This window comes from Etheostoma cragini, chromosome 3 (genome assembly GCF_013103735.1).
Source record: "Etheostoma cragini isolate CJK2018 chromosome 3, CSU_Ecrag_1.0, whole genome shotgun sequence".
NCBI lineage: Eukaryota > Metazoa > Chordata > Actinopteri > Perciformes > Percidae > Etheostoma > Etheostoma cragini.
Genome location: NC_048409.1, coordinates 17016979 through 17161157, shown reverse-complemented (window position 1 = coordinate 17161157; position 144179 = coordinate 17016979). Strand labels below are relative to the sequence as shown.

Genomic DNA, 144179 nt, shown 5'->3' with positions numbered 1-144179 from the left:
ATCAATTAATCCACCATTTTCTGCAGCTATAATTTATATTAATAATTAAAAATGTGCTCTTAATGAAATGGAAATACCTGAGCCTGTTGATGCTCAAATCTACTCACTTGATCCTAAAAAAACCTTCCTACGTTTGCAAAGTATAATAGTAAATATTATTATCATTATGAACATAAAGGCTGTAGAGGTACACTTTTTCCACTTGATACATTATCTGTGAACCTCACAAGACATTTAATCATTTCATCTTTGCAAGTGTAATATCTAAAACATGATCTATTGTAATGAATTACATAATTTGTGCAGGTTTGTTATTTAGTCCACATACTCTATAAGTAGAAGTGTGTCAACAGAAAGTACGCTGTCTTTTGTAAATATTTTGACCAAAAGATTGCAATGATTAGTTTACATTTCATGGGCATAGTGCCAGCGATGTGGTTAAATGGAATACAATGGAAGATGTACTTTTCTAAACTGCTCCAGCTACAATAATAAGACTTGTTGTTCTGAGCAGCTTTCACTCTCTTGACAGCTACTTCCAAAGTCTGTCAGGAAAATGAATATCTTAGGCTGCTTACTTCACCTATTAGGGCTAATTAAGTGAAGCCTGCCATGATAGGCAATGAAGTGTGCACACCGCATTGCAAACCACACACACACGCACACACCTCTCTCTGTGGCTTCTTTATCTCATAAACTATAATCAGCTATAACTGGTTACAGTCAGGATCGACGACCACGTCATGTGATGTTGGCAGCCCGATTACTGCACACAAGCACTTCTAAAAATAGACAAGCCTAAAGCCTCTTAGGTTCAGACCACATAAGTTGCTTTCCCTTAGTGCTGTGTACGAATAAGTGTGCACAGACACTTTGCTAACGACAAATCCCAGAGGACATTGGTGCTTGTAATGCTCCAAGAGGCGTGGCACAAGAGAGGTGGAGGATGTCCAGGATGCAAGTGCTTAGGTGCTCAGTTGCGGTTGGAACCCTTCTGATGAGTATGCTGTGGTGTTTTAGTTGATCAGGCCCGCTGCCTATAGGCATGTCATAGGATACATCCAACATGGATGACCTGTTGGGACTGAACAACTTGGTGACCAACACCGCCTACCTAAGGGCTCAGCAGATGGATCGCGATAAGCTGAGAAAACAGTGGCGCTCCCTGACGCTGCCCAAACCAAAGATGTCCTCTGCTCTCCAGGCAACAGTGGGGAGGACGTACGAGTCCCTGTGTGAGCAACAGCCTATTGGGAGAAAGTTGTTCCAGCAGTTTCTTCTGGCCTCTAATCCGCAGTACAAAGTCACCACTGAGTTTCTGGAGGAGCTAAGTGACTGGAGCTTTGCTGAAGATGAAGCCAGAGAGAAGGCCAAAAAGAGCATAGTTGCTAAGTTCTTTCAACCTGAGTCCAGGAGTTTTCTCTCCTACCTGACAGGAGAAGCAGCTGAAAGATGCAAGGATATAACAAACAAAAACTTTGACGAGGGGATGTTGGACCAGATAAGAGAAGCCACGAGAGACTTTCTGAGAGGAAGACCTTTCTCGGAGTATCTGAAAAGCCCCTTTTACTATAGGTTTTTGCAGTGGAAAGAGTACGAGAAGCAGAGGATCACTGACAGATATTTTTATGAGTTGAGGACTTTGGGAAAAGGTGGCTTTGGTGAGGTAGGCACCAGAAATCCTAGCATCTGAATTAAAGTGTAGATTCCTTTTTTTAGACTTACATCTAATGATACAAAGAACACTATACATTGAGATAGAAATAATTATAAGTGCTTCTCTTGAATTCATGAGCATTAAAATGCACCCTTACTTAATTTAATACAAACAGCCTCTTTTGGTTTGGTATGACCAGTAGCTTATGGAGGCTTGACCTTTACCTTTCCTCTACTTGTGCCGCTGTAAAATTTGCTTTAGCGTTTATTATCACACTTTAACTTTTACATATAGCAACAGCGGCCACTGTTAAATAAACGCCACATTGTTTAGCTTGGCAAAAAGTAGCATAAACATGTTCAAGATTATACAGTCGCAACAGACAGTTAAACATAACAAATAAATAAAGCTTTTATAAAATCAAATTTCTCTCTTTCTTGCAGGTGTGTGCGGTGCAGGTAAAACACACAGGCCACATGTACGCCTGCAAGAAGCTGGATAAGAGGCGCTTGAAGAAGAAAGGTGAGGAGAGAATGGCCCTCATGGAGAAGAGGATCCTGGAGCAGGTCAACAGTCTCTTCGTTGTAAACCTGGCTTACGCTTACGACAACAAGACCCACCTGTGCCTGGTCATGGACCTCATGAACGGAGGAGACCTTAGCTTCCACATCTACGAGCTCGGGGAGCGGGGTATCCGTATGGAGCGTGTTGTTTACTACATGGCCCAGATAATCACTGGGCTACTCCACCTGCACTCTATGGACATTGTGTACCGGGATATGAAGCCTGAGAACGTGCTTCTTGATGCTAAAGGACAGTGTCGGTTGTCAGACCTTGGATTGGCTGTGGAGCTGCCAAAGCACAAAACAATCTGCCGGAAGGTTAGTGTGGTAACATGTCCATATCTTGACCTAGAGACCTCGCTGTCAGATGTTTGTACTGCAGTGCACTCTGCAAAGCCTCTCTTTGTGGATCGAACCCAACAAAACCTCCATGTAGCCTATTCCTGATCATACGGTTTGTCTTTTCCATCATTTTTAATTTTATTCGCCACCACTATAAGTAACTTACCAGGAATAGACATGATTGCTCTTAGTCATGCTCGGAGAGCATAACCATATGTAACTCAAATTATTCTTGTTAAAAGATGCCTGGGCCCTAGTTGGATGCTGCACTGGTTGAGAAATGTATGGAGGACTAAGCAAAGGCTGTTAGCATTAGCTAGTTACAATAATCTTTGCTTTACTAATAACACATGCAGCCTTCACGTGTCTGTCCAAGAGGATGAGTCAGGAGATTCTCAGCAGGCCTCTACTCAATGGAGACAGAGTGAACCATGATGTCTCATTTGTCAGCTGACCAGCCTGTATTTGCTGTGACAGTGTTTTATTGTTTCACACTGCATTCTTGTGTCTGTATTTTTGCCTCCATGTTTCGTTATTTAACTTTGTTTTCCATCATGTGGAAGCTTGCCAAGAAAGTCTCTTGACAAAATTTAGGTTGGATCATTCCATCTGACCTCAAATATTTCCATCCTAAAAAAAAAAGTCATTTTAAATTTAATTTTCATCTGCACACAGCAGTGTGTTGAATCTTTGTCTTTCAGTGTCTGTATGATGCTACAGGTTTTAGCAGTGGTTTCCAACGTTTTGGGCTTTTGACCTTTTAAAATAAATCAATGTTTGCCTGAGACTTAATTTATTTGTTTTTTTTACGTCTGTAATAAAATAATCCAGTATTTCAGAAGAAAACAGCAAATATTTAACAAAGTTGAACTTTGTTTGGTACTGTTTTGTACTTTCCTACGTTGCCAATAATCTTGTCCTTGTCAAATTTATTTTCCGGTCCCCCAGAGTGGAAATCACAGGTTTAGAGTGGCGGAGCTAAGGGACTGTACTAACATAATTGGGGTGGCAGAGGAGGTGAACCTACTTAAACAATCCAGTATGATTTGCTAAACCATCCATCAAAATCTAAAAAAATAACACAAAAGTATTTCTACAACTCAATTCACCATTAATAACTCAAAGACTTAAAGCATTACACATTTAAATAAAAAAAAATGTTTACCCCAAATCTTGTGCTAATGGTATACTCATTTATATAATAAATTGAAAATAAAGTCATCCCTTGCTAACGCTCCAACTCTCTTCCCTTGCCTCCCTTAGCATCTTTGTACAGTCCCTAAGCAGTTAAAACAGATCACAATACATGTACCAAGGGTTCACCAATGCCCCTGGTCAGGTTCTAACCAGACCTGAACATCTAAACAGACTGAAGAATTGCAATTATTGTTGAAGTTAAACCCCAGAAAAAGGGAGATGGCTTATGCCTCTTTGAATTCTCCATCATCCTAGTTTCTCTCTCCCCTTTGTGTGTTGTCAGGCTGGTACAACTGGTTACATGGCCCCTGAGATTCTGAGGCAGGAGTACTACCGCACGTCTGTGGACTGGTGGGCTCTGGGCTGCAGCTTATATGAGATGGTTGCTGCCCGTTTGCCTTTTAAAGACTTCAAAGAAAAGGTGCAGAATGAGGAGGTGACTCGTCGCACTCTGGAGGACGAGTGCAAGTTTGAACACAAACACTTTGATGCTCCGACCAAAGATATCATCAGTTGCTTCCTCAAGAAGAAGGTGACACATCGCCTCGGGTGCCGGTAAGTAAAAACTTTAATTTTCTCAAGCACAAGTTTGTCATGTGGACAACATAAGGCAAATCATCCATAAAGAAAAAAAAGTTTGACCGTTAAAACATGCTGTTCTGCTTGGTACGATGAAGGCCCAAGAGTACAATGCTATGTTTAAGTCGAGAACAGTGGAGGTCTGGACACCTTTAAGAGGTCAGGAGATAATCATAAGAAGAGTAAAGATGACAAAACATACTTTAGTTCTGCTACACAAAAAGGTTGTTTTCCTGTCTATTCTGGACTGGACATTGTTGTTATTAAAAAACAAATGACCATGATTTATCTGAAAATCCCAGGTGGAACCTCTCACAAGTCACCGACATGCACAATGTGTGTGATCTTAAGGTGTCAAAGGCCAAAAACATGGGGAAATACTGGTTTAGACAAGTTTCAAAGGTGAGGGATAATAGAAATGAGCTTACAGTGATGCACTGCATTCCTATCAGCACAACCCAGTACTAAAATTGTTAGGAAAACAAATAAACACATTAAAGAAAATCAATATGCAACGGACTCAAATGGAACTTGGTTAAAACACAGCAGCTAGATCACAGACTAAAACAAGTGCAAGCACCACGTCACCTTTCTCTCCACTGACTTCCCAAATGCAGAACTGACTTTCTTACACTTTCCATTACTCTTAGTGGTAAACAGTACCTCTTGTTGTAAGTGCCTCCATCATATGGAGAAGTCCTCCAGAGAAAATTTGAGTGGTGACTTTTTTGACCCCTTTTAATGCTCATCTCAAGACCTACTTATATATAATGGCCTTGAAGTGCTCATGTATTATTCACATCGCCAAAATTTTCTATGTCCTGCACACCCAAACAGGTGGGCTTTTATTTATTGTATGTATGTATTTATGTGAGTGTATTAATAACTTCGTCACAGGACGTTGGTGTAGACAACATGAAGCAAATCATCCATAAGGAAAAAAAATTAGGGCATTAGGGATGTGAGTTGTCCCGCTCCAACAGGTGCAACATAGAAAACTAATTAAACTAACTGGAGAGCAAGGGTCTAATAAGGATAATCAAGTAAAAACACCTGTATGGGTGTAATTTGGTCTGTAGGTACAGTTTACATTTTTAAACTGTATTGTATTTCTTCGTTTTTTTTTTATTTCAATGGATGCTTTGTTTCCTTTTTGTCTCTGAACTCTGTTACAAAAGGTGTTGTATAATGAAGATGTTATTATTATTTCTCTGTTAGTTAAATTAATGAACCAAACATATAAACTACATTCTTTCAAATTCATTGTAAAAGCAATTTTAAATATCCATATGAACATTTTACTGTCCAGTTTAATCATTTCACCTGCCTCCCGCTTCTGTAACCTAGGTTTCTATTTCAGTCCAATTATGAACTGTTTTTGTGTCTTTCTAATACTAGCAACGATGACCCACGAAACCACGTGTTTTTCAAAAGCATCAACCTCCGCCGGCTGGAGGCCGGGCTGGTGGAGCCCCCCTGGATGCCAAAATCCAACGTGGTCTACGCCAAGGACACGGATAAGTTCAGGGACAGCTCCGAGGTCGAGAATATTACGTTTGAGGGCAAGGATGAGAAATTTTTTAAGCAGTTTAGCACGGGTGCTGTCTCCATTCAATGGCAGAAGGAGATGATCAACAGCGGTGTGTTTGACGAACTGAACAACCCTGAACTGAATGGTTACGGCTGTGAGTACGTGTGGGAATCCAGAATGTGCATTATTTTGTAAGCATTTCATCTATTCATCAATATGTACAACTGGGCAAAAGAATTACACAAATGTCCTTTAAATTAGTTTCTTTGACACTTCTAAAGTGCCTGGGATAATACGCAATGAAGCAGCTCGGGTACCTTTTTAATCAGCTACTTGCCTTGTTTTCTTAAATCTGAATATATATTCTTCCTAATGAGGAACCATCTTGTTGCCACAGCCAAACATGATGGGTCAACTGTCTCAGTGTTTAATAAAAACACAGTTCTTTATACTTCACCCTCTATTCCTGGTGAGACATTAGATCCCAGTACATGCATAGTTTCCATTACATCACTCAGCCATTTTGGCAGACAGAAGTGTTTACTTGTATTTGTAAACAAGCTACATAATGATGCATGTCACTGAATAGCAGCAGGATTATAATCAACATTTGCAGTAATGTGCCATATTTGTTAGACAGACATACATTCCATGAATGCCTTCTGCTCATGTGGGTGGACAGTGTACAGTATTGCGACCTCAGTGAAGTCTCTCAGTAGCAGACGTTCACCGCTAAGTGCCGCCAGACACTCACGAAGTGCGTTTAACCTCCCGCAGGCAGCACTCTTCATCATCCCCATTATCCTGGTTGTGCTGCTCCGGTATTTACAAGCACTCAATGACTCGTTCAACTTTAACAAGGAGATTCAGGGAGACAAATTGTCATAGTTTTTCAGTAATTTTTTTTTTGACATGTTCCTTTTGGCTTTAACAAGGCAATACCAACCCCCTTTATTACTCCCTAAATCCCCCTGTGTTTACAAGCCATACACAACCCGGAAAAATATGTTTACTACTTAGCAACAACAAACATCTTTTTAGCTTTTACAGATGGTTAGTACTTGTATATATGGACTTTGTAGCCCACTGCATAACAAAAACTTCTGGTTGTGGGAGATCCATGTCCCATAGTTGGTAACAAGTATCATTCATTTCTAGAGTTTTCATTCTGAGATAATTACTTGAGATTTCTATTTTCTTTATCCAGGTATTTTTGCATTTATGTGATAGTGAGCGTACAGGAACTGACTCAACCCAGCGATGTGGTGATTACACATTTTTTATAATAGTCCTTTGGGCTACCAAGATTACTCTGGTGTCTTACTTATGACTCAAATTATAATGTGTATCTGTTATATTTCCTTAAATAAGTCTTAAATGAAAGTATACCATGTTGTGCATATCTTTTTAGTTTTACTCACATTAAAAGATGCATTGTCAGTACAAAACAGTGCTAATAAAATGTTGTATTTAAATGTGATTGTATGATAACGATTTAACATTTTCTAATATTCCATGTGACTTCACATACTGTTTATAGCCTTCTGCTACTTTCTTGCCTCAAGCATGTATTTTTCACAATGTGTTTTGCTCTTTTTTTATTGAAATTTCAAGCCTGGTGACAACATTTTTATGAGATGTAATGGAAAAAGAAATAAAGCATGTCTCCTAAACAATTTAGTGAAATAAAGCAATTCCTTATGCTTCAGTGCTGAAATGAGGCTGCATAACGATGCCTTTCAAAGCTATTTTCATGATCCTCTTGTTGCTCATCTCGAGGCACAGATATCATTTATCATCCAAACAGCCATGGTCAGTCTGTAAAAGCTGCGTGTCTCTTTATAGTAACTACAGTACATTCACAATTACAACATCACGTCACCTTAAAATTTGATTCACAGTGTCTCATCCATCACTTAATGTATCACTCCAAAACCTCAGACACATTTAGGTAATGAGGGACACATAAACATGTGTTGTGCTAATTCCTGTGAGAGGCTGACCTTACAGGGCTGAGAAGTGGTTTTGTTCACACTCAACTGTCATGACATTAGAGGGTGGTTCAGATGGAAATCCAAGACGCAACCTGATCATCGTCGGCTGGGAGGGCAGAGTGGGAAGTCCACTGTGGACGATGTGACGACAAGACAAACCTGGCAGAAGGTCTCCAGGAACATGTTTTTACCAGGTGACTACAAGCCTCTGCTAGGGTTTAGTTCCCCATGGCTAGAAGCTGTAACTCATGCCCTTCAATAAGTGCATGGGCAACTCTGCAACACACACAAACACACACACACACACACACACACACACACACACACACCCACACACACACACTGCCCATACTATGCACATTTGCACTCACGCATGCAGATACACACACACGTGCACATTTGTGCATCTTTACTTTACTTTACTTATGTTAATGCTGATCATGCAGGCAAAGATGTACACACATATCAAGATACACACTCACTTACACACACAATCTTATTACCTCTGTAGTTTGCAGACATGGGGTTATAGAGATCAAAGCAGGGCAGAGTGTAATTTGGTATCTGCGTTTGTTACATGCCCATGCTCTGGATTCACATCAAAGGCATGTTCCACACTTCAGCTCAGCCCTGGCATCCTCAGGATGCTATCACACCAGCAATATTGCTGCTTTTTACCTACTTTGGCTGTTAGTGAGTGTCTGTATTTGTGTGTACATGCACATGTGGGTGTCCGTGTCTGTGTTTCCATAGATGTAAACATGAAAATTGATTCGTGCCTACGCCCAGTGTGTGTCTGTAAGAGTGTGTGAGCATCAAGGATAGGTGAGAAAGTGGTTAAACAGTTGAAACAGAGAGGCCATTGTCTGCTGAGGGAAATTGAAAACCAGCCATGTGGGAAAAGTATTGAAGGAAGAAGAGGGTTGCTGCCGGCTGTCTTGTAGGCGACTCACTGCTAGTGTGCTTATTAACATTTTATGTCACAAAAATGTAGATAAATTAAAATAGCGAAGAGCTACAGTGTAACCACATTACCACTCAGGAAGTGTTTTGTATTTGGTTAACATTCAATTTTCTAAGCTTCATTGCTTGAATTCTTAACATTTCCACAAATAAGTGAATTCCTGCAGGGCGGTCCAACAGAAACAGAGCGTGTGTGTGTATGTGCGTGTGTGTGATGTTCTTCCCCACTGAGGCCCAATGGTCAGTTTCCATGGCGCCCAGACCTCAGACCCCTTCCACTGCCAGGGGCTGGACAACGTCATGGATAGAGCCTGATCTCACACACACACACACACACACACACACACACACGCACACATATAAACTGCCTTACACTCTTAGCCCTTGTCTTATCTCTGTACCACGTTTGGTCCCTTTACTGCAAAAATGATCCGTCTATGTTATTTAATCTTATGTTAAGACTTTAATACTTATTTTACTTTCTGCTGCAGGTGGGACCAAACACTGAATTTTGTTCCCTGTACAACCCCACATTTTTGGATTTTTCTAAGAAAGAGTATCAATGCCTTACACCTAGACTGCACAGTGTGAAAATCAACACAAGTTGATTTGTATTTAAAGCAGAGAAAGCAATCTCGTCATATTAAACGAATGTTTTTAGTTGATTCAAGAAAATGGGATTTTAGGATTCAGAAATAGTGATAGTAATTATAGTAATAGTAATAGTATTAGTGATAATAGTGAAAAAAATTGAAATTTTTTTGGCAGGAGATTAATTTATTCACAACATTTTATCAACTAATTTCTTAATATTATGGCCCTATACTCTTATGGTATTTTAGAGAAAATGTGTCATGATCTTAAATCTGACACTTTCATTATTTTCACTTATGTTGCTGAAATTTGACACAGGGAAATTTCGACCAGGAAATATTATTCCAGCCAGTACATTTCAACTGTTTATCCATTACATTATGCCAACAGTTTGGACTACCTTGCTCACTTGTCATTCCAACACGCCATGTTTAAGATGACTTAATATGCGGCTACATAACATTTTACTAAAGTCATAAACTTTATTTTTCAAATTATTTGAACCACTCTGCAATCTTTCCTCATACCCTCTGGCAACTGCAGTATACCCATTAGGACTACACCAAACTTTTTAACTGCTATCCTACTCCTTAACTTTTACAGTTTACCCATTTCCACGATCAGTCACATCTCTCCAGTCACCTGTCACTCGAAAAAAAGTTCTCTCCCACAAGTTGAAAATCCCATTGAAATGGCTTAAAGTTCAAAAAGTGACAGCATCCTGAAACCCGAGTTAGCCAGAGTGTAAAGATTTCTGATGTTCCTCACCCCTCCACTGCAGGGTGATTGAAGATCAGCACATCAAACGTAGGGAGAGGGCTACAATGATACAGAATACTGTATGAGTGAAACACTTTAAAACCCCTCATCCTGAACTGTGAAAAGAAAAAAACTGTTGGGGTGCATGTGTTAATGTACTTTGATTACAGTACACCATGTTGCCTCAGGGGTCACTGACCGGGTGGATTTCGACATCTGTGTTTGTCTGGACGTCTCTGTCTCTGTGTGTGTCAGTTAATGAGAGAAGTGCTCACAAGCAGGTATAAAAGCAATTGATTCCACAGTGTGACAGAAAAACCGAAATGTAAGCTGTGAGGTGGTATTAGTTTCTAAGAGTGAACGTTTAATTTAATTAGCTGGCACTTATTGCATTCTTTGTTAGCAGTGTAATATGACTGACAGTTGGTGCAGCAGGCAGTCTGACTCTGGACTGACTCCAAGTCCATCTTTGCTGTTAGTGTGTGTTCCCGGAATCTGTAACCTGCCTCTTTCAGTCTGTCATCCGTGTGTGTGTGTGTGTGTGTGTGTGTGTGTGTGTGTGTGTGTGTGTTTGTGTGTGTGTGTCACTAAATACACTCCTAGCACACCATTCCTGGAAATCTGGGGTGTGTTGATACACAGTTGCTAATGGATATAATATACGGACAAATCTGCAAAGATGTTTTTGTAATAAAGAAAAGTGCAGGACATGGGGGAACTAGTTGTATCGGTTTAACACTAAAAAGAGACAACTACTCCTCATGCTATGACCAAACTTTGTGGTATTTCCTCACAGGTACTCCTCATACCATGACTCATTGGGTCCCTGTACACTGGCAGGAAGAGGGGGAAGTGGTATATTCAGATTCTTGGCCTAAAGTGCAGATTCCTAAAATGATGCACCCTATCCCCTTTTTCATTCATTATGGACAGGATGTCAGTCTGTAGAGTCTGGAGAGTGTCCACTTTGGTGACAGCAGCCTGGCATCTGCCGATATTGTCATTTTAATGGCTTCGTAAGCTATCAAATTTGCCCCAGGTGAGGAAAAAGCAGCTGCACCAAGTGAAAGAGTTAAGGTACAGATAGATAGATAGATAGATAGATAGATAGATAGATAGATAGATAGATAGATAGATAGATAGATAGATAAACAGATAGAAAGATAGATAGATAGATAGATAGATAGATAGATAGATAGATAGATAGATAGATAGATAGATAGATAGATAGATAGATAGATAGATAGATAGATATTGAATAGGTATGGTATCTCACATTTTGTTATTTTAATACATCAATGTAACTCCTAGTGCTAGTTTGCAGAGACAACGGATGGCAAGCCTGGTTTGTAGTTGTGTTAAGATGGCTCTTTAATGAGAAGATATTTGTTTTGGAGATATTTAAGACAGAGAACAGTGTATCAACATGGACCTGATTAAGCCACTTGTAATTAAAAAATAGCCCAATCAGAATGAAAATGGCTCATGTACCTACTTCTTTGGTAAAAGACTGGCATGATCTGATTCAATGGTTTTACTGGGCTGAGAGGGGTGGAGTAAACTTTTGATAATCTGTTTAATAGAAACATATTAGCGACAAATAACCACGTAATTGCTTAATCCAATTGTTAACTGTTTATTTGAAATCAATATTATTTCTGCACTTTTGACCCATATGGGGGTAACATTGAGTATCGCTGCTTACAGGTTGGACAGAAACACGGCAGCAAAACACAACTTGTCTGTGGCTAATGCAACTTTTTTGTTGAAGAACTTAAAAAGATTTTAGTACTGTTAAACGACTCAATGATCAAAAGGCTTGAATCAACGTTTTTTTTTTTTTTAAACCTTCCGTTTGGGGCTATATGTCCGACAGATGGGGAAAGTAAACACACATCATATCACTTTATCATATCACTTAATCAAGTGTCCATCTAAACCGTTAAGTTTAAATCCCTAATCAGAATGATTTCAATCGGGTTGAAGAAATATTGTACATGTTACCGCAGCTGTCTGAACAGTCAGCTATGAAATTAAGTCTACACCTCCCCTGAAGTTTTGAGCATGTAGGCTACAAAAAGAAAAGCATGGCTGATCCCTGTTGAGGTCAGTTGCAGAGGCTGCAATTCCTGACTGCTGCGGTCCTCGGTGGGAAGGGAAAGAGGGATGAATCTTGGCAAATGGAGCAAAGAGAAGAGTTAGGGGCAGATGACTGGTGATAAAGCCACCATTGCTGCAATGGAGGGTATCATCAACAAGATGTAGTAGCGGGTTGTCAGCATAATAGATAAATGAATGGATGAATATTGATAAATGCATTTTCAGGGTCATGTGAAGATAACATGATGCCAAAGCTTTTACGCATCACTTCAACATAAAGTACTGTAGTCCAGTGTAATACTGGCCAAACTGGGGCTGAGCATTTGTATCCTAATGAGCTTAAAACTATGTGTGTTTGTGAGGAAAAAAGATTGATAATGTTGGTTCCAAGATGGAAAGTTCGGTTTTAACACACTCTCTATACGCTGCGTCCTCAGAGGTACTATGTCTTGTTTTGACAGGCAGTACTTCTTCAGGCTGTTTCTTGTTGCAGGCCATCTCTTGGCATTTAGAACCCAACTGAGCTCAAGTATCCGCAGCAATAACTTAACTGTTGAGAATGCTTTCAATGGTAACACGCCTCAAACCTAAAACCTCCACACTGTAACCTTATCTCCCTTATTTTTATCTCGGGTGAATGACGTTTTATACTCACATGTATGATGGATTAATGGGTTTAATCTTGTGATGATCATGAGGATGTGGCCTGTGGTCTCCCACACACAAAAGCACACATACACACAAATTTGCCAGGAAAAATACATGCACACATTGCCCCCAGATGTTTTTTTGACATGGTCTGCTGTGACTCCAGTACATTTGTTTATCCCTCTATGCATAGTTAACTCTCCATGCCCTGCACTACAGAGCACTGCACTTTCCACAGCAAGTCTTTTCCATTCATTCCAGAAGTCTTTTGGACCGCCACAGAAACACAATGGACAGACATGTTAATCTTGTCATCTATGGTAGTGATCACTGCTTTTTCTTGTACACTTGATAATGTTTTTTTTAATAGGTTGACATAAGTCTGAAATCATGCAATGCTTTGCCAATAGATGCCACTGTGCTTGTCACACATCTGCTCTCTGGCATGAAACACCACCAGCAAACCAACACATATTTCCATGACTGCATTTGCAGACATGTCACGGCAGGTGTTATAAAAGTGTCATCCAAACGAGCATCCAGCGACCGGGATATTTTTTATATTTCTAATGCTGCTTTGTGATAGTTTAATCAGCACACTCTCGCAGGTGTTTTCAAATGCTTACTAATTAAACCTCGCTAGGTCAGGTAACAGGTGCAACAAAGCCAACAGGAGACTGAGGGAGCTGTCGACCAAACCCACAAAGCCCTGAGAGGGAATGTAATCAGAAACTTAGGTGCATTAGCACCTGTGTAGGTGGACTATAGTTGTGTAGGGACTTTAACTAATTGTTAGTTTGCTGTCACAAAAGTATTACAACTTGGGTTTTAATTTCGTAGCTCTGGTCGTGGGCCTGTTTTATCAGGTTTGGAAATGAGTGCGTGAGCTACATACATTAAAAAGTTTGAATAGAAATGTCTTTTAAAATCACATCAGTATTAAGTACTCTCCTTATGTCTTTCTGCTTGAAATTCACTTCCTTGCTCTTAATAGCTGTGTTTTGCAAACAGCTGCTCTGGGTCACATGCCTTATCAGATTGTTAACACATAATAAGGCCACGCACTTCTGCACACATCACAGCCTCACGATGCAACGTCCCCTTTGTTGTTGCTTTGAACACACAACTTTATTAGGCTACTTTGTTGGTGTGAGGAGGAGGAGAATTTCTTGGAAGATGTGTACACACAGAATACTCATGCAAATGGACACACACACACACACACACATACACACACACACACACATATTTACAGCCAAGGCACTGGCATGTCTGAAAAGAGCCCTTTGATGGTGCGGCCCTCACTCTTCATTTGCCGTTTGAGTTGGCATTGGCAGAGTTCTCCTGAGGTCCCCTGGCCCCTTCACACACACACACACACACACACACACACACACACACACACACACACACACACACACACACACACACAAACACACACAAACACAGCCCTGAAAGCTTCATGGAGTCTGCAGGGAGTCAAACTGCTCTCACCTGTTGTCTCTGGCAGCCTAAGAGGGGACGATTAGCGCCCAGCACTGACAATATGGTCTTTGTTCCCCTCTTTCTCTCACTCTCCCTCTCTGCCATCTCATACTTGCAGTCTGTCACTTCTGCCTCTGCTCATTTCTCCCTCTGCCCAGCCTTCTGTCTTCCTCTGTTTCTACTTCTCAATGTCTCTCTGTCACTCTTTGTCTATGCGTCCATCTAGCTCGCTTACTATTTCTGTCTCCCTCCCCTCTTTCTCTTGCTCTCTCTGTTTCTATCCACCTCTAATGCCCTTGTGGCCCTGAAAGCAGTGTGTGGAAAACAGTTGAGCACTTTATCACAGATCATCGAGGTAATCCCTTGCAAATACGCTCCGTGATGGCGCTGCGCACATGTCCTGCAGAGGTCTTGCCACTGGACCAATCACAGCGTCCAAGGCCAGATTTAACTAATTTAGCTTTGCACTGATATCAAGAATGGGAGGTCAAATGTTTTAAACATTAGTATCGATGTACAGGATGTGTCAAACTCCAGAGAAATGTGCAGTTCGCGGCACATGTTCCATCTGAATGTGTTAGCATGTATTAGTGTCATCCTTGACTGGCGTCTGTGGGTGAAAGGGTGTAACAGCGGTACGTGTGTCCCAGCACAAAGGCCGCAAACAGCCCTGGTGTGACATTTCTACAGGCTGGGTCACAGATGTACAGCTGTATAAAGTGGCTTTTTTTTCAGAGGGGAAGACCTCTGTGAGATCTGGAAAAGTTGTGCTACTGTTCCTCTGTACATTGAAAACATGGTGGAGATTGCAGATGCATTGGGGGGGTGGGCGAGGTACAGAAAGGAAAGGCGTGTCTTGCAGCTCAGTATCAGCTACTCTTAAAAATGAAAATAACATTCTTAAGAGGCTCCTTGGTTTCAGTCGTATTCAGTTGGCGTTGAAGGAGACAGAAATCTACCCTGAAGAATAGTTATATTAACTATTAGGAGCCAACCATACTTTGTTTAATCCGTTTAGTTTGGTTGTATATTCATCATAATTCCTGCGTATAATAACTGGTCCAACGTATTGTGATATTTCCACTACAAATACAATACAGTTTAACAATACAGTTACAGCAAAAGCTTTAACATTAATGTAGATGCGTTTTCTGACTATTTAAGGGGAAAGAAAGTTTACAAGCACTTCAACTTCTTTTAACATTTCACTTGAAATAGTTGAAATACTAAAAAAAGTTTAAGTGGCAGTTGAAATGGAGGGGTGAAAGAAGATAAAGTGTTGGTTTAGGTGAAAGTCTGAGCAAAGTTGAGCATGTTGATTTCAATGAAGTTGAAGACAAATTACTGAAGTTTTAGTTGAACTTTAACTACTGAAAGCAATTGAAATGTCAGTCAAATTGTAAGCGACCTGGATGTATCAGGTGAAGTGGAAGGCCTGAAAATAAACAAGTGTCAGTTGAGCTGTACAATCTGAAAGGAAGATACTGAAGTGTTAAGCAGATGGAGTATGAATATATGATGTTTAACATAACCGGAGACATTTTAGCTTATTATGTGAACAATATCAGAAGTTTGCCTTATAGGGATTTATTAAGAGTACATCATGTGACACACTCTATCTTTAGACCCTTGAAGGAAAACTCAACAGCAAAAAGATGTTGTACAGTATATACAGAGTAGACAAGTGTTGGTGGTAATATTACCACATAAAGAAGTAAGAATGACCATATTACGTAAACATGCAATAATGGATTAAATGTGGTAAAGATTCACTGAGAATTTCTGCTCAGAAGAGTGTCTACACGTACCGGTAGAGCATCAAAGCCACCAATCAATCCAAATTCATGAGTGTTATATCTGACATAAGTCCCTTATCACACCTGCTGATACTGTGTTTCTGTTTACCTGACCAGTGTGCAAACACAACGGGCTGTGCATGTACAATGTACACACAACTAGACAATGACTTTATTGTGATTAGGAAAGGGAAGGTAAACCAGTGAATATGTACAGTACATTTTGCAGATGCTCTCATCCCATTTAGCATTTATAACCAGACTAATTTATAGTCAAGTCAAGTGAATTCCTTCACAGAACACATTTAATAACAACCAAGCTGTGCTTCACAGAGAAATTACAACACACTTAGATAATTAAAATGAAAAAGATACAGTAAATGTCAACCGTTAGTCAACATAAACACTTGCTCACATAACTGCCATCTTGTTTCTGTTGGCCCCTCTGAAACTGTGGCAGAGTAACTTGGTTTGAGTTGGCAATGGTGAGCTGAAGCACAAAAACACTACCTGTCAGTTCCCGGAGGCTCGTATTGTCTCCCGGAAAAAGCTGTGGCAGACTGAGTGTCTTATACTGGGCTTTGGTTCATTCTAATGAACCGTCCCTGACAACAAGCTATAAAATATGGAGTGGGATGTCATTTTTCCTTTTCCTTTTTCAACTCCGAGCTAGAGTGACGACCCCAGAAATGCTGGCAGTAAAAAAAAAAAAAAAAAAAGATCACATCTGTAGTTCTAAGGCCATCCATTGACATCAATCTCATTCAAAATGACATAAACTAGGCTGGTTCAGCTGATTGCAGAGAGTATTGTCTTTTGTATTACTTTTGTAAGTCTTAGTCAAAGATCCTGCCACCAATTTGATTAATAAATGGAAAAAAGTTTAAAAATCAGTCAAGTGTTCCTTTAAATGAAGCGCGTCTCAGGACTGCATGGCTCAGGGAACATCAAATTGTAGGTGTGGAGACAGTAGGGCTCATCACTATTGAAAAACATCAACGTGGTTCCTTTAAGGTGGCGCTTAAACCACCTGTTGAGTCTGTTTTCCAAAATGAATTATCTGAAGGCCGATGCTACACAATAAAAGCCTGAGGAGTTTGAGGTGGACTGACAAAGGAGACACGGAATTATGCTACTTTCTGCTACAGTCTACAAACGACAATGGTGTTTGTCAGTCAACGTCAGCTGACCCATACAGTTTTGGGCTAAGCCATCTCAGTTGCACAGAACAGGCATGTTGGTCATTCCTGCGTCTGGTGTTTGTGTGCCGGTCTGTAGTGTGGAGACAGCACTGGAGGCAGTAGCGGCTCAGACCTGCTTAGTAACCAACACTGCCCTAGTGAGCTCTTAGGAATACAGCCATTGCTGTGCTTTAGGGCTTCACTGATGGGCCATGGCAGATTGAGTCCCCCCCTATGGATTGGGGCCTCTCTGCTCTCAGACACGCTGGAGCTTTATGAGACGTCAGTATGCCTTCCTGTGGAACCACGTCGCTCAGTGTGACCTGGATCACTCTGGCCCCTGATTGGCCGGGAGCCCCCTAGCTAAAGGCCATGATGCTCTCAGACACGTGCTGTAAATCAGCAAGCCAAACCATTCAGACATGTGCTGTAAAACAAGGTGCTGAAACAATGACACCCAAGGAAGCTAATACTCTCCTGTCGATGAACATGCATCATAACTCACATCTGCTTAACCTGGAAAGGGACAGCGCTTCATTTAAAGGGCAGTGAGCGTGCAACTCTTGGATGAAAATCTTGAGGCAAGCTGAAAAGTAACATTACCTTATAAGCACTAACTCAGTCTTGTATGACCATGGCCCATTCCCAGCAATTGCTTTCAGAATACATGGCTATCTTTTAGAAATTCACAGATAATATTCATGTTTTTCTTAATCCTGGAGACACAAGCTTCTCTATCCAACAGCTGTTGGATGATGCATTCATGTTAACAGGATTTAAGTGGAGAAGTAAGAGCAATCTATATTTAAGCTCATCTTCCATTCCACTGTTGAGACTGAGAGAGTTTGCTAGGCTGGTTGGAGCTTTATAGGATCAAGAACACAGATAAGTACATTATTGAATGTTGACAGGCTAAGCTCTGGTTTATTAATGCCCTGCACAGTGGCAGTTTCCCCAAAATCCTATCCCCACAATGACACGCTGAGACAACGCATGTACAGAGAGAGAGAATACATTCACCCATATGCTTAATGGGAGAGCAAATATGTCATTGCTCTGGCCTGAATGAACCCAGATTTAGTGACTATTAACAACTTTGCCCCATAAAGTCAGAAAGTCAAGATGAAATAAAATGTGAGTTTAGCCTGTACTGTTAATATACTGTAGATGATGAGCATGAGGAGAATTGCATGTACATAAGGAAGCTTCCCAGTAAGCTTGCAGCTCAAGACAGTGACGGGCAGATTGACAAAACAATTCCGCGGCTTTTGCGGCCGCTAAACCTCCACAAATTACAAACACAAAAACACTGTGTAAAGCACCAGCAAAGGGTAAAATGAACCCCTAACTGTCAATATAATGTAATATAATATAATATGCACAAGGAAGGACAACAAAATTATGTAGCGCATTTATGAGGGGTGTCCTGCGCTTCAAATCGTGCCATCTCTTGTACAGTCCTAAGGTGTGCTTTTGAAAACACCAACAGCACTGACAGACACAGATATTAAATCCCAATTATGGTGTATACGGCAAATACTTTCCCTCTCAAGTTTAAATTCCCTGAAGCTTTGAGGAATTCCTCTGCATCTCTTCGGTCAGCACCTGCGGTCTGAAAGTGTATTTGTTTTCTCTGTCATTGTTCTGCCTACTGTGTTCTTGGACACATGGGTAATTGTAATTGGCTGCAGTTAATCAGCTGCAAAACGTTATGGCCATGTATGCACTGAAATGTCACTAGCACAGTATCTTTGGTGAATCTTATAAGGCCTTGTGACAGGGTGGAAAGAGGAAACATGGAGGTTGGAAACATGGGGCCATCAGCAGCTGCTATCCATTCTTTGTGATTTTTCTCATGAGTCTTTAGCCATACTGGAAATACAAAGCCAAAGTCGTGATGTCAAGTTCGGGCTAGCCTCTGTTCCACTTGCTTCTGCCATTCAATGCAATCTCTCAATCTGCATCTCTTTCATATGTCTTTCTGGAAACAAAATGTTGTTCCTAGGGTTTAGTTTCTAAGAAGAAGCAGCATCTACTAAACAGCTGTTAGCATTACAAAGTCAAACGATTACTTTGTGTGCACAGAAAAAACAATCTGATGTCTAAAAAGCTTCACAGCGGTCACTCCTCACCGTCTTGCTGTTTCATTACAGACATGACTGAACTGACCCCTCAACTCATGCATGGACTTGCCTATTCCATCAAGCCGTGACGTTTGGCCTGCAAAGGTCAAGAACTTTTTGGAAATAGTGTTTTAAAAAACTATACAGATATTGTCCTTTGTCACAACAAAGGACAATACACCTCATGCAAAGGCAGATGAAGTAGTGGGGCACTGGAAATGTATACCCAAGGATTATAGGAAGCCCAACAGAAAGCTAAAGAAATGCAAAAAAGTGACGTTAATTAACCCAAAAAATACATACTAAAAAAAAGGAAAACAATTGCAACCTTACAGCAAGCTGCCAACTCCTTGCTCCTTCTCTTTTTTCCTGAAGGCACTTTTTCATCTCGGTGTCTCCTCACTGGAACCTACCACCTGTACAGGTAAGCATAGAGTGAGCTAAACTGAAAGAGCAACATCTGGAAAATATCATTAGATTCACATAGATCAGTTACTGCTAACATCACCGTTTTTAAATATGGGCACCAACAACAATAATGATCCCATATACTATAAAAATGGAATTTACTGCAGAACTATCTCACATATTCTCTTTTTGCCTTAAGGCTCTGACACACCAACCCAATAATCGGCTGTTGGACAGTCTGGTGAGGTCGTTAACTCACGTCTGGTAGGTGTGATTCGTGCCGTCGTCCGTCAAAATGGCCCTTGGCCTTTGTTTTGGCCGACCTGACACATTCGGTCAGAGCGGGCACATTGCTAAGCAACATTGGCCAAAAATCTGAATTGTGGCTTAAACATTTTTACTTAGTTTAATTTAATTCAGTTCTTCAGTGAGTAAAGTGATAAGAAAAACTGTCTGTTTTTAGTCAGAAAGAGAGAGTCCTGTGTGTACACAACACTCTACCAAACAGACAACATGAAAATTCCTGAAAAATCTCACTGGGAAAAAAATCCTTGTTTGTTTTCTTCCTGCCTTTTCCGATGCCCCTATCTCACACTCCTCCACATGTCGAAACCATTCAAGGTTTTTCTTTCATGCCCGCTGCACAGAGGAGGTTGTTATGAGTCAGAGTTACCAACTGGAAACCTGAACATCAGTGTTTTAGATCTTTGTTATCTCGGAGATCAGTTTTCTGCTGTACAGCATGGTGTAGGGGGGCTTTATCTAACATCATCCTCCCTACAGTGCCTCAGTGTTGATGAGGGCATGAGGTGACCCAACACACACACACACACACACACACACACACGCACAATCAAGTTAAAACCTCCATTCTCTGCATATGACTGTTGTAATTACCCCCTGATTAAATGGGAATGCATTCAAAATGGTACTAAGGGTCACTGATCAGACAAGTCAGCCTGGATAAAGACACCGCCTGTCTTTCTGCTACTTTGGACACATTTACAAAAAAAAACTTCCTCTGATGCTGGCCGGGTGTTACTTGTTCCACTAGCATGAAAGATGAATGAAGCAAGGTCACTGGCAGATAGTTTTTAAAAACAGCCCAGACTCTAAATGCATGGAAATGTCTGCTTGCTCTGTTGCATAAAAGGTTTCTGGAGGTGTATCTGGTTGGAAATCTTGTACAAGGATCCAACTGTAGCTGTGATTATCAATAGTTCCCTTTTTTAAATGGGCTGAGTAATTATACCACATTATACATGGATGTTTTACTTATTCCGCAAAGATACAAATGCTCTCACTGTAAAAAAAAAAAAAAATGGAAAGGGTTTAGCCAAATGTTAACTTAATGTGTGATTTTTGGAAGTTTTCATTTTGGAAAGAGGGGGTGAGGTGAGATTGGATTAAAATATCAAACAGGTTTTTGGGCCGATTACAAAAGAAACAGGACTTTTATACGTCCTCTTCAGCACCCGGAGTAGGCTGTATCCATTGGCGGCTGGTGAATGTGAGCTCTATGTCCTGACAGACAGAAGAATGAAGTGCTTTATTACCTCTTTGCAGGGCTGCCAATCATTATAGGTATCCCTCACACTGTTGCAAAAACAACCAGAATTTATTAAGATATATAGTTCCATGTGCACATGTATTCATTGTTGTCCTCATACAATAGTACATACAGTATTCCTGCAGTGAACCGTAAAGCTTCTGTACACAGAGAGGATTTTGTAATGTTATCACGCACTGCTGTCATTTTATCTCTCAGAGAGAATCCACCTAGTCGCATCTTTTTCACCTCTTTACTGGGAGTTCAACCATCTCCACACTCCACCCACTCCCAGTGTCACACTCCCAATCTGACTCAAATCCCAGCTGATCCCTTTTTTATCACCAGGATCGCACCAGGAAGAATCCTGGAGCCAGCTCCTATCTGATGGTTTTGATCGTTGCCTTTTTGCTGATTTCCATGCCCAGTGTTAAAAAGCATCAACAACTATATCCACCTACTAGCTATACAGCACAACGGATTGTTGTTCAGTGTATTCCAAAATGACCCAATCATATCTTGGTGTCTTTAGCAGAGTATGCTCAGTTGTCATGGAGAGAGATCTGTTGACTTGCAAACGCTGTCATGAGTTAGCTTATCTTCCATGTTGGCTTCTAAGTTAATCATAAAAGTACATTCTTCACCTTGTATGTAGTAGTTTGACAAATCAATTCAAACTTGAGATCCACATAGTAATTTGTGAGCTCCACTTTGAGTCCAGACTGCACAGTCCAACCATTTGGTTGAGGTTGACTGTTGGTAGGATATAGGAAAAAAAAGTCTCAAAGTTCAGCCAATCATCCACCACCTTTAACTTCATGACGCACAGTAAAGTTGCTCTTTTTGCTTCTGTAGACATGGCTTTTTCATGTTTATTTTTGGGGGGGGTTTTGCCAAGAGAGGATGCAAAACCTCAACACAAAACCTCATCGCCAGACTTATACTAATATCCTGAAGAAAAAAAAAGGTTTACAACAAACACTTGTATATTTTCAAAGCCTGCAGCTACGTTGCTGTATTACTGGAAGCCTCTGAAGGATCCACAGAGGTAACATCACTCTCCTCAGGGGCCTGCCTGCCTCGCTGTACTGCTGTTGGCACAGGGGCAGTAAGGGGATCCACAGGCTATCAGCAGACCATCAGTATCATCCAGGGTATCTGTGTCATCTCTGGTATGTTCCAACCCAGGAGCCAGATTCTGTATCTCCTTCCATTACTCCATTTCTAAATCAAAGATGAAGGATTGCAGACAGCCCACCATTGAAGAAGAGAAGCGATCTCTTTCTTTTGAGTTTTGCAATTAAGTCATTGTTTAATCTCTGGCTTTGCAGTGCGTTTCCACATGCCACCCAAATTCCATAACAGTGCTGCTTTATGCTGCAACATACCCTGCCAACACTTATCATATCAGCACATAAGACTGGCGGGAGTTCGTTAAACCTCACATTTTCAGGCACGCTCAGACACAAACTGCTGCTCAGTCACTCACTTTGTCAGATGGCATTGGTCTGGTCTTGCATAAAACAAAAACCTCGAAATCTTAGACAAGTATCAGAACAAGGCAGAACTCTGTCTAGCCTGCACCCCCCCCCCCCCCCCCCCCCCCCCCCCCCTCCTTATACACACAAACCACCCGCTGACCCCCACCACCATATGCCAGAAATTATCATACAAGTTTCTCTTTGTATCCATATTTAAACATGATGGAGAAGAATTGGGCCTTTATACGAGGGGGAGGTTGTGTGTTTATCCAGCAACGCCAGCACCAGGAAACAAGAGAAAGCCCCCATTGCTGCTGGTGGAAGCAGGAAAGAGTCGGAGACTGCGGGGCTGGCGGGAGGAGAGGTGAATGGAGACAGGGAGAGAGAGGAGGAGAAAGAAACTCTTTGAATGACAGTCATTTGGAACCTGGACTTTTTATGATTTTCCTGCTTTTGGGAAAACATATAGACTTCTGGGTATAGCACTTGGGACCAACTCAAAGACGTCTTTTACTATCAAAAAGTGTGTGTGTTTGTGTGTGTGTGTTGTGTATGTGTGTGTGCGCGCACGTGGGTGCGAGTGTCACCACCACATCTTTGCATGAGCAATGGGTACAACAAGTATAACATTTGTCAAAAAAATCTTACAGTGGAACTGACATTTAAATTCTCCTTACTTTTTGTGTAATGCCTAGTTCACACCACATGACTTTAGCCCTGATTTCCTACTTGTCGTTTTTAAAAGTTTCCGACAAATGCCCCAGATCAGAGGCAAGTCGGCATTGGCTATGTGTTTGCAAATCGGCACTCAAGCGATGTGGGTCAACTGTTCGAAAACTAAGGAGATAAGAGTGCTGAGTGTCACACAATAGCAACGGCTAATAATGTCATGCCCATAGCAAGGAGGTCAGGCCTATGTTCCCTCAAAATATGGGACCTTGCATTCATCTTGGTTTAGGGGTTAGGGTTGAGGGAACATAGCACGTAGCTTTAATTTCCCGATTGGGCATCAATAAACAGATTAAAATTATATTAAATTAAAATTAGCTCCCACAGCAAGCTAACTGTGTGCTAGTTCGTTGGAAGTAAAATGATATTGCTAACTACCAAAAAACAGTCAGTATCTGGTGTTAGGGTTAGATTTTTGTCGGTTTAATTAACATACATACAACCCAAACTGTTTCTTTTTATATGTGCATCACATGAAGTTTACACCATAGCTGTAAAAATGTTGTTTTATTAGACGCAGCTTCTTCAGGCACCACAAGTTCTGGAGCCCCAGCAAAAGTTCTAATATCATCAGTTGCAGTAAAGAAGCTTTAAGATGCCATCCTCAAAATATGCTGTACATTTTGTGCTAGATCCTTTCTGTCTTGAGAAAATAAAACCTTCAAGATGTTTTTAGTGTCATAGTGTCTTAAAACCATGAAAGTGAAATATTCTAAAACTTGTGCCAGCAAATTATTAAGAAGGGAACAAAGTGGAGGAATGCGAGGGTTTGTAAATGGTCCTACTGATGGATCTGTGTTTTCACCCGTGTCATGTTTAGGCCGCTTGGGAAAGCCTGAGGTTTGGAGGCTTCTAACCACAACGACCTTCTCGCTCCTTTTGCTTCATTTTTTGAGCTTTTTTATTCCGAAATGAGACACTGGATAAATTATGTTAACTATGAAGGGCCCCCTTGTTCGCATAGAATAATAAAGAAAGGATACGCTGGTGGAGGACTTTGCAGTACTTTTGCCTGTATGTCTGGGCTAAAGAGTTGGCTGAGCCAACAGAGAAGAGAGAGAGAGCAGTCTCATTTCCTCCATGATGGATGAGCCTATTAGCTGTCGAGTGTTAGCACAGGTTTACCCTTACACCTCTGCCTCGGTATACACACACACACACACACACGCACGCTTATTATGGCACGAGGAACTGCTAAAGATGAGATGACAAGATCAGGTTTGGAAAAAGGTTTGAATCAAACAAACTAAATACAGCTCCTGCACTCATTTAATGAATAGCTACATTTCAGTCAAGCAATCTGCTGTTCTGTTTGGAACCAATACATGAGAAGTCAAAGCATCTTCACATTAGTTTCTCGTCACACGTTTGTAGAAGTTGTTATTTATGAAGGTGCGACATGTGAGGTATATTCGTGCCACTCTGCTGTGGCACATCACATTTTTGTTTAAATTACACGGGTTAACGTTATTTTTATATCAAAAACTGGCTCAGGAAATGTAAGAAGGGAGTACAAATAAGGTTAGGCGTAAAAAAATTTATGTCAACAAATATACTAAACTAAGGTTAACACAAAACCAACAATAGAGTGGGTAGATCAGCAATGTCAGCATTAAAAGAAGTGAATGGGTGTGTGCTGTGGAGGTGTTGAAGGTGCAAAAGAAGATGACACAGGGTGGATGCCAGCTGTAGGCACCCATGTGTTGTAGTCTTACATGATTTCAGTTATATTGACTGATAATTGAGAGGGACTGTTCTGTGTGTATTTGTGCCATGCTCTGACAAAGTCTGTGTGTGTTACAGTGAGAGTTCAAAATGAGCACCCAAAAGAAGAAGACCAGCCAGGCGGGTTTACAAAACAAAAAGCAAAGCCTAATTAAACATAAGGCTGGATTTAAAAAAAAAAACAACAACACAAGAAACACTCTGAAAAACTCCAAACACTGAAATAAGAGAACAGACTAATATACACAAAGAAAAATAAGGTGTTAACTAGGGACAGGTGACACGAGGGCTGACAAAGAACAGGTGAAACACATCAGAGCGGGGCAGACAATTACAAAGGCGGGAAAACACACAACGCGGGAAGTAAGGCAAGACATGACACATGAGAAGAACCTACAAAATAAAACATGAAAATAAAACAAAACCGAGGCTCATGACAGAGTGACTAAAGTCTTAGACAGTAAGCTGGAAGAAGCATCAATTTTTATTTTTGTTCTTTAGAAAAATTTGACAAAACAAAGCCAAGGTCCACTTTTTTACTGACATTTTATCTGTAGCACCATTTAAGACTTGTTGTTATGTAATTAGAACTAGCTCGCATGTCAACAGATTTGTCCCCATCACAACTGAACTACATCAGCCATGTCCTATGGTTGGAAACCCTGGGAGGAGAACACATCAGCACATTCATAGGGACAAATGCACATGTGCTAACATTCCACTTCTCCACACAAACACACACACACACACACCTCTACAATACCACACACACACCCTTCAGATGTAAACTCCCTCCAGAGAAGAGTCCACCTGATTCCCTCATCCATCCACAGATTATAAATAGGACTTGTTTGACGTCCCAGTGCTGAGGCTTACAGGGTGGGCAGATGGAGGGAGGGGCGGTGGGGATATGGAGGGTCAAAGATAGTTGGTATCCCTGTGCTTGTCCTCTAAACGCTCTCACTCTCTATATAACCTCCCTCATTCTGCTGCCAGCACTCTTTCACATGCAACTCTTTTCTTTCTTTCTTTATGATCTTTCTTTCTTTCTTTCTTTCTTTCTTTCTTTCTTTCTTTCTTTTTTCGTCTCTATCTCACCATGTGTCCTCCCTCCCTCACTCTGTGTAGCATGTGTCACTCACACTCTCTCTGGCATGCACTCTATCCCTAATGCTCTCTCTCTCTCTCTCTCTCTCTCTGTCTCTTTCTCTCTCTCTCTCTCTCTCTCTCTCTCTTTCTCTCTCTATCCAGCTGACAGCATGTAATTAAAATGGTCAAACACATGAAAACATGACACATGGCAAAAGGTATTCATGCTTCATCATCATTGCTGCAGACACTCTCGCTCTCTTTCTCTTTCTCTCTCTGCCTCGCTCAGCTGGAGCTCAGCTGGCAGCTTGTAATCAAACTGCTCAGACACATGGCAAATGGTCAAAGATATTTGTGCTCCATCATCATAATTTTAGTGGACCCCAAACTCCTCCCCCTGGACATATCTACACACTCAGCTGGAGCACAGAATGAGTCAACATGTGTTAATATATGAATTATGATACCTTTTGGTCTGCACATTCCCCAACAGAGAGTCCCTGAGAAACGGGATATGCAGATTAACAACACTAAAGAAGATCAGGCAGATTAAACACAGAGCCCAAGTGAGTGGAGAACAACAAATTGATTTTAAACCCCGTCTTATATGAGCGTGTCATTTCTGGCTCACGTTGTGTTATAACTGCTAATCTCTGAAGTGCTCTAACACCAAACAAGACTACAGGATCAAACTTCCTGGTGCCATGTTGGAAGCTTCTTCTGGTGAGATAACAGAGATAAAAAAGAGATAAGACAGGAGAAACCATGCTGGGCTGCTGACCTGGGTTTGATCACCAACAGTCAGTTGTGACAGTTAACACAACACAAAAAGTTTGGTTGGGTCACTTTGTGTCACTCAGATCACTGACAAACCTTCTCAAACATGATGGATATTTACAGAGAAGTTACAGTTAGACCTTCTCTTTCTTTAAAGGAATAGTTCAACATTTTGGGAAACATGGTTAAGAGGTGGTCATTGGTTTATTTTGCTACCTACATTAGAACCAGGATAGTTATTTTCCCATTTCCAGTAATTGTGAAGAAAGTGGATGGCAATTACATGCTCAAACATCTTAAATGTAAAATTGTGTAAATGCTTATAGAAGTTTTTATTTTTGTTGTGCCAAGCTCACAGAACAATTATTTTATAATAATGAGAAATGGAGAAAATGAAACATGAGAACGGAATTACACAGATGTCCTTTTGTAATAAAACACCACCCCGGGATTCCTCCATGAACAGGCCCGATTTCTTCTTTTAATGGTGTCTTAAGAGTTTTTCAACCTTCACTGAGTGTCTTAAAGTGCTGGAGGAAGGCATGGGCCTGGTGTGTGTTTCTAATTTCTTGTTTTGGGATTATTACTAGTTATATCCGGGTACCAATAAAAAGACCAGTTCAATCAGGATCCACATGAAAAAAAGTGGTTAAAGAATCCTGTTTTTCTTTTTAATTCACAATGCGGCACAAAGCACCACAGGCAAAGGGAAATAATGCCGTCCCGCTGTTTTATTGTGGCTAACGCATGTTAATAATGATTTGATAACACGACAATGCAGACAATTACACACACAGGAATGTCGGCAAGGAATGCAACGTCTGGAATATCAACAACTGCTCCCTGCTGCCAAATGCATAATCAAGTTGTTGCGGTATCTCCAGCTATCTAAAGCAGCCATCTTTCAGCTATCCTGAGCAGCTATCTTGTGTCTCTGTCCTCTCACACATCAGACGAGAACAGAACAGTGAGAGGCACACAACACTGGATACATACTGATAGTGCAGGGGTCTTGTTTTCCCATGTGCGTTTCCAGCATCTGATGTATAAATAGGTACCAAGCTGTTTGTGTGCGAGTGCAGGCTTAAGTTATGTGGCTATAGCTTGATACGGGCTGTACGTGGCTGTGAGGCCGCGGCTGGGCAGGCAGCTATGGTGGGTCGGCCTGTCGGTGTCCTCTCATGTCCCGAGATCTGAGAGGCCTCTCCCAGGAGGTGGTGACGGGCGGCAGAAGGGCATGGATTCAGAGTATTTTGGTGTTAATTGAGCTTATTGGCCTGCTATTCACAGCCTTGACACATGATTGATTTAAAGACCAGTGTGAGACTACGACAGGGCTGACTTCTCCTATGGCGGCTCCTTAGATATGGCCTTAGGACGGCACAGCTGTGAGGAATAATCCTGTCCCTTCATTTTATTTTTCAGAAGAGCGAGCAATCCACCCTCCTTCAGTGTTTTATTAGTTTTCCGAGAGAAATGTGAGGACCTGGCAGTGGGCTGGCACTTGAACCTGTGAACCGTGGAGGGTTTTCTAGACTGGTGCACTAGTTAGACTGATAGCTATTAAAGGTTTACCAGGACCTGTTGAAAAGTTCTGTAACTAGCTATTGCCTATTATTAGACTGGATTTGGGATCTTCTCCTGTAATTTTTTTGTTTATTATTGTATCTGATATTGTCAACACAAAAATCCACAGTATTAAAGGTACATGTATATATTGACATTCTGGAAAAAAGGCGTGTTCTTGCCAAGAGGTAAATGAGAATATTAATACCACTTGTATGTTGATACACTAAATATGAAGCTGGAGATAGCAACCGGTTATCTTAGCTTAGCATTAAGACTGGAAAAAGAGGGCTACAGCTAGCTCAGCTCTGTCCAAAGATAGTAAAATCCACCTACAAGCACCTTTAAAAGCTAACGATTAACTACTTATCTTGGTGGTTTAATGCGTTCAAAAAACAAAACGTAGAAAAGACAATTTGTAGTTTTACAGCCAAGAAATAGTCAGACACACAACCCCCTATAAAACTGCTTTTACAGGGGGTCATGTGAAAGTGGTATTGATATTCTCATTTAACTCTCGGCAAGAAGGTGAATAATTTCCCAAAATGTCAACCATTCATGAAAATTGAATCTCAAAAGTCCAAATACTGCACCACCTTCTCTCACAATGATTTTAAATGCCAAGAAGGCAGAAGACTTGCTGAGCATATTTGAAATTCAACCTTACTTCATGTTTTTTTTCCCATTCTTTAAGTACAGTTTCTAAAGCTGATTGACAGGCATTGAGTAAATAAACGGCAACTGCAAGTGTTATTTCAAGTCAGATATGCTACTTGTTCCTTTAACCTTGCTCCCTCCACCACTCCCCTCAGTCCATTTTTAGTCCTTCCAGGCCGGCCTGGTCAACAGTCTAAAGTCGTTCACTAGCTCTCCAACCCATCGTGAAATATAATCAATCCCAGCACTTACCAGAGAAGAGAATTCTTATTCTGGGAAAGAAGAATATAACATCTTCCCTAATACAACCTTGGCAAACAGACACTGTTCCTTCTCATGTCCTCACATACAGAAATTCTAACAATTTGAACACTTAAACATCCTTATTTAGGCTTCCCTCCCCTAAAAACGTTATCTTTAGATATTTCTAAGTCCTCTGACCCCACTTTCCCTTAGCGCAAAGCCTCAAACATTCAAAACACCCCCAACCCTCTCCACTACGGCTGTCTGAGCGTGCAGTAGTATTGCTTTCAACTGCATTGCTCCCCAAGGACATCCGAGAGTGGACCTGAGTGTGCCCAGAAACTTCAGCCTTTAAAAACAAAGCAGAAACATTTAACTGTTGCAAATTGAGCCATTTAGCAGTAGCCTTCCTGTGCAGACACCCACACATACTACATAAACACATACTGTACATCAGTAGTCCATTTCATTTTTGACCTCTTTATTTTTCTCAGCATTATACAAACGTTTTGGACACTGTGGATACTTTCTTGAATCACTTTTACAGAACAAAAGCCCATTTATTTGAGAAAATCCTTTAACATGTGTTGCTCTTGTTGGTACCTCACATTGGGATATATTTACAGTGACTATGCGTGGACACAGAGTACAGCAGAACCAGACAGAGTGTTGACATTCAGACTTCATGATCTCTCAAAAGTATGGATAAACATCCTGATGTTGAAACATAGTTATTCTCTGAACTGATGAATACTAAATATGGTTACTTTACCTTTGTCTGAGGTACTGTGTCATCATATAACTTTAGTTTTTTCTTCCTATTATGGAATCTCACTGGATATTTGCTCTTCACTGCTGTAAACATCTGTAACTCTATTTTTGTATTTCTCTGTTTGCTTTTTTCAGTTCAGATTCAGCTGAAGGGCTGAAACCCCATAGACCTCTTTCCCACAGGAGCCATTTTGAACTTATGTCACAGTCAGGGTGGGATAGTTCAGAGAAAGGCCAGCTGTTGTGCACCAACTGCTTCTATACAAACTATTAATAGTCTATGCTAATAGAACAGAATAGTATTCCATACCATTTTAATTTATTAGTACTTATCTGTAGTAATTAATTAAGGTAAAAGTTATTATTAACAGTTACTTTCTATTTTTAAATGTACTGTATGTGAAACAAGAATAAACTAAGATAAACAGTTAGGGACTTTTAGCAATATTTAAGATGCAAATTTTACTAAATTGGCAGCAACTCAATGTCAGGTGATGTCAAAGATCAAAGATGTCCGTAGACCACATACATACCCAGTCCACATCTTTACCACAATCCAATGTTGGCAGTGCAGCAATGACTAGTTGTTGCAATTTTTGAGTTGCTTTACTTTATTTGATAAAAGCACCTAGTGACAAATCTGGTGAGTTTTCCCATGTGTTAAGATTTGAAGTTTTATCTGATGTTGATTTGTGCGTTTTAATAGATTCCAAAAAGTCTGGTACGTGTTGTTGTCCTCAAAATAACAATGCAGAGGCAGAGCAGGTCACTTTATGATTCCAAAAATTAGGTCGGCCACAGGTAAGCTGTCACCAAAACAGACCCAAAAGGGAGAGGAAAAGTGAGCCTAAACAAAAAGAAGACTGAACTAGGGCTGGGTGCTAAGGCTGATCAGCACTACAAGCGATCTGACAATAATGAACTGTTCTGGATATTTACAGGGGGGCTGATTAGGGGAATGGAGATGTGCAGGCAGGTGATGCTCAGGGGGGATATGGCAAGAAAAGCTGGTGACAAAAAGCCTTTTACACAGAAGACATAACCACTGTTAGTTGAGTAACCTGCTTCTGGTGTGCTATTGTGCAACCCCCTCACTCTAAATACGGGACTGTAGAAAATATATCCTATTTATAAGAATCATTACCTGCCAACTTGTCAGAACCTTTTTAGCAACAAGTAGTCACTGTCCTTGAAAGAGGGCTGGCAAAACTGCTAAAATGTTGCCAGCTGGTAGCTAAAACAGATAACTCAAAATATATGCAAGTGACTGTGCCCTAATGCTTAAATACACCAACAGTTTTGTTGTCCTTACTTTCAATTCAGTACCAGATCTGTGCTGTCTGCACAATCCGTCATGGGCATGCGCAAGTATTGATTGATTGTATTTTAAATTAGCACAATTAAAGTAGAACTGACATAACAGCTGTTATATATTTTAACGGTTATTTTCAGGTTTTATTTTTGTCTTTTAAAGTTATTACATGCTGTCTTAGCTAGCGGTTAGCCAAATTAGCTGTAGGCTAAACTAACATTAGCTTCTCGGTGGAGGCTAACGGCAGACCGCTACCACTTCGAGCGTGGAACCGATTGTGCAGTGTCGTAAATCCTTGTAACAGGATTATCATACGCGCACACGCAGGACGGCTCGTACAGGCAGCCCAAATCGGGCATGACAGGGAGACAGAAAATACTCACTATAGCTTTAAATATGCAAAGAAACACAACAAACATAAAACATTTGGCTACTTACCACTACCAAGGACATGTTTTTTTTGCTTTGTTCATCACCACTTTCAGAATAATGTATTCAATACATTATTTGCAATATCTTACTCAATACCACGATGTGCACATAATTAAGTAACACATTGTATGACACATTTCACTCAGTATAAACAACAATGTCCATCAAGCTAAATGTTTCTAAACCTTGCTGGCTGTCCAGATGTGGGTCTTAGTCATGGTGCAAAAATAAATCTCAATAAACAGGGACACTAAATCAACATACAAAACTAAAACCCAGAAAACATAAATGCACACCCAAAACATTAACAGAACATTATTAAAAAAACACTTTATCTAGGACATAAAACGTTCAAAAAATATTTGCCCATGAGCCTTTGTGTTGCTTTGGGGCAGAACAGTTCAAATGACCCGCCCATACAGAACCTCAACATCCCCAGTTATCTCTGCTTAATATGATCTGTGCGTTGCATTCTTAAGCTGGTTATTACAAACAACTAATGTGATTAAGTAATGAGTATGGTTTTTAGAGAGGAACGATCACTCCAAGCAGTGGCTTCTAGACGTTGGAATGACTTGCCTCCATCTCTACATGTGAATTCTGTCAAATCTTTTAAAAAGCAATTGAAGACTCTGCTGTTCAAGCAGGCTTTTAGTCAGTCAAGGTTTTTTTTTTTGTGTGTATTCTATTTTGTAATTAAATGTTCTTGTATTTGAAATTGTTGTATTGTATCAGATTTTATTGTGAAGCCCTTTGTGATTTTTATCTGTGAAAGGTGCTATACAAATAAACTTTACTTACTTACTTTTAACATAATATGAAGGAATAAGTAGGTAACACTAAACAGTATAAAAAAGACTTATATTTGTATGCAAACATATGTCAAAATAACTTGGGTCGTTTTGAAGCTTAAATGATCTGCTTGTTTAATTCCAGCAATGCTGACATTTTGAGGATATGATAGCAGAGTCATTCTTGCTACCTGCCACAGGCTGTAAAGGACATTATCTCATTTTAAAACACTGGAGAATGAGGAACACAGATGGACTGACGTGATGAGGCCCATTCACTTAGTCACTTAATAGCACTACATAAAAAATTGCATAAGAGTGAAATTGAGACATTTTGTGCACACTGTCCTCTCATTACAGCACATTTCAAATTGTGGATATGGAAAGAAGTGTCTGTAGTTGTGATTAGAAAACAAGAAAACTACTGCTAACTTTCACTTGTCTCTGATGTCTGCTCATTCCCCTGGCACTGAATAATTACAGATTATTACTACACAATTTGAACAAAGACATAATTACATGATCTAAGCCTCAACAACCTGCCATTATAGTCCCTATCAAAGGCAGTACACTGGTCCAGATGTATTGCTTTAAGTGAGAGGTGTCTCTTATTACACCCATAACAATCTCAGACAGCCCGTGTCTGTGGGATAGTAATGTCATGCAAGGCTGTGGCAAGGCTCTCCCATTGTTCTCCAGAGGATGTTTATAGCTTTGTGCCTGATATATGATAACCAATAAGTAAGAGTTAGTAATTACAAGGCCCACACTCCACCGGATCGCCTGATGAATGTGTGAAATAAAAGACGGGGGGTACTTTGTGGAGGCTAGTTATTACAAAGATATCCAGAGAGTTGACATACAGCAGTACTATGAGCGAAAGAGGGTGAGCAAGGGGAGAAATAAATAGCATATATCCATTTCCAAGTAAATATCGTTGACCTTCTTAAAACAAATCAGCTGCAAGCCAACAAATGTCCAAATCAAAATACTTGGTTGCACATATTTCCACTGTTTTCCCATTCTCTGTCAAGAAAAAACAACACGATTAGGTGAAATAAAAATACACAAAGAAAGCACAGTGGTATCCTACCGTAGGGTTCACGACGCAGAGAAGTGGTGTGGTCAGACCTTGTGTCTCCTAAACTGATCGGCGGCTCAGTGCCATTTATTCTTTACGGATGTCGCCCCAGGAACACAGTGAATCAGAAGTTACCCAAACTCAGTGTTAATTCCAGTCCAGTTAGTAGTAGTACAAGGGATTAAAGGAATAGTATGACATTTTGGAATTTTTTGGGAATTTGGAATTTCTCTGATTCCCCCCAAAGAGTTGGATAAAAAGATCAAGTAAGTAAATAAGGAAGCTACAGCCAGCAGCAGTTAGCTTAGCGACTTGGCTAGCTTAGATCCGTCCAAAAGTGAACCAAACTGGCAAAATTCACAGGGGTTAATGCGTCAGACTTTCTCTCCTAACTTCTTAAGATACAACATGCTTATTAGTTAGCTTTAAAGGTGGGATGAGATGAAAATATTGAAACTACTATCATACCTGTATTTGTCTGTGAAGGAACCGGCATCTGGTTAGTTTAGCTTAGCAAATGGACTGGAAATGGTGGGAAACAGTTGGCTTGACTCAGTCTACCCAGAAAGCTCAATAATGAAAACATTACATCTTTTTAGTTTTGTGGCAAAAGAAAAGTGTAAAAACCACCCAAAAAGGTCTAGCTGGAGCCAGGTAAGCTGTTTCCCTGTTGACAGTACACGTTAAATCAAACTACCTGTCTGTAGGAGGTAGCTTCAAATTCACAGTGCAGATAAATAAGTGGGCTTCTTGTCTTACTCTCTGCAAGAAATGGAATAATTAAATTCCCCTAAATGTCAAACTCTTCCTTTAAATTACACAAAAGTACATCAATCTGAAATGAATACGTTGGCTTTTTTGTTTTTAGTTTAACCCTCTGACATATAACCACTAATCCCAAACTGCTTTAGGAGTTGAACTTTGATCCACCAGAGCTCACCTTAAGAGACTATGTGACTTGGATGCTAATGCATACCGATATGTGCTGCTTACCTTGGAGAAAGATATCTGTCTGATAATAATCTGAGGCCTTCTAAGGGCACACACTCAGGCTTCTCCAGACCCTCTACAATGATCCCTTTCTTTGAAGTGTGAACTTAAAAACGTTAATGTGGAGAGGCTGCTGAGTAGTAATGGAACTTCGGTCAAAGCATTTCTATTTGATTGACCAAAAGCCTCGGCTCTGACGTGCAATAAGATATCATCTTAGAGTGTGGAATGTATTTCTTCCCCTGCTCGATCAGGCTTAATTTGAAGTTGGAGGCCTTTTTCTACCTGACGCCAGATCTGATAAAGAAGCACACAGTGCCTTCATTTAAGTCAATTTGTCAACCAGAAGAAGAGATTTCCTTTCATAAGGCATAAGCAAATGTATAGCCTGGTTATACAAAGTGCAGTGTTTAAGCAGCAGCATTTTCACACCTCATTGGACAAGATTTAAATATTGTGGGATACAGTCATTCTTTGAGAAATAGTTTACCATTTGTAAAACAAATTTTGCTTTCTGGCTGAGAGTAGATGAGAAGATTGATACCAATCTCATATCTGTAAAGTAAACATGAAGCTGTAGTCAGCTGTTGGCAGTTGCAGTTTAGCAGAAAGACTAAAAACAGCTAGCCAGACAGCTAGCATTTTTAAAGCTCACTAATTTACAAATGATCTTGTATTTTTTTGAAAATCTGTATGAAAACTGAAGTGCAAAAACAATTTGTGGGTTTACAACAAAGACAAAATTGCACAAACAGCGCATCAATTATTGTTTTGCGCAGCACATTTTGTAAAGCCTAAAAACAGCTTGTTATTAGTGAGTTTTAGAGATGCTGGAGCTGGATTTGGTCACCTTTGGATATAGAGCCAGGCTAGCTCTTTCCCACTCTTTCAATCTCGCTAAGCCAAGCTTAGCTAATGATTGTTGGCTCTAATGTTAAATTTAGCATACAGATATAAGAATGATCTGCTTCCCATCTCACTGAGACAAAAAGTAAACATTGTATCCAAAATATTCAACTATTCCTTTAAAGAATGTGTTGTTTTTCCGCATTTCAGTTCATGTGCATAAGGCCACAGCATCATGCTTATTTCTTAACATATTCAAAATGTTTCCAGCACTGATGTTAAAAATAAATGTTACAACAAAGAAGTCACTCTCAGACCAGACAAGTGCAAAACTGCAGCAGAGTTTTAACACAGAGACTAATAGAGACAGTATGCAGTTGACAGCCAATGCAGTCCTGCAGGGCGAGGGGCCAAAATCCTTGAGTTCCACCCGTTTGAGAAAAGATCAAATGCTCTGCGCAACAGCTGTTGAGCTGCGGGCTCTCCCCACTCAGCCACTAGATGGAAACAATAGTCCTCTGCGCCACACAATCACTCTTGCATCTATTTATTGCATGTTATGCTTGATTCTGTGCACTATTTTGTCTTTCGCCATCATGGCAATTCAAATCATCCTATTTATGGATTCCTTGTGCATGTCTCTTTGTGTATTTAGAGAGGCCATCCTTTAACTGGTTCACCCTTGAAGCACCTGCCCCTTACTGAAGTGTCCTTAAGCAAGGCAGGGGAACTCCCAACCAGCTGCAGGAGAGCTTTGTTTTACAGAAGAGAACTGACCTGCAGGGCTCAATAAAGTTTCACATTATACCGCACGAAAACATTAGCAGTAAATGGTGACAGAGTAATTATGAGTCAGCAACAGTAAAACACCACTGGGACTATCATTTTACAAGAGGAGCGGGCTTTTTCTACAACTTTACTGGAGAAAACTATACTTGTGTTACTGCAGTAGAGACAGATTAATATGGATCCAGAAGGGGAAGTTGTCTTACTTCCTTGATTACTTCTGATGGTCTTCTAATTGTTTAATAAAGGATAATAATAGTTTCAGATCCATTTGGTGTTGATAACTGGCTCCTAGTCTTATACTGAAAGTAAACAAAAAGTAACAAGTAAGTACTCAAGTGCTGTACTTAAAGTCCATTTTATATTACTTTGTACTTGTACTCTGCTGTGATTTTGAGGAAAATCTTGTACTTGTTTAACTTCACTAGATTAATTTGACAGCTGTAGTTTCTTTGCAGGTTAAGACTTTAAATCTTACAAAGACCGTCAATTTTTAAGGTGTTTAACGTAATTTGAGTAATGAAATTTGTATATTGTTGTATATTGTTGTTTCTATATAGCCTATGTCAAGTTCTAATATCTAAAATTCAAATGTTTTTCTCTTAATTGTAACGGAGGTAAAGTGTAGCTAAAGTAGGCTGTGACGTAGGCCTACATATATTCAAGTAAAGTGTAGGCTACTTTTGTAGGGCTACAGTAGGCTACTTATTAGAGTGTAGATTCCACCACTAAGAAAGAGTAGGCCTAAGCCTGTACTTTACACTTGATAATTCTAATAATTCTAATTTGGAATGTAGTGCTTTTTACCTTTAACACAGTATTTTACACATTTTTGTATTGCTATTTTACTCAAGAAAAGCGTCTGAATAGGATTCAAAGCAGACATGTCAGAGGTATTGAACATCCTCCAGCATCTGTCTCATAATTTTCCTTGTGTGGTGCTGCCGGTTGAAATGTGAGCGTCACGCAGCGCCCACCCCCCTCCTCCCCTCCGTCTCTCCCCGACTGAAGTCCCACTGAGCGGCTCTCAAACTTCACTGTCGAGTCTGAAAGCGGAGGACGAGGAGCAGAGAGCCGACAGACTGAGTCGCAGTAACCAGGCTTTTTGGACCCGCAACAAACGTGCAAACGGCTTCTTTGATATCTGCTTTTATCAAAGGTTACTAACGGTTGGTTTGAGGATTTACACTCAGCTTTCGGCATTGATTTTGATGATTTCCCTCCGTTGTTTTTCGAAGTTTTCGACTGTCACGTCTTAGCTACGGACCTTTATCTCGACTGTCCGTTGGATTAATCCTTTCAATTCAACACTATATACCCGAACTCTTAGCTACTTTCTGCGTAAGTCTGTTTTGGGGGGTGTTTTCTCTAACGGAGAGATAACGGTAAAGGAAACATTTGGACCTGCCTTCGCCATGGGGAAATAGCGGGTTTCTCTCTAACTGACCCCGTGTTTTTTTCCTTCATTAAATGATCATTTTTTAAAAGACAGAGCTTCGTTTTCGACTATTAGGCGACAATGAACATGGATGGGTGTCCGCTGAAGGTGGTGGTTTTTTTGTGGTGTCTGCTGGTGATTTCTGGCTCCGGCTTTGAGATAGGCTCCTACGACCTGGAGCGAGACAGACCGGCCAAGTGCGAGCCCATCGTGATCCCCATGTGCGAGGGGATCGGCTACAACCTGACCCGGATGCCCAACTTTATGGACCACAATGACCAGAAGGAGGCTGCCATCAAGCTGCAAGAGTTTGCCCCTCTGGTGGCTTATGGCTGTGATGTACACCTCCGCTTCTTCCTCTGCTCCCTCTACGCCCCCATGTGCACGGACAAAGTGTCGACCTCCATCCCCGCCTGCAGACCCATGTGTGAGCAGGCCAGGGAGAGGTGTGCCCCCATCATGAAGAAGTTCAGCTACACCTGGCCGGACTCGCTCGACTGCTCCAAGCTGCCCACCAGAAACGACCCCAACGCCCTGTGCATGGAGGCCCCCGAGAATGAAACCAGGACAGAGGTTAAGAAAGGTGAAGGCATGCTTCCGGTGCCCCCTCGCCCCAGGCAGCCAGGCACCAGCAGTGGTCGCCCTCCAGGCAGCATGGGGTCCTGTGAGAACCCAGACAAGTTCCAGTTTGTGGAGAAGAGCCAGTCGTGTGCCCCACGCTGCTCCCCCCCTGTAGATGTCTTCTGGTCCAGGCAGGACAAGGACTTTGCCTTCATTTGGATGACAGTGTGGTCCATCCTCTGCTTCGTCTCTACTGCTTTCACCGTCCTCACCTTCCTTTTGGAGCCTCACCGCTTCCAGTACCCAGAGCGCCCCATCATCTTCCTCTCCATGTGTTATAACGTCTACTCTGTGGCCTTCATCATCCGCTCAGTAGCCGGGGCCGAGAACATCGCCTGTGACCGGGAGCACGGAGAACTGTACATCATCCAGGAAGGGCTGGAGTCAACAGGCTGCACTATCGTCTTCCTCATCCTCTACTACTTTGGCATGGCCTCTTCTATCTGGTGGGTCATCCTCACCCTCACCTGGTTCCTGGCTGCAGGGAAGAAGTGGGGCCATGAGGCTATCGAAGCCCACAGCAACTACTTCCACATGGCTGCGTGGGGAATCCCAGCTCTGAAGACCATCATCATCCTCACAATGAGGAAGGTGGCTGGAGATGAGCTGACAGGGCTGTGCTACGTGGGAAGCATGGACTCCGGGGCGCTCACGGGCTTCGTCCTCATCCCTCTGTCCTGCTACCTGATCATCGGCACATCCTTCATCCTCACAGGCTTCGTGGCTCTCTTCCACATCCGGAAAGTGATGAAGACGGAGGGCACCAACACAGAGAAGCTGGAGAAGCTCATGGTGAAAATCGGCATCTACTCCATCCTGTACACGGTGCCGGCCACCTGCGTCATAGTCTGCTACTTCTACGAGAGGCTAAACATGGACTACTGGAAGCTGAGGGGGCTGCAGATGAAGTGTGGGTCGTTCAACGGTGTCAGCAGCGACTGCTCGCTGCAGACGTCTGTGCCCACGGTGGCTGTGTTCATGCTGAAAATCTTCATGTCTCTGGTGGTCGGCATCACAAGCGGCGTGTGGGTGTGGAGCTCTAAGACTCTGCAGACCTGGCAGGGCCTGTGCAGCCGGAAGCTGACAGACAGGACTAGAAGTAGAAAACCCTGCAGTGGCGTCAGCTGCGGCAGCACACACTGCCACTACAAATCTCCTGCTGTGGTTCTGCACATGGCCAAGACTGACCTGCACTCAGACAACCCCACACATGTCTGAGAGGGAGCACGACACACACACACACACACACACACACACACACAAACAGTCAAATGCAACTACATACAGTCACAAGAACACCTATGCCCTGAAAAGGAGCTGCTAAAGACTTTTTCAGAAGATGAGAGGTTGAATTGAACTGTCAGTTGCTGCTTTGCTGCTGCCGAGGGATTCACAGGTACAGGCGTCACTATGAGCGACTATCTATAAACAGTATTCAATGCATAAAGGGAAATGTTCAGTATTGTTACCCATATTTTTCTGATTCATAGTGTTCTGTGCTGTAGACATGCCCAGTGTTTCAAAGCCACAACAAAAAAAGACTGTTATGGGAGGTATCTTGGGAAAAAATGTGCTCCCTTAGAGTGGCATGATAAACATGTATACATCTGTATAAATGTTTTATTTATTGTAAATAGATTTAATTTAAAGTTGTATCTTATCAGATTTGTTGTTTAGATGCATTTATTAAAAGGTAAAGGGAAATGAAGTGCCTTTTATAAGAATTCTGGTTCTGGCCTTTTTGGAGGATAATAAATTTGTGAAATTCCTGATCAACTTGCTGACTGGTTTTTCTGTTTGTTACTATCTCACAGTAGCTTATAATGGATATTTAATAATTTGAACAGTCTTAAACCGTTTCGGATTTAATAGTCACAAATCATTGCTCATTTCATTCTTGTTTTCCTGATTTTCCTGCCATTCTTCTCCATGGATTTGGCCAATTTGTGCCAAACGTGTTGTCTTCCAAGTGCATGCTACACATCCCAGAGGCGTCCCCAACAATAATCCTCAAAGAGAATCACAGATGAATAGCAAAGTGTGGCAAGGATTCATGTTTGCACCACTGTCTTAAAAATGCAGCAGCAGAGGAATATATTTAATTAATGGCTGTTTTAATCCTTCCACCAAATCATTGTTGTTGCTCCATCTAATCCTTGTGCATGCACTTTGATCTGAGAGGACCAATCTGACGCGGATTTCAGCCTTATTGCATGATTTCACTGACAGTTTCACAGGCAATCAATACTGTGGTTCCTCATAGAGCAGAGGGATTATTCACTTAATATTTAAGTTGTGGTTTGTGGCTATTGGAAGCTGTATTTTTGGTATAAAGGTAATTCCACTGTATAAAAGATCCAAATTCCCATCTTTAACTGTTTGAATTTGATGTACTGCAAGGCCTTTTGTTTGGCTAAAGAAACAATACAACTACTATGCCAGGTAGAAATAATCACAGACTTTTTAAGAGAAAAAGTGTGCATAATATTATTTTCATTAAATAAATACCCTAAATTGGGTATTGCAACTAACATTTCAGTAATAAAGTCCATTTTAATATGCACAAGAGCCACCGTATTCTCACATGGTCCATAAAAAAAGTGAAATAAATAGTTTTTACATTACGGGACTTTAACAATTTAGGTGCCAACACAAATTACAGCCACACAGCAAAACACAGTGTTTTGACAGCAGTGGGATCGATTATTATGTCTGTGTAACTGTGTGCTGTGTCACCAGTGCCAGCATATTGGAGTGATAGCATGGAAAAAATGTGATGACCAGGAGCTTGTTTTCATTACATTACTGGTACCTCAGCAGTGTAAGGCAGGCGTGTGCTCGATGACATCTCCAGAGGTTCCATTTTTATTTTTTCCAACGTTTGCATTCCAGCAGGACAAGATGAATGTACTACAGCACATTAGTATTCATTCACTAAAGAGTTCAGTTTAAATCAAAGCTGCATTATGTCTGTAGTAAATTAACCACATTTCCACTCGGTGCAGTGTTGTGTGGATCCGTGCAACGCCCGAGTTAACTTAAATTACTTACTCCTTCCTTCTGCAGAACAAGATGTGTGTTAACTACCAACATCCTCCCCTTTTTGTTTTCATTACTCAGCCATTGTAGACGTTGTCCATGGCTTGGCAGGCGAGCGTTGCGAGTTCTGGACTCTGACACCGTGTGGATCACATTTAACTATTTAAAAAGGGTTGTTTTGCTTGGAGCACGCTCGCAGCCAGAGACACGGCTGGTGGTGTTTCAGCCACACGTTCCAGTTCATGGGCGCCTGAACGGGGGCGCGTGCTTCCTCCCCAGTTTACACTCCAGTGACATGACCCAGGGAGTCCAAACACTTGCTGTGTGAGACACAAACCAGCTTGTCCCACCTGTGCTGAGCTGCACTGATTAGATAGGAAGGAGGTAGCTGCAGAGGGTTAAGGACACGGGGGTAGGACAGAGGGCGAGTTTGTCTTCTGCTGCAACGTTTTGTTTAAATTTCTTTTTCACTTCTCAGCATTTCTTTTTGCATTCTCTTGCCCTTTCTGCACTTTTCACTCTAGTTTTGCTAAATATGACTAAGACAGTTTTTTGTTTTTTTTTAAATCACAAAGGTCAACAGAAATGACTTGTTATAGCAGCAACAGGATGTCTTAGCTCTGTTTCTTTTTCCACAAATATGAATTCTATCGCTACATTTTCAGGTCACTGACAGCTATTTTTAGCGCCTCTCTTTTGCAGAGGAAAGGAATCACAGTGGAGCACAGTGTTATAGATAGAGGCAAGAAAGAAATGTTCATTCCCCAAAAAAAGTTTGTTTGAAATGTGGTTCCTTTGGCGTCAGAGATGTGGCTGCCGGGAACACCTTGCCTTCACACACATACACACACACACACACACACCTGAGGTCTGCGCTAGAACAGCAGCCAATCAACACCAAGCTTCTTGTGAAGAAGACCTTACGTAAACTTCCAGTAATGTCCGATTTCAAGAGCAAGTAAGCTTGAAAGATTTAGTTTGGCTGACTCTCCACGCTGTTTTTCTTCTCTTTCGGCCCAGGAGGTTAAATAGTGTCAGTCGCACTGAGCAGCAAGTTTGTCTGGGCCAAAAGTGAGACTACTCCCAGAAAAGGCAACACTTTTCCTTACAGGTTTCTCAGGAATATTTCATTGTGTTGACTGTGAATCTAACAGTGTATTTATTTGTTCTAAAGCAACACAGCGCAGGTCTATTTCCCCAGGATTTGTCCATTTGTTTTTTATCAAGAGGCGTAAAAACACCTCTCCCTTCAGCTTTAGCTGCTGACACCATGTTTTTGTCTGCTGAGGAGAAATCCCTCCATCTGGTCATGGGTCTGATTAAAGGCGATCATTATGGCATCAATGCACCTCCCTCATAGACCTAAACCCTGCCCACCCCTGAGGGGAAAAAAAGAGAAAATAAAGCATCCTTCATTACCCTGCCCTCCCTGCTTCTGCAGCCCCACAACCCCCTTGAGCACTATCCCTTTCCTGTGCTGTTTTGATGTGTAAATGAGCGTATTGAAACCCTGCAAGCCCCCAAAGAGATGCTTTCCATGAAAATGCGGCAGTCAGAGAGCACAAGAGTTCACACAGCTCAATACTCCTTGCCACCGGACTCCAAACAGACACTCAGTATGCCGTTGCTGCTGCTTTCTCGCCCGTTAGAGCGAGGCACAAACAGAAAATCACACACACAATTGCAGAGACGCATGCTGACTCATATCATCACGCAGACATAAACATTTACACTGTGACCTCCAGGGTGGGAAATTAACTTTTTTACCCAACAGCCACAGGGGTTGGTGGGTGCCCAATTATACCAGCCACTTTTTCCAAAACTCAAATTTATGAAAGAAAGTGCACTAGCATATTTTGAATTGCTTCAGTACATCCTTTTGGATTGCTTCAGTACATTATTTTGTATTATTTATACATATTTTGTTAATATAAGCAAATAAAAAGAGATGTGGAAAAAAATGAAAGGCTTTATTGCCACACTCTGCTCCTGGGGTCCCATCTTTGCCAGCTGTATGGCAGGGCACTTGATATGAGACTTGGATGACTGAAGGTTTTTTATTGCCTCTAATTTAAGTTAGTTGTTCCTCTAACAAATAAATTGTTTTCATTTTCTGAAGACGAGTAGGTTCGACAGTAAGTACAGTGCATGGAATGGTTGTCTTCGCAAAGGGTGCTATTTTATGTGTGAGTTAATACTGCCAATCTGTTCATGTGCGCTGCTAAAGTTATGTTTCTGTTCACTGAATTTGTTATTCAGTGCAAACATAAACAAGAAATTTGTTTAATTTCAGTAATAATGGTATATTAGGTTGTTACTGTCACTCCGTTAAAGGCTAACATTCACAGATCACGGAGCTCTGATTGAGTCTAGACAGCACCGTGGTTAACTGAAAGTAGGTCAAGTGGTAATGTACTGCCCTACCAGCTGTAGCATGTTATACTGTCTATTTACAGAGGGCATTTAAATGTATGTCTGATCAACTGCCAATTTAGGGGCCATCGCCCAACCCTCGTAGGCTAACCATTCCCTCGTTTTCCCTTTGCCGCAATGCACCACTTGTTCGAAAAGTACCTTTTCTTTTTCTTTACTTCGCCCTCAACATTTGCTACTGCTGACTCCACGGCAGGCCTCCTAACACTGGGGATATGTTGCCACATTTTTTAAACCAAAATCACGGACTAGCGCAGAAAACTACTCCACCCGCCACCGTGGCTGGTATACAAGGCAAAGTCACCTGGCACCTGCTAATTTCCCACCCTGGTGACCCCTGAGAAGAATGAGGTAAAAACACACTAACGAGTTTGAGAATTTGTTTTTTGCGGTGACATTCTTGTCAAAATGAGGATACCGTGTCAAGTTGCTGAATGGATATAGCAGCTGAGATTTTTTAGCATCTATCACGTCAATGATATGAAAGCACACAGGCTGAGAGATTAAAAGACTGCTAGAGTACAGATAATTGTCTGTGTTGTTCAATGTCTTGGAATTTCAGAAGCACTGCAGGAGAAGAAATACTTAAAAGGATTGTATTCTACTCAAATTGAACAGCAGCAGCTCTATCAGGAGTTTATAAAACTGATCAAAAGTCCCTTTCATATTCACTCTCTATTTGTCATAGATCCTTCTTTCAGGATTTGGTTTTCTTCTTGGATTAAAATCATTCCAACAGTTTTTTCTAAAAACAAGTGTCACTATCTTGAAACGTGTATGGCAAATAAGACATTTTCTCTACTCCACTGGCAGTTTTTTTTTCATTTCCTTTTAAAGACTGGCATATAAATAAGACTCAAAAATAAACATTCTGATCTGTAAAGATGGATTTTGTCCAAATTGTAACCACTTTGTCTGATCTCAAGGACGTAACTTTTAAGTCTAAATTTCAAGACTTCATCCTTCAATCTTGATAAAAGAGAGTGAAGACATGCATACCACTGCAAGGAATGTAATTTTACATTTTTTCAGAACTAACTTTTATTTAAGCATTCACCAAAAAGGACCCACAACAGGATTTAAAACTGAATCAATTCAAATAGGAAAAACATTTCTTATAGCCAAAATCCCAAATTAACATCAAATTGCAGTACTTGTTCTTAAACAACTGCAACTTATCAGCAAGGAAACTAAAATGATACATTTTAGGGATGAAGCTGGTGTCATTAAGAAGGCAAGGTACATGAAACGTTCCTGAAAGGACTGCTTCAACACAAAAAAAATTCTAAAATATAGAGAGTTACCATGCAAAAAAATATACATTTTATTTAGATTTTGTTATTAAATGACAGCAGAGTCACTGCTCATCCTGCACAACCCTCCTTTCAAACTACAGTACGTCTGAACACGTTGTGCTATCATCGTTGTTAGTCATTGAGAAGATGCAATCTTTGTTGCCATCTCGATTTAGTTGCTACAGTGATTGAATGCACTTATTATTCAGTTCAATTTTATTTGAAATGTCAAATTATAACAGAAGTAATCTTGGGACACTTTACAGGTAATGTAGGTTTTGACCACACTCTATACAGAGACCCAGCAATTATGAATTACTCTCGACAAACGCATCCAATGTAACATGCTGTCAAAGTTGCAGACAGGTCAGAAAGGATGCAAAAGAAAGCTATAACACAAAGTGGTAAAAACAAAAAAAAGAAGAGTAGAGGCCGACCAGATTATATTAAGAACACAGTGCAGGAGAAAGTTTCAAGAAAAAGTTTCCAGCTTTTTGCTGTATCTTTTTTTCAGTGTATTTTCATGTCCTTTGATCAATAAGCAGAAGACAGAGAAAAAGCTTTTTTTCATCCCGCTGTACTCATTCCTGTGCTCTGCTGCCTGTGGCTGAAGGAGAGATGAATCAGTTGACAGAGGGAGGTTCCGCCGCTCGCTCTCGCTCTCTGAAGCCAACAGCATTGCTGTGATCACTGTTAATCTCCTTTGCCACTCTGCCGCCATCTCCTCAAATACATTCATCTCATTTCCAATAGTGTGCACGGCCTCTTCTTCCTTTCTAATTAGGCCCCGTCAAGATTTCAGAAGTCACCCTTTGGTGCTCTGCTGCGGTTGAGATTGCTCTTTGAGCTAAGGGTCAGTGATGGCAAGTATTTGTTTGAGGGTTAAATCACAGCAGGCCTTTCATCATGTTGTTATGTTGCACGATCAGAGGCTTGGGATTATGTAGGTCAGACGTTTGAGAGTGAGAGCGCCCCTTTTGTAGCTGCCATTTTTATTCAGTTGCTAGGCAGCACCCGCTCTAATCTCTTGTACCAAAGAGTCTCTCCCCGGAGAAAAAAAGAGAGAAAGCATGAGTTACAAAGGATGGGGAAAAAAATTTGAAAACAGCATCAACAAAGAAGACAAACCCAAGCAAGACTGCTTTTAGAAACACTCTAAAGGGAGGGAGTGGAAAAGGACAGGATGTAGGAGTCTAAAATCGGCCTTGAAACCTGTTCTGGCCCTCCTGAACATCTTTAAATCCCTGTGGCTTTGTTTGTGCACTTGCCTGAATAACTAAATGATGATTAACCAATCACACAACTCTAACTGTAGAGTAGATTTAACATTCAAATCTGCGCCATTAGGGTACGTAACATCTTTCAACTCTTGAGTCAAATTTTATACAGTGTTTACAAAAAACTGTGGAAATGGTCGAGTGGGTCAGTGAAAGCAGGAAAGCTGATGTGAGTCAAGGTTTTTGCCATAAATTGTGTGTCAACAGGTACCAAAATGGATCAGAACCGCTTAGATCTGAGGTCTTGGTCGTCTGGCAAGTGTGTCTACTGTCACACTGCCACTGCACCCCCATCTTAAATGTGCTCATGTCACGCTCCGCCATCAAAGGCTCACCCCTCGGCTCTGTGTTCTGAAAGAGAAGACCCCCCCCCACACACACACACACACACACACACACACATCCTCCCTCCCACCTCAGACTCGGTAAGGATCTGCTATTCTCTGTTGCATTTCACAGAGTTTTGAAGTTTGTTTAAGTCTGTCTTTTGTCCCCAAATTCTTTTGGCTTGCTTGTGTTTAACATTGACTGTCTTGATTCATGAAGTTTCCAACTGAGGTGGGCTTTGCAAACTGTAGCACTGCTGCTTCTGATGCTCCCATGTGCTACAGCCAACAGCCGGTTAGCTAGCATTAAACAGGGGGAAACAACTGCTAGCTTGGCTTTTTTGAAAGTTGCAAAAACCTGAGTTTACACTCCAGATGTGGTTTCACAGGAGGTAGTGTGTACTCTCTTTTTGTACTAATTAATCAATTAAGATATAGCGTGTTAATGAGTGAGCTTTCGAGGTGCTAGTAGGTGGATTTTGTTAGCTTTTTCCAATCTTTGTGCTAAGCTAAGCCTGGCTCTGTCTAAACCAATAAAATGTAAAAACAACTTGCAGGATGGGTTTTAATATCCAAGACCTTAGAGATTTTTTTCAAAGCAGGGCTGGCACATAAATATGTCATTCTTCTCTGTGAAGACGTTAAAATCTTATTCTAACGATAGATGTGAATAAACAAAGAATAATCTCCTGTCACACCAGAACAGATCCTGTAACCAGCTGCTGGCTGTATCCTTACATGTAGCCTTACTGTCAGACATGAAAGTGTTATCATTCTACTCTATAGCCAAGGCAGGAAAGCCAGTAAAGCGATTTCCTGAAATGTAGAAATAGTCCTTTTAAAGTGAGTGGGACCCATGAGGTAGTCTCAAACAGAAAAGGATTTTACTCGACCAGACTGTCTAAAGGTATAAAAGTCCTTTGTGAACCAGCTCAAAGGTTTGAATGAAGGGATGTAATTGGCTAATTAAGAGGAAGTTGTATGTGTTTGATGCCATTGTGTGTGTGTGTGTGTGTGTGTGTGTGTGAGAGTGTGTGAGAGTGTGTGTGTGTCCTTATTGTATAAATAGTGTTCTTTGGTCCTGCTTTCTGCTCTTGGTTTCTCCAAATTAGCATGTTGATTGACTCACATTTGTATTTTTTGCACAGTAAGTGTCTGCTAAGGTTGTTCAGGGTTGTTAGTTGTTTGTATTTTGTAAAGAACATGAGACAGAAAATCCAATTGGACATTGGGGAGGTTCAAATACATTTGGCCCCAAAATTTCCTATCATCAATTAAGCCCTTTTTCCGGCCAGGACTGTTGACTCAGGCTGATCACTGTACATTAGCCAGTCTGTGTAGTAAAGGGAACCAGCTGGGGCCACACTCACTCTAACACTAGACCTTTTGTCCAGGTCTCAGCTCCCCTACAAGTAAAATAAAAACCTTGTTGCATGAGAGATACTCTTTGTGTGGAAGCAGACATTGTTCCTATTGTGGCATGTCAAAGCTCACATGCCAGGTCCAACACAGTGCTAAATAAACTGTGGTTTGTGTACATACTGTAACTGTAGGCTGTGGAAAAGGAGCAAGGCAGCGGTCTGTGATGATCTTGGCGGCCTGTGAGGATTTGGCATGTAGAGCAAGAGCCGGAGCAGCAGTACCACATGCAGCCCTTTCCCTCAGGATAATAACTGCTTGTTGAGCAGAGAGGGAGAAAACCTGCAAGGATCAGACTTCCTGTTCACACCCCATCATGCATGAGCTGGCAGGATTCTTGTGTTGTTATGGTCGTGAGACATTTCCTGTGTGTGTTTTGGGGTTGCATCTGGGCTTGTTTACAGCCCAGACTAGAGCCTCATTAAGTGGAACATGGTACTAGGCGGATGTGGAGGGGGCTCAAGTGCCTATTAGTGGGGCCGGCCTCTAGCCCCAAACCAGAACCCAACTGGGCCAGGTGCTTCATGCTTCAGCCTGGTTTCCACAACACAGACAAACAGGGCTATAAAATCCTTTAGTCAGAGAAGTGTACATCGTTAATTTTTGCCAACCCCCCCGCCCTCACCCCCATTTGTCAGATTGGACATTGAATTTTAAGGATAGTGCTATTCTGTATTTTGGTTTTTATCAGCAAATCCCATGAAAACACCAAAACCATTATATGTTCTCTTAAAACTTTCCAACTTCTCCATATTGCCTGTTGCCCTCAGTCTTAAACCTGTTGGTTACACAGACTTAAATTATTAAAAACTGTTCACAAATTTAAAGTTGTATTCAACTAATACCCTAAATCAACAGGGCACTCAGAGTTTAGTAAACTTTAATGTGTAAATGCATAATGGGTAAGTACATTTATACGCAATCGGGAAAATAGTGAATATTTACAGCAGAAAAACAGTGTGTACGTAGGATTAACTCAAAACTAAATAGAAAATAATGACAGCATTGCACATTGATTGAACAAAAATTTAGCTCTTATGTAGCAGGATATACAGACCTTACTTGGTAGTAGAATCAGTTCATTGCTTGTTTTGGTCTTGTGATGGTACGAAATACATAGATTATTACCAGATTATTGCAGAGTGTGAGCATGGCCACAAAATGTAGACCAAGCCAGAAATATGACTGAAAACAGTTTGAGCACACAGAGGTGTCCTTGATTTAGTTTCTCTCTCTATGGTTGTGCATGTGCAAGTAGCCCTTCCATGTTTTAATTTGTGTGTGTTTATAACTATGAGACCTTCACATCCCTGCAGGCCTTTCTCAGCAGCAGCTACAGGAATTCCTCCACAGCTCCAGTGTGAAGTGTCCTGCAAAAACTAAAGCTTTGCAGCAGAGGACAAAGCAGAGAGGGATCAGTAGCATCCCCCGCCTTTCTGCTCTCCACACACCCGCACAGTGTAACACTTGACATAATCAAACACTGACCCAGTGTGACACACAACACAACCAAACACTCTTCTGGGGCTATGCTACTAAAACAAACCCTACGCTGGAACCCCAGGGGCTGAGGCGAGTGGCGGAGGAGCTGAGGAGGCGGATGTGAGAGAGGCCAAGAACTCATGGTGTTTATGCTGAACAGCCAGAGAGTGGGAAACGCACGGAACACGATCTCCATGTTTTCCCTACCCCAGCTAATCTGACAAAACGACAGAGGGAGCAGATTCCCTTTCAGAGAAAGCTGCCACTTAGATATTTATCCTTGCTAAGGCAAACATCTGGCCTCGGCGGGCTCTTTTCACAGGGCGATATGAGTGGGTGTGATACTCCGCTACATTTATTTGAGTGTGAAGTTTTAATTAAAAGTGAAAGCCATGCCCGCCGGCCAACCCCCCCAAGCTTTGTCTATCCCCTGAGCTTCATCTGAGTGTGGAATGGAGAGAGAAAACTTTAGAAAACTAAAGAAGAAGAAACATAGAGAGGGCAGAACAAGCAGAAAACAGACAAACAAATGCAGATATGTAGGAGAAGATATGCAGACAGGACTTATTTATCCATTCGGGGTGTGAAATGTCCCTTTTGTCCCCGTTTGTTTTCAGTTGCAGTCACATGGAACAGCCTGAATTACAGACAAAGTGCCCATTGCCCCCACACACAGAGGAGTGCATATTGCTTACAGAAAATTCTGCTTACTCTCCAGTGTCTGGTTTTCCAGAAGCACCCTTGCATGCAAAATCCCCTCTGTCAACTGGAGCACATTGACCCTTACAACCCAGACGCGGAAGAACAAGAGAGCAATTCCTAACATCCATCCATCCTGTTTTAGATTTTTCATGAGTTTAAGAATTGTCTTTGGAAAGAATTTTTTGGTTAGAAGTCAATCCCTACACTGATGTAGCTTTTGCATTGTAGTCACAGTCGGAGCAGCAGTTTACGAGTGAGACTGAGCTCATGTTGTGTTTACCAATCGCCTCCGGATACAAAATGCTGGGGCCTCATTTATGAGCTGGCACATGAATTCCCTCATCATTTTAAACAAAAAAAGCTCATTGTACATACACCTTGTTTATAGCAACACAGGTAATAAAGCTAACCCTTCCGCCTATCAGTTGTAATTGCCTTAAGGAGGCAGAAAGTGTGTGAATGAGCTTCAGCACCCCCCCGTGATAAATGTTCCAGACTACTTTTAATTAAAGCTGGTGCTTGTTTTGCTGACAGAGCAGGGAACCTTTACACATTTGTCAAGTCAAAAAATGCAAATTTAGATTTCTAAATGTTCAAACTTCATTTACATAATTTGTAGATCTTGTAATAATTAGTTGTGTTACGGTTATCCTATACATAGGGCCCCTTGCCTTTTGGCTGAGTTTTTAGTGCTCAAAGGAATGGTCATGTTAAAAAATACACTTATTTGCTTTCTTGTTGCTTAGATGAACAAATTGATACATCTCGCGTAATTGTACAGAAGATATGAAACTGCAGCCTGTTGTGCAACTGGAAACAGGAAAACACCTAGATTGGGTTTGTCCAAAGGTTCAACCTAAGTGTATAAACAACAAACTTCACATTATATGCATGAGTATATGTGTGACTTTTAAAACAAATGTAGACATTTTTGGAAAATGTGGATGTACACACTTGGTTGCAAAGTTTGTTCAAACTGATACCTCTGCCATGTCTACTGCCAGCAGTTAGCTTTGCTTAGGATAAAGACTGGAAACTAGCCTGGCTTTCTCTATGAATAAAACAAATAATACATCTTACTAACTGTCTTACTAACTAATACAGTATATTCTGTTTGTTTAAAATGTTCAAAATCAAAGAGGGAAATATTAAAACAGTAGTGTGCTAAGTTACCTATACCTTTGACTCTCGCCCTTTGAAAAAAACAAAAAACACTTGCCTGCTTATAGATAATTTAATGAGTTTAACCCCACCTAACTGTCTTTTCTAGAAAGAGTCTAGCCTATCATGTGTTACCTGGCCCTTCTCTCAGTGTGAGAAGATGTTAATTGGCAGTGAGGCGCCAGTCTCTACCACCCCTCCTCTGGCGTCAGTAAGAGCCAGGAAAGGTGGCATGAAGCCTGGCCTCGGAGCGCTCCAGACTCCGTGGGTCCAGAGGGAACCAAAAGGCATGATCCAATGTGTGGATGCCATCCCTGAAGCACACACCTGGCCTGAATGTGTACACTTCAATGAAAAACACAGGGAAGTTGTTCTTTCAAAAATAAAAGGGAGAATTATTTTCAATTGCCTTAAAGAAACGCCTGTCTCTTGTTTAGTGCCATGCAGAGTTCCCTCCTGGCTGATTGGAGTTCACCCAACGTGTGCGTGTGTGTGCGTGTGTGTGTGTGTGTCCTGGCTCCTGTCTGCCGTCCGTCTGCCTCCCCTGGATTGGACTCCTGTCGCCTTCCCAGTGAAGGGCCACTCAACCTGGGTGGATATTCTTTCCCTCACATCTGCTATGAATTTACCAGAGCCAAGCCATTCAAAGGCTCCTTTATGGAGCCGTCAGCAGCACTGTGACTGCTTCCTATTAAGACACATGCACACTTGGTACACATACACACCTTGGTTGGCACACAGACACACACACACACACACACACACACACACACAAAGTGCGCTCAGGTTTGTACTTATGCACACATTTGTACTCATGCCTACTTTTGAGTGGGTATGTCCATATGCGATGTGTTGCCTTTTTCTCTTTCTCTGCCCTTAGTCACATACTGTATACAAACACATACATATGCACATATGCACACATGTGTACACACTCACCTCCAGTTTCTTACTCAACAAAAAACAAAACTTAAGTCAGCCCCAACAGCTGCAGCTTTCTTGGTATTTTTATTTCTATTTTTTTAAGTGAATCACCCGTGCATGGTGGAGCAGTGCAGGGATTGGATTGGGCCATTACACACTTTAATCTATTTATTGCTGTCATCCCCCTCACTAGGCATATGCACACTCCAGAGAAACATGAGCTGGGACAGGAGCACGGCCATCGTGCAACTTTAGATGGATGTGATTTGGAGATATATAGATGTAAAAAAAGAAAACAATATATTACATGATCAGTCTGCAGTCATCATCCCAATTCTGCAAAAAAAAGATGCTTTTAGGAAACCTTACCTGTTCTGATGTGACAGGAAATTATTCTAATTTTATTCCCATCTTGTATTAGATCAAGATTTTAACTTCTAAACATAGAGGGATGAGGGATTTAAGGAACAAAAATGTCCTCATTAAAAACATTGAAATATAATTAAAGCAATAGTTTGACATTATGACATTCACTCTCTTGCCAAGAGTTAAATAAAAAGATTGATACCACTGGCGTGTCTGTACAGTAAACATTACAAGATACCGTTTCCGGCTGGCTAGCTTAGTGTGGTTCTGTCAAAAGCTAAGAAAATCGCCTCGCCTCTAAAGTTCACTAATTAACACAAAATATCTGGGTTTTGTTTTTTAAAACCTTACTCTCGTCAGACTGCAACTTGAGGTTTTTACAGTTGTGTTTTACAGAGCCCATCTTACTTTAGCATAAAGACGGGGAAAAAACATCTAGCTCTGTCCAAAGGTAAATCCATTGTTTAACACGTCCATAGCTTTATAATTAAACAAATTAGATCAAATTTGTCAATTAATAGATTATATCTCATTTGTTTAATTATTAACCTTTTTTTTCAAATAAAAATGACGAGCAAAGGATCAACAAGTGGATATGTGAAGGACCATATCTTGGCTTTTACGGAGCCTGGCTAGCTGTGTCCACTTGTTTCCAGTCTTAATGCTAATGGCAGCAAGGAATTGGAATCCAGGAAAACAGTCAGGATCAGAGAGGTTTGTAAAGGGAATGCTGAAAAGCTTTAGCCTGGAAATCCAGACCCGAATTCGAAAGATTAAGGGTCTGGCATTGAGTAATGAAAGTCACCTATCTCGAAGGGCTGCTCCAAACGTGCATTTGAAATCTCGCTGCACGCAATTGGATAACACTACGACCAATCACAACAACACATGGTCTGACGTATCCAGAGCCCCATATGTTTAGCTACCAGCGGAGCTAACTGGTAGATTAAATTGTTGTCATTTGTTTAGCTCGCCTCCACCTGCCTATATCAGATACTCCGATGTGATTGGTGCAGCTCGGCTACGAGGGTATAGTTAATGAGCAGCATTACTCAATGCCAGAGTAACTCACTGAGCAAATTCAAATTGTGCTCTTGCGAGAACTCTGGATTTCCAGTGTAGGAAAGCTTGATGTACAGCAAAAACACAATCGGGCAAAGGTAAGGAAGAAGTTAATTGGTTAATTGGGTTTCTATCATCCACAGCTAAGCTTTACAAAGAATCCAGATATGTATGTATGTGTATATATATATATATATATTCCTATTCAACATTTGGGATCATAGTTTAGTTTGACTTAACAGTAAGATGAAGCCTCAGTATGAATCATGAAAGGCCCACTTATTACGTCTTTCATCATCCCCGTAGCCACTCATCCAATTGTTGTTGCTGCCATAGCTGGATCGCCAAGTTCAAAGAAATCCCTGGGTGATTCTGAAGACGTTTGTCAGATTTATGCCTTAATGTAAATTCCAAATTACTATATCATTAAATGATAAAGAAGGGAGCAACGTGTACATGGAAACCTTAAACATTTAGCTGTTTGATAAAAAGCTAGTCTGAGTAAGCCGATCCAGGTGTGCACCTTAGCACTTGTGTTTCTGGTTGCAGTCATGCCAGAGAAGATATGTGACAGATGTGTAAATGCTGACGTTTGGTCTGCAGGAAGATTCAGACGGTTTCAGAAGAGTGCAGGGTCCCCTTTGGGATGAGAGCTCTGAGTTCCCAAGAGAAAAGCCATCCTCTGAACTCCTCCCTTGCTGCGCTCCCTTGCTTTTTTCCCCCACTTACTTTGGTTATATCATCAAAGTGAGTGGATGCACGTTAGTGGGGAAAATTGGGTGAGAATAATGCATTAATAATCATTTGTACTTAAAGCAGAGAGAAATTTAGGGCATGTTGCCGCTGTGGTCATATAAGTTGGTTTTGGCACACTCCATTTTTAGGTTACCTTTATGCGCTGTGAATGATTATGTTATTTTTCTATGTTCTGGCAGACTGTCAGAATTTTTCTATCTCTTTCCTCCTTGTCCTCATTTTCTCTGTGTGCTTTCCTGCAGCTGCCAGCTTGATAGACTGATTGAGCTCATTCTACAGCGTGCTATGATATGACACAAATCAAGTTCATGCTTACTTCTCAAAAATCCCCTCACCGCACCAACTCCAGCAGGACAGCTTGACTCGCTGTCATTTTATAGTGACGGCACGAGTGGGACAGGTGTCAAAAATGCAGCAAGTAGGCCTCAGTATAATCTCATCTGAAGCTAAAGACCTGTTCAACACATAAAAAAGATATTCATAAAGCTTTGATCTCAAGTCATCTAAAGGATACATAGATAAGATAGCTATCAAAGGTACAGACGGGTAACAAATTTAAGGAAGTTTCTTAGTGTGGTGTCGAGCCACTACAAGCCTCCACAACAGCTTGCAGTGTGTTTTGACATTTCATGCTGTACAGAAGCATCTACATTTGTTACATTTCATTTAATAATTTTACTTTAATTTGTCACCTATCCTTACTCATAGCTATACAATATACTGACATTTAACTAATGCCAAGCAGTATTTCACTGACCTCTCAGTTGGACACCACACCCAACACTGGGTGTACTGACACACAGCTCACTTCTACATCACTACAGCTAGGTGAGACGTTAAACCACCGGAGATAAAAAAAAACAACACCAAGATTTTGAATTGTTGTCTAAGGCCTAGTCCACATGTACACAGATATTTTTAAAAACATAACTTCTTCTGTGGCCCTTTGTCCACACGCAAATGATTTTAGGTTGATGAAGGTCTGCTGAAAACGGAGCTTTTGGAAAAACTCTGGCCAGGATGAAGATTTTAAGAAATGTGATTTTAGTCTTCATGCGTTTTACGTGTTTTCGTGTGTACAAAGAAAACTAAGTTTATTACGTCAGAGTGTGCACAGTTAATAACCGTTATGTCCTTTGTGAGACGTCACAAACAAGGCAACATTTCTTGCAGTGGCGGACATGACCAAAATAGTAATGGTTACAGGCTTTAAATGTACAGTTACTCTTCCGTTGCGCTACAGAGGTCAGTGTAATGTCTTTTTCTTGTTCTTTAAGGACTGGGATTATCGCTGATGGTTGGCTCAGCATGCTCTTAAAAGCATGCTTCACTTGTGTTTTTGCATTTTCATGTGGACAGAGATTTTTCTTAAAAAGTGCTCATGTGAATGAAGGAGGAAAAAAATGTTTTTAATTCCCTGTGTATGTGTGGGCTACGCCTAAGTAGACAAACCGTTTCAGGTACAAATATATTATCTATAGTTTTAAGGTCAAAGATGTTTAACCGATCAAATTAAAAAAAAAAAATTCAGGTGCAGCATATTCAGGTGAAATAATGGTTTAAGAAAAAATGAAGAACAATTATTGTTAACTGTGTCCCGATTAGGTTTGTCTAATGCAGTCACTTAGGTCAAACACAAAAGCAACACAAATACACAAAATACTAACCATAGAGTTAACATGTAAATTATATGAAGCGATAAAAAAAAAAAAAAAAAAAGGACATAAGGAATATAAATGAGCAGTAAAACAAAATCCTGTCTTAATTTAATCCTTCAACTGTCCTTTAATGTAGTCCCAGTAATGTCACTTCACAGACTGCTGTACATCTTGTCTGCTGGAATGAGAGTGAGAAACACACTTGTTCGCTCTTTGCCAGATGCCCTCTGCACCGACTTGGACCCGGGGTAAATATTTGCAGGTTGGGCTGCTCCGCTCTGCTGTCATGTTTGGATGTCTCGGTCATACACTGCTGCTGTCAGTTTGCACAGGGTTCAAAGATTAGTCTGTGCATGGCCATTGTTTGCTTGTTAGAGAGCGAGGGCACCTGCTGCTCTGATTTTGGTCTCCACCAACTCCTGAGGGACATATCGGACTCTTTAGCTGCTAAATGCTCCACTGTGTTCAAAAGCTGGTAACTGTGTAACATTAGGTACAATGGGTTGTTAGAGCTTTTCCCACTGAAAACAGCCGAAACCGAAAACAACAATGAGAGAGTTGAGAGTGAAACAAATCAGTAAAGTTGCAGCAGCCACACAATGAGCTGAAACCTATGTATAACTCTGAAAAGCCATGGAGCTGCAGATTGTGGGTGTCTGCCTTTCACATTGTCACATTGTTGTTGTAAAAAATTTGATTGTAGCCACTTTAACAGTACATTCTTTCCTCTGCTTCTTTTAGTATTAAAACATTAAACTTTTGAATTCAAGATGTCATCAGTGTGACCAGTGCTCAATCTTCTCACTCATTTGAGGTCCATTTGACCCCACTCATACACAAGTGCACATAAGCTTCCTTTTCTTACTTTGTTAAAGGTGATCTGCCACAGAAAACCCTTTTGACTTGCATTTTTTGAAGAATGTTTGGTCCATATGAGTTTGTCGTGAATGTGAAAATGAACTGCTACCTCCTCTGTCAGGTATAGCCACTGAGCTGGTCAGTTGGATATCATATTGCTTGACTTCATTACTATTCATGAGCTCGCCCAGTTGAGCTGGCTAGCTGTTATCCAATCAGAGTTAAGCAGCTTAGCTCGTTGAATATTAATGAGAACTGGCACAAATCGAGCTGAGTCTTCCCGCAGGCTTTCTTTACCACGCTAGAATGGCTTGAAACAAGGAAACCAAGGTATTTCTTTCCACAAAAAATGTTAGAGTCCGTGGTACCAACTTTAGACGGACAGACAGACATTACCGCAAAGTAATTAAATATATGTGTGGCAGGGCACCTTTAAGGCATAGGACATATTCTAACCTCATGATGGCTCTAGATGAAAAGTAAAAGGGGGTTCACTTAAATCTTTACAATCATGACAAACCATCCAATAGCCAAGACACTCAAAACCACAATTGTGAACGTCATTGGTTGCATTTAAAAGTCCCTAGAACCAGTGGCTAGCATGGCCACAAATAAAAAAGGCCTATATAGCTCATAATATAGGATTCTTTCAAATTATGTAACTGTACTTGAACTTTTTCTAAACCTCTTTGTCCTGCTACCTGTAAAAGGAGCTCATTTCGTGCTATACAGAATTGTGAGTACATTTGTTGAGTTCTTTTACTTTAACAGGGAGTACAAGTTGGGTGATTAATGCATGTCTCAACCATGTTTCACTGCGTAGGATGCACCTTGCGAGCAACAACCCTAATATATCCAAAAGCCTTCTAAAAATTCATACATCATGACTGTATTGTGTCTTCATCAAGGTAACAAGTTCTTGAATGCTTAAGAGGCCAGAGTTCATTAGAAGTTAACTAAAGTCATGCGAGTGAGTTCATTTTGTATATATAGCAATGTTAAGTTGCTTTTGGCTCCATTTCCCAAAACAGCCAGCCACAAAAAAAACTGTCTGTCACAGAGATTCTGTTAGCATTGAAGATTCAGAAATAACAACAAAACAGGCAAAAAGCTGTGATTTCCCTCCAACGCTGTGGGGCTTGTAACTCATATTGTCCTCAATCTGCCATTAACTTCTTTTCTTATGGGTCAAAATCATGGACTTGTAACCTCTTTCTTCTTCTAATGCTCAAAATGCTGCAGTTACAAAGATGTCTGGGGAAGGACAGAAATCACACTTTAATTTTAATATGAAGAGCTATACAAAATGACGTATAAGTAAGAACGTCAGCAATCTTATTTATAAATTAGAAATTGTTCTTTATGGATAATTAAACATTTCAAGTTTAACGGTTGCTAATCAAGTGCAAGGTTTACTCTGATCCATCTTGGCCTTTACACCGGTTGCCAAATTATAGATGGCTCAGAGGCTGTCAGCACTTTAGTAGATCTTATAGGATCTTGCTGTCCTTCTTGCACTCTCCTTTGCTCCATCCATCACAGACACACTCCTTATTGTGGCTTTATAACTGTGGGACTTTCCAGTTGGTAGTTATTATGACTGCCACCTATTACATGTACTGTATTTTTGTGAAGAGAGCTTCCTGTGAAACTGGTTTGGACTACTGAGTGCAGCAAAATCTTTATTTTGGTCCATAAACAGCCTCAGAAGCAGTCAATAACAGCCTAGACTTTGTAATTACCTTGTGTAAATATATCAAAGGTTTCTTGTGTCCACAGCTTTCTACAGCACAAAGACTTGGTCATCTTCATATTTAGTCTTTCTGCCAGTCAACAAAATAAATTGAGGCTGTTAAAGTAATATTGCATCGTACAGAGCCTAAATTGTGTGATTAAAGCTTAACTCAATCATCATAAGATTCCCATTTTCCACAAAACGTCCAAGGTGCTCATCCTCCTCTGTGAAAATGAAACTATTTATCCTCTATCACGTCACTTCTGGCTTCAAACACACACGTTTGAAGCCAATTTAGCTTCTATTTGAAGATGCTGATGTTTTTGAGAAAAGAGTCCATACAGAAACCATGTTTGATGTTTTATTAAAAAGTAAATTAGGCATCAGTCAATCCTCACGGCTAACCCGTTTCCCTCCCCGACCCTCTTCTTATCACAAGGTTTAACAGATGGCAGTGATGTGTGTCTGTCTGACTAGGTGACGCTCATCAGCTCAACAAAAAAACAGGGAAACTACGGTCTTCATCCATAGCCTTTATTGGAAATTCTTTACATGTGAATCCTCTGAACCTGCCCAACCCCAACTTTAGAGACTATAAATATATATATATAAAAAAGGAAGTGTAAAAGACTTTTTGCAGTTCCTCCAAGAACAAAGAAAGCATTTACAGTCAGGTCTCAAATTGAGAAGGGCAGTAACCTTTTGTTTGTTCATTGAAATGTCAATCATCTATAACAGTGATTTTATAATCATGTCAGGAACAAATCCAAATTTAAACAAAAATAATAGGAGGGGTAATAATCAGTGGCCAAATGAAATCAGTAAGGTTTTGATGATGAGAACACTAGAAAAACAGGAGACCAGCACAGTACAGACAGACGTTAGAGGGTCTATATATATATATATATATATATATATATATTTTCTGCATACTCAAAAAGGTTTTTTGGGTTGTCTGTGTAGAAGGTGTTGTAGAGCCAAAATACACCAGCTATAGGAAGCTCCCCGTCCAAAAGCAGTGAGTTACAGCAGTCCCAGCACTGACAAGGAATTATTAGGAAACAGACGGGACAAAAGGTTTTCAGAGAGCAGGAGTAGAGCACCGCCTGGTGACTGAACCAGGACATGCAGGAAAACCTTCATTTTGCATCTTGTGAGCAGTTTCACCCACACAAATCCTTTAAAAAAAAAGAGTGACTTTAGGTGTTTGTTACAAAATGTACACGTGACAATGAAAAGTGAACCAACTCCTGACATGTTCTCTGCATTGATTAGGAGAGCCCTGGATAAACCTCGCCATTTATTGGATATGATTAAGATCAACAAGTTATCATTTACAATACCAAATAAAATGTGCAAAAAATATCAAATATTCAAAAATGCCCATTTTCTTAACAAACGTTACATTTGTGATTTTGAACACTGTTTACAAAATGTTTATGCACATAATTTCAATAAAGTCTGGTCCTGCAGCTGCTGGCATAATAGGTGCACTTTGCACGAGAGGAGTGCAAACTGACGGAGCATTGAGGTACAGGTTCTTTTAAAGTGGCAGGCCACTACAGAGGAGGAAAGGCTGGTCAGCTCTTCACATCAAGGATGAGACTCCAAGTCGGGTCCCTGTTTTTGAAAACATCTTGGCACTAAGAGCTGAGTTGAACATTGTGTTTCTAGCACTAAAGTGATGCAACTATATGTGTGACGTGCAGTCTGAACCCAGCTCCTGACAATAAATCTGCACCTGGGCAGCAAGAGAAAAATGATACTAACTAGTAAAAATCCTACCATGTGTGGCTAAAGACTTGCATTTGACTAAAGATAATATTGATGTCAAGATGCTTACAGCACTAAGAGGGATTTACAGGGGACAGGAACATTTTATATCAGCTGTCAGTGCTGTTTTGAAGCCAAGGAAGATTTTGGCTACATGGAGACCATCTTTTTAACAAAGAAGTACTTTAAGTCAGTGAAAACACCATGACTCGTAACAGCTAGACAAGTGATGGCTGGACTTTGTGTGTCAAGAGTGAAGACAGACCGCCGATTACACTGTACTGGTGTTTGGTGAGCGCGAATATAAAAATAAAGCAGTTCACAGGACAACATTTTAAGTCAAACTACACATGTGTGAGGTTGTCGAGGTGGAACTGAAATTCAAATCAAAGAGTCTTAAGAGCTATGAGGACCCTCCCATTATCTCAAATGTCTCATTTTTCTTGGCTAGAAGAAGAGGAAATAACAATTTAACTTGGTACAAATATAAATCAGTTTTCTTTTGTTGTTTTTCAAAATATGAACAGAAATTTAGTAACACAAAAAAAGTCCTTCTGAGGATTAAGTCCCGCTGGCTGAGGAGGAGGTGATGGAGGGGTCTTGATCATTTTTAGAAGAGCGGGACAGAAATTTTAAAGCAAAGAGACGACCAAACAATAATCACCCTGGTCTTCAAGAGCGCTTCTGTCTCTTGGAATGTCGCTGCTGGCCGGCCCGGTCTTCGTCACTGCTCGCCCCCCCAGCATCGCCCCGGCCCCCCCGCTGACGAGTTCTCCGTGTGTCCCGCTCGCCATCGCTATCCTGCTCCCTGTAATCCTTCCTGCCTGAGGTGGTAGAGGTCCGCTTACTTCTCCTCTTGCCATTATCATCGTCCTCCTCATCGCCACTCTCGCTCTCCTCTTCCCTTCGTCCCTGAACATTTCTGGTTTTCTTCCTGTTTGATTTGCCATTCTGAATCTTCTTCTTTGTTTCCTCTTCATCCTCCTCAGCTTCTTCCTCCTCTTCCTCAGATGTTGCGGGGGCTTGGCTGACGCGTTTGCGTGACCGCCGGCGGAGGTAGCTGAGGCCAGGCAGCAGCTTTTGGAGCAGCTCAACAAACGACTGCTCTGTCTTGACCATGCAGGAGAGGACGCTGCTGCCCTGCTGGTTGTACTCCTCTGCGTTGGAGAAGACTAGTTTCAGGTCTTCCAGGAAATCCTGGCCGTGACGATACAAGCCCTGGCTGAACTTTCCCAGCATTGTCTGGAAATCCATGGGCTGGGAGATGATGTCCAGGTAGTCCTCTGCCTCCTCCGTGGACACAGGCTCCCTGTAAGAGAAGCCGAGCGGTAGAAGAGGGCCACGTTAGGCTACAGGTTAAGGATCATATTCATTGTTGATGTCAAAGTCATTTAGGTAGTAGGATATGACGATTTACTACGACAAACTCAGAAACTAATTTGTGATTTATTCATGGGTCTTAAGATATGCAACAACACCGGCAGCATCTCTCTCAAGGGTAATCTGGTAATATTGTTTTAGACTGAAAAGCAACATGTTAAACGTTTAATTCAGAAGATCTTAATCTTTCAGTCTTAGAGATATCATACATGTTGAATGTACTGGGGATGGGGTGTCAAGAGCTTAAGAAATTTTGTCACACAGTCAGACCAATTTTGGGTTTCTACCAATACAAGAAATATTTTGCAAACAAAAATAAATATCACAGTTAATTACTCCTAGGTGTCAAACATTTTTCTCCTACATGCAAGTAGCTGGTGCTGCTCCAGAGTGCTTCATAACCTATAGTACACTTAATGGAATGGCCATTCATTCAAACCTTCAGATTATGTCCTTTGCTCACCTGAAGGGCCAGCTGTAGCGGAATTTCATCAGTTTCTTGAGGATTTCCTCGCACCTCTCCAGCTCCAGGGCCTGCCTGCGCACTCCTGACAGGGAGCTCTGTCGCACCTGCAGCCACCGCGCACATGGACAACAATTAAAACAAACTCATTTGTTCTATGCCGTCAATGACAATGTCTGTTTCTTTCTGGGATATTGATCAACTCTTACCCTCACGTTTCCCATTATAAAACTATTCTTTAATTCTAAATAAGAAAACCTAGCTTCTGTATGCGAGTGTCCTGCTGGTTTCCTACCAGTTCATCAATGTCTGCGGGGCTGTTGGGGCCAGTCCTCTGTTTGCTGCTCAGACTACTCGAAGACGACTGCTTCTTGGGTTTACTTTTTGAACTTTTCTGCCGAGACGAAGACTGCTTATTTTTCTTCCTTGGTCTCACTGTGAAGAAATAATGAGGTGATCAGGACAAGAGGAAGAAGAGCTCGGAGTCAAGTGAAAAAGAAAAGGAACCCTAGTGGAAACAGTTTTATATGCACCAAAAAGGTATAAGTAATGAGTAATCAACAATAACTGTTGGAGCATATTGTTTCTAAGTTACAATTACTAAACCGTTAATGCTTAATTGTTCCTTGTATTGTTCAACTCCAGTGTGCGAGGCTGTAGATTATTGCAAAGTCTACCGCAAGAAATCAGAAAAATTATCCGTTCTGCGATTCTCTTTCAAACTAGTGATGCATAAAAGTTCTTAATTGTCATCCTTGACATGCACACTTGAACTGACAGAGGGATCATCCTGCCACATACTTCGAGTGAAGCCAGAGTGAGACATGGCTTAAAAGCAAAAGGTCCAGACGTGCGCTTTGCTACATGAAAACACATAGACAATAGAGACAGGGAGAAGACAGGGGCTGTTATTCCCTGTCAGCATTCTCCTCATTCCCAACCTTTAACAACCCCATTTTCCTAAACCAACTGGGACTCATTCTTTTAGACAACGCAATATATTTGTTGTATTCTTTGTTTTGTGCCCTCGTTTTTTTTTTTAAATACAAAATGGAACATTTGGATGATGCAAGGATTCCAGTCTGGAGTTGGTACACAGAAGTCAAAAGAGACATTTGGCCACTCCTCCCTAACTTATCCAGGTGGAAACCCCGATGATGAACCATTGAGCCGTCACTGAGCCGAGGCAATTTTGTGAACCCTGAACTTAAGTTGCTTCCGCTGATACTCACAGCTGTGACCCATGGCTTTGTAGTCATTCTCTTCCTCATCCTCTTCATCCTCCTCAGACTCCTCCTCTTCAGACTCCTCCTCGTCCTCTTCTTCATCATCTGTGTCTTGGTTGTAGTTCCTGCAATAGAGGTTGCCAATCAAAAACCTTTACACGGATGACAAAGACAGAATATGGTCTGTAGTTGGAAAAATAAGCAAGATTTACTTTGAAAAACAATCATATATCATTGTATTATGTTGAATAATATGTAGTCTCACTAATACTAGAGCCAGTGCGCTGCCCTTTTCCTGCCAATTTAAATTGTGTGGCTGGGCTTATGCACAGTGAGGAGAGTACAAACCTAACGGCTGCTTTAAAAAATATGCAGACTTTTAAAAACAGTGGGGAAAAAATACATCAGAAACCTGCATAGCACAATATATCCAGCTTCATTTAGGTCTACAGTCATTTTAAAAGAAAACGTCCTTGTATGCACACATCCCAACAAAAAACCACTTACTGTAAAATGACTTGATGATGAAGATTGTCACTGTATATGTTCCACTATTTAGTGTATGCACAGTACTCATTTTTGTGACAAATAAAAATATTGTATTTTTAGTCAAAGACAAATGTGTTACTGCACACAAATTAAATGCTATTTCTACGTCTACATGAACTCTAACAGTTTACATTGACAATGAAGGACAGTGAGAAAGTGTGCGGCGGACAGTTACCGTAAACGGGAGCCGCGTCTGGCCACAGTGGGCTGGCAGGCCGGGCACAGCCACTCTCCGGCAGGAATGCGGTACAGGGCCGGTCGCAGACAGAACAGGTGGAAGGCCTTGTTGCACTCATCACAGAGGATGAGTTTCTCATCGTCACCTGGAAGAAGATCAACATTTACCATAGGACTGGCTAAAGAAGGCATTTTTAAAACCAATTTCCTGGTTTTAGCTAAAATGTATTCAGTATGCCCACATTTCTGTTCCTGTATTCTCTCCCTGAAAAGGCCAACAAACTGAAGTAACTAAAGTTTTTGATAGTCACTACAGGTTCACCTGTTGGCCTGTTGTTCTGCCGGCTCAGCATGTAGACCTGCCTTACACTACTAGTCTGCCCTGCTCTGAGCCTGTCGCTGCTGCCCTGTTTGGATCTGGGTCTAGACTCCATCAGCTTCAGCACAGATGGGCTCTGCCTGAGCACTAGACAGAAGGCAGAAGGGTAGTGGTGTAGCAATGCTTCACTCAAACTGCAACTTAACAATTCTGCACAGCTATTAGTAAGGACTGACTGTTGTACTGACTGTGTCTTTATGAGAAAAAAAAAACATAAACCATATTTATTAGACAGGCCCCAGTTGTGGTGCTGTAGTTCTGTTTAGGTAAAAAAAAAAAGGTTTTTTGTCCCGTTATTGGTCAAGGAAAGCCATGTTACAAACATGTCTATGTTATTAAAGCCATGACACTCATAGGCTGCAAATAATGTACAGCTAATTCTTTTCTTTGAGACTAAATGAGAGACAACAGTAGAAAACTGTCCTCACCTTTCCTGCGACAGACTTTGCAGCGAGCGTTCTCGGCAGACATGTCCCACTTTATGCAAGCGTCCAACATTCCCAGCAGGACGTGCATGCGGGAAAAGGTCTGGGCCTCTAGGATAGCCGTCTTCCACTTCTCTACCGCTGTAGCCACCTGAGAGGAAAAGCCCAGACTTGTTTAACTCAGCAGAACTTTACACGAAGAAAGAGTTCAATTGTGATAGCTCAGTCTGTATGAGTCTTCATGAGCAAACATCAGCTTCTCAATTCAATTTTATTTTATGTGCCCATCTCACAGCTCTGTGTTTTCTTGCAGATATTTATATTTAAAAAAAATGTTTTAAGTATTACAGGAGCTTTGACATTAATGCGCTTTACCTAGAGTTATGACCCTGATGGCTTTAATACATCCCCCAGTTAAAAAAAATCCGACAATCCCAACATTCAGTGACTTTTTAGATGGAACCAGTTTACATTTGAGACACAAACTTAAAATAAACTTGAATATTGCAACTCTGTTCTCTTACCCTAGCCTCTTCTGCTAGTCTCTTCTCCTCGTCCACCTCTTCAGCCTTGCTACTTTCCTCCCCTCCTTGCTTTTTCTTCTTTTTCTGCTTGGGGGCCATGAATCCCTGCAGGAACTTTTTAATTACACAGGCCTGAATGGTGATGATGCATTCGCCAAAGTCTTTCAAGCTCTCCATGTCTTTTAACTGTGAAAGGAGGATGAACAGATCAGTTATCAATTACAATCCCAAAGTTTTGTGGACGACACTGACAAACTCTTAAACCTTGTGTAACAACAAAAAACATACAGCCTCGATAGTAGTGTGGTGTAGTCGTAGTGGTTCATTTTATTTTTTAAGATAATATTTTGGGGCATTTTAGACCTTCGTGTGGATAGGGCAGCTGAGACTTGAAAGGGGAGAGAGGGGGAATGACATGCAGCAGAGGGCCGCAGGTCAAAGTCAAACCTGCGGCCACCGCGTCGACGTGTAAACCTCTATAGATGGGCCCCTACAATAGCAGAGGAGCAAACCAGGCGCCCATGTAGTAGTTTTTCTTCATATGCTTTCTGCATAATTTTCTCTTCAAATCACGTTTTCTCAACCGATTACACTCATCTGTATCATCAAAATACCACTTCCTTTTGCACAAATTTATGCTTAATGGTGTTTTTCTTTTGTTTGTTTTTTAATTTTCAGGTGTTGAAAGAAAGAATTTTCTCAATCGTCAGTGAACATTAATGTTGAAATTCAAGGGCTACTGATATTGTATGTAGCCAGACAAGCTAATCACCTGATCTTCAATGTCTATGTTGTCATCTAGGTATCCCAGGCCTCCCTTCTGGAGCCTTGAGGCTACCTCCTGGATGTCACTGCGCAGGTAATTGAGCAGCTCTGTGTAGCCATCACAGGTCCTAAGAGCCATTTTGCTTTTACGTGTCAGATGGACTGAGTGGAGGATGTCCTGGTACCTGAAACAGGGAAGGGAGAGCTTTATATTCAGCGGCTACGATTTTTTAAAACTTTTTTTGTATTCATTTTAAACTGTTTAATAACCTACATGCTTGCTGCAACATCAAAAAAAGCTTTAAACAGAACCTGTTGGATCACTCCAACAGATCCCTAAAAGCTGGTAAAACCAGGCAATGCTTTAGCAGCGCAGTACAAACGGATGCTTGCATGTTTGTTAGCGTACTTGTTTCTTATGAGTGCACACACCTGCTTTGTATCTTCGCTTTCAGTTCACTCTCTCTAACCCCCTGAGGATGAAGACTTTCCACTAGTTCCTCCAGCTCAGCTGTGCTTTCACATACAAACCTGTATACAGAGGCAGAACAATTAGGGGGAAAAAAAAGATGGTGTAATAAGAAAGGGAAGAAAATCCATCAAATGAAAGAAGAAGACAAACAAAGCTCCTACCAGAGGTTCTGTCCCTGGTTGGGAACAGTAGTTTCTATACAGATGTCTGGTGCTGTCCCCTGCTGGGCTCCCTCACAAATAGCACCATCTATACTGCCATCGTCCTTTTCAGCTCCTACAACATAAACAGTAATTACAAAATATTTTTATGACTTCATGAAGATGAAAAAGAAAATCGCAAATGAATCCAAGAAAAACTTAACAATAAGAGTTGCAAAGAACCATTTTTAAGTTGTTACCAATATATGAGATTTTATATTTGGGACCAATATCAGCCAAAATTAACTTTTTTGCATTAACACAAACATTTAGACAGGGATACCTTGCACTTGAGTTACCGTACCTTGTGAATCATCAACAGCGGCCGACTCTTCATCCTCTTCCTCTTCCACGTCGGGCTCAGCTGGTTTGTCCTCCGGTGGAAGGGTGAAGCTGTAGTTGATACTTTCATGCACCCAGCCTTTCTCAATGTACAGACCAGGGACCACATCAGAGAAAAGCCAGTATCTGAACAGAAAACATCAAGCAACCGGGGTTATAATTTATTTAGGCGACTCATTACCTTCATCTGATTCCTAACGCTATTTATCTGTGTATAATCTTTTCAAATGATTGTGTGCAGCACTAACCTGTTATGACTTCTGTCAGTTCCCAGTGGGGTCCTGCGCATGACAAGTCTGGCTTTGGTTATACCATCTTGAAAGGCCCTTTCTACAGCAGCCCGCTGTTTACGCATCCGCTCCTCTTCAGCCTCCTTCTCCATGCGCTCTGTTGGGGAATAACACAGTAGAGTGAGGTACACCGACTTAAGAATTAGTTAGTTACTAATGATAAACTGGCTACAGTCTAATGACACATTCCTACAAGATCTCAGTGGTGGAGAAACTAAGTACTGAGAGAACAAACTCAAATTGTGTCACACAACACATGGTTAGCTTGCCAGTTAACCAACTTTTTTATAGCATATTTGGATTATGTGCTCCACTCCCTGCTAGAAAAGTTTACCTTTGTTCTGCCTGTCCATCTCCTCCTTCTCCTTCTTGGCCTGCATGGACATCAGCCGCCGGCTCTTCACTGAGCTAATCATGTCCTCTGGCTCTGGCTCCACCTTCACTTCTTTTTTGTTCTCCTTCTTAGCACCCCCCTCTTTCTTTTTCTCGCCTTTGAATCCAGAAGAAAAATATTTATTAAATTAAAACAAAAATGGAACTAAATTAATATTGACGTCAACAAAACATTTACATTTTTGGGACGTAATAATAATAAAAGACTAAAAGGCTGAAAGAAGATGTTCCGCTCTCTGGTATTTTGAAAATAAAAACATTCATAATCAATGCATAACTTAACAAGTTGTACTGATGTTTTACCGGTATTATAAAAGCGGTTTAGTGCAGTTACAATAAGTGGGGAAAGAAGCCTACCTTTGCCCTCCATCTCCTTTCGCATCTGCTTCTCTGCCCTCTTGCGGTCATTGACCTCTTTCAGCATTGCCAGACGCTCCTTCCACACCTCAGCGGACCGTTGCTGCATTGCATCGACATGGTCTTCAACAGAGTATGTCATGAGTATGCGGTGGCACAGTGCAACCAGCAGGCTGACCTTCTCTTCGGGGCTCAGCTCAAACACCTCGATTGTCTCAAGTTTTTCTAAGAACTCACTGGTCACTACATCATCAAAGCCACCCAAAGCCCCAGAGTCCACTGAGCCCCGGGCACTCTCCTCACCATGGGCGTCACACGGTCGCAGGCACAATCGTGCCAGCTCTGACACTGAGTGCATAGTGAGGGGGATCTCAGATAAGGGCATATCAAGCTCACTGTAGCCTTCCGCCAGCTCGTCCTGCAACAGCGTCTGAAGCAGCACCACCAGCACGCGGTTCAGGTAGAGGAAGCCAGATCGCTCCCCGGCCAGGGCTTCCATCAGAGCCCCAGCTGTGATGGGGTACTGGTCATCTGGCATCAGCAGCCCTGCATAGCAGTGGAGGAAGTCCACGACCATAGCCACGTCACCAAACAGGGTGTTGGGCAGCCCCTCGGGCATGTCTACAAGTTTGAACGTTGGCAGGGTCTTGCCACATTCAATCTCCTGGTCCTCATATCGACGTGATTGTTCTCGGCGGACGAGCATCTCCTTCTCGCGCCTCTCCTTGGCCTTTTCTCGAAGTTTCTCCTTGACTTCCTCGCGCCTTTTCTTCGTCTCTTCCTGCTTTTCCTCTTCACTCATGGCTGCCCAGCGCTTTTTTTGTTCCAGTAGCTCCCAGCGTTTCTGCACCAGCTCTTTGAGCTCCTCTGGCAGCCGGCTCCGATCATCTGGGGACAAGGTCTTTGCCGCCTTGGAGATGAGGCCCGAAAGAGAGTTCTTTTTGTCCTCTTTGCCCTTGTTTTCCTTATAGTAACGTAGAAGGTGGAGAGCCATAGGGTGCAGTGGCTTCCCCAGTTTAGGCGTACCCATGCTGGTACTACGTGCTCTCTTCTTAGGGCTCCCAGCAGGGGTGCTCTTAGCCAGATGCAGCAGAGTCATCTGCTTCATCTTCGGTGTCTTAGCGCCTGCTTTATCGTCCTTTTTAGAAGCTTTGAGGACGTTGAGCTTCTTATCACCGCTCTTTGCAGTTTTCTTTCCTTCTTTCTTGTCCCCGGACTTCCTGCCCGATTTTGGAGTGGAAGGAGCTGACCCTTTGCCTTCTCCTTTCTTTGGAGATCCCGAGTTCTTCATCTTGAGAGGGGAGCCATTCATTTTTATTTTCTGAAATACAGTCAAAATGACCCAATTAAGCAAAGCTTTGAGAAAAAAAGAAAAAAGGGATACACCATAGTTATTAAGTAATTGAAAAAAAAACTGAAACGTGATTATGTGCATACAAGCCAGCTAACCTGCATGTGGCCCCAAATGGTCGGACTAAGGGGCATGCCTAAAGAGTCTTTCTTCTTTTTCCTTTTCTTTTCTGCCTTCTCATTTCCTGAATCATCTCCTGGGGTGTCAGGGGTCTTCAGCTTCTTGTTAGGTTTACCCTCTGGAGATGACAAGCTCTTACGCTTTGCAGAGGGATTCTCTGCTAAAAACTTTAGACAAAAACAAAAAAGTGAGCCAAGGACAAGCAACATTTTTAAAATAGAGTCATTTGCAAAAAGAAATTACCATGAGTAAATTACCTTGTGTGGATCAAGAAGAAAGTCACTGAATTTGCTGGGCAAGTTAAATTTTTTCACCAGTTCATCTTCAACCACCCAGGGAGCACTCTCTCCCATGCCCAGCCTCAGAGCATAGTGTCTGATAAAGTAACGTATGATCTCCTTTGTTGGAGGGCGCTCCGTTCTGTTCAGACTGTCTGCTGGGACATCACTGATCACCTAGGAGACAAGTCGGTGGGAAAGATTTAGCATCAACTTACAAAAATGCTTACTTTGTGTAGCTCTCAAAAGATCACAAAACAAGCATGTAAGACCTGTAAGACTAATTCCTCTCAGGGATGCAGAAGGAAAAGAACTTTAGACACTTTTTGTTGACAACGAGATACAGACCTTATCCTCGTTGACGAGCTTCACGTCGTACTTATGAGGAAGGAATTTGGGCATCACCCATTTCTTCTTTTCTTCCTTCATGGCAGTGGGAAGTTTCCTTGGTGAACGTCGGGCTCGGTCACCTAGTAGGAAATAAAATAGTATTGTGTGTAACAAATGAGACTTCTTTTCCCCAAGCGTGCAGAAAAAAGTGATCAGAACATAAAGTGTATTAACCGGGGAAATTAAAACAATTTATCTAAGCAAATTATTATGGGCCTACAAACAATAACCAAACAATATACCACCTGTCATGTGGTTTAGGGACGCATTTATAAACAGCAAGTTTGGTTTTATCCATGCTGCATGGCTACAATACAATTTTTTCTTCAAACTCTTTGTTTGCACTTTTTATGCAGCGGCTGGTACTCACTGAGACTCTCTCTCCTGTTCTCCTCCTCTCTGGGAGGAGGTTCCTTCCTCTGGTTCTCCTGACTTGCATTCTCCTTGTCGCTAGATGGAGAATCACAGGCACCTTCAAGCTTCTTCTCCCCCATCTCGCCCTCTGGGTTTTCTTGGGGATGGATCTTCACCACCTTTACTTGCAAACTTTTGTCCTTCCCCACCTGAAGTGGAAAAGTCTTGTGAGCATCTCAGAATACACCAAGTGGAAATTCTCAATTAAACACCTGCTGGATGGGTATTGTTAAGGTTTTACATTAGTGCCAAGTCATATGAGACTTAGAAGCGATTGTAATTTCTAAACACCTCTTAAAAGAACCAAAATCAACTGCTGCCTAGGAGGTAGAACATTAATTCAAAAATGTTAACATTTGGTAACTTGCCAGTACTATTTTAAAGTGTCTCGGTTGTTGTAAAAATGCAAAATAACTGATATGGTGCTCTAAAGATTACATGAATAGTGATAATAGGTGCTGGAGTCATCATAAGATCCAAATGCAAAATTACATAACAGACAAGTCCAGAAATTTTAGAAGCCAAACTGACCAGGAAGTCACACTCTTCATCCACTGCATACTTGGTAAGGATTTCCATCCAGGCCATTTCAACCAGTTTGTCTAAAGATACTGTGTTGTGGTGGACCATCTCCAGGACCGGCTTCTCAAACCACAGGGGATACTCCTCCTGAAGCCTGCACACAGAAAATGGTCAGCAGTTAAAGAGAAAGTTTAATATAGTTTCTGTCTCGCATTCCCATTAAGATGTGCTCCACCTTTTTCAGTATAAAGTGAGACACTGTTTTTATTTGTCCTGATGCTCATCAAACAAGGCTGTTGCCACATCAGACATAAATTGAGTTTGTAAATGGGTGTGATGCACTCTATTCAAGACACGATTCATTTCACATTGTTTGGATTTCTGAGATGCATTTGTCACAGGAACCAGAGCATTAATAACAGGGCAACAAAGGGCTGAGAGTGACCAGTAGGGGGAGTAAAATCTCATTGATGATGTTAGACAGCGCTTAAATACACTATGTGATCCTGAGTGACTTGAGCTCTGGCCAGCTGAACAACGCTCTGCAGCGTCTTTGCTGTGACATCTCCTTGTCCCACCTTTCTCTTGCTGATAGCACATGTACATACAGTGTATGTATACCTGGCTGGTGATAAGTGGCCTGACAAAGATCAGTTGAACTTTCCTACAGTTTCGTATGGCTATGTTCTTCCTGTTTGCAGATCAGTCTAAGCCTAAGGGAACTATCATCAGGCCACTGCAGATTGAAGGATGACTCAATGACACACCCTCTAAATAGACTGAGAGGAGGAGCACCTGATTTATCCAATCAAAGCAAAGCAGCAAGCCTTGTGACCTTCACTGGTAGAGTGTAACTCTTTTGTGATACAACCAGGCGGCTGTTATGAGAGGCTCATCTGCTTTTTAGGGCATCTAAACTACCAGTTGTGCCATTTACTAAAAACTCTACTGGTCTATTCTTCAAACACTCTGTGTAGGCCACGAACAGTAATCAACAGAGAGTCGACTAATGGCTATTATTTAAAAAGATGGATAAAACAGTGTACAATCAAACTTTGAATGTAATACTAACAGTTCGGTGACTTCTTGTTCCTCCTCCCAAGCTTCTTTGTGTGTGAGCTGGTTGCTTCCAGTGCTTTTGCATGTCCAGATGCGCTCATTATACCTCTGCAAGCGTGCCTCATACTCTCTGTAGGCATTTCGTCAAGGAAATTACAATAGTCACATGTAAGCAGTTCCTCCTTTATTTAGCCCTTTGCTTACTAACTAAATGAAAATACGTTTTGTGGAAAAAAAGTTAACACACTTCTATAGGTAGTTGATGGAAGTAAAAAAGTTTGACTACCGCTGGTGATTGTAAAAACTACAACAGTCAAGTGAACCACATTCTCCACTTGAGAATTAAACCAAGTCTGATGATTATGGGATAGTGTGGAAATGTAGCTGGGAGGCCTGTGTTTCACATAGCTGTTCTTCAAGCAGTGATGGTAGATTCAGTTGTTAAAAAGGTTATATGAGATTACAAGACAGTAACGTGAATTACAGCTATGTCACCGCAGGAATCCACGTCTACTAGAACTTATAAACAACTCATGTAGCAATACATGAAGTCCATTTGTGTCACACTGATCTGTCATAACTGGCTTCATAATCTAACTGACGTTCAAAGTTTTCACATGAACACCAAAACAGGTGGGTAACTGTCCCCTATTCTATTAGAACAGAAATACACATCCCAAAATGCTGTCTTATATTTATAATCCGTTTTAAGTCAACTGCTGTTCTCTCTTGGCAAACTACAAAACAAATGTAGCGGTAGCTAAGGCTAGCTGACTCTAAATACGCAAGCGTTAACAGCTAAATGTAACCAGCCGATAAACATCAGCTTGTGGAAGCAGACGGCGGGCTATTGTGACATAATGGTATCCCTGACGCTAGCAGCGCGCTAGCTAAACCCGCTAGCATTAGCGTTACTAGCTGACAGTGGGGCCGTGAAAGTGACAGGACGCCTTTCAGCAACTCTCCATATTTAACTAAACATGTGAATTGTTCCATGCGAAATTTAAAAGTAAATATTTATTCTAGCTTAGCGAAACAGCCTGCTAGCTCCAATGAGTTGATTAGCAAAGCAGTGCTAACGTTAGCCAGCAAGCTCGTCACCCGGTGTACACTGTGTAGCTACATGTGGGTTAATATTAAATTGGGTGAAGTTTTAAGGTAAAATAAAATTAGGCACTTAAGCCATACATATCAATTCACATGTCTATGTGAGCATACATTTAGCCAGTGGAACAAAGCCACTTAGCTAACTATACAGCATCATGCCGACTGGCTACATAAATCGAGACTAAGCATCAGCATCATGTTAAAGGATACTCTTTGTTCCTGAAGGCCTCCTTGGTGTGCTCGATGATGTAGACTTCTTCTCCCGGGCCTGGTGGCTCGGCTAGCGGCTTAGCCAGTGGGTAAGGTTTCCGGCCTAAAAGCGGTGCCATCTCAAATCCACAGATGGCACGGGGGCCAAGGGTAAAATGAAATCTTCTAGCAACAAACTAGCACAACAGCATACAATAATATGTTCTTAGCATGTATGCAAGTGTCCAGAAATATCTTAGCACTCCTCACGTTACCGCCGGCAGGCCCGGCACTCAACGTGTAGCAGCTAGCTAGCTGACTAACGTTAGCTAATAGGATGGATTGCTATCTCGTTGCAAAACAATAACAGTCCGCTTCTTGCCACCCGCCTCATCGCATCCTTCTTCTCTCCTCTAGTAGTGGTGTCATGTTTGTTTTACGCAATGTCTTGTATGTAAAACAGGTTGCCGGACTTGTCTCTCGGTATAGTTAGTAAACTTTTAGCTTCTCCGGATGAACATGTAAAGATGCAAACCACACCGAAATGAAACTCGCGGCAACAGCCGAAGCTCAGTTCAGCAGTAGGTCTGGCGCGTTGTACAATCCCAAGTCTTTGCAAACTAGGCCTGTTCTCGTTTAATCAGTTGTAGTTGCTGCATGTTCGTACTGTCTGAGCTTCTTGTTGTCAGATAAGATAATTAGCAAATGTTACGAAAAAGTAACCTGGATCAATCAAGAGGTTAAATTCCTGTCGAAATGGCGGGAGTTTCTCGTCCACCGGCACAATTCCGTACACCCTCAGAACTCCGTTTCCCCGGCAGCAAGCAGCGTCGCAAGCACGTCCCGCCCTCCCTCGACGTTCATTGGATTCCTCAGTGAATGGCCTTCATAGAATTGTTCTGATGAGGTTTCTGATTGGCTGACATGTCCTGTCTATTGTCAAACTAGACTAGCCCCTTAAAAGAAACCACGCCTGCATCGAATATAAATGAGGGGGCTGGAGGTCAGCTGATGACAAGAAAGCTTATACGATCTATTTATCTCATTCATACTAAAAAACACCTCTAAATATTTTGATTATGTAGCCTATGTGTTGCAAAATGATTTGGCATGAATTCCTTCTTGTATTATCGAATAATTTCTGAACCCATTGTCTGGGCTCCATTTTGAACAGGTCTGATTAAACAAAAGGCCTTGCCTTCATGATATAATAGGCTGATTGCCTCAAGATATCTTGGTAAACGCATACCGACCTTGCAGAAACAATGAACCGAAATAGAATCGGAAAGTAGCATTTATTATGGTTTACAACGTTGCCAGGGAAATTATATTATAAATATTTAAAAAGACACAAAAAAAAAAGTCTTGCATGTGATAAGCCATAAGAAGATCTGTTCCAGAAAGAGCCTCCTATTTAACATATAATGGCACATCCAAAAATCAATCTGGATAAAGTTACAAAATTGACACTTTTTTATAATGGCCTGTAAACCTTAAAAAATAAAGCAATAGGATATGGAAACATGCAAACGTAAAGTTCAACTGCATAAGTAAATCCAAAACAGTTTTTTGCCAAAAAAAAACATTTACAGCATGTGAATTGAAATACACACTGCCTGCAATAACAGGGACTTGACACACAAAGTTTGGAAAATCCTCTTCATTCATTTTAGAAATCAATTAGAACAGCATACTTTAAAGTCCTTTTAAAAGTGAACAAGGATTTTGCTGTAAAAACATTTTTTTCTCATTTGCTGTAATGTAAAATTTGCGTAAATATGTCAAGAGAATCTTGGAATCATTTTGTAAGCTCAGCTAATCCAACTGAGGACAGGTATCGTGTGCATTTTGACAAAATTATTACAAATGAGCTATCTCAGAGCAGCATTTTCTCCTGTGCAAATCTTCTTTAAAGGGGGTGCTCCTGATTCAGCCAATTCCTCCTGTTGAATAAAAAGAAACACGTTTACATGTTTTGACACCATTCTAGTTAAAATGAACATTAACTGACACCATGCAACAGACAGACAGCTGTGACAGGAGTTCATTCTTAATTAATCTAAGAAAACAGTTCCGGTGTTTTTTTGAACCCATTTCCAGAAAGTGAACCTGTGTGTCTGGGGTGCTCCGTCTGACGGCTCCTGATGAAAGAAGGTCCTCCTTGATGAGAGTGGGAGGCTCATCAGCCCCCTCCTGTCCTGAATGAACTGGTTCTGCATACACAAGGGTGGAATTATATCCTCATTAATGCAGCTTTGACAGTGAGGGAATACAAAGGCAGTACAGGACACAACTAATTGTATTGTTGATAACTCTCACCACTGAGCTCTATAGGATCGCCTTTTATACTTAAATGAAAATGAGTGAAGATATACTTGAGAGAGCAATCCACATACCGTCCACACTCTCCTGGCCCAGCATCGGGGGCTGAGAGTCTTCGGTACGGAGGCTGGAGGTGTGTGGAGGGCTGACCTGCTGCGAGCTTGAAGTGCTGCTGCTGTTATCCATTTTAGGTTGATAAACGTCTGACAGAAAGCTCTGGTTGCTGTTTTCATCTGAGCAGAGAAGAGTTGTACTGAACATCGGGTGGACTGTTTTCATGCTGTTTTTGTTTTTCAATTTTATGAGTTTGATTGTGTGATCTTTTGGCTTTACCTACATGCAGTGGTTCCAGTATTATAATAAATACAGCCACAAAACTCACCGGTGAAATCCAGTAAAGAATTTGTGTTTTCCAGGACCACATCTTTCAGTCCTCTATCTCCACCTGTGGATTTGGTGCGATATATCTGAACACAAAGAAGGGTTTGTAAAATCAGACTACTTACTAGATTTATTGAAATACATTTTTGAAAGCGAGATAGTGATTTTTTTTATTTAGTTTTTTGTTTATGTGACAGAGGCCCCCACCTGCTTTGTTTCTGTTACTGGCACCCATTTGAATATGCGTAAAGATGTGTCTCCAACTGTCACCCATTTCTTCTCCCTGAGAATGAAATTTGTTAATTAGTTCGTTATTAGTTATTATTTTCGAAAGGTGTAACACTAAATCATCTGCTTTAATTGTATACATCTGTAACATGACATAGCCTGCATGGTCGTGTCCTTTCTCTCCACAGCAGAGATAACAGCTAATCAAATGTCCTGTTGTGCTCACTTCCAGCCATCGTTTACTTTACATGGCGTTTAAAAGCCACGAAGATAGGTCCGAAGGTGTTCATTAGTGTAATGTTATGTGAATACGGCACAGTCGTCTACATTACGTCGCACAACATGTGAGGCTGAGGCCATATTGACAGCTCTAGGCAGAAAAAAACTCGGCTAGCTCCGCCTCTCCTGTCAACCCGGGGCATTGATTAGTCAGCAGCTCCGTCAATCATCTAACTTTTCCGACTGAAGTTTGTTGCGCGACGCAGCAGATATCAGGCTACAGTCTACCGATACATTTCCCTCCATATTTTCCCCAAGACAGCCTACGTACCATTTGCGCACCTTCTCGATGGCTGCCAGGACCTTTTTAATGTCATCTTTAGCCCGACTTCGAGTCTCAGCGCGGCCTGATCGTCCCGACATCTTGATGCTGTTATGATTCATCTACAGATGCATCTGAAAACTTCGACCAAGCCCCAGTCCACCGTTACAGTGGTAATCTCGCGAGATCTCATCATCTCATTTCCCCCCCTCTTTTTTTGTGCTTTATCTTTCTCAGTCAGTATGCCCATACTGTATGTAAGCTACTGTAGTGATTGGGTGGTGAGTGTTTTTTATTTATTTATTTATTTATTCATTCATAATGTATTTATTTATCTGGGTTGGAAGTTATTAACAGTGCATACTCTATACATATATACACACATACTGGTCTTAAGTACACATTTGAATTACTTATCTTGTAATTAACTTGAGTATTTCTACCACATTACAATTTAGTAATATTGGACCATAATTGCTATCGCACCTTACTAAATAAATATTCTCAAAGACCCCAAAACTGCTTTTACTCTTGTTTATCACTTTACATTTGTTAACTTTTATTTACACTACCTGTAGACACATTTTCTGCCATTGCACTGCATGTTTGTTGTTGCACTATATGTGTTTAGCCTACCTTGTCTTGTATCGTGTTCTGTACCTGTTTTTGCATCTTGTTGTTTGCACCTTAAATATTATTTAATTTTTTTTTTTGCATTGGGGATCAGGGAAACACAATTTTGTTCCTTTATGTACTGTACTGAACTATATGGATGACAATAAAGTCTTTCTTATCTTTTATATTGTACCTTTTTTACTTCTTTTTTTAGGTATAGTTTCTAGTTACTTTACTACTTAAGATTCTATATACGCTTAAAGTGCATTGTTAAAGATAAAAACCGATGGTTTCAAACATTTTTGGCATGTGGCACCTTTCACAAAAAACTGTATTTGGTTGGTGCCCTTGTCCCAATTTAGATGTTAGCAGTTCCACTAAAGAATAATTCATCCAGCCAGACTTAGACTCAGATGGTTTCATTTAGATAATTGTTTGAGGCCCAAAGAGTAACACTTTGATATTTCACAAAAAGTAGAGTCTATAATATGATTTGAGTTGCAGAATTTGAATTTTCTTTATTATTACTGTTAATATTTTCATGATGACTCAGCTTTATCTTCTTGACTCTCTGGAGGGGGCCTGACCCCCAGGTTGGGATCCACTGGAACAAAGTACCACAGTTTAAAACAGTATCAAAAATAGATCAAATTTGCTCCACGTCAACCAGCTACAACAGTTAAAGATATTTTAAAAATCTAAGAATGTGATATATGATAATAAATCTGTCACAGGGGCCAGTTTTTTTTTTCAAGAATGTGTACTTATACTTTTGATACTTAAAGTACGTTTAGCTGATAATACTTCTTTACTTTTACTGAAGTGTGATTTTCAATACAGGACGTTTACTTTGAGTAATTTTAGTAGTCCTTTTACTTTAGGATCTAAGTACTTCTTCCACCATTTATTTATCATTTTGCTTTTAAATCTCGCTTATATAATTTATTATTGTGAATGTGAAAAACCGGATTCACCTTTGCTACTGTGTTGACAAAAGCTTAATTACATGTAAAATGACTTCTAGTTCCCGTGTTTGATCAGCAGATGGTAGTCTCGAGTTATGCAGAGCAAACAGGCTCCACCTAAGACTGAGAGCAAAGGCTGAGTCTGTTGCTGTTTGCATTCACTCATCATATGATCACTGACAAGATATCATCCATTGCTTGCCTATATCCTCCAGGGAATGCAAGAGCAGCCGGATCTGCTCTCTTTAACCAGCTCCTTACCAAAACTGATTGGAGTAGACTTTGGTGTACGTTCAAAAACCCTTATAAAAATATTGTGTGATGACAATAATAATTGAAACCACTACTCAGACAGTGCTGATAGTGGCACCCTTGCGGCACACTGGCGCTGACTGCTCAGTACCTGTCTATTGTTACTTGGACAAGCTGTGGCAGCACCAATCAGGACACCATAATGGAACTCATGTTTATGTTTTCTGCAGATGCATATGGCATTACAAATACTGTATTGTCAGTAATTAGCAATTGAAGCTGATTAAATTATATTACATATTTATATTTAATAGATTCAAATATTGTCCTTGCATTTTACTATGAGATTGTTTGAGCATATAGACAAGGGTTATGATTTCTCACATTAAATTATTGCTGCCTACAACCTCAAGCATATTTTTAGCATAATTTCAACAACTACAATAAATGCAATTTCTATATCTATTGTGTTTTTGGTTGTTTTCTTAATTTAACAGCAATACTTTAACGGTCTAAGACTAAATATCACTGTTCCCGAAGTTGCCTGAATTCACCAACCCTGTCTTATCTTTTGTTTAGATGTACTGTACATACAGTATATTTGTATAATAAGACTGCAGGAGTTTTTCTTTTGGACAGGGGTAGACAATAAATCCCAACACTTTATTGATGTGGGCGGGGCCTGCTGCAGCTCCAGCCAGTGGCTACAACACTGGGAGGAGTCTGTGACAGTTGCCAGAGAAAATATCCAAATACATGTATTGTAAATTGAGACCTTCCGGGTTTTAGTTCAATACACATTTGAGTTTATTAGTTACAAGTAATTTTGATCTTGTTTTACATGTAAGAATTGGACCTAATTTCATTTCACGCATTATAGCTTCAGTCTTCCACGTTTTTTAAGCCAAGGACCCCTTAAATAACACCCCCCTACTATTCCCCGGTCCCCCACTGTCATTGACAGTCAATTCCCTCTCCACCTGTGGCAAAAATACTTTGTACTAAACTCCATCCTGGACTGTACCAACATTGCACACAGTGCTTGAACTATAAGTATTTTGTATCTATTTGTCTCTGGTTTAGTATTTATATTTTATTCTTATTAATCTTTATGTTATATATATACGATCACCAAGGCACATTCCATGTAGTTCTTCTACTGTGGAAATAAACTGCTTTCTGATTCTGATTCTGATATTGTGATATACTGATACAATGACGTGTTGGGCGGCCTAAAGCCACATACCTTTTTATTATTGATATTATGAATCATGTTTTAATGTTAAACATACATGTGGCACACTAAAACCTCAAGATTTACTGTATCTGTGAATGGCTACCTCGTGACTACCTTAGGCCCTAACTGTAGGCCAGTAAGACTATCATTATTGTTTTGTTGTTGTTGTCATTTGGGACTATGTTGGTTGAAAGCACAGCGGAAGCACTGTCCCAAGTCAATATCTGCCAAGGAAATCGTCTAGTATTCCATTCACTATGCTAAGCTAACTAGCAGCGGCACTGCCGATGTTGCACAGTAGGCTACTAAAACAATGCCTACACTAAGACAAAAAAATGCCCCCCTATCTACAGCTAGTTTTATTTTGAAAAGCTTGAAGTGTCCCCTTCCTCTAAGCCTGGCTCACTTTACACTGGTGCCGTTCCGACTGCTCCTGTCACTGTCTGGGGTGGTGGATAGAGAGGCCAAATGATCCAGTGAAAAGGGGCGACGAGTCCAGCCCAGCATGGACTGCTGCCCGCCATAGTTAGTGCAGCTTTTATTTTTAGTTGTTTTACAGTCTAGCCTTTTTTTGATAGGCTGAAAGTTTTTTTTCGCTGTTGTGAAAAAAGACGACAATGGATCGAGTGAAAAGCTCCATGCAGCAAGTACCCAACGCTATTCCCAAAGTGATCCGACGGACTGGGGGGGCCAACAGCCTGGAGCTGGAGAAGGAAAACTTTGAGAGAGGGCAGGTATGGAGCAGAGGGGGGGGTCACAATAATGTAATGATAGAATTATTTTCCTGAAAGCGTGGAATGAAGCCAAGTCCTGACAGAGAGGCGCTTTATACAGTGGGAGTAGTCATGTCAGAATGTTTACTCTCAGCTCCTTAATTAAACTATGCAGTGTGAGATTTTGTCTTGTCACACCATTACCACATTTGACATATTTAGAGAATCCCAAATTTTGATACTCCGCCGTTCATGCACTTGATCCAGATTATGGGACAGTGTTGCCTTTCCTGATGTCTGTCTATAATCAGCAGAGATAGGCTACCATTGAGTCCACTGTAAAACAAAAGAGCTGTTGAAATGTAGGTCAATGGCCTTTTTGAATTCAGATAGCTCCGCTGTTTAGCCTATCTGCTGGATAAGCCAGAAAAAAAGAAGGAGGCAAGTTAAGGCTTTGTGGAGCTGAGTCAAGTGTGACAGGCTGCTCGGTGCCTAGGTCTCCCACAAATGTAGGATCAGTGACGATGGTATGATGAGATCTAAATAAAGAGATTAGGGCTGCTTTTTCTTTGCTTATTTTGTTTAGTACTCTTGTATGGCTTCTGGTGAACAATGAATGCTGTGTAGCTTCAAAAGCTACAGTGCATCTGCCTTTGTAGTAAGGACTCTCCCAATGAGCATATGCATGTAGGCTGCTGTTATGCTGTGGAGCCTGCTGCTTCCTGCCTGGTGGTCTCCCCTCCCCTCTCCCCAGACTCAGGCATAGGGGAGGGAAAGGGGGCAGAAAGTAGGTCAGATAAATCAAGGCACCACAAACCGCTATGGTAGTGCTGCAACATGCTTCTCCCGTTTAAAGCGGCTGCTAAATTGGACAGTAGGTATTTGGCGATTCTGCGTCTGGATGGTTGCATACAGTTCCCCCCCCCCCCCCTCTCAGTCCCCCACGCCTCTCCCATCCGGAACAGTAGCGGCATGGATTAGAGTGGCTGGGAGAGACGCTTGCGTGGCTTCATGTGTCCTGAGCCAAGCCTGGTCAGTATAGGTCCCTGTCAGGCTCCTAAGATCCCACCCTCTGAACGCGTGTCAAGGCTAAAGTGGCTCCTGGGTCACAACACAATAGATTTACATAATTTATTCTGAGTTCTAATAATGTGTTGTGGCAATAAAAGTAAAATTGTTTGAATGGAATACAGCTCTAATCTCTATCTGAGATAATTTAAACAAATCACAGAGATTTGCAGTTGATCAGATCACTGCTACCAATAGGGAGGGTGAAAATAGCCATGCAGAATAAAACAAGCCCAAGTTTGTTTTGATATTATTCATCAGTGTTCCAACATGTATAGACCGCAGCACAGCTGTTTTGTTCTTGATACCAATTGTGCCAGTTTCATTGCTGGTTGACTTTTGACTGGGGGATCCAGAGCCATGGCGGGCGGTGCAGGAATCAATGAATCTGCTGTCTACTTTACAGGGGATCAGCCAGAGATAATCTGATGTGATCTGTTGTGCTCTAAAGCTTCCTAAATCTGCTGGGTGGCTTGCTTTCACCTCCTGTCTGTCTGCATATCGGTCTGTCTGCTTTGGTCATCTCCAGCCATCTCTTTTAAGCAATAAAGTGCAGTGAAGGCTTAGTAAATGTTATATTAATAAGCCCATGTTAAGTTTTTCCATATTATTGTGGCCTCGCATTGCCAGACCTTCCTTCACAACGCTGCAGAGGATGTTTTGGTGGAAAATGTACGTTCAAAGTTGGTTTTTAGTTGTGCGAGAAAAACTCAGATTGGACAGATAATCCAGCTAGCTGTCTCAATTTGCCATGCAGAGATCTGAGGCGCAGTTAACCGCAGTGCTCATAAATCAACCGGAGTTAAATTCCAACACAAAGAAAGCGGAAGGAAATTGACATCGGCGAAAAGACATGAACCCAGCGGAACTTTGTGCGGCACCGAAGTGGAACGTCATGGATATAGACTAATATTATTGTTACAAGAGACTTTTTGTGTTATTAAAATTGGTTGCTACCGATATGTGAGTGTGTTAACCACAGTGCAGAATAACTTTTATAATCAGTTGCAATGGATGTAGAGAACTGTGTCACTAGAGAAACAACTGTCGGCTGTATGCCAGTACAAAGCCAGGGTAAACTGTGGATTATACAGTATGTCCTTCAGCATGCAACCTACACTTACAAGCTATGAGCAGTGTGCTCTGCAGACAGCAGACTCACCTACTGTAAAGCCATATCTGTGTAAAATGCTGATTCAGAGAAGTGTTTGCCTATATCTCTGTTGAGTTGGATAAACAACCAGGGTGTGTTCAAAATCTTCTCTGCCATAGTGTCCACACTGGGTTATAAAAAGAAAGAAACAGGGCAGCCCTATAGCACACAGCGCCTGCTTTTAATGACATGTTTTTCCTCATAATAGTAGCTAACTCTTTAAATTAGAGTTTACGAGATTTAATCTTTGGTGTGTTTGTCTTGAACAGCATTCCGTCCTTTGGTGTTCTATTGTGTTCGCAATAGACGAGTAAATAACAAGTTAGTACTAAACACTTGTTATAATCTTTATTTTAAGACTCCAAAATGTCAGAGATGCCAACCCTTTCCTAGACTGCAAAACCGTCTCCAAGCTGTCAGAGGCCAGGAGAGGTTTTTCATTTGAAAGCTGATGTAGGTAATCTGTAATAACCAGTAATCTCTGGACCACTATGAGCCAAAATTAGTGCTTGTGGAAAACTTTTGGGGCACCAATTCCTCAGTTGGGACATGCAGCGTGAGCCCATGAGTGACACCACATGTTACATAATTAAGGCCTTAAAATTAGACCGGCTGCCAGCCTCCTCCTCCCTCCTTCCTCCTTTACTTGTCCACATGGGTGTCATTGAGGAGTCCTGTTTGTATCTGTATTTGAAGACATGCTTGTTTGGCAGTTGGTGTGAATGTACCTTTTCTATCCCATTGAACTGTCAATATTACGGTCGGTTAGGTCAAGTTTGCATTCATTCTGCTACCACTTGGAGTAGCAGAAGCTGGACTTTATAACCATTTATCTATTGCCTGTTTAAAAAGTTACTTTTAGCTTATATTAATGTTTTCAACAGCTAATCCATTACGTTTAGCTGACAACTGAAACTTTTTATAATTTCAGCTATCATTTAAAATAATGTATCTTTTACCTTTAGCCACCATTTACTGTTTCAACTGCTAATCCACTTTTTTTAGCTAACTATTGAAACCGTGCGTCCATACTTTGGCTAACAATTTAAAACATTTATCTTTTACTTTGAGCCAACTTTAACTATTTTATATCTTTTTTAGCTAAACATTTAAACCTTTTGTCCAATACTTTCACCTAACTGTTTCAACTGCTAATCCGTTACTTTTAATTTACAATTTCAACTGGTAATTGATGAGTTTTAGCTAACTACTTTCTTTTATCTTTTACTTTTAGCTAACTATTTTAACTGCTAATCCATTACTTTTAGCTAGCTACTTTGACTTTATCCATTAATTAACAATTTTAACTGTTAATCAATACATTTTAATTATTTCCATTTATATTTGACATTTAGCTAACCATTTAACTGCCCCTCCTGTCTGCTGGCTGCTAACCACTTTTTACGCACTCTCAATTGTTACGTCTGACTGAATGTGTTCTCAGTGTAAATATATATTTGAACAATTAAATGGCCTAACAATTTTTTTTATAATTAGTTGATTACACCATAGTCTCTCACACATATCTCCTAGCAGCTGCAGAAGTAACCCTTGTTCACAAATACCCCTGGTTGGGAATGACTGGGGTACAGTATGGACCTGCATTAAGGAACAACCTTTAGCCAATGCACCCTTTTTTTTTGCTGTTCGGTGCCCTGGCAGCTGTGGAATTCAGGGGAGGAGCGGGGCCCTGGGCCTCGGGCACAAGCAGGACTCAGCAGGGCGGACATAGACAAGAATTTTTTAATCCCCCCATCTCTCTGCCTCTTTCTCCACTGTATTTTGTCTTTCTCTTTGCCTTATTGTTCTCCCATCCATTGTTTATTGTCTGAAGTCTTCCTTTGCTTCATTTAAATCCTGCAACTCAAAGTGCAGGGTAGTTATGGAAGGATATCCGCATGCCTACAGTAAACACAGACAAGCATGCAGGCATGGAAGCGAGACCATTAAAAGCACTGAGGCGGCAGAAACAGCAGGCAGTGGTTTGTGGCCTCATTGCACTGGCTGTAGAATAATGCAACAAAGAGTTTCTGGCGGCATTTGACAATAGCTTCGATTTACGCATTGTTTTGGAGTTCTCGTCTGTGTTTCACAGCAGAGTAAAGGAGAAAGAGAGAGAGAGAGAGAGAGAGAGACAGAGATGGAGTGTTGTTTTTGTTTTACATGCACCAAAGGTCAAAAGTCAGACTTAAACCTGCTTCATCTGTGTAAGCATGTGGTTTGCAAATTAGCCTGCTTTTAAATAATAATTTAAAAACAATACAGGCTGACAGTACATTCTGCACTGACTAATGGAGCTAACCTTCGGTCAGTAAGCTCTTATCGCTCATCTTTTCTTTTTTTTTCTCTTTTTTACTTTTTTTAGCTATGGTAAACACTATACAATCAAAAGTGGTCAAACTGATGTTCAATGCAATGAACTGTATCCTAACTCTTCTACATTACAGACAAACAGACTAAGCTTTAGCTACATTTGTCAGTTTTTGATTACTTGCAGAACCATTCATTTTCAACAGAGGTTTGTTGAATAATCAACATATATGATTATTAGAGATAATATTAAATTATTGGCAAGCCCTTATACTGATCATGCCCACTCGCATGGATAGTTGTTAATTTATACAACAGGTCAGATGAAAGAGAAAGCTTGTTTATATATATATTATATGTATAATATATATATATATATATATATATATATATCTGTGTTGGACTTAAGCATTGGGAGACATAGAGTTGACCTTAAAAACTACACATTGTAACCTCAGAGTCAGTCTTGCGGGGATGAGATATCGATGTTCGAGGACTTTACCCCTGTGCACAGGGTTTATTTATTTATTACTGCAACTATTTTTTTTTAAAGATATATCAAAAGGTTATGATATCAGAGGTATCAGCTGGATATCCCATATCTGCAACAAACCTCTTTTTTACTCCTTGTCATTCACCCTATACATGTGTAATATTTATTTATTTATTTATTTAGGAAGATACTATGTGTCATCAATGCTTAACTTGATTTTTTAGAAGCTAATTGGAATATGATGGTGATGATGAGATGACACATAATTCTATGTAAAAACTTAAGAACTTTTATTAAAAGGGGACAGGCTTTGGTTGGCTGACTGAAGGCCAGGCAGAGACAGAGTGGGAATGCTGTATGTGAGAAATGCTCTGTGAGGCTGCCCTCACAACGAAGGGCCCACGCGGTACCAGGAAGTGAAGAGACTCAGTGGAAAAGAGCCGGCATTGTCTGGAGACAGACTGTTTATGTTGAACAGCCTGGAGGTATAATGTGCAGCACCAATGGTATAATGAGTAGCATATTGATTATCGTGTCTGGCCTGGTCTCGGTCAATCAGCTGATGTCCTGTTATAGTATAGAAAAGCCTTTTTAAAACAGTGGCCTGGATTTAAAAATGGATCTTTTAGGCGTATTGTTTCTGATGGGATCTATATGACAAGAGTAGTATTTTTATCCTTTAATAAACCCATTTACATTAAAAAAAACTACTTCTACTAGTAGTAGTTAATACTATTATTATCATAATAGTATTAACAATAATAGTTAGGAAAATGTTTTGTCTTTAAAGCCCTTCATTACACAGCTTTGTTGAATACTTGATACTGATATGTCAATCAGAGCATGCTATGGTCTGCTATTTCTGTATAGAGACAGCATATTTAAGTCCCTCCCACACCGGAAGGAAAACAATCAATCTCCATTAACTTTGCATTGCATGAAGATGCCTACTTGTCAATTCCGTCTGCTATCTAACAACAGAAAAAGACCTATAAGCTGCTGCGGCTACACTAACGACAGGTTGAAGGTCCCATCGTAGGGGTGGGAATCACCAGATGCCTAACGATACATCACGATACTTATGCCACAATACAATATTATTGTGGATTTAAACATATTGCAATATCCTGCTATATATTGCAATTTATAACCTTTTTTCAAACTTCTATTTTTTTCCATTTTCAAATGATGTTCCCAAAAGAAAACTTTGTCAACATCTGTTTTATCTAAAATGACACATTTCTCTGTTTGTTCATATCACTTCAATTTATTGTTGCAAAATGGGTTAGTCAAGCAGACAAACTGACCAATACGTATAAAATAAAAGATCAAAACTTGGCGCCTGTGTATTGATACAGTATTGCCACTGAAAATATTGCGATACTATGCTGTATTGTTTTTTTTTTCCCCCGCCCCAAAACAAATGTTGATAGGTGTAAACCGAGCCCTGGGTATCCTGCTCTGCCTTTCAGAGAATGAAAGCTCCGATGGCCCGATCTGGAATCTTACCTCCCCTTTCTTTGCTTTGCCCATCATGAGTATTTGGCCCACCCATGTGATAGAGACATTATGGCTTTTAAACAAGCAAAGTAACAGTTGGTCAAGGCCACGCCCCCAGCCTTGAAGCGGCCGAATGGGGGGTCAGCATAGTTAGACATGTGGTGTGTATGAAATGTCTGTATCATTACTACGCTGCATTTTTATGAACTATGATATTCTGGCCATGGGTCACATCTCTGGCCCAGGTCCAGCAGCTCCGTCTCACTCTATTACTCTACGAACTCTAGTTGCATTCAGTAACTTATTCTGGGTTTTTCGCCCTGGCGGCAGCGAAAAGAGAGAGTTACCAGCTGAAACACAGGTACAAATACATGTTTACCTCTCATGCTTAACAATAGACAGCTGTGTTAATAACAGTTAAAACTGTGGACAAATGTCAGAAATGGGGACCGGCGCTGTTACCGCTCAGTCTCTCCATGTTGCTAGGGAGCCGTGTCTGAGTAAATGGGGGAAGATCTGCGCAGCGAGTAAGAGGAGAGATCCAAACACAGGCACGGCTTTACAGAAGAAATGGGTCATGTAATGCAAATTAAAACCATATCGATATAAACAACATTGCTTCGTTTGTGGTGAGGCAGCAGACATGAGGACATTGGGTGCACCGGTGCGACCTAGGAAAGATGTTAGTTGCATCCTAGAGCCCTGTGAGCTAACAGACACTAACTAGCACTGTCCACTGCTGTTTTCTGAAAAACAAAACAGATGGGACCAAATGTTGCGTTTACTGGTAAACATTGTGACCAACGTATGACCGCTATCTGTTGTGGAATTTTCCTCAGGTTACTTTGTCTTCCATGACTGTCTACATCTAGAAACCAGGCTGTGGGATGGAGGGAACAACTCAGACTGGCACATGATCAGACGGTGGTTTATGGAGCGGTAGATTGGCTTAGCAAAAACAAAAAGTGTTGTATGAGCGGAATGACTTGATCGTGGGAAGCCTAAATCGTGATCGTGATTAAAATTCAATTAATTGTGTAGCCCTAGAAGTCATCCAGCATTTGTAACACGCAGGAAAAAGAACAGATGATGTGGATGATGGTTGTAAACTTTCCATCTCTACAAGAAAACAATGAGTTTGAGGAGGTGGGAGGAAAACTGTCAGCCACTTCTCTGTCTGTAGCTGGCTCCACAATACTAAGCATCTATTCAACTAAATCAGGGAATAAATAAGTGTATCTTTTGTAAGAATGGTAATGAAATTGAAAAAAACAAAAATGACAGGACTCCAGCTATAATGGTAAACAAGTGCGGTTAGTAGATGTGATTACGCAGATCCTACGCAGATGTGTAGGACAAAAACAAGGACTTGAAGAAGAAGACTTGACTTTGCGTAAACATATGTGCCGACCTTCTTAAGCCAAGTAACGTGTTATCTGTACACATTTTGAACTATCCGCGTGTATGTCTACGCTGCCGTGTTATTGCGAGAAGAAAGCGACAGTTGAGTTCAGGACACGTGAAACGCAGTCTTTAGTAAAAAAAAAAGAAAAAGAAACCGACAGTTGAGTTTAGGAAACGTGACACGGAGGACAAGATGCCCGGTCTCCTGGGCGGAAGTGCTGTGTTTTACCCCCCCCCCCCCCCAAACTTCCTACGCGGATTTTCGCCCTTTCATTTTACTTGCTACGCCGTAAATTCACACGCAATTGCAAGGTAATGTAAGTCAATGGAGGCCAAACGCTGTTGATAAACACGCAAAAAAGTGAGGATGCGTCTTAATAACACATCACTAATGGCATACGAATTGGCATGTCATGCACACGCCATTTCATGAGATCAGTCTGTGAAGAGAGAGAAATTCCTGCACACTGCTCTTGCTGCTATATCACCATTTATTAAAGAAAACTAGGCTACTCTAGATGAAGCTCCAGAGGGACAAAAAAGTTAGTTTTTTATAATAGATGGTAATGCTACAGAAAAAGCTGTGTGCAGGATTTTCTCTCTTTTTCAAGTCCTTGACAAGGACTCTCTTTCTTCAAGTCCTTGTCTTTATTAATAACATTACCAATGGCTTAAAGTGTCCCAGGAAGTTGTGACCATGAGCAAGCATGCGCAATTTTTTAAATTCACACCTGGGATTTTTCTACATGTCAAAATGTCTTCTGCAACAAATGCCTATTGAAAACTCTAAAACATCAGGCTCACATCAAACACAACTGAGCCGTGAAGCCAGAAGATGTTGGTTGACTTAGAGAAACCAGATGGGGGCATCAGTTACCTAGAATTACTCTCATGGTGAAAGCTGAGCTGTTTTCACTTTTAAGACTTGTTCATTTCAAGGATGTACGTGTTTTACATAGCATATTACAACACAGACACACACACACACACACACACACACACACACACAAGACCTAGGGTAATTCACACAGGCCGCATCGCTTTTAAAACCATATTAAGCATTTGTAGTCATGTAATATTTATTTTAAATCAATTTGTTTAGCAGTGTTATAACAATAGCTACTTATGGTTAAGGTTTGTGTATGTGTTGGGGCACACTGAGCTGGAGAGAAGGTGGAGGGGTGTCCGCACCTTTTCTTAAAATTGATTTTTTTAATGAATGCCACTATTGACATCATCACCCTAAGGAACATCCTCAAAGGATCCAAATCCTCCTCATCCTACCAGACAAAATAATTGGTGATAACACTACCTCCTAATAAAAGGAGCACCAGTGGATATGCAGCTGTTTTTTTGCATTTCCTGGACATCACCTCCCCTTCCTTCAGGACCTCCTTCGGTCCCCGGACCCCAGCTTGGGAACCACCGGGTTTAAGCCATCCCTCTCTGCAGGCTCCATGCTACTATTGTCTAACAAGAGAGCGGGCAATTTGCAGAATAAAGGTAGCCTACTGTCTTGGTCTTAGCCGCTATGTGGGCTGATACATACAAGCAGGGCTGCTTTTAATGTGAAGCTGAAATGAGCGGGTATTATCAGCGGTAGTCCTCTTGTGTTTTCCCCCCGGAGAGCTTCGGCTTCTCGGCGGTCGGATGCTGGAAGTCCTCGCCGATAAGGGAGCACGTAGGGCTCGCAGGGAAAAAAAGGAGAAAGGACGCGGAAGGAAGGATAGGGGAGCATTTTAATACCAAATCGGGACACATGTTGAACTAACGGCCCGCTCCACCTCTCCCCCCCCCCCCACCTTCTCCTCGCAAATGCATTTGTTGCCTCAGTCGCCTTCCCGTTACTAATTACTCCGCGTTAGGATACAGCGGACCTCCTCTCTGGCTCCAAGGATCCTTACTCGCCGGTTTGGGGGACGATCATGGATCTCAGTAAAATCGTAAGTGCTGAAGAACAGATTTGTTTTGTTTTCTTTAACAACAAAAAAATTAAATCACCGACAGCACCACATACACTGAGACTTTGCATGCTTTTTTGGAGGTGGAGGTGGGGGTGGTGTCCGAGAAGTCCTGTTGCGCGCACACACACACACACACACACACACACACACACACACACACACACACACTGGCTGTTTTTGCGTTTACTTGTAAATTATGCTCTATGCAAGGGGGGACTTTTTGCCGATTATTGTAGATAAATGTGGGCATAGGAAGTTTGGACTTTGTTGAAGGTCCGAGCAGCAATTTGGAGCACAGGGTTCTTGAAGGGGGTCTGATCCCAGCTCAATAGAAGAACAGTTGAAATCCAATTAAATGTATTGGAAGTAATCATATTAAGAAACGGAGATCACAGGTTGAACTGCACAAAGTTGTGTTATATGTGACGTAGGTAGCTTTAACTGAGTCTAATTGGGGTAACAAGACATGTCTGAGATGTGCTCTTCTGTTGCCCAGTGCCTTTTACACATCTCAGTCTCCAGCTGTGGGTTAGTGGAAATAAAGTTCAGCAAAGAACATCTTAAATTTGCCATTAATATCAATTGCAGATTGTAGGCCTATTGATGTTTGTTGGAGAAAAACCTCAAAGACACTGTGTTTGTGTAGCTCCCAGCGTGTTTAACAAATGAAAGAAACAATAGTTATTAATTTAAAGTCAAGTGAGATGGTACATTGTCTTTATTACAAGCAGGACAGTACAAACAATATTTAATGGTTCGTGAAAGCTAACCCAACTCAAATCTTGTGTGCATTTCATTTTCTTTTCCTTTGAGTGCTGTGAATGATGCGATAGAGGCGAACAGGCTGGGTAAAGTGTCCAGAGTGTACTGGAGCAGGTGCTCATAAGCCAAAGCAACAAGCCCTTTCACTACCAACATGGATGGATGGGTGTACTTTTAGCCCTTTTATAGTAGATGTGGGGGAGGGTGGGCTGATACAAGCACACCAATAGTCCTCTTTCCAATGATCCTCAGCTAAGAAAGTTTGTATCAAAGGAAATACTCAGAGAAAAGAAGAAGAAATTGTACACATTCATGGTGGCAAATGTATGGAGAGGTACAGAATCCAGACAGTTTATTTTGATAACTGAAACAGGAAAATTACTCTCTGATTTCTGAAAAAAATCCCGGCTGCCCACATGAAGTCAGTTGGGACACACAGTGCAGACATGGCGTAGGTGTAGTGGTGGGTAATCTCTTCCTGCGGATCTTCATTTGGTTGTACTTTACAGGCTATTTGAGACAGACGTATTGATGTTATTGGAAAACAAGTCTTGTGAATCTAACCGAACCCCCTCAAAGCTGTTCTGCTTGGTTGATTGCCACCTTCTTTCTGCTGCTATGTTTTGGCTTTTTGGCATGTACTGAGATGCAGTAGTATGAAAACAAAGTCTTGATAGATGTAAGCCTTGTCAGCAAGCAGACTCTACATTCCAACACTGCATAGAAGTTGGTGATGCACAGGTTAGCCAAACACGTGCTGGATTTAAGAGTTTTGAGGAACTAAAAAACTTTTTTTCTTTTTTTTTAATTTATATTTATATATATATATATATATATATATATATAATATGTCTGTAGGATACAATTTCTAGGCCGGGACATCTGTGCAGCACCACAATACTGAATTAAGAATGGTTTGACACATTTTTTGCCATTAACAAATATTGCGCCCCCCGTGAGATTTGGATATTGCACTAGTCCATGTTGCCATTTCAATGAATTGTGATTATTTGTGCAGCAATATGTAACAAGCAAACAGAAATGCATTATAAGGGCTAAGATGAAGGAAAATGCACTTTTTCTGTAATCTAGGCACATATGTACAGAGGAGGGAACCGTGTCGTCCCTGATTGACATGCCTTTTTTGCCTCCACATTACTTAAGTAAGGTCTCTAGCGATGCACATCAAAAGATTCCTTGAACAAATTTAACAAATTGAGCTTTCAGTAGCCAGTCATATAGACTGCAGGGCTTAGAAAAAAAACACTGACAACAGTCTGTTTGCTGCAGGAGTTTTACTTTTGTGTGGCAGTTTAATTGGTGTCAGATCGCAGCATAATCCATCAAGTCCTATAGGAAAACGCACCCCCGCACACACACAAACTGTGATATCCACGTGTTTAGAGCCTTGCTGCACTGCACAGATGTTCCTTTTATAATGTGTCGTCATGACATCACCGGTCCTGCAGGAAGTTGAGCTTTAGAACCGAGACTACTTCACACCAGGCTGCAGAAAGCGGTCCTATTAGGACAGGCTCGTAAACCTGCCATGGGGGAGTGCGCCTGGAGAGTTTAATTATGCTGAGGCCTGGCCTTCAGCATCGTGTGTGTGTCTTTATCCAGCTGCTGCCCTCCACCTCTGCCCTCAAGAACAGAAGCCTAGTGCTCTGAGGTCACACATTGCAAATATCTTAAAGCTCTATGTTTTCATGCTTTTTATTGGGTTCTTGAGAGATGGCGTCATCCCATTGGGCATGGCTTGGTCACTAAATGTAGTGTTATTAAAGGGATGGGAGGTGCTCTGTGCATTCTATGAAAAACCATTTCCCTGCTACAGTCTGAGAGTCATTTCAGCCGGCCAGCCTGCATGATTGTAATAACGCTGATGAGACAACATAGATGTTTCACCATCACTTATGAGCAGAACTATTACTTGCAATGCAGATTCTGTTCACTGAGCTGATAATGATGCAGATCAATATGCAAACTGCATCACATCCTTCAAATGACGGCTGTAAAACATGACCTTTTGTGAGATTGTAATGTTCCTTCTCACAGCTGTGGGGAAAATAGCCGTTCCCAAAAAAAAAAAAAAGGGTCAGGCTCCTTTTTAAGAGGCGTGGAGTGACTGTTGAATGAGAGCGGATGTTCATGTCAAATGCAATACGTAAAATAGTCCTTAAACAAGCAACACAGAGGGCTCTGTTAAAAGGAGTGACCTTTAGAATTGGGTGGAGTTACTTTTGGAAAAATGTTTGGGCACAAAACACTTTTCCATTTATTCTGTGATTTATTTTTACTTTTTGTAGTTGTTTGTAAAGAGTGCCATTTCATGGTGTGGGATGATGTGTGTTTATATGAAACACACTGTGGTGAGGCTAGCTTTCGGTTTCAAGCGTTTATTTTTGGACGTGCATGTTGAACCGTAAAACCTTCCTTCCCTTTTTAAAAAATTTGTTTAGCTTTTATTTCATGGGGGACCCTTTGGTTTTAGTTGCATCTTGGCCATTACCATTTTAATTATAAATACTATATCCAGCTTCTCAATGCACTGACGCACACAAGAGTGGCGTAAAGAGTATATTCAGCTCAGCTTTAAAAGGAAATCCACTTTTTTCTTGGTCTTAGAGGAGATCTGACTGCTCATGTCTGTTGCCCCCTGTTTGTGATGCGCCCTTGTACCCAGATCTCAATAATTACTTTTGCAAGGACGATTCTATTCATAACTAAAAGCCAGAGTTCCAAATATAAGACCCAAGAAGATGTTACAAGCAGCGGTGTCCCTTTAAAGACACCTGGAAGAATCTGACAGGAAATGTGAGAAGGAGGAACGAAGTGTTCGGCCTGACTGACTTGCTCGGGTGCTGTCTGGGTCGGCCGAGCAAGGTTTATAGCTGGGCATTTTTCAGCAGGCAGGAAATGGGCAGTGCAGGGTGTGCCAAGACAGGAAGCCTGACTGAGCGCCTGCACCCCTCCCCACCACTACCACCTCTACCCCCAGTACGTCAGCCACAATGGCCATGCCTTTACGGCTGCACGTCAGCATTACAGGGCTGCTGCATTCACAGACAGCTGTGCATGTTTCCCGTTGTCATTCCTACCTTCATCCCCTCGCCGTACACCCACCCCCCTGTACAGTGCAGACACTGGACAAGTCTCAGCAGTAGTGAACCACCATTCATTTACACTTAAATCTCAAACGTTTCAAAAGCTCACTGTTACATGGAAACGGAGAATTGTAATTATTTGTCAACAGTTTGGTTTGTTGAGGTTTAAAAGATAACTTTGGATAAGGAAGAAAATATTTAGGAATGTAGACTCTACACACGTCCAATGCAAGTATTTCCTAGTCAAGTTTGTCAAGTGCTTGACAAAAGAAAATGCCGGGTTATGTAATGGTATCAAATAGTGTACTGGATAAACATCCTGTACGTCTAAATTTAGACCCATAATATAGATGGAGTTCAACAATGTGTTTGAGGGTTGTAGGTACTGCGCTTTGTCAATTTTCTCTGTATGTTTTTTCATTAACGTCTGTGCATGCCTGTGCTTTTTCTTACAAATATACTTGTTAAATGCAGTTAACATGCGTAGTTCTTTTTAAAGAGATGTGGGTGAAAACTTAGATACAAATAAAAAATAAAAAAGAAGTCCCATCACCATTTCTCAGTGCCCAATGTGATAACTTTAGATAACTTGTTTATTTTAAACATATTATATTTAGAGTAGGACTGGGCGATATGGAGGAAATCAGATATCACAATAATGCTTGACTAAATACCACAATGTCGATATTGCAACGTTATGGTCGGATTGACAATTGGTGCTTTTACAAAATATTTTACCAATGACATTTTAGATAAATCATCCCCAAAAATGTGGATATATATTGACTAACTAGGTAAAGACAAATAATAGTACAGCTAGAACAGCCGGGTAAGTTCAGAAAATGACATGACTTAACTGTAATGCAGCCTGTGAAACCAGGAAAGGACAACACTTAGGCCATATTACGATAAAAACATTATACAAAATCTAAGACAATATCTAGTTTAATATATCGATATATTGCCCAGCCCTAATTTAAAGTAATCTAAATCAGAGAAAATCACCAAATCCTCACATTGAAGATGAGATAACCAGTGAAATGATTAATCATTCCCCAAAATAGTTCTCCTTTAATAAGCTGTCTAATCGATTAATGGACTAATTGTTTAAGCTCTAGTCCAAATGCATTTAAAACCCCACAGATACAGCAAATCACAAAAACTGTTGATAAATCTAGGGAAGGAAATATTGCAAAAACACTGGAGATACATTGGGTAAGTACAGTACCTAAGTCTTGACGTTATGATGAAATACTTGCAAGAGCCAGTCAGAAATGATAAGCTGATAAGTTTGTTCAACTAAAAAGACTGCAGGATAGACGCATGATATGTATGATAGACTATCATGAGTGCTCCCGGCTCTGTGTCTTCCTCCCTCTAGACCTAAATGACTAGGGTCATGTAATCATAGTGCTGTAACTTAGATTAATCACTTCACTCCCATACTAAATCATCGGGGTCACACAAGGATACCTTCTCCGCCTCCTCGACCATGAGAATTTAAATCCAAACTAAATCTGAATTTTCTCTGCATTGAGTTTTCACTACTGGCTACAGGTTCATCTCAACATTAATGTTGACATAGCCAAACCAAAAACACTGCTTTTTTTCTCTGCTATCATCATGGGGTGACCATGATACGATGACATATCTCCAGGACTAATGTTGACATCAATTTTCCAAGGTATGCATTGGTCACAAGCTCTCGCAACTAGTTAGAGGAGTCAGGGTGGGGAAGTGAATCGATGACTGAGGGCTGTTTCATTTAGCAGGCTGAAGATGCTTCCTCTCTCTAGGCTTTGTGCACTGACCCTTCAGTGGACACAGCCAAGCTATGATCAGCATATCAATGCCCTGCTTTCTACAGAAGGGCCGTTTGGAGCTTGCCAGGCTTAACTTAACATGCTTTCAACAATGTATCAATAACACTTTTGTTCAGAAGCAAAGCTGTGGAGGAAAAAAAAGAGATGTTTTTGTAGATAGCAAGATGCAAAAAGGAGTTTTGTCTTCAGCTGGCGATGAATTGAATACGTCCTTATTTAAACTGTTGGCTGTAGTGTTGAAAGGGTGAATGGAAAGCATGAGGGAGGAAATTCAGGAGCAAAGAGCTGATCCCACAGAGCTGATTTTTACTCTTCATCCTCATCATCACCTGCTTCTCACCTCTGATTTAATTTCTCATCTTTTCACTCTGTCAGCTGGTCTGCATAGCTGGCCTCGCTGCGAGGAGCTAATAGGTCATTGATGCATCGATGCCAGCAGCCAATGCCAGGAGTCCCAGGCAGCTGGCGCTCTCATTCAACCCAAACACAAAGTACAAAGTCTCACTGTGGGCTAATTGGGTCATCCTCACGTGGGAACCAGTTGCACTGCGAGTTTCTCAATCATCCCTTGATTTTTGGTCGAAAGTGGCGGAGAGGAAAGGGGAAGCAAAATGAGCTAAAACACCATGACATTGAAACAAAGTGATGAAAACTGCTCTTCTTAAGCTCAGCTAATATCAAACCTAAATATGTTTTATGAGTGTAATTTTTACTACGTGACCCTTGTGCTGATGACAACACAAGATAATGTTGACAGATTGGCAACCAGGACAGTGACAGGAAACGACACAAAAGTAATTTCCCTCTTTGCTAATGCAAGGCAGATGTGGCCAGAGTGTAAACTCTGGCCAAATGTTTTTTCGCTGCGCTAAACACTGAATTTGATTTTGGAAATATAACCTCTGACAGACTGTCAGTGTTTGGGGGGAAATGTGCAGCCCGCTAACACCGAAAAGGCTCTGGTTAGCTTTATGAAGCTAGTTGCTAAATGCACCATGCTAAATGAGGGCGTATACACTGTCAAAAGTCTTTCGGTCAGAGAAAAATCACACTTGATAACAGGAACCTGCTCTAAAACATGTGGTTTTATAGGTTTATAGAAACATTTCTTGGTTAAAAAAAAAAAACGAAATTCCCTCCTCGGAAATGTCTTATACAATTATTTTATGAGAAAAGCTTTAAAAAAATCCAGCAAATTAACCTTGAGTGCATTGATCTATGCATCAAGTAAATAATTGTTCCCAACACTTATGGCTTCTGGAATTAAACCAAATTTAGTTAGTTTAACAAACAGGCAATCTTAAATGGAGTCCATATAGCATTATCTTAAAGTGGCCATGAAGGACATGTGTGGTGTCATTGATTATAATATACTCCTTTTTGTGTTCGGCATTAAGCTGTGCAAGGTATCTTTGTGTTTTGCCAATAACTTCAGAGCTGCTATTAACATTTCCTCGCAACTGGTTCTGCAACACTGTTGTTTCATGTGCAATAAAGCTGAGATAAGAAAGTAAATGTGAGTTGTTGTGTGTGTAAACAGGAAGTGTAAACTCTTACAAAGCAGATGCTTAAATTTAACTCAGTGACCTTTCCCTCGTGGTCTCGATCAGAGGATACAGACTGTAGGTTTGACCACAGTCTTATTTCAGGTCTCTTCTGCACAGCCTGGACAAGACAGCATAATCCCTGCTGTGTTTGACCTTTACAGTACAAACACACACACACACACACACACACACGCACACACGCACACACGCACACACACACAGCCAGGGTCACACAGAACACAAGGGGTGTTGCAATTGTAGCTCTCATGGTCATGTTTAATCAACACCGTGCATGTTTAATGACAGGAGCGGAAGCGTGGTCAGTCAGGCATCATGTTTACGACACACCCTGCGGCGTATCCTTGTCACCGCCAGGACTACGAGCCGAGCGCAGGCGGGTACATGACGTTGAAGCAGCCTCATTCGTACATTCCTCCTCCTGCCCTAACTTTGCTTTTGTGAACCGCTCCTGTGACTTTATCTGAATCTCACTCATAAATTAATCCAACTTGCTGGAGCTGGTGATGATTCGTCATTTAGATGTGGTATGTGGATGATGCACTCTGCTGTTGTTCAGACAAGACAGGAGCTGAATTTCTTTTAAATCCTAGTTTAGTTTTTGTTTCGAGCGGTGTCGTTGAAGGGTTTATTTTATGTCACAAATGAAAATATTCTCTGGACATATTAGATTCAAAACAGCCATAACACCTGTTAGCATATTTAAGGTTACAGATGGGTGCAGATGTTCTGGTTCAGAGATTTAACTAATGATTTTAGCAGAGTGTGTTGGGTTTGTGCCTGTAGCTACCAACGCTCCCAAGTTCTTCCTCTTCCCTACTTTATTCCTGCCTCCGTCCCACCCCTCCTTGCATGCTTCTCCTCCTCCAATGATTGATTACGGTGAACTACCAGTCCTGGCAGCTCACATACAGGAAGAGGAGGAGAAGACTCAGGACATCTGTGGGAAGTGAGATTATGAAACAGGCCTCCTGTCCTATGCTGACCCCAGGAACCACAGTCACAGTTCATGATTACCATGCAAACCATAGTGACAACATGCATGTTTGGCTTTATTTTTTTTGAACGTCAGCATATAGGAGCATATTTCGTATTTAGGGGTTGAGTTTCATGATTTTCGTGGTTTGATTTTCTCTCATGTGCAACGTGATTTGTTAGCCAGATGCTGCTCCAGAACACTTTGTTTTAAAAAGCATCTGAAACAGCTTTAACTCTTAAGCCATGTCGGCCTGGAACTTCTAGCCCGAACATTTCACATATTTTTTTCATCATACAGCTTTCCTGTTTGTCTGCTTAACATAACCTTGATGGAACATCAAGAAAAGAAAACAAGAACAAGTACAAGATCTTTAGCCATGCTTGCAGCATGGCTCTATAGATGGCCGTGTCTGTCAATTGGTCCAGACTGATATAAGGTCCAGACTGATGTAATTGTTGGATGGATTGCCATGACATTTTGTACATACGTTCATGGCCTCAAGAAAATAAATCATCCTGACTCTGGTGATCCCCTAAATTTGAATCTAGTACCTACATGAGGTTGACAGGATAGAATGCCATTTAAAACAGAAGTGAGCTTTTCAGAACGCTGTAGCTCCTCATCTCTGCTTGAGGCTAGCAGCTTGAGGCTACATCAGCCGCTGCTAGCAAAAGACTCCTGAATCTCTCATCAAACTATCGGCAGTACAGTTGTGTGGACTAGATCTTCGGGAAGAAGAATGTTTGAATTAAAAATAGTATATTTCTGGTTTTATAACTGTCCATTGTGAATCTGAAGATGTAAAAGAAGGCCATGTGTAAATAGGTCACATGTAATAATAGGTAATAGGTAATAACTTTTATAGTAATAAATGTGCTAGTTGACGATAACTTGTCAACTAGCACAGTCCTCTGGTCAGAATTTTGATTTTTTAAATACTTTGGTTCATGACTGAATACCTGCAAAATGAAGGTCCCATCAGCTTCTGCTGTACTTTGCGTTTAGTTCTTAAAAGCAAATGTTAGCATGCTAACAGGCTAAACTACAATGATTAAACATGGTAAACATTATACCTGCTCAACATTGACATGTTAGCGTTGTCAAATTGCCATTGTACAAGTACAGCCTTACAGAGCTGCTAGCATAGCTCTTTCATATTATTATTTTTATAATATATCAGACAGTTTTTTCAATTTTATCAAAGGAATAGCCCCCCCCCCCCCCCCCCAAAAAAAAAAAAAATGCTCACTGTGGGGAATCACTATCAACACTACCAACTCTGCAGCCGCTAACATCAAAACTTTACTGGTGGCTGTATTTCCGCCTGTTATTAGTTAATATTTAACCACAACAACTTTGTAATAGTCATGATTGCTGTCTAATTGTGCATATCAGTATGAATTCAAAACTCTCTGCAAGATGTATGCATCAAAAGTCTTGAGTTTTTGTATGAAGAGGTAGATGATACTTTAGGTTGAGCTGATTTGGAGGGGGCTCAATTTTAATCTGGCCAACATTTCTTAGTAAAAATCACAACACAGAAAGATATTCCTCTGATTATCCCCACGGGTTACAGTCCTAAATTCTTCTTTAGAAATGCAGGCTTCTGGCTTGGAAATGGAATCTATTTGTTTCAGTGATTGCTTTCTGTCCAAACTCTCAGTTGAGCCAATAAACATGATTGTTTCTATTTTATGATCCCATATTCTACGATTAAGCCAGAATAATGAAGTGTTTTTTGTGGTCGCAAAGACGCCCCCTGCCCTCTTACATACACTCAACATGCTCTGTCACTTCTCCCTAATTCAAGGTAGTGACTGTGTTCTGCAGGTGGAACATAAATGTCGTTTTTCCATTGCATGGTACCTGCTCGACTTGACCGCGGCGCCCTGTCCTCCTTTTTCCATTGCAGATTAGTACCGCCTCAGGCGAGTGTGGCTGGTCGTCATACCAGGAAACTGCCATGACCTAATGCGACACATACACAGAACGTCTAAGTTGTGTTGTTTTTGATTCTCGGCATGTGGCTGTTGCCACAGCCAGAAGACAACTTTTGTTTCAAAGGAAGCCGGAGTCAGCAAAAAATAAACTGCTGGATAAACTACTTAAACAAGGCAGGTTTATTAAGGACATCCCCGTCTTTCGCTAGCGATGATGACACAGTGATTGGTGTCGATTCTCATCGACCAATCAGTAGTCTGCGGGTTTTCACGTCACCTGTTGGTATCGCCTCAGCTCACTTGGAACCTTGACTGAGGTGGTACTAAAACAGGACCTGTTAGCAGGTACCAGGGACTTTTTTTCATAATGGAAAACCAAAAAAGGCGAGTAGCGTCAAGGCGAGTTGAGCAGGTTCCATGTAGTGGAAAAATGGCAAAAGAAGATACATGATGCCCTATGTGTCGCTTGATGACAGATGTTTGCCTGTGTAGAGCTCCTCAAAAGCTGAGACAAACTCAGGCCTTTCAGTGGCTGTTGAATACTAACGCTGCAGAAAATAGGTCAATCACCCTTAAATAAAAACGTTGCTGCTTACACATTCGTAGGAAAGGTAAACAAACATCTTTCTGAATTGTTGTTTAAAAAAAACTTTAAAAAACATTTTTCTGGGATCAGTGTGGAAATATTATGCTGATTTGTGTTCTCCATTTTTTTCCTCTGTTCTCCTCTGCCCTTTCTTTCCTCCTCTTTACAGGCTGTCAGCATCAATAAGGCCATCAACACACAGGAGGTCGCTGTCAAAGAGAAGCATGCCAGGAATATCCTCATTGTGTGTGTGTGTGTGTGTGTGTGTGTGTGTGTGTGTGTGTGTGTGTGTGTGTGTGTGTGTGTGTGTGTGTGTGTGTGTGTGTGTGTGTGTGTGTGTGTGTGTGTGTGTGTGTGTGTCCGTGCCTGCAGGGTAACGTTAGTGCAAGATCAAAACAATAAACTTAGTGTAACCCCATCATCTTCATGTGGCCCTGCTGCAGAGTTAATGTAGTTGTTTGGAGTCTACAGAGTCCCAGAGAGAGGAGGAACTAATACAAAATATCTGGAGCTCATCATGTTTGGTTTTTCACTTTTCAAAAAAGTGTGTTTTTTAAATATTAAAGAACATGCAAGTTGGATTTAAAAAATACCACCTGCAGAATAAATACTGAATTATATATAATATAGGATTAAACTAATCATAATTTTACTTAAGCAGCTCATTTGGGTTTATTTCTCTTTTTTTTGTCTGAGGTGTCGTGGTATAAGAAGATTTAATTTAAAACTGTAGTAATCAGTGTCTTCTTGCTTCAAGAGAAACAACTGATGAAAGTTTCGTAAAAATGTGTTCAAACTGATCATAAACATGTTTTATGTATGAAGATTGGTGATTTAAAAAAAAAAGAGATGAAGGAATGTAACATTGGTCACGAGTCAGACTAATGCCACACATAAAAATGTTATGTCATGCACTATAATAACGAAATGACCCTTGACCAGCACTGTCACCCTGCATCTTGGGAACCCATCATGAGAAAGGCGCCCACACTTTCTGGGCAGCGGTCAACCGGCTTCCTCTCTCCAGCAACGCGGTGCTCTGCTGGAAGTTCTGCCACGTCTTCCACAAGCTGCTGCGAGATGGCCATCCAAACGTACGTGAAGATGACAATATTGTACCACCGTAACCATTTTCACTCACGTATCATTAAACAGATCAGCCAAATGTGAAATTACACTAATGATTCATTCTTCAATTTATGTCACACCTCATCTCCAGTTAGTTACTTATCCCTGATGAGTCCTGCTTTATAAACTCTTCTCCCCCTCTTGGTCCTCCTCCCTCTATCTCCGCTGATGTCCTTCTAGGTGATAAAGGACTCCATGAGGAACAAGGCGGATTTAACTGACATGAGCAGGATGTGGGTAAGGACACAGAGTATTATGTTAATGTGGTCACATTACAGCATACAGTCACAACAAGGACCTTATGATATAGGGGATCTTCTCTACTGGGGACTCTGTATTTTGAATACCAATTGATTTGAACATGGATAAATGGAATAATGGATAATTAAAACTTCTTTTCCTTCCATATTAATAATAATTGTCTTACTGAGCCAGCTCCTGTAATTAGGCAGCGGCTAAAAGGCTGTCAGAAAATAACAACTTATCAGAGTGTGACTTTTGACAGCAGGTGGAAAACACCTTTTCTGACCTCACGATTGGACATTGGCCAAGTGCCATGTAGTAGCAATAATGGATGATTTACCCTAAAAATAAGAAGAATTGTAATTAAAGATGCTTGTATTTTGTTAATTAGCATGATCACAGTACAGCCACCAACTGTCGTCCTCGTTTTCTTCATCAGATGAACGTTTTTAGTCAGCCAGCCGCTGTTGGAGTGACAGGCATTGTGTCCTGTGATGGACAAAGCCATGTAAAAGCATGCCAAGTGTGACTGTCAGAACACCATGCCTGCCAGCAACATGTTGTGGCTAACCGACAGTAGTGTTACATAAGCTAGTCTGCTTGCTTCTCAGAGGGGAATCCCTGCTCTCACCTGTTTTAAGGTGGCAGAGCTAAAAAATTGAACGTAGTTTCTGTGCAATCCTCATTGGTGATAACATTTGCATAGATCTAAGTGAGTGCAAAGCGCTTTACATCATTGATGACACCTCTGAAGAAATTATCAGGGTTTATTGTGTAAAGTTGTACCAAGGACTGGGCAATATTTCAATATTATATTAATGTAATGATATGAGACTTGGTATCGTCTCAGGTTTTGGATATCGTTATATCGTAATATGGCATACACTTTGTCGTTTCCTGGTTTAAAAGGCTACATTACAGTAAAAGGATGTCATTTTTGAACCTATTAGACTGTTGTAGCAGTTCTATTATTTGCCTTTACCCACTTAGTCATTTAATCCACATTACCGATGGCTATTTAATTCATATCTTCGCAATATTGATATCATGGTATTTGGTCAGAAATATGGTGATATTTGATTTTCTCCGTAATACCCAGCCATACCTCTACAGAACGCTGTCCGTTAAAGCCACACAATATGAGAAGTCTAAAGCATCATACGGGTGGAGAGCCCGCTTTGCTCTGTACTCCTGAATGTTTTTTTACTACTCAGTTTTAGCTAAAGTCACAATGCAGGAGAATACAGGAAGTTGGTCCCTGTGACCAGGGTGGTGGCCTCTCCGGTTGTGTCATCACCACCCGCAAGTCGCCCAAGCTCAAGGAAAAAGGAAGTGAGAAGCAAATTGGCCAATTAACTGCTCTTATTCAACTTTGTCCATACAGACATTTTCACACCCAGTAAACTGAACTGAACCTGAACGGAATATGGCCAGTCTTTGCTCACTCTTGTCATGTTTACTATGTGATGCCTTCAACCAAAGCGCCACAACAAATTTCCTAAAAACACCAAATGATTTGCTTCCTCTGTTTTCTTTCACCAGCAAAAGCTGCAAGTCCTCTAAGAAGAGAAGACTATTTTATACCTTTTGATCATGTCTCTGCACTTCCTCTTAATGTCTCTCTCCCCCACCCCAGGGTCACCTGAGTGAAGGCTATGGGAAGCTGTGCAGCATCTACCTCAAACTGCTCATCACCAAAATGGAGTTTCACATCAAAGTGAGTCATATTGGCCTATAAAGCCCAGCGCCAGTCTCTCCCATCACTCATTATCTTTGTTTCAGACTCTCTTTTTAGTGCCAGCATATCTCTGCTGGGGGGGCGTTTACACTAATGGCCTCTCTAGAATCTTTAATGTAGTCTTTTCATGAGACAGCAGAGCAGAGCTGTGCTCCGACACAGAGGCAGTGTTGATACTATCACAAGAAGATGTGGTTAGTTTTTGCACCGCAGACGGCAAATTCTTACCCAAGGGTCAGGGCAGTGTTAGAGGACAGTTTCCCGAGATGTATTATGGGAATCAAAAGAGTAAAGTGACACTTTGCCAGAAGAAACCATTAATCAACTTTTATTTCACCTCTGTACCCTGTATTTCCTCAATTTGTGTCTTACACATCAGCGTGCAGGTTGACGCCTCACACAATATCTTATAAAAGCCGCTGAGCTCACAGAGGAAGGGATACCAATTCTCTCGTCACACACTAGATAGAGGTCAATTAATCAACAGTCAGCTTCTGTGAAAACGGTCTCATATTAACAAATCAAAGAGCTGGTGAACTAAAAAGAATATCTGCTTGGGTAATTTTTACTTGCTAAACAATGTACTGCCCACATGCATATTTCAACAGAAACAGCGTGCCTTTTCATATATTTTAGGGTTATTTTCAAATCAGAAGTATTGCAGCGGGATCTTTGGAGTTCTCCACCATTACACTTCATATAATCTTTGGCTGCGGAGAAACAAGAATGGGTTTTCAGATTTATATTTGTGTTGCAGTTTTATGTAAATCCAAAGTCAAACAGTTGAATTCAGTTCCAGGTTTTTGTTGTTATTACCTTTAACTTGTGAGACAAAGTGCACAGGAGCAGTTCAAAGTCCAAAGAACACATTTGCCTTTAGGGATTCAAAGAGTTTCTCGTAAACTTGCGTATATAAAGTATTCAGATTAAGACATTAAGACAATACTTTAATGATCCCCTAAGGGGAAAATACATTTCTTCACTCATTTCAATCCTTTACTTAAAGAAATTAATATCAAACAATACTAACAGTGGATCACATGATTATTTGTTTGTGAAAAGGGTTGCTTATAGTGCTAAAACCACAGAGAAGCATCCCCTCTGCTTTACACAGCGTTATAAAGACTTTTCCAGCTCATAATTTAGTTTTTCTTGCTAACAACTGTACCGGTTTGGTTCATTCTCCCCGATCTCATCGAAAAACTCTCTGTACTGTACCTGCTCAGCACCAAGCAGGAGACAGACACAGCTAGCTGATAAACACAGAGGAGCATTATGTAGCAGCTAAAGAGCTAGCTATGTTTTTGAGGATTTGTTTCTGAGTAAATTATTGGACTCAGATTCATCAGATGGACACAAACACAACTCCAAATGCATGAATTATAGCATGAATTATCTATATATATATATATATATATATATATATATATATATATATATATATATATTAAAAGTACAATGTTAATGGTTGTAAACAGTATATTATGCCTGTAAACTACTCATGTGTTCATCTCAGATGGACATCAGAGCGGCTGAACATCCTCCTGTTGTCTTCTTTTTCAGAACCCTCGTTTTCCTGGCAACCTACAGATGTCAAATAGACAGCTGGATGAGGCTGGAGAGAACGACGTTAACAACTTGTGAGTGTGGCATGCTGCTGATGCCTGGTCTTTCGTTATTGTTTTTGTGGTTATTGCAGGCCACAGCCCAGGATCCAGATATTAATGGTTTTCAGTGTTATATCTCAAACTGTGTGAAATAAAATGTAATTGGATGAATTCATTAGTTGTAATGCAACAGAGCCACAAGAACGTATTCATCATGATCGTGAGGTGTGTTGTTCAGCTCAAGTTAATAGAAGGAAACTTTTTTTAAATGTTAGTGTCCCTCAAAGCAGTTTAGTTCCGGGGCTGTTACAGTTACCTCTTTTAATATCTTATATGCCAAACTAGAGAGAGGGTTTCCTTCTCATGTTGTCAAATTAAGAATTTCAGAGGTCTGAAGAGTTAAAAGCATGCTGATGTTTGCAAAAATATAGGAAAAGTCTGGAAAAAAAGGAATCATTTTGTGGAGATGTATTCCCAGGTTTGGACCCACAGTACTATACGGTGACAGGTGTGCATTGTTATTATTACTTCCGCCAAGGGTGTAATGTTTCTTGCCTTAGTCTGTTGGAAGAAGGGTGTAGCATGGGCCAAGGAGGAGCCTGTTACAATTTTGGAGCAAATCCGAAACACGGGGCAGATACACAAATTATTTTTTGCTTTTGTTAGCATTGGAAGATTTGTGTGCATTTGTGCTGCATTCATGTATTGTCGTAATACTGAAAAAATGCGTTCCCGACTGGGAAGATTTGCACTGCATTAACAATGTGAAATAGGGCATGCCTTTGCTGGAGGTCTGGGCTGCTACAGTGCCCCTCTAGTTTGGGGTATTTTTCTCCTGCTTTGACCATTACTCAGCCGGTCAGAATGTGGGAAGGAAATTAAGTAATGGTGTTGATTCAAGATTAACAGGAAAACAGTCATCTGCAAAAACTGAAGAACCACATTTTTTTGATACTCTCAGGTCATTTTATTTGGAACAGGAGTGGTATTGACATGTGAAAAGAATTAATCGGTCAATAAATGTGAATGCTCTCCAACACTCCTTTATCAAATTATTACCACTGTAACAAGATAAAACATTTGTGTGTTGGCTGAAATCATGTAAAAACTGTCATCTCTCTTTCTGTATCTCTCCTCTTTTAGCTTCCAGTTGACAGTAGAGATGTTTGACTACCTGGAGTGTGAGCTCAACCTCTTCCTGGGTGGTAAGCTACCAGCTGTGCTTATCAGAGCCAAAGCATGATTTAACACACACACACACACACACACACACACACACACACACACACACACTATGATGATACACAGACAGGAAGACGCAATCTGACGGATAGGTGTACTGTTCATAATGGTGCACAGAAATAGACACTCTGACAGCTATTAGTGGTTAGATACCCAGACTGTAGCCCCGATGTTGTCTGGGTGAGTCATCCTGGGTTAATGTCTTTTAAAGTATGGACAGGACTAAAAATAGACGGCTGGGATGTGACCAGGAGCTCAGAAGAAATGCTTGGAAAGCTTGGCACTCCCGTTCACAAATGAACAGGAGAAAATTACATTCTTGTTTCAGTGTATGATCCTCTTCATTCATATTATCGTTTCTGCTTTCCCTAGGGAAATTATGTCTCTCTTCATATTTAAAACAAACTTTTCTTCATATGAGTCTGATATGCCACTAAACGTACACAAAAACGCATTAGAGTCTGTGTCACCTCACACCCAACTCTCAAAGCCCTCGTCATCTTCCTCGTCTAGTCCGATGTATTTTAAAAGCATAACGTCATTCAGGGGTGAAGAGGTGTGTGTGTGTGTGTGTGTGTTCGTTTTAGCTGTGCAGGAAACCACACCTCCGCAGTGCACAGAGGCTCTTCAGGCTTTAGGGGGGGTGTGAGAGGGTGGCAGGGATATGAAAGAGGGGCGTGATGATGGAGGCAGAGAGGGAGTTAGACAATCCTGTTAGTGTTCAGGTTGCTGCTCCACTTCAAACCTTTCCCCTGCCTTTTTTTTTCTTCCCATGAGCAAGAGTGAGCTTCTTGCTGCATTCGGCCATTTTATCAGTTTATTTTAGTGGCTGAGAGCACTGCAGAACAACTTGATTGATTCATAAAAAATTCATGATTGACAAGGCTTGTGCCTGACTGTATTGCTACGTTTGCATTAATAATCAATGATGTGGGCATGTGTGGTGTGTTTGTAATGAAACCTGATGGGTTCCCATGACCCTGTGTGGGTAGATATTGATGCACTGAAGAGATCTATTGACCCGGCATGTGTTTCTCTCTCCCTTCCCCAGTATTTAGCTCTCTAGACATGTCTCGGTCGGTGTCAGTGACAGCAGCAGGCCAGTGTCGCCTGGCCCCCCTCATCCAAGTCATCCTGGACAGCAGCCACCTGTATGACTACACCGTCAAGCTGCTGTTTAAGCTGCACTCCTGTGAGTGACACACACGTCTGTTGGTCAAACTGCACCGCAACTACAGGCTCTGTAGTAATAGAGTTCAAACCTTATTTGAAAAGTCTCTTATTACAAACTGCCTTAATTTGTCATAAAGCGCTCATTTCAACCTGAAGAATGCCACCTGTTCATAGGGAAGGTGCACTTCCATGGGATTTTGATCATTAGCATAATCAATTTCTCATAACTGATGAATAAGGTTCCCTTTCATTTATGGACAAGTTTCATTCACAAAAAAAAGGTCACACGAGAGTAAAAAGCTGAATTTCACGCCGGAGAGGACAGAGAGTCCTGCTACTAGAAGTCAGCAGATGAAAACATGACAAATTCCAGTGTTGGTAGTGCGGCAGTAATTCTTTTCGTTGTCAATTAATCTGATGAGTATTTTCACGATTTATTCTACAAAAGGTATAGAGGTTGTGAAAAATGCCAATCACAACTTTACAGAACCAAAAGTGATGTCCGTAAATTAATTGTTTTAATTGACAAACAGTCCGATACCAAACCATCTTCCATCATATATAATCAAATCAAGAAGCAAATTTTCATATCTGTGAAGATGGAACCAGAGCATATTTGGCATTTTGGCTTATAAAATTACATTAATGGTTTATCGACATTCAAGATAATTACCTGTTAATTTTATATATTTTTTTCTAATCAACTGATATTTGCAGCTCCGGTCATTATTATGGGACCTGATACAATTACTGAAGAAAATATTAAAACAGGCTTTGATATTTCTGTGACAAAAATAAAGAAAAAATAAAAATTAAACTAGGAAAGAAAAAACTAAATCGGCGAGCAAAGATAATATGGTGAATAGAATATTAATATTGCATTAGCCTAATTTAGTTTTCCTTTGTGAAACATTTTTAATGCAAGTAAATTGGTAAATGCCACCAATTCTCTTGAGTCACTTGAAAACACCACTTCAGAACATATCTGTTTGTTTGAGTGGTTCCTGCACGAGATCAATTGCCTCATTGCAGCATTGAATTCAACTTTTGAGATTTGAGTTTCACCTTTAACGCTTAAAGGTCCTGCAATACAGAAATAATGTGTGTAAATAATGTGTGACACTTTTCTTCAAAGATTTAAAGATGCTCTCCTCAGAGTTAAAGGCTTTTTCAGAGTCTTTGGCTCCTGCTATTTTTATAATTGTCATACCTGCCCAGGGGCTACAGATGGAAATTAGCAATTGTTGCTAACCTGGCTCAAGCCATATTCTCTTGTTTTACAAGTTTAATGTTTATCTGTGCGTTGTCCCTGTTTCAAATAAATACATTTCTATTCTATTGTGAAACCTTTCACAGCTCTGCTGGATGAACTCAAACACGCATGCAATTCAGTTTCAAGAAGCCTTTTCTCAGTTTCTGAAAAGAAGATGTTCGTAAACACAAACAGCTTTGGTGTCCGAGCATTGATATTTTTGTGTTTTGTTTGTGCTTGCAGGCCTTCCTGCAGACACTCTCCAGGGCCACAGAGATCGCTTCCAGGAACAGTTTAAGAAGTATGAAGTTCACTTGCAGAAACCCAGCCGGTCACGGTTTCACTCCACTCTCTGACTGAGTGTAACCCTGAGGACTGAGCTCTTAGTAACGCGTTGAATGACGTTTACAATGTCAAACTCTTTAGTCTCTCTCTGGTGTTCTATCTGTTCCTTGGTCTGTCCTAAACTCTCTGTCTCTCTGTTTCAGATTAAAGAGTCTGTTCTATCGCTCCAGTAACTTGCAGTATTTCAAGAGGCTGATTCAGATCCCACAGTTGCCTGAGGTGAGAACCGCCTACACTAAGTCTTACATATTCCACATTTTAACCAAACCTAAGCCTCAAGTTGACACAGCGGTTGTTTTAAGTTTTTGCTTAACAATTGATTAGATAATTCCTCATCAAAAAGCTCTGTCCTTTGTCTTTTGTGTATAGATAGATAGATAGATAGATAGATAGATAGATAGATAGATAGATAGATAGATGTTTATTGATCCCAAGAAAAATGGGAAATTCCAGTGTTACAGCAGCAAAATCACTAACAAAGCACAGAATATAATATAAATGAAATACTAGGAAAAATATACATAAATACAATATACATAAAATACTAATATGAATAAAGTAAAAAGAACAAATATTTGAATATGTACAGGATGGGGAAACAAAAATGTGCAACTGCTTAAATAATATGCTAAAATGTTAAAATGAATGCTAGATGTAAATAAACCAATTGTAACCAATTGTATCTTTATATACCAGTTGTTTGTAGACTCTAAAACAAGTCTTGATTTTTTTTTATATATATATATACACAGACACACAGTAAATGTCTTTCTTTTCATATCAACCAGCTTTGATCAACTCATCATTTTATTTTTATTTTATTATCTTATATACGCTGCAATGTATGATATAAATTGAAATTAGAAAAGAGACACGTAGGCCGCCTTTGCAATATGTACTCTGAGCTCACTCCCTGTTCTGCATTTGCTCAGATCTATTTGAGGGTGTAACTCATATCCATCACTAAGGTAAAGTGACATAAACATGCCCTGTAGCTGCACTCCCTCACTTTTTATTTTCATGCAAACAAATTTCAATTCAAACAATTCTTTATCCACCAATGCCATTAAAGTTTGCTTTTATAGTTATCGTTGCATCTCATCATACTTTACATGCTCAGCCTCGCTCCGAAAGGTTGCTTTGACACAAGGCAAATGACTCACTCCCTTTAATTGGGATGCAGGTGAATTAATATAAATGAATCACAGGATATTGATGTAATCTAGATCTCATTTGTTAAAAATGCACATCTATTTCTATGTTGTTTAAACTTGCAACAAATATTAGATTTCCAAGGGGTTTAAAGGCCTTTTGGGACACTTCTAAGTGCTTCCTTCAACAACAACAAAAACAATATGGTGATTATAATTGTGCTGTGTGATTCTTGCAGAACCCTCCTAACTTCCTGCGTGCGTCGGCTCTGTCGGAGCACATAAGCCCTGTGGTCGTGATCCCCGCCGAGTCGTCGTCCCCCGAGTTGGAGCATGTGGTGGAGACAGACGACCTGGTGGACACGGACGTCCCCGTATTGCCGGTAAATAAACAAGCCAAGTATCCCTGAGTGTCACCTTCTTAAATGAAATCCAGCTCTTTTTTGGAGGTGGTGTGTGTGCTGTTGTGGTCAGCAATCAAAAATGGTAAACTGTAGTGTTAATTTTGTCACCTAGTTTTAATTCAGTCTTAGTCTTGTGCCAGATGTCCTTGTTAGTTTTAGTCATATTTAGTCATTCACATATGTTTTTTGTTAGTCAAGTTTTAGTCGACTGAAAGTCTTGTCATTTTGGTCTACTTTTACTCTAAAGAGAACTCTTAGTCTTAGTCCAAACATTTTAGTCTTTTTTAAAATAAATTATTTCTGAGATTATGTCTGAACATTTCAGTCAAATACTGTTTCACACATCTCATTTCATTTTTCGTCTGACGAAATTAACACTAGTAAACTGAAGGAGATAAATACAGGAAATAACCTGCCAGCAGTGTAGACATGAGAAGACTCACCTGTGCAACCATATATTTTTCAGATTCTTGGTAAGACCACTCTTAACATCTGGTTTATATTTATGCCGGCATGTCGTGGTGTTAACTTTCACTGGCTGTTGTCTTTTGTTAGAAAAATTATGATACATACTTTTTCCTCTGATTATTATTAAAACTGTTTGCATAAGAATACCATATTATACTGCTAACTGTGAACAAGATAACCATGGAGCCATAGTCTGTCCTTGTGAAAGGCACAGGATGTTTCTGAGGGCAGAGCAGGCAGAGGAGATTCCCAGACCAAATGAGATAAACTGACAACATCAACTTTGTTATGACTTTGTATTAACATCCACTTTGTATAAATAAGCGGTTCAGTAGAGGACTTACCTTATGCGTTATCTGTACTGTTCTGTAGTGTGGAAACGGTCTCCTTGTGTACACAAGTAAAAATGAACATTAATATAACTTCAATGGTCTCTGCCTATTCTTGATAATGAAATTATCCTAACATTTTCTTATAAACATGTTTAAATAAGGAGGTAATTTGTGGCATTTGGACCCACAGTCCAGCTGCAAAATACCTTGATCATTGGCAATGAATGTGCAGATTCTGAAGACTGATGGAGACTACTTATAAGAATATTAGAAGACATGCAACTTTAGGGTACAAAGGTGGATTGTAGGTCCAATAGTTAATGACTGTGTTTCATAATGAAGCATTTAGGAAACTCAACATAATAACCAAGCTTAGTTACTGACAACAATAAAATGGTGCTAATGTAACAATGTCTCACGTGATTTTTCTTGTTTTAAACACAAAGCCTGCTTTGGAGACCAAGTTTGACGATCTGTTTGGCACCTCGGCCGCAATAGACCCCTTCAACTTCAACAGTCAGAACGGCATGCGGAAGGACGACAAGTAGGGCCTGAAAACGTCACATAGATTTGTCTGTCTTCATGACTATAGCTTTCAGTATAATTTAAAATTTGGCAAATTTTTTTTTTCAATTTGCATCAAAAAACAAACATATTATGTTACATTATATATATATATATATATATATATATATATATATATATATATATATATATATATATATATATATATATATATATATATATATATATATTACAGCCCAGTTATGGATATTTGGGGTTGTTGTGTGAAATTCTACATTTAATTAGTTGCATGCAAAAATCCAGACCCAAATCAAGCCAAATTTCTTCCTGTGAAAATGAAGTTTATTGATTTCCTGTTTATATTTTGTCTGTACCCATCAGAGACCGTCTCATTGAACAGCTGACGAGGGAGATCCAGGCCCTGAAAGACGAGCTTGACTCTTTCAGACTGGAGGTGAAGAGGAGAGGAACCACTCATTATTAATTTCACAGATAGCTTACAAAATGTCATGTCGCACACACCCAAGAAATCTATCTACAAAGGATCCCATTGTTAATTTCTTTTCATCACACTCTCTCTGTCTCTGTCCGTCACCAGAGTGGTCGCTTGTGTCAGGCGCTGAGGGGGCGTGTCAATGAGTTGGAGGCGGAGCTTGCAGAGCAAAGCCACCTGAGGCTGCAGGCGGCAGGAGAGAGCGAGTTCCTGAAGGCGGAGCTGGACGACCTGCGGAGGGTCCGAGAGGACACGGAGAAGGAGCAGCGGAGCCTGACGGAGATAGAGAGTAAGTCTGGCCCTCTGTCCCTTTTAACAGGAAGCTTCATGGTCACGTTATTATTAATCAAAATAGTTTAAAGCTTTGCTACCCTCATGTTTTGTTGTGTTTAGTCTGACAAATTACAGCCTTTTGGCAATGACTTTAAGGGACGCTTCAACAATGACGTTGACTAATCTGATATAGGAGTGTGTTTCACAATACATTCTGTCCTACTTATACAGAACACACCAGTACTGTTAACATACAGTCAAGACTATTTTATGTTCATTTATTTTCTTCTTCTGTTTGTATTTATGACTCAACTTGACTGCAGATATGTAAAAGTTGTGGCAAACATGGTTGCTACTCTTGTCAGTGCATCCTTTTAAAAGGAAGGAAAAAAACTGTAGGTTGTAACATGATATTAATTTATTAAACTAGGTCTTTGTTTTATCGATGATATATCTACAGTGTTCCTCACCTGCAGTCAGCTATTGTGTCTGCAATAACTGTGTATGACTGTCTCTCTCTCTCTGTTGTTTCTAACCAGAAAAAGCTCAGGCCAATGAGCAGCGCTACACCAAACTGAAGGAGAAGTACTCAGAGTTGGTTCAGAGTCATGCAGACCTGCTGAGGAAGGTATAAAGACGAGTCAGACATCTTCATGTTAAAATCAAATCCTTCTCCGTGTCCTTGACCCCTCCTGAAAAACAACAACTTTGAAGTTAAATTACGTTCTGTCCCCCTGCCGTGTGCGTGTGTGTGCGTGCATGCCTGCGTGCGTGTGTGTTTAGAACGCAGAGGTGACCCGGCAGATGACGGTGGCTCGTGCAGCACAGGATGAAGTCGACGCAGTGAGGAGAGAGATGCAAGAGAAGATGAAGGCCGCTCAGGAGGTCGCAGACAGACAGGTGAGTACCAAATACATTTTAATATCCCTGAAACGCAGCAAGTTAGCCACATCCATTCATCTCAGTGTTTTGCAGTCAAATGATTGGCTGTGGGTCAACAGTGCTGAGCCTCACTACTTTAGGGTGCATGAGGAACTTAATAAGGGAAAAGATTTCTGGGGCCCTCAGGGGAATTATTTAGCCACAATCAGACCTAAAGAAAAGAAAGTGCTTTGAGAAATTGTAATTTTAGTTTGTTGTTTTTTTGGACCTATAAAAAAACTCCCATAAAATATTTTTTTTCTCCTATTTGTGGAGCTGACGTTAGCTGTCTAAATTGAGATTTTGACTTCTCTTGCTCAGGAGAGGGAGCAGCTGGAGCAACTTCAGGAGCTCCAGAGAGAGCTGGTGTCCAGCAGGACGGAGCTGGACTCCCTGAAGACCACCATGGCGTTGTCACAACAGGTCACTCTCCTCTCAGCATGTTGGCACTCGTCACACAGAAGGATTAGCCTGAAGCTGCTAAAGAGACTGAAGTAATTTATAACAGTCCAAATTAAAAAAAGATAAAAGCGGCTGCTACCAGAAAGTGTGAAAAGGTCAATGATGTGAGATTAATCAAACCTGGGGTTTCCTAATGGAGCACAGTCTGGATCGAATCTAAAAATGGGCTGCTGGCAGAATGCAATCTTATTCTAGTCATCAGTCATTTAATTATCTCACTTATGCCCCACTTTTGTAGCGTCAGTTACATCCTTGGTGCACGTACTACGTCATGCAAATGGATCAGCTGTTTATAAAACCTGACCTTCTTAAACAAGAACAATAAGGCCCAGGCTATAGTATGTACCATTATGTATCCTGGATCAGGCTGTTCACATTGTGACAACTAAATCCTAAACTGACTGTCCTTCCCACGAGCAGAATCCCCAACACATCCAGTTTCTGACGGTGTTTAGCGTGGGGAAATTGTTTAAACAGTAGCAGCACAATAGTTTACATCATCTGATCTTCCTGTTGATCTTCTCTCGGTTTGTTATCTCTGCACAGCCAAGAAGCCGAGTTGATGTTTGTAACAGGCGACTAAAGGCATTTCTTTAAAGGAAGAGACCGTAATCAAAAAACGAAGCAGTAAAATCTTGTCCAAACAACTGCTTCAGTGTATTCGTGTGAGTTTGTGTCTTTGAGCAGCTAGCTCAAATTGATCTGCAGGAATATTTTAAAGGGAACTACAAGGGGAGTGACTGTTCAATAAGCCATGAATTCATGTTATACATCCTCACAACCTCACTGATTGCTCATGACGCCCTCCACCCCAAATTTCAGTTGTTTTTCTACACATGCAGCGTACCTCATCCGTCTTTGCCTCCCACTTCTGACATCCTATTTTTGTACTCACTACTTATCAATTCTGTCAGTCTTTCTGTCCTCCTCCTCTTCCATCTCTCTAATCTTCACAGTCCTTTTCACACATAGCCCACAATTTATCGCTCTTGTCACATGCTTTCAGCTCTCACAAGCTTCTGCCGCACAGTTTACATCTATATTCTTAATTCTTTTTCTCTTTTATCTCTCAACATTTTTCCTTCTCTGTCGGACCTGCTGGGACTTAGGCCGTAAGTCGCACACATGTTTTAGATCATATTCGTGCACTCACCTCATTTTTTAAGTAGTTAATGTTACAGAAATGTCATTTCCTAAACTTGCAGTACACAGGATCTGATGTAACTCTTTACTTCGTTGCCATAGTTCATGTTTGTTGCATTGCAGCCAAGTTGCACAACCACAGCCTCCTAGTGTTCGTTTGATTGTAAACTTGACCTCAACCCAAACCTCTCTGGAGACTGTACGCCTCGCAGCAAACTTAAATGGAGGCACTATTGTTATAATCAGTGGCTGAAGATTTTTTTTCATTGTGAGGTCAGAGTACTTACATCACGTCCTACCACATCCTGATATGTCATGACAGCTATGTATTATCCTAACCATGTCATCCTGTGGATTCATTGTGCCTCGAAATCGTCTTCTTTTTTTATCTCTCTTTTTTTTTTTTCATCCACACAGTCGAGTGAGGTGCTTGGCACCCAGCTGGTCACCCTTGAGTCTGAGAAGGCGGAGCTTGTGCAGTCCTTGTCGAAGGTGGAGGCAGAGCTGGCTGTCCGCGGGGAGGAGCTAGAACGAGTACAGAGCTCTTTGGCGACTGAAAGGGAGAGCGGGGTGAAGACGGCAGAAGCCCTGCAGAATCAGCTCAATGAGAAGGTGACACGTTGTTATTTTCTCAATTAACTTTCTTAATTAGCTGTAATAAATAAAGCCAATGTTTCGGTGGCAATTGAGAGACCCAGCATGTCCAATAATCATCTTAATTTTCACATTTTACGCTCTCAGACATGTCTAATAAAGGGGTGTGTGTGTGTGTGTTTTCACTCACAGGAGAGCAGGGAGCAGTCGTTGGAGAGCCAGCTGGTCACAGCTCGCTGGTCCAGTCTGCAAGGAGCTGTAGAGGAGGCAGAAAAGATCATTCGGGATTCGCTGGCTCAGATAGACGACCCCGTGCACATCAGCTGCACTAGCTCTGCAGGTCAGAGCTAATGTAATTCAGCGTTGGGATGCATATTTGCACTGTGTGTAGTAATGTTTGTGTGCATACTCACATATTTATGTCTTGGCTGCCTTGTTTCTCTTTTTGTTATCCCTGCAGACTACCTAGCAACCAGATGTCAGGCCTCTTTAGGCTGTATAGACCGACTGCATTCTGCCAGAGAGGCCTTTCTGGCTGACAACACAGGTGAGCAGTTAGAAAGGGATACTTTATATGTAGAGATATGCAATTAAGATAGTAAGGTGTTAGTAGTTAGTTAGTTTGTTAGTTAGTCTTTGTTGTCCAATGGGAAACTTTTTCAAAGTCTGTACAGGGCCTCACAAATATACATACATACATATAGTAAACATAGACACCTTCACCCCAAACACCCTTTAATGCACAGATCCCTGCAGTCCGTTCCTCTGGCACCCCTTGTGCGCAGCATATACAATAAATAAGTAACGCACACACATACCAATCACCGATGGGGAGCTTTATTTAGGAATAATAGGGCAAAACGCACAAAAATTTGACTGTAGCGGGGTCGGGAGCAATTGTCTGTGCTTTGCGTTTGGTGGCTTTGCTGTTGAGGTCTGATAGGTTGGGGGTGGTAAGGTCAATTTTATTTTTGTTGCAATCTGGGTGAGACGAGTGACTTTGTTTCTGTTGGTGGTAGTTAACATGTGAACAGTAGAAGAGAAAGATATGTAATAAGCTAGTAAATAATTAGATATTTTAACTAGTGTTGTGGTGCCTTTTGATTTATTATTGTGCTACTCAACATTTTAATGAATACTGTTATTACTATCCACAGAACTTAAAAAGATCTTTTATAAAGGCCTCGCTCACCCAAACAGTTTTTTTTTTTTCAATTATTTGCTGAATAGCTTAAGTTAAAATTGGGGGAAGCTCTGCAGGGAATTGTGTGATATCCCCACTATCTGCACTAATATATAAATGATATTGAGGCTTCACATAACTAAGAAGAGAGGTAGGTAAGCGTCAATCAGACACAGTCTGTACAGAGAGACCTAGAGAAGTCTAATGAGGCAACATAAGAAAACACCTTTGAGGATGTGTGGGGGGCTTTAAAACATGAATCATAAAAACTGAGTGGGAACGTCAGACAAAAAGGTAACGTTATAGCCTTAGTCGACACAAGGCGATGTCTGTGTTATGAGAATTGGAAAAACAATGGTCATTTCAAGAGTAATTTCTAAATGAATAATGAGTTTGACCACATGAATCTCATGCGGTACATGTATTTAAGGTAATACAGTATTCTGTATTCAGCCAGCTATAGCTGTTTGCTAGCTACTAGCTTATATGCTATTAGCTTGCTAACATCCCTTCTAAATGCTAAAGCAGATGTTGTAAAGTTTCTTTGATGTTGTAAAGTTTCTTTTAGCTGTAAAGCCTTTTCTGAATAAAGCTAATTATAAAGCTAAGTTGTGTTTAAGAAGGCTTCTTAATTTGTTCAAATTTAAAAAAGCATTCCAACCGTATTCATATAAAAATATTAGTCAAAAACCTTTTTAAAATAGCGCAGTTGGTCGAGTGGGCGCCCATACATAGAGGGTTAGCTCCTTGACACAGTGGGCCCGGGTTCGACTCTGACCTGCGGCCCTTTGCTGCAAGGACCTCCTTAATATCTTCAGCTATCCTGGCAAATAAAGACCTAAAATGCCCAAAATAATCTTTAAAAAAGAAAAATATTTTTTTAATTGTAAAAAAATTAAAATACATTGAGAGTAAAAACATGAAACAAGATCAAATAAAGATATACTGTATGTGTTTTCAAAACAGCAATAACATAGGGATATAAGGCAAGCAATGTCTTATATGTGTGCGTGTTTATGTTGATGTGTTTTTGTGTGAGTGCTAATAAGCCATTAAGTCCTAAAGATTTGAATTTATTTGTAGGTGTATCTGAGCTGGTACGAGTGGTAACTCAGTGTGGCCACCTGGTGGGCGACACCATTGTTCAGGGTAGTGCCACCTCCCACATGGTGCCTGTGGAGCAAGCTGATGGTAAGTGTGTGTGCGTGCATGCGTTTGTGCGTGCATGCGTTCATGTGTGCGTCCGTGTGTGGGTGTGTGTGCGTGAGAGAGAGATAGAATAGAATAGATTGTAGTCTCCACCTTTTTCCTGCCCAGACATGTACATGTTCTGACATGTCTTTCAGTAGTTCATACTGTACCTTCCCATGTGTTACATACATACAGTAAGGTAATACGGTTGTTTCTATAATTACATTAATGTTAGTGTGTAATCTTCTGGTAATACCTTTTTGCCGGTCCATATATCTGAAAGTCTTATGATTAGAAATAGCTCACGTCTTTCAGCCAAAACATGCATTGGTAAAACAAAGTTGCTGTCTTCATTCAGGATTAATGTTTGCAGGATGTGACTCTCTTGGGCGATGTTAGCAGCCTGGCCAGGTCCAAACATGCCTAAATATATTGGAGCTCTGACCAGCAGTCTTAATATTGCAAGAAAAACAACAACATAGAATTAAAACTGGGTCAAACTGAAGCGCCATCTGTAGCTGTAACTCAGAAAATCAATGGACCCTGTGTTTATCTATTGCCAAAACATTTGAATGCAGCATTTAAAAGCATGCGTACAAATCTGCTGGTTGTCCTGTATCTAAGAAAATGCTGGCAGTTGACACTTTGCCTGAGGGGATGTCAGTATAATTAACACTGCAGCTAGAGCCCCTAAGGGCCTTGATACACATCAGAGTGTACAGAAGAAATTATATGGTATTTTGATCACAAAAAAATAGTGTAAAGGATTTTACAGCATATGTTTTAATATTTAAATGTGCATCTCTCTCTCTCTCTCTCTCTCTATATATATATATATATATATATATATATAGAGAGAGAGAGAGATGCACATTTAAATATTAAAACATATGCTGTAAAATCCTATATATCTCAAGGAATCAGACTTATTGATTGTTTTCTTTCTTTCTATGTATGTTTAATTATTTGAATTATATGCGTCCTCCCTGTCCTTGTCTCTGTCAGCCCTCTCAGAGAGTGTGAAGGCGTGTGGGGCTGAAGCTCTGACTATGCTGGGCCAGATGAAGCAGCAGGACAGCCTGACTGCAGCAGACAACGGCAAGCTGAAGGCGGCTCTGGAGGCCATTCTGGCCACTGCAGAGGTCCATAATACATACATACATACATACATACATACATACATACATACACAGATACATACATACATACATACATACATACATACATACATACATGCAAACATACATGCAAACATACAAACAAATAAATATCTGGGTCAAATCTTCCCCAGAGTTGCTGTATCACCTAGATTGTGATAAAATGTTAAATATGGTTATGTATGTGCTTTAATACTAACTTCAGTCCCTCTTGTTCGGTCTTTGTTCAGAAACTGCGTCCTCGGGGTTTGGAGCTACAGCAGGGGGAGCTGGGAGATCTAGTGGAGCAGGAAATGGCTGCCACCTCTGCTGCTGTGGAATCAGCAGCTACCAGGATAGAGGTGTGTGTGTGTGTGTGTGTGTGTGTGTGTGTGCGCACGTGTGTGTGCGCGTGCATGTGTGTGTTTGCAAGCTACACTTGTTTTCACATTCAAGAAATATGAACTTCAAAGTGTCTTTTTGTCTCCAATGGTCCTTTGTGGATCCCAACAGGAAATGCTCAACAAGTCCCGGGCAGTTGATACAGGAATCAAGATGGAAGTCAATGAGAGGTAAAGCACAGATTTGGGCTGGAATCTGTTTTTACAGTAATTGTAGACTTTCTCCTAAGTGAAAAGGTCCATATACAGGCTCTAACAAAAACTGTTTAAACCTTAAATTAACAGAATGTAAATGAGATTTTGGAGAGTGCAAGATGATTTGAACTAGATCTCCTAAAACAATCAACATCATTATGTTGAAAGAATATCACATTTTCCTAAAATGGAACTACAGTTGACCCACAAACAAAGGTTTATACTCTCTATGGCTTTATCTTGTTGTCTTTCCTCTCTATAGTGTAGCAGGAAGTTGTATTTAGATCGAAGTAGAAACCATTAACTTGAACTATCAGTGACTAGAACAAAGACATCAACAACCATCTCTGCGGTGAAAGACAAATTGCCTGATAAAGAAATATGAAGATTGAGGAACCAATTCATCTGTTATAGATACAGCACTCAACTGGAAATAAGGATAGAGATGATTACCAACAAGGCAGTGCAACAGTCACACATTTCAGTGAAGTTGCAGACTCACACAATGAAAGAATTTCATCAGTTCAGCCACAAAACCGATAAACTGTGAAGCCTGAAGCCAATGTGACACATAATGTTTGTCTGCTGTTTTTTTCATTCATCAAAGCCTAAAATATGTGTCTTCAGTGGTTATTCTGTAGTTTGTATTGTATACCGGTAGTGTCATTCCTATTTCACTGGAGCTGCTCCACAAGCTATTATGATTTCATAGATGTCTCACACTAAATATGGTGCAACTAACCGCTCAAGGAAGTTTAGAAATGTCTTGATTCCATTATTGTGCAGAAGCTTGACATCAGCGGTGGTTCTGCTGCATCAGACACATGACTCTTCACTAAACCATCCAAGGTTGCTAAGGTTTAGAGGTTGCTGCTTTTGTCTAATACTAATATTAATGTGCATTCCATCTACTAGTTGGGTTTTTATCATTTTATGTTAACTTATCCAGTTTGTGTAATAAGTCTCTTTGTGTGCAAATGAAGCCAAATAAGGTGTTTGCTGCTGTGAGAGAGATAATTAGGAAAAGAAACATACAATTACTTCAGTTACAACTACTGCATTGAGATTTCAGGTCAGTGGTGCATTAGCCATGCTATAACTAGACTGTGGGGAAATTAACTACTATTTCCAAATGGTGAGGAAGCTGATTTTTGTCTGTTTTGAGCTCTTTCAAAATGTGTCAAGTTGGAGTTTCAGTGCATCAGTGTTTGTGTCCTCTGCTCTGTCGCCCCCTGAAGGATTTTGGCCTCCTGCACAGAGCTGATGAGGGCAATCAAAGAGCTCGTTCTGTCTTCCAAAAATCTGCAAAGGGACATCGTGGAGAGTGGCAGGGTGAGTCAATAGTGGGAAATTATTAATAGATTTCTCACAAGATATTCAACATAATTTCTCTAACTCCAACATCTAACTTCTCCAAACTGATTGATTAGAATATGCAACTTTAAAGTCTTTTAATTGTGATGGATGCATTTCATATTCACAAATGCTAATTTTCACTGAGGTCTGTTGTATGTGAATGTAGTTAATGGTTCAACAAATGTGGACTATTTCCTTTTGTCTAAAAAAACAAAAACAAAAAACTGAATATGCCACTATGAAAGAAATGCCTTGATTCCTAAAATAATATAAGGCTCTGCTGACATTATATTGCAGATACACCCTCAACTACAAACGTCTGTTTGTGTTGCAGGGTTTCATATTTGATGTTGCACAGATTTTCCTGACATTGTGTCCAGGCTATAGATGGTACAATTGGTCGATGGTTCCAGCTTCTCCAATTTAATAATTAGCTGCCTTTTCTGCTCTGCATTAAATTAGAGTACCGGTATACTGAATATCTTTTGGTTTTGAACTGTTGGTCAGACCATTTGAACATGTCGCCATGGACTCTGAAATATTGTGATGACCATTTTTTATTCTTTAATAGACTAAATTATCTATTAATTAATGGAGAAAATAATTGCTAGGTTTTTAATTAATTTAAAAAATAACAAATTGCGGCTCATGCCTGTGAGTTTAAGAAGTGTGCTGTGAAACATATATTGTTTCCTCTTTTGTCCACCAGGGGGCAGCCTCCATGAAGGAATTTTATGCCAAGAACTCCCGCTGGACTGAGGGCCTGATCTCTGCCTCCAAAGCAGTGGGATGGGGCGCCACGGTCATGGTGTAAGTATCAGTCCTCCCTCCTGAGTGTTTTCTACTTACTACAGCGTATGAAAGAGCTTTACAAGTGCTGTGAGTCTTAAATGTCCAAAAGCATGACAGAGGAGACCCTTATGAGGGCATAAATAAAGAACAAACAAAACAGTTAATTAGATTTCAAGCATGGAAGGTCATTCATAAATCAGGTGCTTCTCACTGTGTTGTAAACAAAGTGGTCGTAACATCAACATGGTGTCGTTTCAGGGACGCTGCTGATCTGGTTGTGCAAGGCAAAGGGAAGTTTGAGGAGCTGATGGTGTGTTCACATGAAATAGCTGCCAGCACAGCCCAGCTAGTGGCGGCCTCTAAGGTAATCACAGAATACAGAGTTGTCATTCTCTCTGGGTCTAAATGGTGTAAGTTGTTTGGCATTTGCTGAGCCAATAGAGTTAACGGGACACATGTTGTCTCATGTCTCTTGTCTTGTTGCTGGACTACCTCTCCAGGTAAAAGCAGACAAAGACAGCGGCAACCTGCACCGGCTACAGCAGGCGTCCCGAGGCGTCACGCAAGCCACCGCAGCTGTTGTGGCCTCCACCAAGTCTGGAAAGTCCCAGATTGAAGAAACAGGTGAGAGAATCACATTGAGTGGACAGTTGAAAATGTTTGTATTGATTTTTTGGTTACACTTTACTTGAAGTTATCTACATAAGAGTGACATTACACTGTCATGGACGTGTCAAAAACATTATTAAAAAGTCATAAAAATGTATGTCCTATCGCTTCTTTTGTTAAGTGTCATTCGGTTTTGTCATGACAAGTTATGTTTAGGGTTCATGTGTCATGACAGTGTCATGTGTTCATGACCATGTCATGTCACTCTTATGTAGGTACCTTCAAGTAAAGTGTTACTGATTTTTTTTTTTTTTTTTTTGGTATGTTGCTTTATTTGATCACAAAATGTCCAGCTGCTATCTTTTTTATTTCTTAGTTTGAGGGAGTTCAAAGCTACAAGTTGGAAATAAAACTCTAAAGGTAATTTGTTGTTTGTATCCAGATACAATGGACTTCTCCAGCATGACTCTCACCCAGATCAAACGACAAGAGATGGACGCACAGGTAAGCAACAAAGATATCTCTCACAATAAGCTGCATAGCTGAGTTGAATCTTAAAAAATATATTGTCCCCATTGGGCGGAAACCTACTTGCGTTACTTGACAGGAAAGTGAAAAAAATGATGAGGCTTTTTACCTTAGACAAAATCACTGTTTTACCTTCAACTCAACTGTTATTCAAGATGGAGGTGGAGTGGAGTAATGATTCAATGGAGCTATGAGATTGAGCCACATGCTCTTTTTAATACTTTTCATTGGTTAAGTAGTTGTAAAACCAACAGACACACGTGATGGTTAACCAATGGTACTGATTATTGAAAAAAGACAATATGGAGATACGATGATTTTATCATTTGTAAGGACTATGATATGAGTTTGAATAACAATTTAAATTAGTAAAGTTTCCAGGTTAGACTCTGAAGGTGTATTGTTCTTCATCCACTGAGATGCCGAACACCAGACTCAAATGAACACCTCCCTCTGTGTTGCGTCTCTGCTTCCCCCGACACTGAAAGAAAAACTGAAATGTTTGGACCTGCTCACACACACGGCTCATTGTTGTAAAGTCACAGACAACCTCAGTTGTACCTCAAGTGTATTTTTAGGAGTTTTTATCTGTAAAAAAAACGTGAGTAAAAAAAAAAAACTTTTAAAAAACTTGTGTAAATAATGGTTGTTTACCTGGTCTTTAGAAAGCATCTACAGACACAAGGGTAATTGGAGAAAATAACATAACCAGCAATATTTTTTTATCTCCTATGGCTCTGTCTAATTAAGCCTGGATAACAATTTTGTGTAAAAAAAAAAAAAAAAAAAAAATTGTTAATTGTATATCTTGAATGATAAAACTAATGATCTGTTTAGGATTTTAGATTTCACATGGTCTTCCATGGCCAATGAGAGGTTTCAGGGAAATGACAAGGATTTGTCCTTGCTTGTGTCTGTGTTTCCTCAGGTCCTGGTTCTGGAGCTGGAGACTCGTCTGCAGAAGGAGCGAGAGCGTCTCGGCGAGCTGAGGAAGAAACATTACGAGCTGGCTGGGGTAGCGGAGGGCTGGGGCGAGCCAGAAGAGGGTAAGGACAACCACTGCACTATAAATCTACCCCAAAATATTTTACAGTTAAAATGACTCAAATGGATCTGTTTGTTCTCCCTAGGCACAGGTTGAGGCCTGCTTCCCCCTCCTCTACCAGAAGACCAACATCTGTCTGCCTCTTTCTATTTATACACTTCTCACTCTCTTGTTTTCTTCTCTCTTTTTTGTTTGTTTGTTATTTAAGCCAAATTGAAAGGTGCTTCTTTTGTAAACCTGCTTCTCCACCCGTGTCCAAAAGCTTCCACAAAGGACAGCACCCAGGGCTCAGCAACAGGGGAGTCCAAGGGAGGTACAAATTGATGTAAGGAGTGGGGGGGAGAAAAAAGGCAGCCCTACTTCAAGGTCTCCCCCCTCACCCCACCCCCACCTCACCCCTAGGACTGTGTTGGTGAAAAGCAGTTGAAGTGAAGGTGACCCATTCTACCGAGTTTTTATTGTCTTTTACTTCCCCGGTTTTGAATAACGACGCTCCGTCAAGGAGTCACAGCAGAGAGGCTACAAGCACAAGTTCTACTCAAGACATCCCAGGATGCACTGCACAAGGGCCAAACTCTTAGCATCAAGAGGGGAGATCAGTGACTGTTTTTGCCCTTCGCAGCCCCAAAATCATGTCTCTGTGATTCATGGATGGCATGCATGCTCTCCTACTAAGCCTGAGGAGCTCTTTATCGGACTTTCTCTCCCTCCCAAGTTACGTCCTATTCTTTTCCCACTGTGAGTTCTCACCGTATTAAGTCCATACCACTTAACTGGCTGGTTTACTGGACTTTCTGCCTTTCAAATCTCCACCATTGTAACGACCGCGACTGTTAACTCGAGTCAAGACTCTTTTTATTTTCTTCTTTAAAAAAGAAAAAGAAAAGAGGCTTGCATGGAAAATGTAAGAACCGCTCCAACCTGCGGAGTAGTTTCAAAAAAGGAAAGTAGAGGTGTTTGTTTTCTCTCAAAAACCTTTTCCCTGTGAGCTTTGAGACTGCCAACCACCTCATGCCACATCATCAGAGGTAGCAGTGCATCATGGGCAGGACTGATGAGAGAGAATCCGTTGGTGAAACATTGAAGACGTGGGGGTCATTTTTCTCATTTTCCTTTTTTTTATTAGTTAAAGGTAGGAAAGGGGGTTGTGTGATGAAAAGCCCTTTTTATAAAATAAAAAAGCAACAACAGTTCAATTCTTGTAGAAAAAAAGAAAAAGTTGGTAAATTAAGTTTAAGACCCTATCGGTGCATACTTTTACAAACGTCAGTGATCAAGCAGCACTTCAACACATCTGTCACAGAAGCAGCTTTGGAGGTACAGCTGGGCTCCAGTCACATAATGAACTGCTAACGGTGTTGCCTTCTGACAGACTGCTATCAAAGCAGTTCTTTCGGTTACTTCCTCAACGGTATGACTCTGCCAACAGGACCACCATGCACCTGGGGAGGATGATAAACTGTTTAGGGTTTTTCAGGAGACAAGGCTGTAAACTCAGTCAAAGAAAATCTGCAGAAGCAACTAAAGGAAATCCTAAAAAAGTGTCAGTTTTGGGACATTTCAAGCTGCACAAACATTTATTCATTCACATGATCCTGCCTCTTCCAACACCCTGGAGGACTGATGATTGACTGCAGTTTTAGAAATCTTTCACTACCTAACAGTCTGCATTTCCAGGACCACAGTGGACTTTGAAGTATAGAGCACACAAGGACTGTAGTGTTTTAAATAGCTTCCTAAAAGACCAAGTAGCTGTGTATATAAACTACAAGCCTTCGTTTGTTGCTTTCTTTTAATCTAAAAACTATCAATAGCATTACCTTTTACTTTTTTTTTATCTCTCCAAGTATGGATTCAGTTTATTTGAATAAGGGATACAAAATAGTGCACATGTATGTCACCGGAGAGAGAGGTTATTTAACAGAATTTCCTACTGAAACTGCCAGTGGACTCTGCGAGCAGACTGATCATGCCTTTGTGTATACCATGAGATTAGTAGGCATCCGTTTTTTAACCCAACACATTGTTTTTCTTCTGTTTGATGACGGCGACGATGATTCTCTTGGAGTTTATCTCTCTTTGTGTCTTAACATACTTTGTTTTGATCCTCTGCTTCACCTGTGTATCTAAAGAAAAAAAAAGAAAAAAGAAGTTGTGACACTGGTTTATTTAACAGACATTGGTCAAATAGTATTTGCCAATAATCCTTAAAGACTAGTTTTAAACCTTTTGCAGAAGCAGATGCAAGAAAAGTGATTCATGAGTCAGACTTTGATATAATTTCCCCATCTGACACCCTCCATCTGCTGCTCCAAGCAGGTTATAAAACAGACATCAAGTGTTATTTGAAGTACTGTTGGGTCCAGGTCTTTTTATTTAATAATGATTTTAGCTGTGTTCTGTCACTTCTTCCACACCTATTTAAATGGAAATAGGAATAGAAAACAAGAAAAGATAGATCCACTTTTTACAGTATTTCTAATGTCTCAAAAGATGAATTGAATGCACCTTGAGTGATGTTTGGTTGTATTTTTGTCTACATGTTCTTTATTAATCTCTCTTTCTCTCTCTCTCTCTCTCTCTCTCTCTCTCTCTCTCGGGTCTGTGTCTAGTCATACCAGCTCCGCCAGCCTTTCAAACTGCCTCACACTGTAGTCAAAGAGAAATAAATAATCACATAGCTGCATTGAAATATGTCTTTGTATGATATACTAAAACTATGTTGGTGGGTTTGTTTTTATTTTTTCAGTTTTTAAAATAAAAAATCAACTCGTTAATACAAACCAAGATATGACTGTGGTTTTTATGATGTTAGACAAAGCAGCTACAGTCAGCGATCATGAAATGTAATTAGTGAAGAGGTTGAGATGATGAAACAAGTTATTTCTAGATAACTCGGCTAGGAGAGAGCACAGTTATGTCTCCGCCCTTTCACCTGATGTTTTCTATTTTTCCTTTAGTACTATTCTTGGAAAAATTGGATAATCACTGATTGATAAATTGCTTTAGCCGCTGTTCTATTAATCCTCTTACCTGATGATGCAACACATGGTGAAAAAAACTCCAGGTATTCCAAGAAAATGAATGAATGTTGCATATTTTTGGAGGAGATAATATGTACGTTTATGTAATTAATGCAAATGTTTTTTTTAGTGCAGAATACAATAAGGTTTTTGTTTATGTGTGAGTGAGAAAAGTGGTTTAGTTACTTTTACAGAAGCAATAACTTTACATCTACATAAGGGCAGAGCTAAAATTCTAATGCACCCTATTGATTTTTTTGGGAGGGTAAGATTGCTTTCCAGTAAAAGCACTGACTAATGCAATTCAAAGTGCTTTGTTGGCATTCAATTCAAAACAAAATATTGTCAAATAAGAGACAGAAAAAAAAAGATTTAAGTGTGTTGCTGCTGCAACTCCAACCGGCCTGCTCATCCCACAATAAAAATATCAACAGAATACCTCACACACGCAGATATGTTAGAGGCATTGGGGAAATGAATTGATGTAATCTGAAACCATTGTGCTGAGATTACAGAAATCCCTAATCTGGGTTTCTCCAGGATCAACCACATCTGATAAGAGTCTTATTTCCTCGTTTCTGCAGTGCAAAGACTCCCACTGAGACAGTAACTGATTTTCTTTTTCTTTTTTTAATGTTCATCTTGAATAGTGGGTTGTAAATAGAAAACTCAGGAAGATATATTTTGAATATTGCATTGTTGACACAATATTGGATATAATTACAGACTGGACAGGTGTTCTGCAGGAATGTGTTTGTCCATGGCAGTTAAGGAGCCACACCTGCTGTCAGGTCCAGGGAGACCAGGTGTGCCTCGTTAGCCACCAGAGCACCCTAGGTCTCAAGTCATTTTTTGTGGTTTAGTTAATACAGTGAGATAAGTGTTAGAACAACAGCAGAAGGTAGAGATGCAGACAGCTGATGACACATGATATTTGAGGATAAATCAAATCTTACTTCCCTAATCTAGAGGCTCTCGGGTAGTTGCCAGGTGAGTGTACTTAATGGCTAACCTTCTAGAAGAGCAGAAACTATGAGTAGGTAGGGTTTGTGTGGGTAGTCTGATGTCTTAACAGGTCTGGGGTATCTTCAAGGTTGAGAGGTGTTTTCAATCAGTTTGTCTGATTAGACAGGTTCAGGTTGATGGTGGGTAGCAATGCGCTAGGATTTCTTTTAGAATTAGTGAATGTTGTTGTTTAATTATCTTACTTAAATGACTCCAGAGTAAGTGCACAAATATGTAGACTAAAAGATTTCCCCTGAGTTTTCTTAGTGCTACTGGTTCTTTACTACTCGGTCAGATCTTGGTATTACTCCATGCCTACATTCAGCAGTGAGCTGGCTACCTCTGCTTTTATTTTTAAATGTAGTACAGTATGTGGTGGTGTTGTTTTGCTTTGTGCTGCTGTTGTAACACATGGTAATGTGGTGGGCGTTGCTTGTGGAAAACTGAGCTGAACTATTTATAGTCTCTGCAGTCCTGAGCTGGGCTACGGTAGGTCTCCTGGCAGCAGCAGAGTCTGTTTGTCTCCACTCTACTCTCTAACACAAGCAGGATCCAACAGGGGTTAGCCAGCCTTCCATATAGATGCTTTAAATCAGCAGGTACGCTGACAGGAACAGGCCGATTGTTCAAAGGCACTTTGTGTGGACAGAAATATCCAGTAGGCCGCAAAGCAGAAGCTTCATTATAAACCTGTGTGCACAACATCTGGCCTGTACTTTGCTGCCGAGACAACATATAGAAAACAGAAATGATATGTCAAATATTGTATGATCCACAACAGATAAATGGCCTTAGAAATAGGCTTACAGGAAACAACCTGCAAAATTTGTGCCAACTTTTGCTTTTCCTTAGTTTTTTGTCTTATATAAAAACGCTCCAGATGCCTTATGGTTCTTGTGGAGGCAAATCAAGGTGGTACGGAAGAATCAAACCATCCCAAAAGCATGGCAAAGAGCAGGGTGAGTGTTAATCCCCAAGGAAAAGGATGCTTAGAACACACAAGCATAATATGACATTAAATCTAGACTGCAAAGAGGGAAGGAAAAGATCTGCCATTTATATTCCTGGACCTAGCAATGCTTTTGGGTCCGTCCCCCATTTTCTCCTCTGGATAGCCTCCAAGTTCTTGCAGATGCCAACGACCATCACAAACCTGGTGAGAAGCTGCTTCCAAGATCTGGACACACATCAGCCTAGCTGACCATCTTGCAATCCTCCTGCCAGCTCTGTTCATGCCTTTAAGTGTTGAGGAGAGTTGTGAGTGCTTGGGGGTCAGTTTGGAGAGTGAATCTGTGTCCCCACAGGTAGGTATGCAACCTTTACGCTGCCCATACACAGGCTGAGGCTTCTTGTTTTGGTAGTTGAGCACTTCCTCTTAGCAGCTGACAAGAGAAGCATAGTCTCAAGCATCGTCAGTAATGTGGGTAGGCAGCTTGCAGTCTTAGACAGCCACAGCAGGGCTTTTCGGTTCCATGAAGTTCTGGTTTGGTGCGTTATTCCACTGTAACTCAACCTGTGTGTTAGTTCTTAGCAGCTGTCACAATGGCTCCACCAGTGTCGCATAGTTTGGCAGGAATTAGCTGAACCAAGAAGTTAGTCCTAGGAAGGAGCATAGTGCTGCCATGTCTTTCAGGGCTGGGGCTTCAGAAATGGCGGTCAGAGGATCAAGACTTGGTTGTAGCCCTTCTTTGGAGATTGCAAGTGCCAGAAAGCAAATGCTTGTTTGACCAAAAGAACTTTTGTCAAAGTTGATCGGAAGGTTTGCATCTGAAAGATGCTGAAGGAGTACTCGCAGGTTCACATCATGCTTTTCTTTTGAGTCTCCATACACAGTGAGATCATCAAAGTAGTTCTGCACTCCTGGCAGGTCTTTCAGGACTGTCTGCATCAATTTCTGGAATACAGAGGGGGTTGGAGACAAGGCCAAACTGGACTTGTGTGAACCTGAAGAGGACTTTATGCGTTATGAAAGTGGTTAAGTTGCAGCGGGAGTTGATGGTAAGCGGAACTCAACTCAACTCAAGTCAAGGAGGTCAACACACAATCAGTCCTGAATGTTTTTGTGCCACTACAAGGGGACTTGCCCATTCAGATGCATCCACTTGTTCCACAATGCCTGCTCGGAGCTAGCGGTTGAGGTCTGCTGCAACCACGTCACGGATGCTCAGTGTTAGACATCTCAACTTTTAACATACTGGCTGCACAGAACTGATTTATCTGAACTTTAAATAAAAGCTTTCACACATCCAAGTTGATGGGGTGAGGCAGAATCAACATTGTATACTGAAGCATGGTTTGGCGTCAACGACTTTGCCTCTAATAATGTTGACATTGAGTGTATTAATCAAGTCTAGGCCCAGCAAAGGCGATCCTGCTTTAAAAATGTAAAGGTCTGTACGAGCTTTGTTGCATGTATCTGCTATCACAGCAGTTGCCAACAGACATCCAATTACAGGCAACTCCTCTTTAGCATAAGTGATTAGTCTGACTCTGGTTCACTGAGTGGGCAATTTCCAAAGTATAGTTTGTACATTGACTCTTGCTGAAGAGATCCAGCAGCTCCTGTAACTACAATGACCTCCACAGCGTGATAACTTTCCTCTGGTGCTTCAATCTTCACAGTACATACAATTTTCTTGTGAGCTGGTGCCACATATTTAGCATCCTCTACACATAGCACGGCTAGCTCTTGAACAACACCTTTACGCACTTCACTAACAGTTGATTTGCATATCATATTTTTCCCCCACAGTTATTGTATGTAACGGAAAGAGCTGGACAGCTTTGCTCATTAACCATTGCTTATGGATCCATATCTGAAGCATTTGCGTTGCTACTGGTTGGAATTTGTGTATGCACATCGGTTTGACGCAGATATAAACAAACCAAAACACATTAATTTAGAGCCAGTTAAATAACACTGCCATAGCTTTGGTAAGGAGATGTTAATCCGAAAAATATTATTAGGCACTGCAGACTTTTCTACAGTTTTAAAATTGGACCCACTCCATCAAACTCACAACTTTGTCAATAGAATTTAACTGAAAGGAACCAGCTTTCTATTGTAAAACAGTCTGAATGTATTGATTCTTTAAGGGAGGGTTTATCTAAATAGGAGGGCCTGAACAGCAAAGTGTCGTCACTCAGGCCGCCCTCACTGAGAGCCTTTGAATGCATTGTTTTGTGCTTGCCTTGCACATTGCTCTCCAGTGAGGCTGGCTTCAGCCCGCCTTTGAGTGCCTGATACAGATATGAGGTCATGATCTTAGGAATTGTCTCCCCCCTCTTTGCTGAGGCCTGTGGGTACTTCTACCCAAGTAAACAAACAAAGGGCCAATAATTCTCATGAAAAAGAAGCACGAGCTAAAAAGGCTGCTATTAGCCGCTGGTGCAGATCATCCCTCAAGAGACACTTTGTGGCTTTATAATGACATCAATATCTGGTGCCATAACAGAAGCTTTTAAAAGAGTTAGAAGCATTTTCATTTACTGAAAATACACAAAATGGTTATTAAATGCTCTCATGAAGCAGAAGGTTATTGCTCTTTGTGGTACTAGTCAACATACTTCAATTATTAAAGCTATAGGTCATAGTTTTGGTCTCACCCATGAGGAATTCTGACAACAAAGCATGATGGAATCCTCAGAAGAGGTCATTATCTTCATGTGAGCTTCAGTGTGCATGCTGACCAGAGGTATTCTGAAAGCATAGAAACCCGTGCCATGTAAGGATGTACACTGAAAAAAACGTATTTTTGCGCCAATTCTTCATGATACTGGTTTCTAGATCCCACAATAAAAAATAAAAAAAACGGTAACACTGCACATTTCAGAGTGACCTTTTATTGTGGCCAGCCTAAGGCACAGCTGTGCAATAATCATGCTGTCTAATCAGCATGTTGATATACCAAACCTGTGAGGTGGATAGATTATATTGGCAGAGGAGAGGTGCTCACTAACACAAATTTGTGAACAATATTTGAAAGAAATATGCCTTTTGTATACAAAGAAAAATTCATGTAACTCATGTAAAATGGGGGCAAAAACAAAAGTGTTTGTAACTTTGTTCAGTATAGTTGGTCCTTGTTTGTCCTTACATAAATGTCTAGGTCACATAGGGTAACAAATCACATTGGTTGTTATGTGTCCTGCTTTGCCAATTTTGCACATCAAATTTGATCATTAGGCTACACATTAATAGTAATCCAGACAGTCAGACCCTGCCCTACTTTTGACAGAGAGACAGAGGCACAGACATAAACATAGACATCAACACCGATAGGTTGTCCCGTCAATCAAAGAAACGACCAAGAGGAGGGGTGGGCATGGCAGACCCAAGTTCTGCTCTGCTTTAGAAAAAAAAAAAAAGAGAGATGGGGTTGCTAGGAGACCTCACCAAATGCAAACACAGCACCATCTGCTATAGTGAGATTTGGAGTGGGTTAGCCAAGTCGGACAGAGAGGGAAATCAGCACAGGAGGCTCATTGGAAACAACACAACCGGGAGAGACGGGAGGACAGAGGGAGGAGGGGATAAAAGATAATCATGAAAGATAAAAAGGAGAAAAGGAAAGCAAGATTTAACAGTGAAGGGGAGAGGGAGAATAAGGAGGGAGGACAGGAGGAGAGTAAGCATGACGAGAAGCTTGATTAATGTATGACTAACAGGTGTGACTCCTATACCCGCTCACACACACACACACACACACACACACACACACACACACACACACCTTCAAAACCATTTTCACAGAAAATACCATTAACATCATCTTGACGTCACTTTCTGTATGAAGGGGCAATGTAATAAACGCTGGTGGGTGCGAAACAAAGCGGCTGATGTGGATTTTTTCAAGTCCCCCCATTAGTAACAGATGATGCACTTGTTACCATGGGGACAATGAAATGTGACCATCATGAATCACAGTTCAGTTGCAGCAGGCTTTGAGCCCACGTTATCTCACGTCAATTCACACACCAAACAAGGATGTGATTAGTGTGCAGAAGCTGCACTTGCACCTATCATCTACAATAACAAAAACATTAAGGTTGACATGAGTTATCTCTGTTACAGACAAGGCTGCGAAGATCCAATTTGATCTCTTAAAGGGGGTCTCCAATTTCACACATTAGTTTTTTAAATCAAGATTATAGAGCGTTTGAAAGAAGATATAACACATTATTCCTCTCAAAGACGACATATATATCAATATACTCTGCTTTGATGCTACGGCCCTTGTTCTGACCAGTAGCTAATCTAACTTTAGATATTACTAGTGGTTCTCGAGAACCGCTCATCTAAACTACGAACCTTGGTCCTGAGCAGTACACCTGCATGACATAGTTGTGTCACATACCCACACATTGACTTTGAGGAAAACATTGTACTACTTAATTTACCTGACAGAGAAATGTTACTGGTTACGCTGCAGATTCAGATGTTACTTACAAAATGTCACAATTAAAATACGATGAATTCTTATTTATTAAACTATCCAGTAGGCTAATGAAGTTAAAAACTCAACCTTGAACAGATGTTACGTAGACTTAATCTCTTTTTCACTCTTCACTTTAAGTAACGTTAAACATTTTAAATCAGGTTTTTACTGTGCGGCAATTATAAAAATAAGGTTTTGAGTAGGCCTTGCTGCAATACCAGTGACTGTAAAAAGAAGGTCAATACCAACATACGTTGTTATACATCCATGGTAGAGCTGGGCGATGTGAAGAAAATCAAATATCACAATATTTTGGACCAAAAACCTACACCGCAAATGCCGCAAAGATATTGTAGTGTTGACCACTGGTGCTTTCACAAAATGTTTACACAATGAGATTTTTTACATCACTATTGCAGATAAAATGACTAAGTGGGTGAAGGCAAACAGTCTGGTTAGATCAGAAAATGACATCACTTTACTGTAATGCAACCTTTAAAATCAGGAAAAGACAACATTTATGCCATATTACAATATCCTATATCAGCTTCTGCTGCTGCTGCAGAATCAATTTTAAACATTTGTTTCAAAATATCTTGTGTGAGTCGCCCCAACTTAATTAAGGTGCTTTGCTAAATGATTGAATTGCCCCTTTAAAGTACATGCCGCTTTAGATTTAAGATTGCATGAGAAGAAACCAACACTATATTCCACACAGATATCAAGGTGCATTTTATTAGATGAAGATCCAATGATATATAGTCAACATCAGCATCCTCCTTTACAAAAGACATTAAAATTGAAACATTTTCAGTAAAAAAGTAGTATCGTACAGCAAATGTGGGGTACCAGAGAGAAAGCATGACATGACCTAAATCATATTCATTAATCGCTGTATGGATCATAGATAAAACACAATACATTAACACTATTTACAGTCTGTAACACAGAGGTTGACATGAATGGTAATCCTCGTGGTGAATACAGTAAATATAATATATTCATATATTAATCTTTTGTTTACAAAATTTTAATTCATAATATAACAGAGAAAGGCTATCCACAACCTTGGCTTTCAGCTGTACACACCCTCGTGTTTTGCAACACTTGACAAAGCAAAATTAGATCTTTTGTTTGGTCAATTTATCATTGATGGGTGGGTTCTTTGGTTGTGCAGGGTTTAATGTTGCAGCCTCCAACTCAGCTGTCACTTGCTGAGTTTTATTGAAGAGAGTTATCTGTTTAGGTTTGGTTGTAACTGGAGAGTCTTGAACTTCACTCACCATATATTGGGCAACAACTACAGCAATGTTCGCGACATGGGGAAACTTTGTGGCGAACGGGGCAATTCATTTTACTTTTCTAAACCATGATTACATTTAATCTAAAGACAACAGATCCGGCAGCTAAAATTAACTGGGGTGAAATGTATTAGATGTATTACAGCACAAGGTTTCATTGCAACTCTAGTATACACAAAATGTTCTTTTCACAAAAATGTGACGAGGACCGAGCACAAAACTGGTCAGAACACTTGTTTTACTTCATGCATGCATTCATGTTGCATATCCATGGAATGGATTCTCTCATTTGAAAAAAATACATTTCCATCAGAGAATAATAACACATCCAGCACATTAAGTAGGATTCTGGCCTTAGCAAAGAAAAGGTAGAATGAAGGTACCTGAGCAATGCTTCCCATTAATGTTACCTCAGATTTTACCCAGTTGTCATAACTCGAAGGCCCATGATGCGTTAGGAATATTTTAGCAAACTGAGGTGAAAGAAAAATGATCCAAAACTTCAAAAGATAATGTGTTGGTGCATTAAGGAACAAAAGAATAGGCAAGTTGGTCTATCTAGTGCATTTCTTCATAACGTTGCCCAGTAGTTTTGTTATGTTTCATGATGGCCAGTTAGTGAAGATCAGTGTAACAGCAGTTAAACAGTCATCCCAGACTGAAAGAGAGCCTAAGAGTGATACCTTTTAAACATATGCATCTACAGTACACACCTCTGTGGTATGTATATACCTCGTAACTTCAGTGAAAGTAATCATTTACTTTCCGTAAGAATTTCTTTACTATTTGCATTTTCCCATGCGGCCTTGCAGTCTGGCCACAAATTACACTGTTATTTGAATGATAGCAGGGGTTGTGTTTGTATCTCACTGATCAGCAGGCGTTGTGTTTGTATCTCACTGATCAGCAGGGGTTGTGTTTGTATCTCACTGATCACTAGCCGCCCCCAGCCTTCCCAAGGCCTGCAAAGCTTCTTCACCTTAGTTCATCCACCTCCAACAGCATAAATATTTTTTTGCAGTGCTTGCAAACCTTTGGGAATCCCAGCCAAAGTTTTTCACCTGACACATGCTTATGTTGTGTAATTCTACCTGGACAAGTAACAAAGATGGATGCAGCGATGCGTCTGACACCAAACATCCACGGGACGTATCAGGAGATCCCTATACACGACTTGTTGTATTAAAGCATGAATAAAAACCAAGGGGAGCTGCTTTGTTGCTGCGAGGGCAAATTCCTGTGAGGTTTTAGGACAAGCCGGTGGTTGTCTGTCTGTATCTCTTTCACTCTTGGCCCGTCATGAGCTGCATCACTGGCAAGACATGGAGTGAATCCCAGCCAGAAGCCATCAAAGCCACTGCATAACTGGATCAGGATTTTCCCCTCCCCACCATGTTGAGAGAGCGGCTTGGTGGGCGCCAATCACCCCAGCCCTGCGCCACAACCCAACGCCCATGTGCTCAGGCCTCTGTGCCAAGCCTCAGAGCCAGGCCTCATCACTGGCCCAGCTGGCATGGCCCCGATCAGCTGGATTTGCTATAATCATCTTAGGTCATCTGATTCAAGCTGTGGACAGAGAGAATGCCCGTCAGCTCTTCAACCAAGGCCAATGAACCCCGCCAGGCCGGCCTAACCGCCTTCCTTCTGGCTAGATTTCCACTGAATGACCCGTAAACAACTGGTTTAATCATTACTGTTAGACAAGGTGGAATACTTCGCACAATGAAGATGTCTTCTAGCAGGTATAGAGGGAGTGTTGCCACTCTTTGAAGAGCTATTAAATCATGTTTCAGTTTTAAAAACAAATGTGAAAATGAGACATCTTGCTGGCCAGTTATCTAGACCTGCTAGCTGTGCAAAAGCCTGCGTAGTCTTTCTCTCTGTCAAGCTGGGATGTCTGGGACCTTGATGAATGTGTGTGTTTGTGTGTGTACATCAAGAGGCATGGTAGGGAGGGATGAGCAGAGAGTTACACAGGGTTAATTGTAAATCAGCCAAACCAAAGTCACACACTCACCCACCACACACGACCCCCATCTCTCCCATCCATTTGTCCATCCAGCCCCCTCCCCCCTCCCTCTCCTCTGCTGCGGTCGTGTCCCGGCTGCTTGTCCCTCAGTCCCAGCCGTTGTCCTTGATCATGTGGGCCAGCTCGATGATGAACTTGCCCTCTTTATACTTCTGACTGCTCTCAAAGGCATGTTCCTGGAGGGTGTGGCACAGCGCAGGAGAGACAGCATAATGACATGTTTATATCATTGACAGAGAGTAGGATAGATAGACACAAAGTGCATTAAAAAAATGCCAGCTCATGACAGTCCTTTCAGCTGTATATGAAAATCCTTGACTCAGTACTGGCCTGTCTCTGCTGCTGACTCCTTGGGAGCTGGTTATATAATCATCAGTCACTTAACACTGCAGAGGAGCCTGCAGAATCAAAACTCTGACCGGACTGGATCATCATACCTTAAGCTGGCAGGTATGTGTCTCTTACCGCTAAGAAACAGCAAAAACCAAAATGCCAGAGATTTGAACCTCACAACAGCCAACAGAGAGCAGGCTGTAACATGCATTTTTACTGTTAGGTGTATAATCCAACATTCCTCTGGAAAATATGAATGAGATTTAAAGGAAAGTCTGAACTACACAGAAGCCAAAATAATTTTTTCCACAGTTTATCAGTTTTTACTTCATAAACAGATGCTGATTGCAAAATGTCAAGCATTTGCAAAGCATGATTGCAACAGTCATTAGCATAGCTTACTGAGATGCTTTAACCCAGGAAGAAAATCAAGTAGCAGTTAATGAAAACTAAAAGATCAAAATTCACGTTGACAGGTGGCACCCACCAAGGCTATATAATTAAGAAAGTTTCTCTAACCTGCAAAACTAAGGTCAATCCTATCAATCTCAGCTTGGCATGCTAACATGCTAAACTAAGATGGTGAACGTGGTAAACATTATACCTGCTTAACATCAGTATGTTAGCATTGTCATTGTCAGCATTTTTAATTCATGTGTTTTATCTGTTTTTATTTTGTAACTGATTTTGTGTAAAGCACTTTGAATTCCCCTGTTGCTGAAATGTGCTATACAAATAAAGCTGCCTTGCCTTGCCTATGATATTGTTAGAATTTAGCTAAACGCAAGGCTGTGCCTATTAGTACAGCCTCATAGAGCTGTTAACATTGCTGTTGACTCACAAAGCTACTTTTCTTGACATGGTGATTTATGGTAACTTTTACAGGAGTGTGCGAAGTGTTTTTGATTAACAGTTTTAACAGTCTCTCATGGCGGTAACGTGATCACGCTCAGTTGCGGTGGCTGCTGCTTGTTGATCCCACCATAGCTTGTTGCAGTTCCATCTCCCATATCCCCAAATGTGGATACTTCAGTTACACGGACAATGATAGCAGCAAGCCGTAAAGCCAAGCCCCAAGCTTTAAAAGGTATCTATGGTGAAGGTTGAGGTTAAATCCGAAATACTTAAGTGTTGGATTGAATCAACTTTTCCATTTTCCAGCAGAGTTGCAAATCAATGCCATAAAAAATGACACAAAATGACAACTTCTGCTTCCTGACCAAGTCAATGAACAACCTTGTGTTCTTGTTCAAAAGCTCTCTTGAAGCAGAGTGACAGAGTCGGCTGATACAAATGTTCTTTCACTGTGGAGGGTCTGTACCTTGTTTTTGTCTTAGGCTATTTTGGTTCAGAGCTGCAGGGGCACGTTATCAAATTTCTTGGTTTAGAAGTGCAGTAGGTCAAGCCTCTCAATAGAACTTTGACGACTGAAAAATCAATACTGCTGCAACTGATATTAATGGAAACCCTACATTAAGTCCTATCTAGTGTCTGTGGGCTTGTGCATGCATGTAACATCTGTATTCTTTGCCCTGTGACTGGTGTAAAACTCACCAGTAAAGTATCTAATTTTGAAGCAGCTTCGCTTATACCAGGCGTCATAAGGAAAGTAGTATAGAATGAGGTGTAAGGTTAGAAACGACGTGGCAGTGAATGTTATGGTTAGAGATTAGGCAAAGAGTCCTAATCAATGGAGCCTTCTCAAAAGTCAAACAAGGATTGTGTGTGTGTGTGTGTGTGTGTGTGTGTGTGTGTGTGTGTGTGTGAACCCCTTAAGGATACAGTCAAGTGCTCTATCGTGTAAACTCTCACCTCCATGCGGAAGGGGTTCACTAGTGACAGCCACACGTGCTCTGCTCTGTTGATATATGAAGACAGCTAACATTTGTGGATGCTGTTTAGTTCACCCTGACATGGGACCTAAAATACCATCTGTAATAAATACATCCTGCATGTGTATTTTGAGATGCTATATTACAGCTTTACAGAGACGTTTACCATATGTGTGGCTCTGAAATGAGCTAAAGCTACAGAGTGGGGCTGTCAATGTAATTTTAAAATAAATCAACTACACTGTCAGTTTGTAATTGTTCAACCAACATCATTAACACCTAGACATGGTCTACAATGATATACTGTTAAAACCTAAAGAATGAACTGGGTGCAAGCTATTTTTCAGGTTTGAGCGATAAATGAAATGCTGATGTTTTTCACTTCCACAAAACATTGAAAACCAATCAAAAGTCACATAGAATAAGGATTCCTCTTTACGTCTCCATTGGTTTTGAGAAATCCATAATTAATTCAGCCCACAGCTGTAACACTGTGTTGACCCCGAGAGAAGAGGAGGTTCAAATGTAAATTGGACAAGAACACTTACATATTTCCAGCCCAGGGTGGTCTTGCAGTTCTCACAGTAGATATCTGCGACAGCATGCAGGCCTGTGAGCAGAACTCTCTCCTCTGCAGGGCCACACCCAACGTTCACCCTGAGAGAGAGAGAGAGAGAGAGAGAGAGAAAGAAATTGGGTTTGTGGAGAGGAAAGGCGAGCGAAAGGAGACAGGAGCAGAGACAAAGAGACAAGTGTTGGCTTAAGTTTCACAGTTGCATGAACTGTATGATGTGTGATAATGACTCCAAGGCACAGGCTGGCTCCGTCTACAACACAACTACTGTGTAGTACAACATACATTATTTACCTGTTTAAAAACACCTGAGCATGTCAGATCACTGGACACTAGTCTAAAAAACGCTTTAATCTAACACATAATGTCATGTAGGTGGGTTGAAATGCAATAAGAGAGGGATACTCACACTGAGTTGAACAGGTAGGCTCTGCCTTGGCTGCCTTGGAAGGACTACAGATACAAGATGAGACAAAGATAAAAAGGCTGAAACATGAATCGGCCCTTTCATAGTAACTAAAAAATGATATAACCATGCTATTATATTTAGAGAGAGAGGTTAGGTTTTCTTATAAAACGCCCACATGTTGATTTGAGAGAGGCCTTCACTTAAATAGAAGCTCTTATTTAAAAAAAAACCTGTAGGCAAAATCTACTTTAACATATAATTTAAAATGGTGCACAGTCTCCCAGTAACAGCCCATATGCTACTGAGTACATCATGGTTTGTTAATGCAGAAGAAGCTTTACCTCTTGCAATGAAGTTATTTTCTTTGCAGGCCTTTATTTTCCACAACATAAAAACTTCTATTGATGAGAACCATTATACAGATTTATGTTGTGCAGCTGTGTTACGACCAGCAGAAGGCCTTTGTGTGTTTTCATATTTGCACATGGAAAAGGTGACAGTGCATTCATAATCCAATTCACTAACCATCTTATAACATAATCCATCCATGGGCAAAAGTGTGGCGGTTGCTGACACAGTCATATAGGTGTTCAGTCTGTTGTTTGTTTTCATAATTCCTCATCCGTTCTCCCTCTTTTTTTATCTTCAACGCTTGTCCTTTTATTGGCTGTTAATCAATGTCAATTTATAAAATGAAAGAGACAAAAGCTAAACAGTGAATTGCTTGTTTATAAAGTAATACAACATTACCTGTGATAAAACAAAACAGGAAGCAAAGTACTATTAAGACTGTAATAATTAGCTGCCTGAATGTAATTATTTTCCTCCAGGGACAACCACTGTTGGTAAGATGAGTCAAGTCGCCAGAGCAGTTTTCCGGTTACCTTGGAGATGAGCTCATCGTGATTGGCCAGATGAGCTCGGCAGTGGATGCAGCTGTACGTTCGGTGGCAGCTCGGCAGGTACGCCTGGAAGGTCTTGGAGCGCGTCATTCTGACCATGGGCGGAGTCGGCGGGCGGTGCAAGAAGGGACTGCCAGCCCAGGTCGGCTCACAAGGGAAGCACCGCAACACACAGGTGAGGGCCGTGGTGGGCGGTGGGTTGGGAGGCGAACACCTGAGCAAAGGGAGGATAAGAGAGCAGCTAATGGTTACATGGTTGTGCAACAGCTGCTTCCTTAAACTGATGTTGTAAAATGAACCCCAGGTGTATAACTGGTGGTGGGATTACAGTCTGTGCTGTGTTCAGAGAATTCACCAAACTGCTCACACCTTTGAAACTCTTAAAGCCTCAGAGCTATGACGTGATGAGACATCATGCAATATTAACGAGCCTGTGTTCCAGGCTGAGTCACTCAATTTCACAATTCAGTTTCATGGTAAAAACACTGGAGAAATTCTACTTTAGGAGATTAAAACCAGGAACAGGCTTTCACCACACAGGAAACAAATACTTCTCTCCAAAAGGCAAAAGTTTGTGTTACCAAAGCAGGGACAGACAAAGAAGTCATTAAGAAACTAATATATGTTAATTGCTTAGTTTAAGTAATTTATTAGCCATGCCAGCCCGTATGTGGCCAGTCTGTTGGTCGGTCCTCCATGGAAATATCCAAAGTATACTAGATGAATGACCGTGACAATCTATAGACATCCATGGTGCCGAGAGGATGAATCCTGACTTGGCCATTCACTGAATTTTCCTCTAGTGCCACCCCCAAGGCAGATGTTTATTTTTTACAATGCAGGTATTTTTATTATGATCAAATACCTGCAAATCAATGTTAGCACGGGATACATTATAACCCGCATAGAACACATTAGCATGTTAGCACAGAGCTGCTATTGTGGCTTTAGACTCCTTGTCTGTGTCACAGTAGCAGCTTTCTAAATTTGACTATTTGCTTTGCTGCTCTCCTGTATTATATTGACTTATTTTCAATAGTTTTTACAGAAGAC

The 144179-nt window shown here is 40.8% G+C and overlaps 6 protein-coding genes and 1 long non-coding RNA gene across 11 annotated transcripts in view; 3 read left to right on the top strand and 4 right to left on the bottom strand.

The window, feature by feature from the left end:
- The first annotated feature begins 771 nt into the window (after window positions 1-771).
- On the top strand, window positions 772-7493 carry LOC117942450 (rhodopsin kinase grk7-b-like). Its single transcript, XM_034867910.1, has 4 exons — window positions 772-1666; window positions 2101-2538; window positions 4043-4314; window positions 5737-7493. The coding sequence occupies exons 1-4, from the start codon at window positions 1067-1069 to the stop codon at window positions 6062-6064; spliced, it is 1638 nt and encodes a 545-aa protein (XP_034723801.1). The 5' UTR covers window positions 772-1066; the 3' UTR covers window positions 6065-7493.
- A 30250-nt stretch (window positions 7494-37743) lies between these two features.
- fzd9b (frizzled class receptor 9b) lies at window positions 37744-40931 on the top strand. Its single transcript, XM_034867586.1, has one exon. The coding sequence runs from the start codon at window positions 38265-38267 to the stop codon at window positions 40020-40022; it is 1758 nt and encodes a 585-aa protein (XP_034723477.1). The 5' UTR covers window positions 37744-38264; the 3' UTR covers window positions 40023-40931.
- Window positions 40932-59815: 18884 nt separating this feature from the next.
- baz1b (bromodomain adjacent to zinc finger domain, 1B) lies at window positions 59816-75279 on the bottom strand. 2 transcript variants are annotated; one of them, XM_034867414.1, is made up of 22 exons: window positions 74464-75279; window positions 73160-73276; window positions 72097-72241; window positions 71522-71714; window positions 71110-71231; window positions 70741-70938; window positions 70462-70650; window positions 69013-70333; window positions 68597-68752; window positions 68221-68359; window positions 67935-68098; window positions 67592-67706; window positions 67391-67489; window positions 66966-67143; window positions 66194-66379; window positions 65673-65820; window positions 65188-65331; window positions 64864-65011; window positions 64146-64264; window positions 63209-63348; window positions 62914-63020; window positions 59816-62379 (listed from the first exon to the last, which is right to left on the bottom strand). In XM_034867414.1, exons 1-22 carry the CDS (start codon window positions 74580-74582, stop codon window positions 61743-61745), a joined length of 4884 nt encoding a protein of 1627 aa, XP_034723305.1. In that variant the 5' UTR covers window positions 74583-75279; the 3' UTR covers window positions 59816-61742. The 2 variants fall into 2 exon arrangements, with proteins under 2 accessions (XP_034723305.1, XP_034723306.1); XM_034867415.1 differs by lacking the exon at window positions 65188-65331 and having other exon boundaries at window positions 74464-75278.
- Window positions 75280-76133: 854 nt separating this feature from the next.
- Window positions 76134-78089, bottom strand: bcl7bb (BAF chromatin remodeling complex subunit BCL7B b). Its single transcript, XM_034867423.1, has 6 exons — window positions 77924-78089; window positions 77353-77428; window positions 77147-77231; window positions 76839-76997; window positions 76552-76655; window positions 76134-76385 (listed from the first exon to the last, which is right to left on the bottom strand). The coding sequence occupies exons 1-6, from the start codon at window positions 78034-78036 to the stop codon at window positions 76314-76316; spliced, it is 609 nt and encodes a 202-aa protein (XP_034723314.1). The 5' UTR covers window positions 78037-78089; the 3' UTR covers window positions 76134-76313.
- A 3314-nt stretch (window positions 78090-81403) lies between these two features.
- Window positions 81404-129061, top strand: hip1 (huntingtin interacting protein 1). Of its 3 annotated transcripts, none has more exons than XM_034867416.1 (32): window positions 81404-81717; window positions 102520-102583; window positions 103302-103444; window positions 103659-103715; window positions 105358-105438; window positions 107023-107099; window positions 108210-108271; window positions 109360-109500; window positions 110977-111034; window positions 111222-111297; window positions 112469-112612; window positions 113880-113977; window positions 114340-114412; window positions 114557-114740; window positions 115264-115352; window positions 115508-115624; window positions 115967-116068; window positions 116474-116476; window positions 117668-117862; window positions 118037-118184; window positions 118305-118391; window positions 120111-120218; window positions 121224-121360; window positions 121606-121716; window positions 121868-121926; window positions 123189-123282; window positions 124016-124116; window positions 124357-124462; window positions 124599-124722; window positions 125150-125211; window positions 126164-126281; window positions 126366-129061. In XM_034867416.1, the coding sequence occupies exons 1-32, from the start codon at window positions 81601-81603 to the stop codon at window positions 126374-126376; spliced, it is 3147 nt and encodes a 1048-aa protein (XP_034723307.1). In that variant the 5' UTR covers window positions 81404-81600; the 3' UTR covers window positions 126377-129061. The 3 variants fall into 3 exon arrangements, with proteins under 3 accessions (XP_034723307.1, XP_034723308.1, XP_034723309.1); XM_034867418.1 differs by lacking the exon at window positions 81404-81717 and adding an exon at window positions 90977-91567; XM_034867417.1 differs by lacking the exon at window positions 116474-116476.
- Window positions 129062-136460: 7399 nt separating this feature from the next.
- The window catches only part of ypel2b (yippee-like 2b), a 12973-nt gene continuing 5254 nt past the window's right edge, over window positions 136461-144179 (bottom strand). Inside the window, exons 2-6 of one of the 2 annotated variants that reach the window (XR_004656072.1) lie at window positions 143109-143340; window positions 142225-142268; window positions 141790-141898; window positions 139065-139252; window positions 136461-138613 (exon numbers count right to left, since the gene is read on the bottom strand). Coding sequence is in view for 1 of the 2 variants with exons in the window: in XM_034867424.1 (XP_034723315.1) it covers window positions 139163-139252; window positions 141790-141898; window positions 142225-142268; window positions 143109-143225 (360 nt within the window). In the remaining variant the exon portion in view is untranslated. Of the gene's footprint in view, window positions 139253-141789; window positions 141899-142224; window positions 142269-143108; window positions 143341-144179 lie in introns of both variants that reach the window. The other variant, XM_034867424.1, reaches the window with a different exon arrangement.
- Window positions 142448-143102, bottom strand: LOC117942105. Its single transcript, XR_004656073.1, has 2 exons — window positions 142750-143102; window positions 142448-142622 (listed from the first exon to the last, which is right to left on the bottom strand). It is a non-coding gene; the product is annotated as an uncharacterized LOC117942105 (long non-coding RNA).

Coding starts and splice junctions, on each gene's coding strand:
- fzd9b (XM_034867586.1), top strand. CDS start 38,265: ATGAACATGGATGGGTGTCCGCTGAAGGTGGTGGTTTTTTTGTGGTGT.
- hip1 (XM_034867416.1), top strand. CDS start 81,601: ATGGATCGAGTGAAAAGCTCCATGCAGCAAGTACCCAACGCTATTCCC. Junction 81,718..102,519: donor AAAACTTTGAGAGAGGGCAG/GTATGGAGCAGA, acceptor TCCTCTTTACAG/GCTGTCAGCATCAATAAGGC. Junction 125,212..126,163: donor GACAAGAGATGGACGCACAG/GTAAGCAACAAA, acceptor GTGTTTCCTCAG/GTCCTGGTTCTGGAGCTGGA.
- LOC117942450 (XM_034867910.1), top strand. CDS start 1,067: ATGGATGACCTGTTGGGACTGAACAACTTGGTGACCAACACCGCCTAC. Junction 1,667..2,100: donor GAAAAGGTGGCTTTGGTGAG/GTAGGCACCAGA, acceptor TCTTTCTTGCAG/GTGTGTGCGGTGCAGGTAAA. Junction 2,539..4,042: donor ACAAAACAATCTGCCGGAAG/GTTAGTGTGGTA, acceptor GTGTGTTGTCAG/GCTGGTACAACTGGTTACAT.
- baz1b (XM_034867414.1), bottom strand. CDS start 74,582: ATGGCACCGCTTTTAGGCCGGAAACCTTACCCACTGGCTAAGCCGCTA. Junction 67,144..67,390: donor AAAGCGAAGATACAAAGCAG/GTGTGTGCACTC, acceptor TCCCTGTTTCAG/GTACCAGGACATCCTCCACT. Junction 62,380..62,913: donor CGCTACAGCTGGCCCTTCAG/GTGAGCAAAGGA, acceptor CTTCTCTTACAG/GGAGCCTGTGTCCACGGAGG.
- bcl7bb (XM_034867423.1), bottom strand. CDS start 78,036: ATGAATCATAACAGCATCAAGATGTCGGGACGATCAGGCCGCGCTGAG. Junction 76,998..77,146: donor TTCTTTACTGGATTTCACCG/GTGAGTTTTGTG, acceptor TTCTCTGCTCAG/ATGAAAACAGCAACCAGAGC. Junction 76,386..76,551: donor GGAGCACCCCAGACACACAG/GTTCACTTTCTG, acceptor TTTATTCAACAG/GAGGAATTGGCTGAATCAGG.